Here is a 144,179-nt window from a genome sequence, read left to right as displayed (position 1 = left end):
ACCTGCGGTCTTGAAATTACACAAGAAAACATAAATCACAGTGACATTATCTCTCAGACAGTGAAAGGACTTAGTCACAGACCATAAAATACACAGATCACAGATCAGAATCTTAAAGGCTGACACAGTAGCCTCAGGGCTCTAAATACTCATTAAAAAATGCTAAGATTTTTTACACTATTGTACTTGATGGACAAACACACACACACAAAATTTCAACAACTCTGCTGTCACTCCAGAACAATGACGCATAACTCCAGCTCCTGTCTTTTTTTTCTTGTTTTCAGACGGTGCAGCAACCGGACGCCCTGGAGCGGTGTCTCCCCCAGACGCCACACATGTCATACTTGCATGTCATCCGTGTCAGCTCCATTTTAACACCTTGGGGAGGATGTCGATGTAAAAGCAGCAGTCCAGCTGACAGACAGCCTCCTCTTGACCTGACTTTCACCGCTAACCTTCCTGTAAAAGGTTGTGATACACGGGCAAAATATTGAGACAATGTGAACGTTGCCCTCAACAGGAAAAAAAAAACAAAACTTGTTAACATGATGTTGGTACAGTAGCTGTAGGCAGTGATGTAGAGGAATTACAAAACACATGTCAGCTGATTGACCTCCACTTAGGGTCAAAGATAAGAAATCAGGAGAGACAAGATTTTCTTTCTTAAAACTTTATTTATTGTCAGTGTAACATGTTGCATTGTATTGTTTACATTAGTCAATTAATTGCTTATAGTTGAGAGAAAATTCAGGAATGATTTGAGTGTTTCACCGTTATCATCCCTTTATATCTCTTGTCATATAAACACAAGGGATATAAATCTGAATAAATATCCAGTCACAACAGTCACTCAGTAATAGTCTGTATACACTTCCATTTTTATATTATGTATAATTTATTGTATTTTTGGTAATCCAAACGTTACATCTTTGAATTAAACTTCAGAACTAAACTGACAGTAATGCATGTTGCCATTTTTAACTGGTTGCATGAATGCAGCCGCACATAATTTACCCTTGGTCCTCTCTGAAAACCGAGCGTGGGATTGTTGGTTTAGAAAATGTAGGGTTTGTTGTATCTTTCATGACAAGCAAACACATTGAACTTCATCACCGTGCAAACACGAGAGCAGGTTCCACGCTGCGCTGTGACGAGAGAAAACATCATCATCTGCCAACAGGAAGACACTCACATATTTTTGTTCTTACTCTTTATGGCAGAAATGAACAAATATCTTCTTTTTTTCCTTACGAATGATTAATGATTAAAGACATCTTCCCTTGACATGCGGGTCATTAAATTGATCAATAACCAGCAGATGTAACCTCTTCACTGAAACAAACACAGCAAATCAGTAATGATCACCATAGATTCCCCCCTGAATCGACAGCGGAGGTGTTTGTCATGATGGCTTTCTGTCTGATAAGCACACGGCTTCAGGATCGGGCTGCTGCAGTTCCTGTCGCAACACAACGCCGGGAGGTAACCATTCACCAAGAGTCAACATCACCCAAGACCCCTCAACAAACACAACACACACAGGTATGCATATAAAACTACACACTGGAATGTCGTCAGAGAGACGGAGAGCAGGTGAATGCAGGTCAAGCCTGTAATGAGTGAGTGACAGATGAAGCAGAGGAGGGCAAGAAATTTTAAGCATTTTAAAGGAACAGTGTGTAAGATTTAGTGGCATCTAGCAGTGAGGTTGCAGATTGCAACCAACTGAATACCCTCTCCCCTCTCCCTCCCCTTCCAAGCATGTAGGAGAACCTACGGTGGCCACGAAACTTGCAAAAAACGCAAAAGGCTCTCTCCAGAGCCGGTGTTTGGTTTGTCCGTTCTGGGCTACTGTAGAAACATGGCAGTACAACTTGACGGGCTCTGTGTAAGGGGACCTGCACCCTATGTAGATATAAAGTTAAGCTAAGCTAACAAAAACACAACGATTCTTATTTTCAGGTGATTATACACTAATTAAAACATACTTATGGATATTATATTTCTGCCAAGTCCGTTCCGCTAGATGCCACTAAATTTACACTCTGCACCTTTAAGTCCGAAACTGACCTTGGTTGCTATTTTCTAATGAAGCTTGTGTTAAAAAAAAGTTTATACCATACGATTAATTGCTTAATCAGAGATTTTAAAAGCATTTATTAATGTTTAATAGACAGTTATAAGCCATAGAAAAGGAGAACTTTGGTTTTCAGGTTGTGAAAAATCCATTTGGCCTGGAAAGAGGTGTTGAACAAAAACCTTAGTTAACTGAAAACACATTTATGACTGACAACTAAGTGATTTGTTGACTTTTATTATAAACATGATGGCTTTTTAGAGTACTCATTTCTGGATTTTGAGTTCAACTTAATACAGGGAAGATGTGTTTTTTGTGCAGCAGTAACACAAGTGGTTTCAGTGCTGTATAAATATTTTTTATTTTATGTTTTAAATATTTCTCCCCTCCCATTATTTCTACTTTATTTGAATTTAATTTTTCCAGCTTTTTCCCCTTGAGAATTTAAATCATAAGTGATACATGATCAATTGTGGTCAACGAATGCTACTAAGTATATATTTTATTTATATTTTCTACATCTCTCTTGAATAAGAAATAAATTAAAGAGAAAGGAGGAGACTTATTAATAAAAATAATGTATTTCATCCTTCAATAAGCAATCAGGTATACAGCTGTAAATGTTACTAAGTTATTAATGAATTGATTTTTGGTCTAAATGCTCTGTAGCCCTTTTTCCTCAAGGTAGGTTGAACTGTCCATTAAAAGGTTCTTCCTGATGAATTAAAGAGTAACTTATAGTAATACCAGGCTGCTCCCTCTGGTTGAAAATTTAACATCTGCTTTACAATTCTTTCCCCCATCTCACCTGTAACCACACCCAACAGTGATGTCACTGTGTACTGACGCACACACGTCTACATCACTGCAACAAGGTGAGAAGTTAAACCCACTGGATGTCATTAAAAACAAGATGTTCTGGTTTTGAATTGTATTTTAAAGCCCTAGATAAAGAGAAAAGGTCAGCGTCATGCTGGAGAAAGCAAAATACCAACTGAAGGGATTTTTTAAAACCCAAACAGTTGTTCTCACAAATGATAAATCCTTAAATATAAACCAGTAATACATGATTGAATGACTAGAAATAAAAGCGTAAAAGTGGATAAAATCACTGTACATGTAATTTTGTATCACAATATTTAGATATATGTATAGTTGTGTCTTACAACAACTGACATTACCTGCATTTTTTTAAACATTTTATCAAGATAAACATTAAGATGATCATATTTGATTTATGTATTATTTCTTATTGTTGCTCTAAGAAATAAAGGTACTACATTACACTGATAAATCTGCAAAAAACATCTTCCAATTTCTGAATCTGCTTTTTTCAGTGAGAATCAGCTTTATGGGCCAAGTATGTTTATGCATACAAGGAATTTGACTCTGGTTTCTAGTTGTTCTCAGTGTACTTGCACACAGCCAAAAACAAGAACAATGATGCTTAACAAAGATAAGAAACATAAACATATGCCTATTATGTGCAAGCAAGTAGATGAAAAAAATAGATAAGTAACTATAGAAACAAGAACTGGATAACAATATACAATGTCTATAAGTCAGACAGTTTCTGTAACCTGTAAACAAGGATACAAGTAGTGCAAACGTGTGTAAGAGTGCAAGGAACACTGGAATAAATATTGAATGTGTAATAAGTTACTTTATATATATGTACAGCAGGTGGCTGTTCAGTATATACAGCCTGCCTAGATTTATAAATGCTTAAATCTGACCAGAAAACAGTCCTGCTAATTGATTTGAATTGATTTATACATCCAGAGATACTAAAAAGTCATCACTACTTTCAACTACAATAAAAGCCAAAATCTCTGACAGCTGACATTGTATATCATCTCACAGTATATATCATCATGTCACCCAACCCTGTTAGTTACATCTCATAAACCCTTTGTCAGGTATGCCCATAATAAAGTGGTTCAGATTATTTATGTCCTCATTTATGTTACATTAAAATTCAGATTCATCAGTGATTTGATGTTTAGATGACATTTATGACAATAAAACTACATGCATGCTGTTGTTTTACCATGAATGTACAATATTCATCAACTTGAGGGTCAAGTGAGCACACACACACACACACTCTCTGTCTCTTCCACAGACAAAGCCAGTGGTGTGACGCCCGCTATTTACCGACCTGATGCTACAGCAAACAGCGTGAGTGCGGACAAAGGCCGTCACCACCTCCGCACCGCACATTAATTCCTGTTTGACGTCAGTAAGGCTCTCTGTTAACTAAATATCACACACGCTGTACATAGAAACACACACAGCATCACAACGCAGATTCCGTCACTGCGTTTCATTGCCAAAGTTGTGGCTGAAAATGAGCGATCAATGACTCTCCTCTGATGCCATGTGTTGTTAATAAGAAGTTAATACACACTCAGATGAATACATCTGTAGATGGATTCCCCAGATTCTTTATGTGTGTGTGCTTACAGAGTGTCAGTGATTACCCTGTTGTAATCAAACGGTGAAGTTACCACAGTATTTAGTCTTTAAAGCTTCCTACTCCTCTCTCTCGCTCTCTCTGTGGGCCCGTCAGGGGCCGAGAGGGATGAAACAAATCTCATAAATACTATCATTGAGGAAGGGAATGTACCTTAACAAGGTAACTCTAGAGGCCGCCTCAACTCAGCCAATGTGGACCAGCTGTGCAGATTAATCTGTTACCTTACAGGGGATTTGGGGCGACCACGTCAAGTTTAATTGAGCATTAATTACAAACAGCGCAATTTCCAAACGAGATGGGTCTGGCACATGATTGGGGGGGGGGGACCCTGTTTTGGATTCAGTGAGTCCGCAGCTCCTCTAGTTTTCTCTGTCTTTGGTCGCTCACACTCTCCCTTCCTGTTGGTTCTCCGCTTATCTGTGGTTACATTGGGTGTAGGCATGAGTGTTTATTTTAGATATTAAAAAGCAAATGGAATTTAAAAATACAACTTGCAAGTATATTTATGTCTTACCTTCATAAAGTCTTCATTCAAAAATCTGTGGTGCAAACTGAGAAAGTGGTGAGGTTATCTTATAATCAGGGTCCTCTTTTATTTAATCCACTATTCAACATTTATGAAACTTCTTGGTTTGTCATATGACAGCGCTTTGCCACAGAGATACTATATCAGGTATCTGCTCAATAATACATACGCCAACCTGCAGAGCACCACACACACACACACACACACACACACACACACACACACACACACGCGCGCACATACAGCTCTTATCAGCCTGTTCTTCTCAGCTGAAGTGTTCGTTTTAAATACAGCACTTGACCTGGACCTCTACTGTATAGCGAATGTGTCTATATGTGTGTCTTCAGCAGAGGGGAATGTGTGCATTGAATGTTAGATGTGTGCGTGCCCACATAATATACATAACGAAAAAGTGTATTATACATGCTTGTATTTAGTGTGTGTGTGTGAATACTGTAAACATTTCTGATTGTATATATATATAAATGTGTGTAGAGTGTGTTTGTGTGGTGAAGGCGAGAGCCACTTGACAGAAACTGTTTGAATTGTAGTGGGTCGCGGACAGAAGAAGTTGTTTATATACTGTACGTGTGTGTGTGTGTGTGTGTGCCCACTTCCTTTCTGTGGATAGATTTATGAGCTCTCACTGTCATAAGACAAACGGACATTAGTAGCGCCTTCACTGCAGCAGCAGAGACAAGATCTCTGTTAGGGTTTTCTTCAGCAGCAGCTGCCGTTCTGTCCACTGCTGTTTCCTGTGTAACCTGCAGATGATCTGGAACACCTCCAGACATCAGCAGCTGATTTCTGACACCTGTTGAAAGCACTTACGTGGCTCACACACCCTCCATTTCTCTGTTTCCACCACCACCATCCTCCACAATACAATACGATAAATGCATAGGCCCCAGGTGCTCAAAATATATGAATATATAAACAGTGGAAAGTCAAAACAATCACCCAATCAACCACCTACCGAGTAAGATGAATACCAATGAAAACAATTAGCGCGAAGAAGCCACCTCCATACACGCATACTTGGATCAGTATATTTGAAGCTATGACAGGTAATAAATGCCCATTAAGCCCATAAGCACATTTGATCCAGACACTCTTACACCCTTAATCATGATGGGCTGACTCACCACAGGTGTTGACTATTGCTGGTGACTGGTCACTGTGAATCTCTACACCTTCTACCTTTATCTGTTTTACATTTTATTAGAAATGTGAAATAAAGGAATGGATACAGGTTTGTCTCACAGTAAAATCTCTATTTTTTATATCACATCCATTCTTTTACTTGTCTTTTTTGGACAAAGTTCTTCCAATATGGCTCTGGAGATGGAGCAGGAAATCAGCACCAATATATACAAATTGTTTGCTGGTGAAAGGTTCTCTGCGGTGTTTTCTTATTACACTGTAATAACAGTGTAATAATAATAATATGTAATAACAGTTATGTTTATATTCAACGTTTCACAACAAAACTCATTCTCTGTATCCTCGAGGCCTAACAAACATGTTGCATGTATTTCTTTCCTCATAAAACAAGTTGTTTATTTTAAACAATATTTTGAAATTTACATTCTTTATGTCCATTGCTGCATTTCTTGGCATTACCATCACCATCTATTGATCTTTTGAATAGGGTGACTTGCATGCATTTGTATTCTCATCCTCTCAGGAAAGTGATGCACATACAGGTGTCCTTGTGCTAGTGTTAGTAGAACATGAGATATATAACAAAACTCATCAAATTTTTGCACCAGCAGTTGTCAAAAACGTCTCAGAGGACCCCCCTAAAAGTTACATGTTATCTTTTTGTTTGTAACACTAGGTTTACACGAATTACCAACAAGGAAGAACACAGTCCTCCAGCTAAGGTCTTTCACCCTGCAACCAATTATCTGTTTATACATATAAATCAGTTTTTGCTGTCTGCAGAAATATCCATCCATCAGCAGAATCTGCAAAAATCTCTCACTACCGGCTTCAATCTTTGACTGACTTGTAATTATTGTGGAAAGAAATTAGGGTTCCCTTGGTAACACATCCTGTACTATTCAACTCTGTTGTTGACATCAAAATGGCCCATAATTCTCTGTGAGACTGTGTAGGTGAGAAGACATGTTTCCATTTATGCCTTTTTAATATTGGAGTTGATAATCTGTCTATTTTTATATATGGCATATAACTTTTACCAGGTACTGTCGGCCTATTTATGATATTTGTCAACCAAAAATTTGGATAAAGACCAATTTTCTCACAGCATGTAAACATAACTCCTGTCACCATTACCATGAAACTGCAAGTTGTAGTGAATATAAAAGAATATAAAGACTGAATGTTCATTCTTGTATTTAGATGGTTATTACTCAGTTGAAGCATATTATATGAACTGACTTGACTTGATAGTGGAGCGGGGGAGGGGTTGAGGAAATGAGAATAGGATGAATGGATGGATAAAGGAGGGAGAGCAGGGAGGGCAGAGGGAGGAAGGCGGTGTTGGTTTATCTTGACCGGCTCTGAGTGGTCTCCCCCTCAGTCAAATATGCATGTCTGACCTCGGCGCTTTCATCTCCCCTCACAGAGAGAGACGGAGCCGCGCTGCTGGTGGAGGATATACAGTGAAAAACAAGCTGTCCTCAGCTAAAGCGGGTAGGGATGGCCGGCTGACATGAGATGGGGGTGGAAATGGGAGGGTGTCATAGTGTAAACACAACTCAATCCTCTGAGGCCATGATGTGTTCTTTGTGAAGTCAGACTCTGTGTAGCGTGTTAGCATTTTCTCTGCTGTCAGAGAGTTTAACTTGGTGTATTTGGCTCAGTGAACAGAGATCAGCTCTAAAACTAGCGGGGGTTTCCATTTTCATTGCAGAGTGGAGGAATAAGTCAAGAATTAATGTCACACCCAACATGAAAAACTACAAGGGGGAGTACTGAAATGTTATATCATGTCTTAGATCCTCTGCTGAAAATGTTTTAGAAATTTCTGATGTTCCCATCCAGGGTTTGACTCCCTGTAACGGTACCTCAGCATTCAAACAAATACAACTGGCCAGGTTGGAAGTTCGTTCTTCTTCTGTCACTGCACTACCAACTCCAGATGGTTAGCCAGGTTTCCTGCACTGTGGGAGAGATTGTCCTGCCTGCTGATGCTCATCACTGACAGGTCAAGAGAAGCATTTGGCTGCAACATTTTTGCATAGATAGATTTAAAAAGTAAAGTTAACACATTTCAAGAAACTGGAGACATTTATACTGCAACTTTAAAACCTTTAAAAGTGCCTTTAGAGTGTGCGACAACAGCGATCGTGTAAGTTTATCACATGTCACATAGTGCAAGATGCCTATAATGACATCTTGGTTGCAGAGTTGTGTCCGACTGTACAATATCAGGTTTTTTCAGATTGTGCATTGAGTCATAGAGCTACGATGTACATATAAAAAAGTATATGAAAGCAGAGAGATGTCATCAGCTCGCGTCGTCCCTCTACGCCACTCATATGGTTTGAAAATGCAGCAAAATCACACAAACGTTTCATTTCACCTCCATCGTTTTGGTTTTTGCATGCCACGGGCGTAGTGCTACAGTATCCTGATTGGTTTGTTTGTAGTCGTACAGTCATTAATTTGACCTCAGGCTGTCTTTGGTCGCCAAAGCTCCAAATCAGTCATCAGTGCACGTGTCTCACAGTGAGATCTGGGACCACCGTTTTGGATTGACAACCAAAGATCTCACCACGTTTCTCTCACGAATGTCAACTTTCGTCTCAGACAGCCCAAAATCGCACAGTGTAAAGCAGCCTTAACTGAGGTATCAAGTTAGTAACAAATCAGCCACAAGAAGTTAAATAAGACAACAAATAGCTTCATGTTATACGCTCAAAATGTTTTTATGGCTGGCGGCTTGTTGTGCTAATCAAGTCAAATAAAGTCCAGTTTATTTATGTAGCTCAAATAACATACAGTGGTCTCAGTAAACTTTATACAGGCACAGGTCAGACCAAGCTGTTTACAACAACATGAGTCCTCACCAAAATAAAAAAAAATAAATATTTAGGACATAAAGAGACAAAGGAAGAAACTTCAGCAGAGGAAATTCAATCATAGACCCTCCCTTTTCAGATGACAGGGGGTCAAATACATGGAGGAGCTGTAGACAGGAAAATGTGTCCAACTGTGCTGTCAGCGTGTGTTGATGTGAAGTGAGACTGAAAAAGTGAATCATCAAAATGAATCATCATGTGTAATAGAGAGTCAGACTGACACTGACAAGACAAAACGAAATAAATACAGAACACACCTACATTCCTCACGATGAAACAGTCAAAGCTAAATAATCAGTTTTAAAGTAACATTTTAACAATGGTCCTCTATTCATCAGATGTATCAAAAAAAGACAAAAACATTTTGCCCAATTTGTTGCTTAATGTTTTTAATTGGAAACATTTTAGTTAAACTGTAGATTCTCTGTTCTGTGTTTCAGAGTCTTCATCCACTCTGTCTGTGATCTGGTTTTGATTTGATCTTTGATTCGGTCTCCAGACGGGCCTGTTTCGTCACAACACAAAAACCTCCTCTGTCTGTCTACAGTGCTTGTTTACATCATGCCGGGTAACAAATAAACAAGTCATGATAAACACAAATGTGAGTGTCTGGATCTGGGTCCACTGGTGAACCATGAGGCCTTGTTACTGATCTGTTTTCAGGCTGCCGCAGGAGATTAGTGCCCGCTGTTTACTGATTTACTGTATTTATTTTTTGCCTCTGCAGCACAGGCAGATGGCTGTGTAAAAACTGAAAATTAGTTTGCAGATGGGGGTCAGGACTTCCCAAGTGGTTGCAAGACAAATCTGAGGGTTCATGTGATGATTGCTTTTTAGCCACGCTAGCGGTCGGTCCACTGCTTTGGTCCAGACTGAAATATCTGAGCAACTGTTAGATGGATTGCCATAAAATTTGGTGCAGATATCTGTGGTGCCCCTAGGATGAATCCTAATATCTTTGGTGATCCCCTGACCTTTCATCTAGCACCACCAGCAGGCCAAAGTGTTACCGGCTATACATCAGCACGTTAGTCCTTGTGAGCATGTTAGCATACTGACAGCAGCATTTAGCTCAGTACAACCACAGAGCCGCTACCGTGGTTCTAGACTCTTAAACCGCATTCAGACCAACTTAAGCTCTGCGTGAAAAGAGCCATAATGATTATATTACGCCATTATTTATTCTTATATATATTACTGCAATAGGGCTTTGGTGTGTATGCACAATACAAAACGGCAAAAGATTGATCAACTACAGAAAAGATATCTTAGAATTTTATTTTTTGTAGGATACAGAGACCATACAGAATCTCTTTTTGCAAGGTCTTCCATTGTTAATATTTTCCATATCAATAAACTTCAGGTTGTTGAGTTTATTGTTATTTCAATAACACTCTGCCTAAGCACTCTTTTCAAGATTTTCAAACGCCCAAATGGTCCTACAATCTGGTACTTAATTCCCAGTAATTTTGTAAATTTATCCCCAGATGTTCTTTAAAAGATGTTAAGAAATTGCTCATCGACAACTTTTAGCACCTTTCTGTTTTGAACACTTTGTTAATTCTAGTTTGCATAGATGTGTGAATGAATGTTGATTGTAGATATTTTGCTTCTGAAATAAGATGTTGTGATGATGACGGGGAACCACATGATAACCCTTTCTGGCTTTACTTGCACATCTCTTGTGTACGTGTTGTATGAATATTTCCTTGTGCTTAAACCTGTTCTAATTTTTTATCTGACTCTTTACATATTATCCTTTATTTCGATATTTTGCAAATAAATAAACAAACACAAACAAGATGTAGCCTATTTTAATGAGGCCCACGCAGTGTAAGGAGAACGCTGTATTTCTATCATTTACCTCGCGACCATTGTGATGAAAGATAAAATAGTTGCCACTGTGAAAGCTTTCCAGAGCTGTAAAATCCTGTCTCTGAGTAATATAATATACTAGTATTATATTTTATCAAGGAAGATAATTCACTGCATGCTTTAAAATAACATAACCAGTCCCTCTCTCATTTCCAAATCCTTATTAAAATATGTGCTTTTAGTCTTCCTGATCTCCTAAGAAATCATTCTTCTTGTCATACAGTAGCCTTTCTTTCTATGCGGCGGCAAATCTGTGGTTCAGAGGTTTAGTTACAGACTAATGATCCTCCTCAGTAATAGATTCATCTTTAGACAGAGTCTGAGAGAAACTCCAAGACAAATGACATACATGTTACATGGCTATGAGAGTCATTTTGCCATGTCTGACTGTCATACCATCCTCACTATTCCTGCACTCCTCTCCTCCCATCATCCCTCAGTGTCATGTTGTAGAACGTAAAGATGATCTGAGGTTTGTCGGGCTTTAGACATCGTTGACATTCCCATCTGGTCACCTCACCATATGTTTCTGTTCATCAACGTTTTTAGTCGTCATTCAATCAGATTTTTTTTCTCTCGTGACGACACATTCCACTGCATTGTGTTTCATGAATGCGTGCAAAGTGGTCACTGCTTTGAAGTGGCGAAATCAATTGTCATAAGTTGGTGACATGGTGCCATCTGTCCAACATGGCACCACTTACTCCTCCTCCACTAGAAAATACTTTTCTCAGTGATACATTCCTCTGTGTTGGTCATGTTTCAGAGGCACTTTGGAGACACTCGCCGCAACTTTGAAGCTGTGAATGGGGCTCTCATGGTTTCATCTAAATCACGGCTAGTTGTTAAAGGCGTTGTTTGTTCCCAGTTATTTCCCACACAAATAAAAGTGCGCTCTGGATCTGCTGTGATAGACTGATTTCTAAAACTTTAAGCAGAAAAATCCATGTTGATAGTAGTGTTTAATGGTGTAGTGTTTTTCTCAAGGGTTACACGATCATGTCACCCCATAAATATACAACAATGTTGTAGAATTACCATAACTTGAACTTATTTTTTCAAAGAAAGACCTGTCACTTTTGTGGCATTAAAGGATTTACTTGTAATATTCAATTTTTTAAGTATTTTTACTAACACAACCCTGTAAAAATGCAGGCATGTTGTAGAACAACAAAGTGTATTTTTAAAAGAAAGACTGACAGTTTTGGGGAATTATAGAATTGAATTGTAAATTTTTTGCAGAAATTTAAAAAAAAAACAGACATTAACTGTAAATCTGTACACACTCAGCAATATTCTTTAAAAATGTGAAATGTGCGTAAAATGATGTGAAATTGGGCGATACCAATAAAAACTTGGTTTTTACAGTGTAGTGTTTTCAACATAGAGCTAAAGCGAGTACTAAACCTAAACCACAGATTTCAGTATGTATGTACAGTATAGTGTGAAACTCTTAAAACATCTTAATAGAAAATCTAAAAACATGAGATGCCTCCGTGACTTAGGACAACATCCCTGGTTTAAACCCAGCCAGGTAGCTTTGTTGCATCTTTGTCATCTCTCCTCTATCACTGTCTGATAAAGGCATCAAAAGAAAAAGAAAACCAACTGTAAACACACTTATTTTTCAGTCTCAGTGGACAAAGTCAGGCCACTATAATGTAACCTCAGGAGCCACATTAGTCTGTGTGCTCACAGATGATGACACAAGTCTTTCTCAGCTACCAAGAGACAACTAGAGAGAGGCAATAAGTCAGTTTTAGGGCATTTTTTTCCCCTTTAATCTTCTATATTTGACACACATTGAATGCATTCACTATTCAATATGTGACAATTTGAAAAATTGTATAAATGTAAGAGCTTAAAATATTATATTGAATCTTCAATTCAAGTATTTAACATGGACTGTGCTTCTAATAACATCATTTCCGCAATGTAGAGTAAAATTAAATTTGAAAAAATGTTTTGTAGCACAAACAACTAAAGTAGTGTTTCATTTTCTTAAGTCACAATATTGATTTGTGATGCAATATGTGAATAAAATCGTACTGGCAACCTGTAACGCTGTTTTTTAATCTGGATCTGGTAGCGAGGCAGTGCTTCAACACCATAACTCTACCACCATCACTACCTGCTTTATCTCTTCTGATAAAAACAATAACACTCTAATAACAATAACACATTCATTTGGTTAGAGAGCAGTGATATTATCAGCTCCTCTGTGTTGGTAAATGTCTGTTATTTGTATGTTTGTCCTAATGAATGAGTGTTTGTGTTGTCGGGCTGCTAACAGGGGCGACGGCAGGCAGCTCTCTGGTTTCAGATTGATTCAGCTGCATGTTTCTGAGGATTAGAGCCAGTAGCCAGCCAGTCTAGACTGGTCTCCAGTTACACTGGACGCACACAATGGCTGGGACACATGGACGCAGACAGAGGGGACACCATGGACAATATGCTTAATGGGTAGAGGGGGTGGAGATGTGTGTAGATACTGTACATCTTTACTTGTGTTTGAGTGTATGGTATATATTGTATTTCTGTATGTGTACATGTGTGGAGGGTATGTATGTATGTTGTCTGTGTATGTATGAATTATGCAGACATTCATACCAAAAGTGTATAGTACACCAATCATTTTCTGGTTCCACCTTCTTAAATGTGAGGATTTGTCGCTATTCTTGGTTTTATATCATTGTAATTTGAATATTTTGGGGTTTTGAACTGTTGGTTGAGCAAAACAAACATTTGAAGGCATCACCTAGGGATCAGAGGACTTCTCACCTGCATTTTTAATGATATTAGGGCATTTTATAGACTAAACGATTATTTTATTTAATGGAAAAAATAGTAGGGAGATAAATTAATAATAGAAATAATCATTTGTTGCAGCTGTAATGTCAGTGTTCACCAAGGCGGTAATGAAAGTGTAATAAAAGATGTCTTTTTAAGAATTTTTTCGGGGTGTCCTGGTAGCTGCACATGCCTCATAACTACAATGTTGCTGGTTTGATGGTTTGAATAAAGGCGAAAATGCCCCCCACCCCCAACCCTAAAGGAAAAAAAAAAAAAAACTACAGTCATGATTGCTTCTCTACTCATTTAATTCACCTTACAACATATATACTGCACATATCTTTTCTTTTTTTTAATTTACAATCTCAATTATCAGTCCCCTAAAAGTAATCATCTTAATGGGAATTTGTGGGGAACTCTCCTGATCCCTGCCACTCCACACAATTACAACAACTTCCATTAACTCTGATGAAGCCTAATCTAATCATCATTATTTCTTTTTTTAAAGCATTTCTCTTTGGCGAAGAACAGAAAGAGACAGTGAAAGATAAATACAGACACATAGAGGAGAAAAGGATACAGACTCAAAGAAAGACGACAAGAAGCAGACATTAATATAAAGACTGACAAAGATTTTGCGGGTGCTCAACCATCAGTGTCTGTTAACCCGGCAGCGAAAGGCTCAGATCCCCTCTGTAAGCTCCTAATTGTGTTTCATTGTTCTGCTGGACTTTGAACTCAAAAGGGGAATAGATGACACCCAGGCCTGCTGTCTCTGTGGGCTGTGTGTGCATGTGTGTGAGCATAAGATGGGTTAAGGCCTCAGGTCCCGTCTTCCTGAAGATATAAAGGGAAAAGGCTTAAAGCGTCAAGACCCTGACACCCCAAACACACAGACAAAGACGTACATGTGTGGCCTGAGCAAGCACAAAAAAGACAACACGACACAGACAGACATACTCAGCCTTGTGCAAAAATACTCAGACAGGAACATGTTTGCATACACATTCACATGCACACATCCTACAAGATTCATCCTCTCTCAGTCTCCCTTTCGAGCCAAAGACCACCAGGTTGGCTCCACCTGTCCATCTTCCTGGGAAGATTTTCCCAGACTTAATCTATCTTCAGGGGTGTTTTCTTACCTCACTCCTGACTGACGCAAAATATGCATCAACAACCAGGGACATGGGGTAGTTTTGATCATATTTTTTAAGTGCTGATGACAGACAACACTTTTACAAAATTGATTTCATGAAGTTTGAAAATGTAGCCATTTATCAATAAGTGAAAAACTAATGAAATACACTGTTGAGTTGCATTATGGGAATTGTAGGATCCAATGTGTTTGGAGCTTGACCCAAACTAGCAACAAAAACTCTGCCTCTGCTACTATATAGCTGGAGTACAACACATCATATTTATGCGCTTTTCATATTCATATTAATCTGTAACATTGATCAACCACGTCGTGAACATACCTCTGAAAGTGGAGTCCTAGTAGAAGTGTAAAGTTGCATAAAATTAGCCTAAACCGCTCTGTGAAACTGTGCTTAGTTAGTGAAATGCTAACATGCTCGTGATGACAATGCTAACATGTTGATATTAAGCAGGTAGGCTATAATGTTAACCATGTTTATCATCTAAGTTTAGTGTGTTTGCATGCTAACATTTTTTGAGAATGATGTCATTAGTTTTGCAGGTATTTGGTCATTTGGTCAAACATAAGTATTGGACAAATAAACATGAAAAGTTAAAGGGTCACATAAGTTTTTACAATTCATCCTGTGGGGAACATGAATGTGTGTACTAAATTTAATGGCAATATCAACTTCATGATGGTGCTATAGAAAAAGCATGGGGAACATCAATGTCAGTATGCTTCGTCCTCTGGGTACAATGAATTTCTGTACTGAATTTCTTGGCATTTAATCAAATAGTCGTTGAGATTTCAGTCTGCGCCAAAGTGGACTAACCAACCAACATTAATGTGGCTAAAAACTCTTACATTGTTGCTTCCATACAAGACAACGATGCATAAATAGTTCTATTTCTTTTGCAACAAAATACAGACATATTTATTCACATAGATACAATACTGGAGGATATTGACTGAGGAAGGGTTATTCCTCCCTGCCAGTGTGTGTCATCAGGGCAGTTTGTGTGAGGCCTGACACGTCTCAGGATGTTTGAGGATGAATGAGCTGACAGGTCACAACTCATGTGGCATCAGGGCAAAGCCGGGCTGAGACGTTGCGCATTGTAAAAGTCTGCTGTACCCACAGGGTTGGATTTATTTTCATACACCAGAGTGTAGATCCGGAGGAAGCAGAGGCTTTTTCTCTTTGTGTGGACGTCATCTGTCGGTGATACAGTGGAGAAAATCCTCATAGATGTCTTCATTACAGTTTGTTTTTTTTGTGTGACACAGTCCCATCAGGTCACTTGCTGTACGTTTTGTTGGGAATAAGATGGATTTGTAAGAAAACTGCATGTATAATGATGTACAATGAGGCCATCATTATGCTTACAACCTAAAATGAAATGAAAAATAGTATGTGCAGTGTTCATTAGGCTACGGGCACTTGTGGCTAATTGGTGGATGATCTCGTTAGTTAGTATGTCTAAAAATATATAAATTTCCCATCAGTACATATGTTTGTGTCTGTTACTGCCAGTAGACTCGGGATATTAATGTGTAAAAGTGCCAGGTTTAACAGCTTTGGATCCATATGAAGCCCATTACAGATTACTGGCTCTTTCATTTGATCCATGTGGAGATAAACCCGATACTCCTTTGAGGCCAATAATATTTTTCCCATCATGGTCGTGCCTTTTTGTGGCTTTAACGGTGGTGTAAGACCATAACACTGAAGGACAGCCTGAGATGATCACCCGTTGTTGTCGTTTGCTTTTAAAACAGGTGTTGTTTACCCACAAATATGGTTGATCTATGATGTAATATAATGACGAGAGCTTTATTATTTAACTCAGGTGGAACATTTTCACCCCTAGGTGTGCACACCCTGATTGGATTTCAACCCTCCAGCTGCTCTGGAAAACTGCTGTTGTCAGCCATTTAGTGGATTCCAAACCTTATCTGCCTCTACCTGAAATAAACCACAGAATAACTAGTTACGTGTTGAATGAAACAGTGATATAAATGAATGTACGGTATGTAAATATAACCACTGCTTTTGTGTTTTCCCCAAGGGGATAATAAAAGTGTTCATCACACAACCCCACAACATAATCAAACAAAGTAATCTTATATCTCTTATCGTTCTCCCTGTTAACCTCCTCTTAACCCGCAACAAGAGAGAGAATTAATATCTGCAACAGAGCTACAGTTAAATAATGCAAGAACTAGATAAAAACCTTGCATCATAACATTTTCTGTCCTACAGCTACCGGGACTGTAAATTTTGCTAAATTAAAGAATAGGTTCACAATTTTTCAAGTCTGTCTTAAACCAATAGTTAAGTGCTTATATGAATATTAAAAGAGGTTTTTCTTGCTGTAATCATTCCTCCTGCTAATACTGACCATTCGAAGATCCCACCTGATGTGTTTTCAATCTATGTGATGGGGGGACAAAGTCCACAGTACTCATTCTGTGCAAAAATTATCTGAAGATAATATGAAGTTAAGTGGTAGCTAAAGTAGTAAAATCAAGTGAATATCTTCCAGAGTTACTTCCTCTTTAGTATAAAAATTCTTCTTTGTGTTTCCCTGTTGAGCTGCAGTACAAATACAGAGTATTGGGCAATCGCTGGTCTCTCATGAGTCTGTAGTTCTGTGCCTGTGTTGTGTTGAACATGACATTTACATGCTCTACTCAGACTGGACAGCTGTTTTCTGATGGAGCCTCCGTACTAGTGAATCAACTGTTGGTTTGTTTCCACACATTGTCGTTCTTTTAATGGTCTTGGTAGCTTGTTAAGTACACGTCATAGAGAACTGCGACTTTTCCACTGTTTAGTTTAAAGTTATTTTACGTAGCGGAGTGGAATAGTAAACAACTCTGTGTTTCCATTTTCACAGAAATCAAAACAAGTGTGATTGGCCCTCGCTGGGCGCTTTCTAGATGTCTCTGGCTCAGCACGGGGCGCTGCGCTGTAAAGCCAAGTCTCATTCACAAGGAATAGCGGCCGTCGCTGTCCCAACTTGTGAGTCCATATATGTGAATGCCCGTAAGAGAAAGAGGGAATTTGGCACTAAAAAGACTTTAACTTTGAAAGACATTGACTTGATTTGATTAATATGGACGGCTGAATCTGCATATTAGCTTTAGATAGACTTTTAAATACATTTTTGCACAGCAGGAGGTGTCACAGCAAGAAAACCTGTTTCAGTGTTCATTTGGGCATCTGACTATTGTTTTAAGACAGACTTTAAAAATTGTGAACCTATCCTTTAAGTCATGTATCAGTGTGAGGTCTTGGAGTTTCTGAGCATTATGTATACATTAGAATAAGCTGCCAGTTCAAGTTAAGAAAATCCTGTGAAGTTGTTATTGTTCCCATTACTGAGATGATTGCAAATAGGTGTGAAGCTGATCTTCTTGAGGACAGAAGCTCATCTTCTATAATGTGATGAACTTTCATCTGTTTGTTGTTGCTGTGGACAGAATGTAATTTTCCATCTCTTCATTTTGTATTTTATGCTGTACTCATTCAGGGAGAGTTGACTGAACATGCTTTTCCTTTCCAGTCACATTCTGCTTCACATTAATACAGCTCCACATGTCGCAGCTGACAAATATAACATTAACTTTTTTTTTTTTACAGTAACTATGAACTGTTGATTGCTTTTCCTTTGGTAAAATTGGTTTTGAGAAATGTTCTTTTCAACACTGATACATTAAAATAGATTCTGTGCTTGTGTCGCTAATGTGAGCGTGTTATCTCGTTATCACTATAATTTTATTAATGGACCTCTATGTTGCTGACATGGTTGCCAGGAAGCCCAGTGATGCACCTTCAAAGCCTCTGTATTGTCCACGTTTATCCCCATCTGTTGCCGTCTGACTTAAAGCCTCTGGTGTTTCAGGAAATCAGCTGGCTGAGGACGGTGGCGTCGGAGGGGCTGCGTGGCTCAGACCAGCCTGAGTGGATTTAGGGTCACACCCATCACTTGAAATTAACACCGGCCTAACACCAACCAAATGCTGATAGATGTAATCCGCAAATGGTCTCCAGCTTTTTGACAGTTCTACTTGGAAAACCTTTATTATTGTCCCTTCTGTCATAAAAATTATTTCAAGGCGTGGGAACAGAACTAAATAAATATTTTTTAAAATCCCTTTCTTATGAGAATGAAATTTAATATGAAAACAAAAAGTGTTTATGTAATATATTTTATACATGTTGTCATTAACACAATCAGATCAGCTAATACTTTAGGCTATTTATAAATTGGATTATTAAAGATAGCATATTTAAAGGGGACATATTCTGCACATTTCCAGATCTATATTTATATTCTGGGGCTCTACTGGAAAATCTTTGCATGATTTACAGTCAAAAAAAAACCTCCTTAATTATCTTATACAGGCTGTTTATGCAGCCGCTCAGTTCAACCTCTGTCTGAAACAGGCCGTTTTTTTCTCTTTAAGACCCCCCTCCCAATGAGCCCACTCTGTTCTGATTGGCCAGCTCCCAGAAGCTGCGTCTCGACAGACTTCCAGTAACTTGGGAAGCTACGCAAACAAAAAGTAATAGTAGTAGGAGTTCAGTGCTTTTTCTCATTCTTTACTCGAAATAGAAACTTCTCAAATACATCTGTACATGTTCGAGCCGGAACCTGATCCAAAATATGTGAGTAGACAATGTGAACAAACCTTGGAACAATCTTAGCAACAAAGGCTACAGAACAGACGGCTGTTTGTGGGAATGTGCGAACAATCTGACGTCATCACGAGGAGGAAGTAGAGGTAACTTTGCAAATTAAGCGTTCAGAGCAGACTGAGGCCCTGGACTTTCGACTTTCAGGGAGCATTTTTACATAGGTTCACCTCAATTTTTGGACCTTTGACCACATCCCAACAGTATAAAAGTAACAGAAAATCACAAAAAGCATACGACCCCTTTAAGAATTACAGTAAAATAGATATTTTGTGAAGGCAACTCCTCCTGGAACTCCTTTTATCCTGGAATATGGTGCACAGTATTTTGAGTTTTATTTTGATTAAATTGACATATTTTATAAATGGTGAACACAAGACTTTAATAAAAGGAAAATTTAAAAGAATAAAGAATGTAATTTGACAACTATTGGCATCAAATAAAAGAGTTATAATATTTTTTGGCTTATTACCTTTGAATATTAATTTCTTTGTTTTGTGTACTTGACACACTTGTTAACGTGTCTACGTAAACTATTTACAGATGTGTCATTGATGTTTTGTGTACTTTTTCAAACCAGGATCAACAGGAATTACAATTTGCCTCTAAGAAATTTTTGAAACAGTTTGTCATTGTTAAGAGTTTCATGCAATGGACACACCCTGTACACACCCCGCTGAATAGTTGGAATGAACGCCACAGTCGGACACAGAGAACACACACTCACCTCTCTGTGTTCAAAGTGTGCAGGCTTCCACATGTATACGCAGAAATACACACACACACACACACACATGCACACACATTGAGACACAGGTAAAGCAACATTCACACAAACACATAGGCGAATCTGAGTCATGGCGCCAAAGCTCGCCCTGAGGTGCACCTTCATCTTACCTCCACCCTTCTTTCTCTCTCTCTCTCCCCCTTCCTCTCTTCTTGGGTGGGGGGCACCCTGGCGTCACCTGTCTCTTTCTAAAAGTGTCAAAGCACTGAGGTGAGAGCCCTCTCGCTCCTCTAAAGAAGGTTGGGATCCCAATTAGCCGGAGGCCGACCTCCCACTGTCCACACAGGTGATGAAGAAACATACCGACATAGAACCAAGAGGCTCTGGCAACAAGTCCTCTTTTAAAACACGATAATGGAAACTTTACATTTTTCTGGCTTGTTTGTTTAAAGGTGCTTCCCAGATGTACCTTTTTCTTTTGACTCATTCTCTTTTCTTCAATCTATACCACTTTCCTTTCTGCAGTTTTCTCTCCTATATGCTTCTCTTTCTGCTCTTTCTTCTCTTCTCTTGCTCATTCAGGCCCTGCCCTCCATGCTTTGATACCCTTCATTTAGCATGTCAGCAGCGATGACACATGTACCCATTCATCCACCCCTGCCTATATTGTTAGAAGTGTATTCCAAATCAAGCAGGAACAAGCACGGCCTTTTGCTCCCCATTCAAAATTTTCTGCCCAATAAAGCCTCCAGACATTCAACCGACTGAATATTTGGCCTTTTCAAAAGGATTCCTTCTTGGAGATCCCTCATGCAAAGCCAGGAGAGAGTATAATTTGCGTGGTGTGTTTTCAGCAAGATCCCGTCCTGTCAGGGGTGAAGGATCTTTTATCTCTGCGGGTGTCTTGAGTGGCTCTCATGTCTGGTTCAGAGCATGCAGAGGCTCAAAGCTGAGCGACAGAGTAACGTCAGCATGAGTGGCAGCGGGGTCGACAGCGACGGCTCGGACAAATCCTACTCTATCTGGCCCAGAATCCTCTGGGGCTACTCTGTGAGCTGCCGTGAATCACCTTGAGCTTAATGATTTGCAGATATACGGAGAGAAGGGGGCTGGAACCTCCAGGGCCAGAGTTTATCTCCTGGACCTGACCCTTTGATCTGGCCCACAGATTAACCCTGTAGACAAAGAGATAGAGCCTGTGTGTGTGTGTGTGTGTGTGTGTGTGTGTGTGTACAAGAAATGACAAAAATCTTGTGCACATATATCTCGTGTGTGAATATGTGTGTGTGTCTGGAGATGTTTGAGCCTTGAATAACCTCACTATAACCCTAAGACCCTGGCAAAGACCAATAAAAACATATAAAAGCAATTTACAACTGTCCAGCGATGCATTACCTGACCCTGCTGTCCTGTTCCCATGGGGACAAACTCACCATTGTTCTTGTTCATCATATAAACACCCAATCTGTAATTCAGTATTGTTTCAGAGTGACACATCCACATCGTATTCCAACTTTTGTTCCTAAGGATGGCGATGTAAGCTGAGCAGTTGGTCGGTCTGTCCAACACTCGGGTCCAGAGCAATATAGTGTATCTCAACAACTACTGGAATGATTCTCATTAAATTTAAGTAATGGAAAATGTAGCTGAAATCAATATAATGACATCAGTTGTAGTATTTTTCCAATAACAACGTAGTGACGTATTGAGGTGTGACGTCACCCATTGGTTTACATTGGAGCCGGTTTGAAGACCAGAGTTGCAACTTATAAGTAATTCAAAATAAGTAAGTCCAAATAAGGAATATGGAGTGGAAACACACCTCACTACCTCAAACCGAAGCTAATGCCAGCTTACTGGGAACACCAAGTACACTTGAGCTAACATTAGCTACTTTAGCTAAAATGTGCTAACAGGGAAGATATCATAATCAAGTGACATTAAACTTACCGAAATAGTCCAAATTTTATTAACAGAGCATAATTTCCAAAATGACCACCAGCACACATATTAGAGAGCCAGAATTTAGTGATTGAGACCATAATGAATATAATAATAAAAAATGTTGACTTAGTATTTCTAGAGAGAAGTTGATGCTTTTTGAATTGGAGTCAATTGGAGCCAGCGGCCATAGGTGGCATCGCATTTAAAGGTTCTTCCACATTGGCTTCAGCCTCAAGTCATGGTAGTTGCCACTTGATTTGGAGTAATTAATTTGGACAGCAACATTTTGTAAAATGAAGAACCATGATCTCCAGAGGTTGCTCTGCATGTGTTTGGTGACCCCCTGATCCTTCATCTTGCACCACTTTCAGATCAAAAATTAGATTTCAATTCAGTTTTCCCTAAAGTGAGATTTGCTGTTGATATTCATGGTATCCAGAGAATGAATCTTCATGGTTTTTAGTGACTCCCTGAGCTTTACTGTAGCACCATAACCAGGCTGAATCTTGATTGTATTGGGAGAATTACCATTAAACTTAACGAGCACATTCATGCAGCTCAGATGATGAACTCTCTCTATTTTGGACAATCATTGAGCTTTCAATTAGCACCACCCTCAGGCCAAAATGTCAACTTTGCACACAAGATAATTTCTCTAATCCAATCTGATGGGTAGATTGCTATAAAATTTGATTTCATGTTTCTCTCTTCTGATTTTAACAACCCCCCAGTCTTCCCTGTAGCGCCACTCTCAGGACAAAACTTGACATCTTCAGTCCCATTACTACTAAGGCTCTCCAAACAGCATAAATGTCAGTCTGTTCCAACTATCAATAGACGTTTTCAGGGTGTAATTGTTGGTCTTGTTAAAAATGCAGTAAATTACTCAAGTCTTTGGTTGCAAAATCCTTGCAGTGTTTAAAACCATTTCAAAAACCTGCTACAGTTTCAAAAACAGCAGGATGTAAAGAAAAAAAAATACCACATGAAAAACGTGCATGTGTAAGGTTTTTGGTATGTGAAAACAGTTCTAGATTACATCTAAATGGGACAGTCATTACTATAACCTGCTCAAACAAGTGCTAAAACTGAAAGATTACGCTAATTTGCCAGGCAATCCTTGATGAGAAAGCTCAATGAAGGTGCCAGATTTGTCTTAGATATGTATCAACATTTAAGTGGGTGTTAAGATTGAGAAATGTGCAGTTAAGTTTTTATTGTGGACGAATGTAGATTGACGAGTAACCCTTCAGTCTCTTTTCACTTCTATTGAATGAAAACCTGCGACTGTACGTCCAAAAAGGAAGAACATATATATATTGAATATTTTTTTCACTTCAATCTTTACTTCCTTTTAAATAACTCGGTGTATTTTTAAAGCATTTCATTGACCTTGGTTCTAAATTTGTACCCATAAAGAACACTGTAAGAAAGAACAGGAAAAACCGAAAGGACTGGATATGCAGGGTCAGCGTTCTTTTCACTTTACTAAAACCCGCTGGCTCACTGTCCTCAGTGGATGAAACTGGTTTTCTTTATTCCACTGTAATGAAATTCTGTTCCGGTTTGACTGCTCACCAAACTGTGGATGAAGATACTGCAGCGACCACCCACCGCTGACTCATGTATCATAAAGGCGCAGCACACAGGCCGTGTTTGTCTGCTGATGACAGATGAAGGGAGAAAGAAACAAAGACAGAAACAAAGAAACAAAGAAAGCTCCCCCATCCATAGATTGATATTATATTGACATTATATGACTCATTTAAATTCATAATTGAATGTGACAGGTTTGGCCTATATTGTAAATTCCCCTATTGCAAGTTACATTATGCAAGAGTTTTTAAATACATCCTTCTTACCTGCATGAATCCTGTATGAATTTGTATTCCTGCCAGTTTTACTACTTCATTACGTACCAAAATAACCTCCTAGTGTCTTATTTTGTTACTGATTGGAAATTGCACAGAAAGTGGTCAATCAAGCAGTCAAAAATTTGTTCTAGGATAATTCGGGGCAAAGTAAGAGTTCCTCTTAGACATTTCCACCTCTTGTTAAAATCTTTCACTTCTCTTTTCTTTTGGTATAAAACATCAAAGACTGACTGGTCGATGAAGCTTATGCTAATTTTATATTGGTTAATTTCTGAAGTTTTGGCTTCTCTAGCATAGGAAACTAATATTCAAATTCTACCAAAAATTGCAGAGATGTTGAAAGAATGATGTTATTGTCAAGCAGCAAATACAAAACTTTTGGGTTTGTGCATTTATTTCTATTTCTGATCAACATCTCTCGGTGGAAAAGTGTGTAGAGTGTAGAGAGCCCACAAAACAGATGGATATTCTAGTAGTATATTATCCTATACTATTATATAACAGTGTATTAAAGGGGCAGTTAAGTATTTCACAAACTTGAAATGCTTGCAAGAGAAAGATTTTAACAACATCAAAATAGAAGCAGCAAAGGCCAAAATATCTCAATCTGTAGTCCCTACTATGGGCCAAGCTCCAAAAACGCTGGATCCTACATTTCCCATAATGCAACTCAATTCATCTTTCACTAGACTTTCATCTTTCAAACTCCATAGCTCCAGTGACATCACCATTACATCATCAGGGTTTAACTTTAAGAGATATTGTCAAAGAGATCTGTGGCTTTAAATGTGGTTTTACTGTGAGAATTATGCAAGATGGAGATGATTAGAGGGAGTTTGAGCAGTTGATACTGCACTTTTTGACAGCTTCCCTGATGTTTGCGCAATATTTCCTTCACTTTTATTACTTCTGATATGTATTTATATTGTTTTGCATTTCCTTTTTGTTTTCTGTATCAATTATTCCTCAGTTTTTGTAATGTTTTGTTGTCTTGGGTGGGTTTTTTTATATGTATTTGGCCCTTGAGAACTATGATTGTAAACTGCATTCCCCATACATGACAAAGCACAGGTGTGCTCTGCTTGATGTCATTATAAACTGTGGGATTCCTTTTTCTCAAACATTTTCCCTGATTAACATCTAGTAACAGAAAGCTTGGCTTTATCATTAATTAAGTGTGTATTTTTAGCATTATGTCACGACTGTGGTGATCGTCTGGAAAGTCGGATATTAACTAAATCCATTAGTGATTCTAAAGTCCTCATATTCTCAATTCATGTTCTCTTAGTTCTCTCTGTTTCGGTCTTGTTGCAGGGCTACATCAGTAGCCTTATGCAGCTTTAAAACCTGTACTTAACAAGAGAGATGCATTCTTGTTCCATCATCCCCAAAAACCCCAGCACAGCCCTGCCAGTCAGAGATACAGGCGACATCAACTCACAGATCAGCAGTCTAAATACACATTACAGGCTTGTCATCCCCCCTCGGCCATAAAACTGGTGGCTCTACTAAAGCCCCTCACACTGCGACGGGCCATCAGGGATCAGGATTGAATATTCTGAATCTCAGACTCTTGAGCCGCTGGGTGACACATCTCCATCCCTGTCCTCTCTTTTCCTTTTCCACAGGAGCAGCAGTTACACCCCGCTTCTCCTTCCCTGACTCCTCACGGTGACTGACAGCTGCACTGGTGCTTCATTATGGCCGCACATAAGCCATATTTTAAACCACACTTCACTATTTTCCTCAGTGAGGCAGGGGTGGCGGTGGGTGGATGGAGGGGAGTTGTGGAAGAGGAGAGCAGGAAGGGAGGGAAAAGCTCCCCAGATGAAAATCCTAAATCAGTATGCCCTGCCGCTGCAGCTGAGGCCTAGACGGGGATTGCATTTAATTTATTCTCCTAAGCCTGGGAATCAGGCCATCAAAAGGAACCAAACTATCAGGTTTCCTGCACTAAATGGTCCAACAGTGTGATGTGGCCAGCCTGGGATCCGACTTAACCCTTTCGAGGTGGCAGGCGAGCAACAGAGGCAGCGGCCTTCCTTGTCCAGACTGATTTATCTCCTGACGCTCGGAGGCTGCAGGCACAGAAAAACTCTGGCTCAGTAAGGACTTGTGGACTTGAAGGTGACACGGTGGGGACGGGTGGCAGTCCCTCCCAATGTTGCATATCCCTTCTTTAGCCTGGTTTAATGGTTGTGGATCATGGGATTAAGGGACACTGGCTCATGGTAGGCCATAGGAGTACAGCCTAGCTTCTTTTTAGTAACCTGTTGAAATAACAGCCCAGTCTCTCTAGGAATTATGTTCACATCAGGTGATTCGTGCAGTGCATGCTTTTACATCCAGAGCCAACATTGAGTAACAACGCAGAAAGGAAGTATGCGCTTCATATAGTGAAGCGAAAAAGTGAGGACACTGAGGTCAGCATGTAGCTTTCGTGTGAGACCAGATTTTACTTTCCATCATAGATCTGCGATTAACATTCACATTTTCATTAACTGTAATCGTGACCTTTCCCTAACTTTAACCATACTGTAGCTGATAAGCACAGATATTATAGAAAATTTTGATTTTAAGATAGTCATCATGAAGACATGACTGGTAACACTCTTTTTGTTGTTGATGTTTTCCTATTATTTATTTGTTTTCTGTACAATGCTGTTGTTTTTATCAGGATTTTATCCACAATTTCTACACTTTTATTTATTTTCTCCTTGTTCCTCATAATTATATCTGCATTTTTAGTTGATTGTATAATTCTCAGTTTCTGTAAAGCACTTAGGTCAACATTTGTTGTTTTTAAATGTGCTCTATAAATAAATTGACTTGACTTTGGCATTGGACGTGAATAAACCTTGTCCTTAAACATAATCTGGTCTTTTTCAGAATTATCCAATATCTGTATTGTTGTCTGGTGATAGGATTGGCAACATGTCTGATTTTCATGCAGGAGACCAAAGATTGTGTACTTGCATGGACAGTTTTTGCTGGCTTTAATTTTCTTATTTTTTGTACCATAATCACAATGTTTTTCTAACCTTAACCTTAAGTTTACCATATTCATGAGTTTCTCTCAACTTCAACAATACTGTTAAAATGTACATGTGTGGATATTGTACAGGTTTCAAATTTTAAGTATTTCTCAAGTATTTCTCAAGTATTTCTCATTATTATCAAGTTAAACTTGATAATGATGATGATAATAATACAATTAATTACACAGAACTTCAAATGATGTGAAGATATGTTACATTAAAAGCAAAATAAATAAAAACAAACAATACAATGCAACAAAATGCAGCACAGAAGAGTTTAGAGCTGCCTAGAAAATCAAACATTAAAAAGATGAGTTGTAAAAGACTTGTTGAAAGATTGTGGCAGTCGCAGGCATGCATGGTAGAGACATCATGATTTATTTATTAAGAGTTGAACAGTCAGACTGTGTGGGCGTGGTTTGATCACATTTGATTGACAGTAGCATCTTCCTGGCGGCGGAGACAAGCAGCGAGCAACTGCCATTCTGATTCCTTTATTTGTAACATCTGACTTTTTCCAACAGAGTCCAGCCCACTTCAAACCAGAGAAACAAATACAGAAATGTGAAATATGAAAAAAAAACAAAATCGTTTGGCAGAGGGAGTGCTCATGTAGAACGCCATCACTTTTAGTAAAAATCTGAGTGAGAAAGTTGGTTTTTCAAGGCCTAAAAAAGTTGGCAATGGAAGTTAAGAAACATTGAACGTGATCCTACTTTTGCAGAATGAGCCAATATCAACACTCTGTCTAGCGATAGGGTTGCAAAATGTAGAATAAAGAGAAATCACATGTTAAGAGCCAAGAACTGCAATTACATTCACATTTTAGAAAGTTGGTCGGCACGTTCTTCTAACTGGAACATGCAGATGTTGATAAATTTACTTTTACTGTTGCAGGGGGATTCAACCGATGAGTTTTTTTTTTTTTAATGCAGTCTGAATTCATCCCCACATGTTGTGGAACCTTTCTAATGTTATAAAAATATGTCAAATCAAGTCCTGAGGAAGAAAGACAACTAGTTTTGCTGTAACTATGGCTGCTTGTTGAAACCCGAGGAAAAGTACTCTAGATTTAGGTTTGATTGAGATGAGATTCACCCATGATGCCGTGTTGGCAGGCAGCTGTGGAGGGAAAATGAGATAGGTGAAAAGTTTTAGCCACTAGTTTTTCTCTGTTTAAATATTTGGCACGATCTGAAATGTCCTCATGTGGTTAAACCAGGCTCATCCAGTACTCTAAACTAATTAAAACTAACACTATAAATGATGCCTTCTAGTTCAGTCGGGTCTAATTTGAGCACATGATTCCACAGATTCTCAAAATAACCAATTCGGGTCACACAAGGTCAAATCCAATATTTTTTTGCTCACGTGTAAATCCATCTCTTGAGTTCTTGGAAATTATCAAGTTTCTCATTGCGACTTTGTCCCCGACCACATGAAACCCGGCTCTGACCAAAAACAACCAAAAGCTACTGTTTAACCGTCGCTGTGAAGCACAAAACACCAACCACGCTCACAAATATACTTCACAGAGGCTTTATTTCCTGCTCGACTTGAAAACCTGTTTCACCGCAGAGGGGTTTTGGAGGTTTTCATTAACTTATTCTAACATAAGGAGTAGTCTAGTGCGTTGGTTTCCCAAAGTAAGGCCCAGGGACCCTCTGGGGTCAGAACGGAGGATAGAGGAAACATAAGCTGTGTCCCAATTCCACACAAAATACTGATTCTAAGCACGTTTTAGTTCGTGGTGTAGTCACACTGAAAAGGTGACAAAAAAAGACAGTATCTACACAAAAAATGTTGGACTTTTTTGTTGCTGCACACTATTGTCCCACAGTGCAATGCACAAGGGCAAAAAATGAGCTAATCACAGCTGGAAAACATTTAAACATGCACATATTGCATAATTTCCTGTCAACACCGAATAATCAAATATATACTATAATTTCTTGTTAATAACTGCAAAAACAGTATACTATGAAAATCAATGCATACGCAATGTATAGAAAATGCTTTTACTTCAGCTAAAATTTTCAGAAGTGTGTGTTCTTGATGTGGTCACATTTCAAAACTCGGTTGTGTTGTTTGTATTTCAGACTTATTTGGATGGTTACTTGAGAATTGAGATGCCTGTATTTACACTTTAACTGCACAATTCCTATGCTCTTGTGTAGTGTGTGACAGTTTTCATGGCCTGTTTATGTTGTCTGTCTGTATTTTTTATGCAGCCTTTCGTCTCCTCATTTTACCTCAATGAGACTTTAACTTGGTTAGTTAGATAAAATCATAATATATTAGAAACTATTTTAAATTAAAGGCATTTGCAATATCATACTACCCACAGTTGTGCATTGCCTCGAGAAAGTGGTCATTTAATGGAATATTTTGAGTATTAGAATTGAAATTCTCACAAAAAATGTATCTTCTGAAGTAATGAAAGTGATGTGTTTCAAAACAACACAAGGCTCCTCGGCTTTTTCTTAGATTCACCGAGCGTCTCTCCTGTTCAACAACGAGCTCAACGCCAACGTTTACGCTGGAAGAGTAAATGTCCGAAATCAGTAGCAGTTGGAAGCAGATTGTTGTTGTTATCGGGCTCCAATCAGGACTCATGGCCATAAAGAACATAATATTACTTTCTTCTTATGAACACACTGCAAAGCGGGGCAGATCTCTGATGACCAGCTCCTTACCCCTCATCCCCTCTCCTCCTTGATCTTCCCCCACTGTTTGCTTTACTTTATTTTCTGTTTTTTCTCCCCCTCCCCCTGTAATTTTTTCGTGCAAAGAATAAAATTTCATCTGCGCGGGCTCTGGGAAAGGCGGCCCTCGGATTGGCCCTTGCCCGTACAGATGCTTTGAATTTACGGGGGCTTTTCTGCCTGCAAGAAGAAGCAGGGAGAGATGGATGGTGGGATGGGAGGGGTTGAAGGGGGGGTGAAACCTGCCTGTATTTCCTGGGGATTAGGCGTCAGATGGGCGCCCTCAGAGGAGGTCTCAGGTCCCGGCCTCCCTGGATGGCTGGGAAACTGACCCCCATCTGACTCCATGGTCTTCCCTGTGCCCTGCCAGCATGTAGCCCCAGGACGGGACCAAGGCCGAGGCTCTGTCCTGGACTCACTGCCGCCTGCATGGCGGACCGAACCTGCTGTATTTGTACCTCAGATATACACACGTTTGACACTACTTTTGGATTATTCCAGTTTATTATAATGTAGGGTTTTATTGTTTGTTTTGCACAGTATTTGTCATCATTTCTTTCAATAATAACATAACAATGTACTTACCAAGTTTATTACTGAAATCTTGAAACACTGACATCACTGTAAAGTCCATCAGGGCAAGAAACACAAGCAGTCTGATGATGAGATAGGTTGTTTTCAGTTTTCTTGTGCAACCAGGGATTTTTACCAACATTTCACTCTCAGTTTTATTTCCAAATAAAGTGGATTAGATATTCTGGCTTCACTGCTGGCTCGTTTGTTGTTGCCATGTTTCCTGACCAACAACTTTGGTGAGTTCAAGTTGATCATAACTGAGAGAACTAATGACCAAAACTACTAACTTTTTCCAAAAAAAGAGAGAATTATTTCCATTTATTCTTTAACAACTTTAACTAATAATCCAAACCTTAAAGGGTCAGCTCATAATCTAAATGTAAACAAAGGGGCCATCCCGACAACACAAGGTGGGGCCTATAACTCCAAAACTGATTGAAAGGTCTTCTCATTACAGAGACGAAAACCTAGAAAATTACACCATTACATCAATATTTGCAGATGTCTGTCTAAGATTTGATTACATCAGTAATGTCTCTAAACTCACCAGTAAAACATGGATACAGCTCAAATGTATATAGTACCAAAAAACTACAGATCGGGCCTTTTAAAGGGTAAAACAAAATGGTGCCTTTAAGGTCTTGCTTGTCACGATAAAAGAGTCTTTTGTACAACTTCTAGAAATGTAGTAATTGTAGTGTAGTTGTATAAAGTTAGTAGCAATTTTCTCAATGCTCACAAATTGTAACATTTTAAAATGGCAGAAGCCACGACTCTTTTCTCAAAGGTCCTGAATATTTTTTCTCAATCAGCTTCTTCCTGTGGGTGATATGATCCTATAAGAACACAGAGTTTTCTGACAAAGTTAGAATGGTTTTTATTCTTTCACATTAGAGATTTTTGTATTTCCTTTTTTTTTCTCTGTGTTCGTCTCATTGGTTTGAAGTGGGCAGGCTCAGTCAGAGAAAGGAGATGTCATGTACTTCATGTACGCACCAGTCAGGATTTAGCAACATGTGAATCAGAATCAGATGACAGTTGGTTATTTGTTCACTGTTATGAAACGGATACTTCCGGTCCTTGATTATGATTGGTTGAGCTACGTTCAAAGTCATGGTAAAATACTCTGTAAACACACACCTGTGACCATATTACAACAGTATTACTGCACCAGTTAGTCACCTTTACAAATTGTTTCAAAATGTCAAAATGATTTATTAGGTGGGCAAAGCATGGATGAGTGGTGGAAAGAGATCGACCAGATAGAGGAGATAAAGATAAAAAAGATTAAAAAAAAGAAAGGAGACACACTTTTACAAAGAGAGAAGATGCTGGAGCAATATCCTTGTTTCTGGCACATGCAATTAAAATGCACCTGTCCAGAGTCAAACACCCCTGCACCAGCAAAGAGGAGCGCTAACATAACTGAACACTACTTCAGCAATTGCAAAATTAGTGGCGATATGCAGATAAATGTTAATAATCACCCCGATTTTTAAGCATGCTTGACTAGTCTGATTAGCATGCTCTTCACTGCGTCTGTGTGTTGCTCAGCAACCATTTTGCTAAATGTCGCTCAAGAACGACATTGTTTGACAGAAGATTATTTGGGATGATCATTTGTTATCAGTGAATTATTGTATTTTTTGTTGCTGTGTGTTGATTTTATGACTACTTATACCTTGCCAGGTATATACAGTAACCTTTTTAAATCACTGTCAGTCAACTGTGACTAAATATTTTTGAATGTTACAACTCTTAATAAATAATATCTCAAGATTCTTATAACTTTGATTTCACTTATTCTAATATTTATAGAGTTATACTTACAAAGCCATGTTTCTCAAACCAAAACAACTAAATAAATAATTTTTGATTTGGCTGATTTGGCAACCCCCTATTGGTAGGAAGAAGTGATACTAGCACTTTTTCCATGTTTAGCCATCTAAAACTATTGGTTAAAGCAGCTAAAATCAACATTTTTATATTAACAATCGATCTCATGGCTACTTTTGTGTGACAGGTGTTGCTCACAGTAGTGAATCCACAGAGAATTATCACCTGATGCTATAAACTTCCCCTCAGCTCCACTAGGCCGGGGCAATAAAACGATAGCAATATGTACCGGCGATAGACTCTTCATCAACACCGATAAGAAAATTGTTCAATAGTTTCACTTAAATGCATTTAATGCAAACCACCACAAAAGCACATAATGAATCCGCAAAATTTGGCTGCATAAACAAACCCAAGCCATAAACTCCTCCATGGCTCATAAACAGCCTATCATATCCCTTGATAACAGAGCGTGCTGCGAATGACACGCAAACAGCCCAAGGTTTGTTGTTCGGTTGCACCATCGACATGTGACACAACAATAAAAACAGTGAGAAAAAGAGTGCAGATGGTGAGAACATTGTAAAATTAAAATTATTAACTGTGTACCTTAATAAATAAAGTCATTAAATTCAACCTTTCTTCTCCTGTTCTGTATTAAACAACAGGTAATTAAAATGATCAATAATTATCAATATTAACTGAGTGGAAACAATTTACCATGATATATTTTTCAGCTGTATCACCCAACTCTCAGCTCTACAGAGCTTAATAGTCTTTCAGCTCATTGTTTTGGTTTTGGTTCACTCACAGCTTCCATGAATATCATTCTGATAAACCCTTTGAACACTACCTGCTCAGCACCAGTCTGCTGGATGAGTAAGTAGGCAACACTGTTCACTAACACGTTCACCATTTCAACTTAAAATCTCATAATATGCAAGTAATGTGTTTGTGTCTTATTTCCATTGCCCAAACTGGCAAAAAAAAATCAGGTTTAGGGTTTAGGAAAGATTGTCTTCATGTTTAAAAAAAAGCCAACACTGACATTTTGCACATTTTAAAGCTTTTTGAGCACAAGATCTGCAGCTCACTAACAGGCAAGGATCATAAAATTCTTCGCCATTTTTGGAGAAAGAGAAAGGAATCTTACAGCCAGGTACAAAGTCATGGTGTTCTCACAAATTTAACTCAAATACCTTTGTCAAACACTAACTCCTACGTGTCATTTCAAAAAATTTCATGTTGTTTCAGTTGCTTCATGACAAGAAAACACGTCTGGAGACAAGTAATTGAAAGTGAAGTATAGCATAACAGTGAAAACCACTGCTGACAAAGCTCTAATGCCAGAATTTTGTTCCAACACATTGAATTTTTTGTTGCTTCAATCACCACTCTGCTGACTTTCAGAGTGTTAGATGGGTGAAGAAATTTCAGTTTTTTCTTGCTTCATTTGTTTTTCTGCTCTAATAATGACACAAGTTGATCAACTGTGTCTTATGTTGGGATCAGGTGTGTGGAGGTTTTTATGAAAAACAGGCTTACAGGCCAAAAAATGGTCAAAATCATAAAATGTTATTAATGAGGATGTAAAAGTTGAGCAATAACAGCATACTCATCCCAAATGACATTTAAGCCGCTCTGCTTCATGCTCCTTTCCTTAAACCTGTGACCCTAAAATTTACCAGAAATGACAGCTCATCAGAATGTCCTCACACTGACATTTCCCCTCTTTTCTCGCTGTGAGACCATTTGGCCCTCGCAAGTACAGTACAGAAACACACACATGCTTGTTGAGCTGCGGATCCTGCAGGCTTTGAATGTGGCTCTCAGTCAAATCAAATAAATGTAGCATGTCATGCTTCTGCCATTTGTTCTGCAACACTTCAAATTATGCTCACTTTACTACAGTTGAGATGGATTTATTATTACACACTTGTTTCCTAAGGGGACAATGAAGTTTTCTCCCACAATTAAACTTCACACGTGCACTTTTTTTTTAATTACATGGAGACCCACAGTTCCTGGCAGCATCCTAAAGGTCTCCATGAAACATGGAATGATCTCATAATATCAAGAGGAACAAAATGATGTTTTTAAAGGTATTTTATTACCGGAGTGTGTACAGACTTTTTGTAGAATCATCAATTATAGCAATTCTTTAGAAATTTTCTTTTTTTTTTCATAAGAAAGTTAGGTTGCTGAAAAGTCCAAATGCAGCAGAGCAGTCAGGTTCCTCGTATACGTCCGTCAGTCCCAATTCAAATCCAACTCAAATAGACCAGCGTCTGTGTGAAGAGGCCTGCTGCTGCACAGAAAATGGCTGAGATGAAAAAAAAAAAAAAAAAGTCCAATTCTTGATAATAGGGAGCCATCTAGTGGCGGCTGAATGAAAGAGCAAACCAAAGCAGCAGCAAAGAGCCTCCACTTCCAGCAAAAACGAGTACATCTGTTTTATGGCTTAACAAAGACAAAACACACAAAAGAACAATCTCTTAAATTTTTCTTTTTTTTTTCTTCTTCCCAAATCAACTGTGCCATTTTAGAATCAGTGTGAAAATTAAAATAGAAAATAAAAATCTCTGTTACAGTCCAATATTTTACTATAACTTTTCACAAATACTCCATCTATATAAACACTGATAGAAACACACAATATAAACTATTAGTGCCCTGCAAAAAACACCAATTATACATTTTTATGTCATAAATTGATTTACTTTCCTGTAAATAACAACCAACAAACATTCAGTTTACAGTGTAAACTGTTTCTTAGTGCTAGTATCAGCATGAGTACTTATATACGGGCATTCATAACTTTTTTCCCTCCTTTCAATTGATCGAGTACTTTTGGAAATTCAAGGTCTCTGCAGGACACAAAGGAAACAAATGTAACACACAACACAAAAACAAAAACACTACTCTGTTATATTAGTCTCCAGAAGACCAAAATAGAGCAAACTGAACTCTTCTTTATGCTTTACCTTTTCATTATACAGTACTATTAACAACAGAGATGTTCCAAAACGCAGAATTATACCAAAAATACACTCAATTAAGTGTCTTGTGTTACTGAGATCAAAAGGAAGAGAATAGCTATTTTTACTGCCTTTTACTGCCATTACATGCATTAACCCGTATTCATCGGACTTCTCTGGAAGCCTTGTAATTGAGGAGTAGCTATCTCTCATAACATCTTTTATATATATCATGAAAATTAAATCTTAAAGTGAGTCTTCTCACTCTGTTGAATCTGTTTTGCGTGGCACTGTTTGTATTAAAAGACCGCAGAATGAACAGTGTACTTCTACATTTAAACGCCAGAGGTGACAAGTAAATAAGAAATTAAAAACAATATAGGAAAAATACAAACATAATGCAAAATCAAGTTCCCGGCCTTAAGAAAGATTCTTCTTTTTCTTCTTCTCTTCATTTTTTTAACAAATCACTAGTAAACACCTTCCTATTTCCTTGCAGGAAAAAAAAAATGGTTGGGGAAAAGGGGTAAGGAGGTAAATACTCCCGACTCTTTTAGCTCGTCTCCAGCTTTGCCATTTCCTGCACGTATATCCCGATGCTCTCACTGTCGAACAGCACGAAGTAGACGGTCTTGATGGTGGAAGACATGGTGGCCACGAAGTAGGTGGAGATGGCCTTGAGGATGAGCTGGGCCGCCGTCTGCTTCGGGAAACCGTTTCTGACAGGAAAGTACACACACACTTAGTGAAATGTGGTCCAACGCTGGAGAGACTTGTCACTTTTTATTTACTTGACCTGGACTGTGACTGCATGCTGTTAAAGGTCAGCAATAGCTTACAGTATATGTTTGGTTATTTACTGTATACTAGTTTAAATTTGAGGATCCATCTGGGTTAACATGGATAATTTTGTATATCATATTTCCTCAAATAGTGGCCGGGGCCTTTATTTACCGCTTATTTAACTGCAGAGGGTATCAGGCCTTTATTGGAAACAGGCTTATAATAGAGAGAGGCCTTTATTTCTAATTCTCTCTGTTTGATAAGTATGTTTTCTCATATTTTAGTACACAGCCTCCTTGTTTTCTGCTTCCATTTGCTCTGTTAAATTTTTGTTATTATATAACCGGTAATCCATTTACTCCAAACAATAATTGCAGCACTTGAGTTCCCATTAATGTATGCTCACTGGATCACTCAAGTTACCCTGGTTACCCATGCTCATGTAGTGTCACCATCATTATCATTAAAATATGCGCCATTCTCCCTGTATTTAAATGAAATCGTGTCTCCTCCGCCCCCCCCCCCCCCCCACCCCCTCTCTCTGACAGTCGAGGGCTACACATGTACTCATAGAACTGGAGTTACATCCAAGTAACTACTATTTATGCTTAACTGGCCTGCACATTATATATAAACAGGCACCAGGAGTTTATCCACCCTTGTTTTTTTCCCAGCCTGTTTTTGGGTCGGTCTTTATTTGTTCACACCCAGCCATTATCAGAGACCCGGCTTTTGATCGACTCCCATCTTTTATTTAAGGGAAATGTGGTATACAGCATTTTTTTTAGGAACATAAATGTTAGACTTCATGATAGCACGAGAATCCAGTCACTCCATTTCTTCTTTACACATTTCACCCAGGATCATGACTTTTCCTGTTTTTCATGAGTGTGAAAAATCTAAAGCCACGTTCACACTGGGTTCATTCATTTGAGTCTGTGTTTCCCAACCTGAGGCTCCAGACGCATCCGCAAGATGAATCTGAGGGCTCATAAGATGAGGAAATAAGACATAAAACAAAGAATTTCTGCTTAACACATTTTTAGTTTAATTTCTCTTCATTTTTTTTAGACTTTTCTCTAATCTTTGCTTTTTTATTGTGAAATCTTGGAGAGTTTTATCACCTCAGGCCTCCAAAAAACCATGGGGAAACATCATTCTTTGTTTGAACTGCTGCAACTCTGGGAAAAACAGTATTAAACCTGTGACAAGGGTACACGAGTAAATAACGCTTTGCCTTAAAGTTACAAGCCAAAAAGTTTGGGAGCCACTGCTCTAACCTCGATGCTTTCACACTGTTGTTTCAGTCGACAGTGTGTTTGTGTAAATGTGTCTTGATCAAAGTGGAGGTGTTTAACACTGTTGCCTGGAAACCATGCCAACTCCCGTTTTGACTTGCATGGAAAAATGGAGAGTGATGTACGTGCAGGCAGAGACACATAACGCAAACTTTTTTTTATTGCTGACAATGCAAGAATGCCACTCATAATGTTACGATGACATGTGAGAAGACGTGGAGGATTTACTTCTAAGATTTCCTTTGTTTTGAACTTTTTCTCTTTATTTCAACTTTGTCACTTCAATGAAGAAAAACTTTTTGTATTCTATAGTGTTTCTTCTTTTTCTTCCTTTTTTGTTCAACCTCTTAAATTATCTTTCGATACCTCCGGGTCTCTGAGCCCCAGACACAGAGGTGACGACCTGCTGAGATGTCTTGTTTGTACTGGAGAACAAAATGCCACGGAGAGATCCTCTCTGCCCTCTCCATGTGTACACATTTGGAGCTACCTTTTGCACAAACTTCTTGTCTGGTTCTTCACAAGAAATTCTGTATCCTCAAGAAGAGAGTTTTTGAATAATTTCCTCGACAAAGACTTTTCTTCCAGTCGGAGTATGGATTACGCTCCTACTGCACACAGACTAATCTTAAATCACCTTGTTTGGGGGAACTCAGGTACGGTTTCTGCGGTCTGCAGTCTGGTTTGCAAAAAGTGTTCATGTTACTGCATTTTTAGACCAACCACTTCCAGCTATGGACTAAACTGCCAAAGTGAAAATGCCCTAAAGATTTCTAACAGCGTCTTGTTCATCACACGGTCAATATTTTGTACATTTTTATTTCAATCTCTTCAATTTAAAATTTAAACCTTTAGCAGCTCTTCTCACTTTGAATATATTTTACATATTTTTTTATTGTAAATTTCCTTTTTACACTTGGAATTACTTAATTTTGCATATATTTTGACTGTTATGCACCACAACACCGAGGCAAATGCCTTATATGTGCAAACCTTCTTGGCAGTAAACCTGTTTCTGATTCTAACAAATATCCCAAATGTGACTTTTACTCTTCAGCAAAAAAAGCCAAACATGAGTATTAATCAGTCGAAGGTAAATATGAAAATACTTGAAACTAATGATTACATGATGCCTAATATGTCAGGTGTGTTTCTTTCTTCCTGTGTGTGTGTGTGTGTGTGTGTGTGTGTGTGTGTGTGTGTTCCTACCTTCCGCTACCAATAGAGGGGAACGCCACAGACTTGAGTTTCTTCTCATCAGCAAGAGCCAGGCAGTTCTTCACTGTCTTGTCCAGCAACTCCTCACACTTGTCGGAGCCCCAGCCTGGACTGTTACAGTGGATGACGTACTTAGCGGGCAGACCAAAGCCGCCAGTCAACACAGCTGAAGGATGGAAGAGAAGAGGAGGACGAATGGTTAGTGAGGTGATGAGAGAAAAGGAAATAAAGATGGAGACAGTAGAGGAGGAAGGAGAGCAGAAAAGGAAACATACTTCTGGTAGAAGTACGTTTGTTCTGAAAGACAGAGTGGAGACATGTGGTGTCACTTCCCCAAATCCCTGCAAATATAATGCTGTTGAATAAATGTTTAAATGTTTACAACACTGAAAACATAATGAAACAAAATGAAAGTTAATGCCTGCAGTCACCCACAGATGCCGCCTGCTTTATTTTGTGAAATCAGTACCTTAACATATTATATCTGATATCTGATTATATCTATCGGTGAGTGAACTTGTTCACCTCTAGCGTGCTGCTACTTGCTTGATTTCTGCATATCACATCCACCGTCTACAGTCAAAATCAGTTCTATTAACCTGTTTTGTCAGAAGTCAAACCCCAAAAGTTGAGTTTGGAGGCCGGAGATGCTAAAAGAATACTTTGCTTTGTGGAAAAAAGTGTGTGGCAAATCTCAGAGAGCTTAAAAGGGTTTGACCTGGTGGGCTGGATAAATCACTTCACCAGACAAATAGAGAGGAGGAGAGAAAAGGAGGAGAGGAAGAACGGGGAAGAGAAGAACAGAAACGGAGAAGACAAGAGAAAAGAAGACAAGAAAAAGAGTCTGTTCTCTGGAGTTTAAATGTTTAGTTTAGTCTTCCATCAAACCAGCAGCTGTAGACAGTGTAACTCAGCCAAAGCCCCTGATGCTGTGAAGTGAGAAAGCCTCCAGTCAGAGTTTATTAGCCCGCAGCGAGCGTGTGACTGGACTGGAGTCAAAGCTGAGGACGAGCTCATTTCCAGATGGCACACAGAGATGGAGGAACTTCACACAGCAGAGCGAGAGCCAATCACACTGCATGTGTGATCCGCTCGTGGGGAAAAGTCTGTGGATGATGATGATGATGATGATTACGGCTAAAGTTCAACTTGTTTTATGGTTTGGGAAGGTAGAACAGTGTGCGGTGGTGTTTGTGTATTGCACATCTGGAGATTACCTGTCAATCAAACTACAGTATGTGGACAGAACTGCCAGATTTATGTAGATTTTCTGTTGATGTGCTTGAGCTTCTGTAGGTGGCCCTCTTTTCTGTCAATTACATGCTAACGACCAAATTCTTTTATCCAACCCAAAACACTAAAATCAACGCTAATGTTGCTGCCAGACATATGAATCACATTACTTCCTGCGTGCAAATGTTTTTTTTTTTTCTGGAAAAGATCTGCCAGGCTTTACTTTATACTTTTCTTAAAAGTCAATAAATGACACTGAGACAAAAGACTTAATACTTTCTTGAGTGGCCCTTTGTCATACTCCTTTGATAGATGGAAATTGTTCAATACTACTTCACTGCAGAGAAAACACAGTGGCTGTACTGGAAGCACATGTGAATCCATAACGTAGTGATTCTGAAATTGTTTGTGTTTAGGCTTTGTCTCCTTTTTTTTCCAGTCGGCTAGGTCAGGTTTGCATTTATACTACTACCACATGTAGTCAAAGCTACTACCATACTACTACCAACTAGTTTTTGATTGTGGCAACAAATATGATAAAGATCAATACACTCATTTGTTATCTTTTTTACATTTATTTCTGCAACTAACAATTATTTTAATTAGCACTTAACCTGTCGATTATTTTTGTCAATTAAACTTTTGTTTTCAGGGAATAGTAAAAAAGTTCCTGTTATAATTTCCCAGAGTCAAAGGCGACGTCTTCAAATGTCTCGTTTTTTCTGATCAACAGTCCAAAACTCAAAGATATTCAGTTTAGTATCATGCATGAAAAGAAAAGCCAGCAAATATCTGAGTTTTTGTCTAAAAAAATTACTAAAGCAATTATTAGCTTATTAAATCAGGCACTCGAGTAATCGTTGCAGTTCTACTCCTAAACACAAATATGTGAAAATTTATTTAGTTGTCAAACTCCTGAATAACTTTGCTTACGAAGCAACAACAAAATAAATATTGGCAGGCAGGTTAGGACTTGGTCACGCTACCGTTTCTAAAAGCCAAATCCCTAAATGGAATCACTGCAGTCAGTGGATTCGTAGTGAAGTAAAAATGCTCTGAGATTTCACAGAGTTCAACTTTGGCAGACTCTTAGACACAAATTAGTGCCACTGACCAGTTTGTAAACCAGCGGCAGACAGTGCTGACATTCAATGGAATGAGAAGTACCTGAACAAAATGAAGGAAGTTATTATTATATTAGCCGTGTCTGAATGAGAAGCACGGCGTATAGAACTTTCCTCTTATATCTTTTTTTAACCAGGACCAAAAACCACTAGCACAACCTGCAAGTACTCACTATATCATCAACTATTATGTAAAAACACACAAATGAATTTTGCTATGCCACGTTTAACAAGTTATCATTTACCTTTCTAAAGATAACGGTTAGTTCATAACTAGTAAACATAGAAACTTACTGAGCTCCCATTTGTCATCTAACACTTCTCATAAATTTTTACTTGCCATCTATACAGGAGATGAATTATGAATGAACCATTCATCATAAAGAAAAAAAACTTTGGACTATTAAACAAAATGAATTAAACTTCTGTTGGAATGACTGTGAGTAACTCTGGTACCTGCCCGGCCTTGAAATTGCTATATTTACTCACTAAATCCAGATGAACAAATACTTAAAAACATACATTTTAAACATCCTAAAGAACTTGTTTGACGGATGTTCGTGAACCAGATCTGGTCAGGATGACCGTTTGGCTGATCCAGATTCCCAGAATCCCTGACAGGCTCTGCTGGCTCGCTGTTCAGTCACCTGGTAATCTATTTATGAGCTCCACACAGACCAGGATTAGGATGTTGAGCTAACTTGGCTGAATGTGAGAGAGAGAGAAGTGGCGAAGGTGGAGAGTGCTTGAAAAAGTGAGTGTTAGTGATGGATAATGAGAGAGACAGATGGAGAAAGAATAAGAGACGGGCAGAGAGAGGGAGACAAATGGACTGAAAGATAAAATAATCTGTAAGGGTTCAAACAATATGGCTCTCTGAAGACGGATGTCTTTAGTTTAAGACTGAAGTCGCCAAGGACAGATATTACGTGCCAATACTAAAGTCCTTTGATCATTTCATGACAAAAAATATCCAAGTAGTCACTGTTTCTATAAAAAGTGAATTTGTGGCATACAGCATTTAGAGCATCTGACATCAAAACTTCTAAACTCTGCGGCACTTCAATAATAAAGGAAGCTCTGACGACATTTAGTCTTTAAGGGAACAATTAATGAGTCTGAGTGTGTGAAACGTGTGTGTGTTCATATCCAAAGGACCAATCTTTACTGCCGTGCACTGACATCATTTTCTGAATGTGGAAGCCAAAAGGACCCAGCCCTGTTTTTCTTGGTGTGTGTATGTGTGTGTGTGTGTGAAGAGAGATTTGCAGGACACAATGACATCACTGTCATAGGAGCTGGGTGGTGCTCAAGTGGATCAATATGCACTTCACAAAGCCTTCAATGGCGACATTGAAAGTTAGATTGTGAAACTTCAGTGTCACCCTCAGTTGTTCCAAACCCAAAGCCGAGGCGGTGAGAAAAAGAAAAAAAACAGAGATCAGAAGAACAAACACCATACTGCAACTATAACTACTGGTATTTTCATTATCGGTTAATCAATTAATTGTTTTGTCTCTAAAATGTCAGAAAATAGTGAAAAATGCATTTTAGAAGCTGCAAACGGCAAATATTTGAGTTTTTCCTTAAAAAAAGTGATTAAAATGATTAACTGATTATCAAAATAATCTGTGGTTAATTTTCTGTCAATGGACTAACCGTTGCACCTCTAAAATATAAAGCAGAGTGTTAACAGACATCATCACTTTTTTGTTTCACTTTGTGGTAAACTGAGGTTCATGTTGAATGTTTTTAACTGCAGCAGGAAATGTACCAGATGCAGAAAAGTCAAGCAGGTTGAAGAAGAATTTCTCTTCCTGTTTTGGATTTAAAACAGAAGGAAAAGTGGCGTTTTAAAAACAGAGTCAAGGAAACATGTCAACTCAAATTAGTATTAAACATCAGCTCTGGACCTGCTGCTTTGTCTTGTCGTCACCCCAGATTTCAACAGTCATTTCATGTTAACGCAGAAATGTTTGAAGTTCACAAGCACTAAAACTCCAAAACTTCACCAGTCAGCTAAATCCATAAATAATGCCCATAAATAATCTCTTCAGTGCTTCGCAAGTTGTAATTTTTATTCACATTCAGCTGTGAAAACAGTATTATCAACAAGCTAACATTAGCACCAATTCATAAACATCTCCACTTTCCTCAGTTTAAAATAGCCGCTGAAACGTCAGCATCCGCCTTCTTAGTTGTTGTCACCATTTTATGGATAAACAAACCCTCCCTCTTAGAGATGCAATCTGATTGGTTAGTTTTAATGTCAAATTTACAGTGGGACCACCAATCACAGAGCTCCTTGACATATTTTCTACCTAGTAACTAGCAAAACTATAAGATCCTGATTGGGTGGGAAACAGGGATTTATTTTCCTGTCTGTGCTTGATTTTTCCAATTAAGACCATTTTTAGTGGTGTTAGGAAGGTTAATTTTGGCTTAGAAACATATAGATTGTAATGGTAAATGACTTTGAGAATATATTATAAAATAAATAAAATAAAATGAGAAGAAATGTTTTTTACAAGTACATTTTGATTCATCTTAGGCCCTCTGTGAGAGCCTAGAGGGCCCTGATGGCTCCCCACTGGCTTTACCGTACAGGATGAAAGATGAGGAAATACAACAACATGCTGCATATTTGGCTACCAAATAAAATGCATTAACATCTAATAACTATTTGTATTCTATATAATTCTCGCTCAAGAAGTGGAAATTCTGTCAGGCTGACATATAAAAACAGACAAAACACTGCCTGAGCACAACTGCACAGCAGAGGTTGTCTCCTTAGAATGATACTGAACTTCAGTGTACAAAAAATAAATCATATTTTGAGCAGTTTCGCAACAAAAAGAGAGGCGCAAATTCATAATAACAAAAGGTAATTAAAATCTTAACCTACTATGAATCTGTGACAGACAGCAGGAACTCAACAAAGATCAAAGGTACATGCAAGAGATGAAATAAGAGTCCTTGAATGTCGCTGACCAAACACACAAATAGAAACTGTGCTGATAAGATGGTCTGAGTTTCTGTATAAATACAGGGTAAGTAGCAGGTACTGATTCCCAAATCTAGACCGTTTTTACACTGAACACTTACCGCCAGCCACCTCCAGAGGGCCGTTTTTCTTCCTCAGCTCCTGCAGCGCTTCAGTGAACTCCTTCCCTCCCTTCTTTTCCAGAGCAGAGCCTGTGAGTAGAAGACAGGACTGTGGTTATCACATCCTCATGTATCGCAGACAAGCAGACAGAAGGACAATCAGATAGACAGACAGCAGGAAAGAGTAGAGGTGATGGTCATGCAGACAGACAGACAGACAGACAGGCAAGCAGGCAGACATGGAGACAGGTAAACAGACAGGTAAGCAGGCTGAGAACAATGCTGTCAATCATTTCACCTGGCCTCTCTCTGAATCTCTAAGCTCACGTGCAGCTCACTGAAGCTCTGTTACTTTATTTGTAAGACTCAGGAAAAGTTTCACAAATGAAGTGCAAAGATTCAAAGGCTGCTATTTTCCACATGACTCATTCTGAGTCAGTTAAACTAATCTATTAAAGTCCCAGTCCCTAATTACTTCCCTCTGTCTTCACATACTGGCTTATTTGCAGAAGACTGAAGGTATTTTCTTTCACCCTCAAATTAAACACTGAACAAGTGTTTATTTTTTTTTATTTTTTAAAAAAAAAAAGTGTGTTCCAGATGAAAATGTAAAAGCTTTGTTGATCTTGTTTGCACAAACATGTCAGGTAAAACAGTCCAGAGAGTTATTCAAGTTCAACTCTGAAGAAGAAGAAGAAGAACACACATCCAGAATTCACGAGGGCATCAGGGAAGCTGTTTGTTTTTCCTATTTATTTTGACAGCTAAAGGAAGTAATTCCACATCGATCACACTCTTTCAGATTTAGTCCGAGCTAAAAGGAGAGAAGCCACAAAAGGACACCAGAGAGAAGGGAGGTGATTCAAGTCCACCAGAGCCAGAGATATGAATGTTCTGGCTGCGATATCATTAAAACAGGCGGGAGAAAAGAACACCATATGGTTAATGTCAGCCTTTTTAAGACAAGTTTTAAAATAAAATTATTTAAAAACAGCCAATAAAAGCAAGCAGATAAAGGACGGTTACTAGTTAAACATTCCCTCATTCATTAATTCAACATCAGGATTTTGAATTTGAGGCTTCAGGAAATAAATGTTTCAATCAGAAACTGAACTGACAGCACAGTCGAGGGGATGGAGGTTACAGGAAATGAAGCGAGTCCCAGACAGCCTGCGTTTTCAGTCAAGTGGAACATAAAATACAAGCAACAGCAGCAGCAGCAGCATGGTTTCACGATTACACCAACAGAGATATATAGTCGTGTAGGCTTTACATGATGCACTCGACTGCTCACATTTCTGGTAACACTGCATCTCTTACATGACTAACAGCATTTGGATATGTCATAACTACTGATGGTTATACATTGAAGTATTGGAGCTCTACAAGGTGAAGCACTTGTGCATCGTCAGTAGGGGGAAAACAGCAACACGTGGGCCATCCATATATCCCTGCTTTACACATTTTGTCTGATTTGCAGGCTGGAGTTCTTCTCATGGCTGTAAATTGTGAAAATAAACTTGCAGAGATTTTAAAGATTCATGAGACAGTGAACATTTACTCTGGTCTACTCAATATTAGGAAAGTTGGGTACAGATCACTGAGTTATCAGGCGTTCGGACCGAATATGACGCTGTGTTAAAACAACCCGAGGTGCTGTGATGGTGAGAGCATGGTGCTTCAGGAGACAATTTAATTTGATCCAGGAGGGGGCCAGTTTGAGTAAGATTCATGAGTTTGAACTTTTATCAGACACCAAAACACTGCACGGTGATTTATAATACTGTGTGACATGATGTTACAACCCTAGAAAGATAAAACAGAAACCATCATTAGTAGAAATGTGGCGTTCTCGTTACAACATAATCTTCCAGAGATATATTTTTGCATCGAACGGCAACATGGCTGCTGCTGTGGGATGACAGTGCATTGTGGGAAAAGTCGAGCCTTTCACTGGACGACCTTGCGTTTATGTGTGACGGCACCTCTGTTGAGCCGGTTTCAGTTCAGATTTGAAGGGTTTCATCCTGTTTTTAGTAAACTACCAGATTCAAATTATCCTCTTCACAGTGTCCACATTTAGTTTGTCTTCTGGGTTAGGATAATTGAAAACATAGCGTGTGAATGCAACACTCTTTGGCAGCTGACTTTCAAATCCTGGAAACTGCGGTTTCCCACACGCACACCATTGCATAAATAAACGTTTTTTTTTAATTTTTCAAAACAGTCCCTGATTGCTCAATTCAAGCCTCTGCAAGTTCATTTTCACTCATGATACAGTGTAGGTCTTTCAGTCAGTGTTTCACCAAATTACATAAATACTATAAAAAGGGAGATGTTGGGTTCTGGGTTAGAGGTTCTTCTATAGTGCAGGTCTGTATGCTGTATGCAGAAGAACGCCGGCTAAATAAACACTGCAGGATATAAATTGTGATGCTGCTGTGATGTTTGTCCACAGACTGCAGTGCAGACTATCTGGAATATGCAGAGAGAGAGCAGACAGGCAGTCGTGGTCTCGGTGGCATCAATGGTTCCTTTACCTACTTCACCACCTGTATAGAGGGAGGTGTTGGTCGGGTGAACGACAGCGTCGCTCTCCACGATGGAAATGTCGGCTTGGACAACTTGCAACTACAGATGACAACGACAACAAACAAACAAACAGGCAAAAAAACATGGTGGTAAAAACACAGAGTGATCAGGAGTAACAAGATGGGACAAGGAAGTAGAGAGAAAAAAAGGATGAAAGAGAAGAACAGGAAGAGAAGAGACAGAAGTGAGCGCGCTCCTTATTGGCTGATGACATCACAGGAAACAAGGAGCCAACTGAAAACACGGTGGGTCACATAATGTAATTAGGAAGCAGGGCTGCACATTTAGTCAGATTTACTTTAAGAAACAACACTGAACTACAATAAATCACCCAATAAACAAGTCTGAATGGAAGAGTGTATTTTAAAATATTCAAATTCTTTTTTTTTTTTTTTTTTTTTAAATCAGTTCTCTGACTAATTGTGTCGTCCTAATTTCTTGCCTCATTAAGATGAGTCAAGAATTTAATGATCACACTCCAGGCGAGCCACCTAACAGTCAGGCTAACAGAGTTTCATGTCAGTTTTTCATCTGTTAATTGTTGCTTTATTTCAGTCCGATAGTTTTTTTTTCCCCTAGGATTACAGTGATTATTAAGCATAACAAAATGTCTGTCAGCCACCTGAAAGGAAGATAACCTGGAATGAACTTTCACACATCTACACGATAGGAAGAGCGAGCGGGATCACTGCTCTGAGGGGCTTTGATATAAAAAAAATCATTGAATGTCTCCACAGAAATGCATTTATTGCTTATGGGAATTGTATTTTATTTATGATGTTCTATTGATCTGCATGTTACTCGAGGTCACAGAGGATCAAAGTGAAAACCCTCATCATGTATTCACACTGCGAGCAACACCATCAACAAGGTGTTTTATTTCCTGCAGAGCTGACTGGTCTCAAATCATTACCAAGCACATCTGCTGCATTTACCAGCATTTCAATAAGCACACGCAAAAATGAGAAGTTAGTTACAGCTGTTCAAAGAATCTTTTTAAAAAAAAACAAAAAAAAAACACTGCAGCAATAAACGAGTAAATAACAGTACTTGGGGAATGGCTGCATCTTTCACCGGGGTCGACTGCTATCTTTAAGTAATTTGACTGAGCTTTCATTTAAGGCCAATATCAAAGCAGCCAAAAACATCATTTGCCCATTAAAAGTTGTGTAGCTGTATTAAACCTAAAATAAATTTTCACCAACTATAAGGAGCAGACTTTTTATATTGATTTTCAACCATTTCATATCTCCATTAGTCTAAAATATGTATTCCCTGCTTTAAGAGGAAAATGTAATAATATAGTAATAGATAGTGTAAAGAAAACAGCAATGACCTGCTGATTATGCACTAGATTCCCTTTAAGTGTACAAAAAATAAGCAATAACTGGTTACCTGGATTTTTTTATTATTGATTTTTTTAAATCAGATCTTCAACTGCTTTTTAATAATCAAAATTAACAGATACATTTCTGATTTCTTAAAAAAAAAAGGCAACTTATAAAATAATGAGCCACAGTTAAGCCAGTTAAGCCAAGCAAGACAACAACCAAGTTACCCGCAGTGTGAATTAAACAGATCTGGTGGAAGACGGTTCTTCTATCCAGTCAACCAGCCTGAAGCTTTAATCTTAAAGTTCTGATTCACTGAGGATTTATTTTAGGAGAACTTATCAAGCCGTTGAACATTCAAGGATTTTAAGAATCTCAAAACCCCACTGGGACCTGAGAAGGTGGGAGGGGGAGCTCACCTAGATCATCTTTAAGTTCAAGTTCAGCATTGGTGGGGTTGATGACCCCCTCCACGTCAAAGCCAGCCAAGTTACTGACCTCACTGTGGATAAGGTTGAGCTGCGGAGGAGGAGGAGGAGGCGGGGGGTGGAGGGGGGGGGGGGGGCGAAGAGGAGGCATGCAGAGGAGGGGGGAGGGCAAGAAGGAAGAGGGGAGGAAGCAAAGCCATTAAAATCAGATTCACACCGCAGCTTAAAGGGATACCTTCACTTTTTGATGATTGGGGAAACGAGACATTCAACATATCTGCTATAAGTCAATGAACACTACATGTATTGTATGTTTGTTTAATGAGTAACAGCTTAAGAGCTTGAGTACAGGGTACACAAGAAGTAGAGAAAATAATTTCCTTATGAAAAAATACTCAGTAACAATTACAACACCGCTAGTCTGCTACAAAGATGACTAACATCAGGTTTGAGCAAGATTTTAGCATTTATCAGCAATGTAATGCATCTCAGGGTCAGCACCTTGTTGTGCAAGTTTTAAGAAAAACAGAGGAGCAAGGAGGCCAAATGATCTCTGCTCAAACTTCAGCTGTAGGGCCGCAACTAACAATTATTTTCATTATTGATTTATCTTCAGATTATTTCCTCGATTAATGTTTTGGTCGACCACAATTTCCTCTGGCCTGTGGTGATGCCTTCAATTTGCTTATTTTGTCAAACCAACAGTCCAGAAATTGAAGATACTCAACTGACTGTTGAAGAAAAACAGCAAAGTCTCACATTTATGAAGTTGGAACCAGAGAACTGTTGGGAATTTTTGCATGAAAAACGACTGAAACGATTAATCGCCGCCGATTAATTTTCAATACGTCAAGGAACACAGCCTGACCTCACCTGCGAAACACGGGCACGCAACATCAACGAGACAGACAGTGGCTACAAGGTGAAAGTAGTGCTGCTAAAGAGGTATGCAAATTCATGTGACCCAATTCAGAAGCTGTGTTTGTAATTATAATAATCATTAAGTGTTTATTATTTTGTCTACCTCCTGCATACTGTATCTTGCAATGTCCCTTTAGTGTTATTGTTCCCATGTAGTCAGTCGGTTGTCTTACTATTTATGTTGTGCTATGAAAAAAAACATTTCAAGACATTTATACTGCTTGCTGTGAATTTGGTTTTTAGGTCCAAATTTCATTGATTTATGACTACCTGTGTCTCATAGTTTTAGGGGCAGAAAACTGAAGGACGAGTGCAAACAGTTACTAACAGTCTGTGACTTAGCAAAGTGAAAACAGTGTAAAACTGAAGTCAAAATGTCAAGGTATCCTTTTAAATGCTAAGAATCTCCAATGGACAGACTCCATGTTAGTACCTCAGAGATTAAGATTCACAGGTCATCTATTATACAAACACCTAATTTCACCTCTAAGGATAATAAAGGCCCAGATCATCCCCCCCCAAAAAGCAGTGACAGGAAAGCAGTGACGACAGAACAGTGTGTGAGATTGAGACTGAATAAAACACTGAAGGAAATGCTCAGGCAGGAAATGTGCAGCTACAATAATTAAGTCTATAAAAACAGAAACAGACTAGCTTTTCTATTTGTGGGTTCATTACCTTAATCAGTGGGAGGCTAACTGTGTTCATTTGATTAATTACCTTCTTCTGATTTCAACAGCTGCTGCAATCTGCGGTCAGCACACAGTCGTGTACTGAGCCATTTTACTAATAAAGAGAGTATATGACAGCAGACAAATGCTGCTCCTACTCGTTCAATTCAATTCAATTAGTTCGAGTTGAATTTCAAATCAATGCAATACATGTAGAAATAAGTCAACACTATCATGCCCGGACAGAATGTGTTTCGACTCATATTTTAGCCTGAGCAATTCACAAATTAATGAAATAATAATATATTTTTAAACACTACAGGTGTTACTTACAGCAGGGTTTTTGCTGTCACCATGACAAAAAATATATGTGCACAGTTTTTGTGTTATAATGATAAAGTGTATTTCTTTATTACAAAATTTGTTATAATAATGTTTTTTACTGTGACAAACAGACCAACCACAGGATTTTTTAATAACAGATATTAGTTTTTTAGAATTAAATCTGGACTACTATTAATCCACCTTCTGGACATGAACCGCCAAGGAAGTGATTTGTATAAGCGGTATATATATATATATGCAACCATGGTAACACGCATTTGCATAGGCAAGTCATTTACATGGATGATCCACAACCAGAAAGTGAAAGGCAGTTAAAACAGCGCTTTGCTGTTCTTGTGTCAGTCTGTGAATTTTAGCAGTTCTTCATTAACAGTGAATGAAATGTGGCCACACAGTAATTATCTCCTCTGGAATATTACAGTAACATCCTGTTTCTACCTGTCTGTCATTATTCATAACATGATACAAGTCCAGATATAGTTTTGACTAATAATATCATAATTTGCTTATGATGAGTTGTTTTTCCTCTTATAATGAGAAAAAAAACATCTTGTTATAACAAGTAAAGTATCAAAAAGGTGCTCTCGTTATTACAAGAAGGTTTTCTCCTGATATTCAGAAACTGAGCAATTTTTTTTGTCATGGTGGCAGCAGTATCCTGCCATAGTTGCTAAAACACTAAGACAGCAGACAAATGACACACGCAGTTAAACAATTAAATGTGTGTGCTACTACTGTACATCTCTTACTGTTAATATATCAGCTGTATATTAGTATCAGCGTATGCATGGTAGACCAAAGCATGCAGTGCCAAAGTCACACCTGAGCTGAAACAAGAAGTAAATTCCCATATTTGTTTTTAGCCACAGGAGATTTGACTTTTTGCATTTCAAGAGGGTAATAGAGGGTTTTATTCTTATGTCATACAACAGTGAGAGTGCTTTAAACATGTCCAGTTTATTGCCCAAACTGAGCGTGCATATTTCTTGTCATATTTCTAGCAAAAATCATAATAAATCAGTAATTATTAACATTTATTATCACTCTTTAAAATCAAGAAGAGGGATCAATGACACTTCTTGCATCATTCTTGAGTAATTCATTCTCTTACACACAGTGTCGTTCCCCTGCCTTTTTTTATCTCTTTCATACTCAAATCTATTTTTAAAAGCTTCTGATCTTGCTGATCTTATGATCTTGAAACTTCAACATTAAAAAAAAAAAACTTTGATAGGGCTTAGATGGAACTTTCAGACAAATTTACTTCCATGTTTCAGCTCTATAATAAGGTTAAAAAGGATTAAAGTGAGGGGTGGGCGAGGGGGGGGGGGGCTATGGTTTACAGATCTGAGATAGACACACAGTTAACACAGCATTCGTGATTGCTACTATTATAGTTCAAGCTCAGTGTCACTACTCTGTTGCGCAGCACTATAAGCCCTAATATGAGGTCTATTGTTAGGAGGTGCAGCAATTAATGAGCAAAATATCACAAACAGCCGTCCTTCTATGAGACAGACCAGATGATTAATGAAGAAAACATTATCACATCATCTTCGATTGATATCACCTCTCAAATCTGGTTCAATTACAAGGAGGAAGTATAAATAAAAGACTGAATAAGAAACAGGTGAATATATTATGGAGCTCTACATCTAACAGTTTGTAATCTTATATCGAAATAGAATAATTTTGATAAAAGTTTGTGTCTTATCAGTAAAATTCTTAAAAAGGTATACTATGCAGGATTTTTCTACAATCATCACTTATGAACCACTAGAAGTGTGTGACAGTGTATTTATCTACAGACACCCTGCCCTCTACCTGTATTTTCTTATCATTTTGCTGTGTTTGGGATGTTTCTGGCTGTCAACGTTTGGGCGGTGGGTGTTTATCCCCCAGCCATTAACAGCATGCAGAGTGTGAGGTCGGGACTCGTAGCGTAGCGACCAGATTACATCACTGTCTCTGTCTCTCTCCACTGCTCTCTGTCTGTGTCATGGATGTATAAAGAGAACAGGTCTGTGTCTGTTTGGCCGAGGGCAGGGCTGAGCTACACACACGCAGAGCAGAGAGGACAAAGCGGACACGATGAAGCTGCGCTTTGGCTGCATTCACTCAAAATCCGACAACGTGGCACCTTTCTGCAGAGGGTGCGTTTATTTGTGCTTTAGAACGTAACCACCGTGACACAATCAGAAAATTATGTTTCATTTATCTGATTTACTGCTTTGTTCTCGCTACCACCGCTCCCTCTCTTCATTCACTCTCTAGCTCGCTCGACCACCACTGTTCTCTCTCTTTCTCTCTCTCGCTCTGGTGTCGCTGAGCCGGGGAGGAGGGGCCAACTTTGAATGTTGTGTTTACAAACACCAACTGACAAATCCTGCATAGTATACCTTTAAGGACATAAAAAGGATAATTAAAAAGTTCCTAAGAAAACTGTTTATACTGAGCACTGATCTTGGGTTCGTGTATCTGTGATTTGACAGAAAACTGACCTTCTGACCCAGGAAAAGGCTCTTGGTGGAGAGCACGGTGAAGCTGTCGGCTGGAGATCCCTCTGTGGTGCTGTCTGCCGACGCCGCCTTGCTCACCTCACCTTGTTTCTGTTGAGGACAGAGTGCACAATGAAGATGATACTACGTGACGCTAAATATACCAATATCCTTTTCTCTTGTCTCCCTCTATTGGGAGGTCAGAGGTCAGGATCAGCTACAGAGCATTGCCCTTTTTAGTAATTTTTTAAGCAAATATGCCAAAAGTTTGCTGTTTTCAGACTCTCCAATGTGAAAATTTAATGCTTTTCTTTGCTGCACATGACAGTAAACTGAATAGGTTTTGTATTGTTGGTTGGCCAAAACAAGACATTTGAAGATGTTGACGTTTTATAGACCAAACGATTATCGAGAAAATAATCGGTAGATTAATCGATAATGAAAATACTTAGTTGCAGCACTAGTTTAAGCCATTTAGTGTACATACATATACAAACAGACGAACCTGCCCCAAAAATAAAACAAATCTGATTGTAGTCCCTAAAATTTAACCTATAACTTTTGGACTTGTCCCAACTTTGTCAAAATTCAAAATCAGTTAAAAACACATCAGGAAATAATTAAATACGTGCATCAGTCCAGATCTCATTTCGATAAATTCTGATTTCCAAGTATGAAGAAACGCTGGCAATAAGACGTCAACATTTATCTATTTATTTCTCGTTTTACTCTCCTGGGTCTCATGTTCTTATTTATACAAAAAAATCACATGTTTGAATGACTCTCAGTTATCCAAACTAATCAAACTACAGGACTGAAGATGAACAAGATCTGACAGCCTGCTCCAGACATGACTGGTGATGTTTGACATGTTTGACGTGTTTATGAAACTGTGCTCGATTATAAGACAAAGCTTGGCATTTTCACCCCTTTAATTCAGAGATCCAGCTCAGGTTATTGCTTTGTAAACATGTTTCTTTTTTAAAAAAAAATCTGTATTTCTTCATAAACTTTTTTTTTTTGTTTAATTTGAACATGTTTATAACAATCAGCATCTCAAAACATTAAGTGGTGCTCTTAAGCAGCCAAATAAATATTTAATCACAGGTGTTGAGTAATGAAACTTTACCCACGTTCAGCATTAATTACGTAGCCTGCTAATATCATGCCATACCTTAGCCTTCCCTCCTGCCTTTTTCCCACTCATTTTGTTAGCCGCTGTTTTCTTGACCGACTTGGGTTTCTTCTCTGGGGCGGGTGAGACGGGTGTTTCCAGTTTGCCCTTTGCGCCTCTCTTCTTAGCCAGCAGCTCTGGATGGATGTTAGGCAGGACTCCACCTGCTGCGATGGTCACACCTTTCAGCAACTGAGACGGCAAGACAAAGTAAAAGACATGTGGAGTTCACATGGTCCCGTGCTGACTGGAAGGTAAGAAATCAATCTAAAAATGTGTGGTGGGCGTTAAAAAATACTGACAATGATATTAATCACACACGTTTTTATGTAAATGGGGTAAAGCATGAAAAGTGGCAGATCAAATATTAAAATAAATGTGACATAATATCAATTTTCAAGTAGCTGCTGACCTGGTTTAACTCCTCATCGTTGGCGATGGCCAGCAGGATGTGTCGTGGTGTGACGCGACCCTTCTTATTGTCTCTGGCTGCATTCCCCGCCAATTCCAGGATTTCCGCTACAAATGTAAAGAAAAAAATGTCAAGAAGAGTTCATCAATCAACATAGTAGAGCATGAGGAGTATAGAAAATCAGTTCATGTCTCTGAACGCTTAGGTGAACCGAATGTTGTTATGTTTTATAAAATTAGTGTAAAAATTAATCAATATACACGAGAACAGGACAAAATGGCGACAACTACACTCAAAGTGCAAGCATGCCTCCAAATGTAACCCATCAACTTTTTTTTTTTTTTTTTAGCAAATACCAGGAGATTAGGTGATTTCTGAACTGTGAAATCCCTGAATATACAGCTTTAAAGTGCCTCCTCATCAGTAATCACAAACTGTCATATCTCTACGCTGAAGCTGATGTCGGCAAGTTTGTGTGGGAAAGCTTCCTAATTTCTACATGTAGCAGTTGCCTCTTTGGTTGCATTACTTTCTTTTTTGATATCAATAAATATAAAAGAGTCATTTGTGCCAAAACAATTACACATTTAAAAAACTTTCACTTGAGAGTACAGTAATAAATTACAGTAAAGTGACTACTGCACTCAGATTCCTTCACATCCACTCTCACAGAATGCTGCAGTTGTAGCTGCAGTATTAATATTCAGTATTACCTGGAGCAATAAACGCCTAAAACAACGTGTATTATGTACATACTGTATGTTATTAACTCACCAGTGAGATACTCAAGGACAGCAGCCAGGTAGACGGGCGCTCCCACCCCGATGCGGTATTTTGGCAGGCCCCTCTTGATGTAGCGCAGCATGCGCCCCACAGGGAAGATGACCCCGGCCTTGGTGGACCGGGACGTCTTAGTCGACTTCTTCTTTCCTCCTCGGCTCGACATGGTTCTGAGATCGCTACCAGTGTCAGGCTCTGCAGGGACACATCAGCGATAATCCATTAACACATATGAATATTACTGATTTTCTTTCTTCTCATTTTAAAAGGTGAAATAAATACATTAGACAACATTTGTAAATACAAACTCATCTCAAACGGAGGCAAAACACCCCCTCAATCTTCCCAAACTTGAATTCTGCAGATTCATCCTATTTGCACACATCAAATTCTCCTCTTGAGTAAAGACACTATAAACCGTCTCCCAATAAAGCAGTTAAACTAAAGGCCCAAACACACTGAAAGCAATAAATGACGCGCCTCATTTGACACTCCAAAATCAAAACAAGGTCAGAGTAGGGGCGTCAAGGCAGTTTGTCGCGCCTCATAACGCTTTTGTTGTGCATTCGGCCATTTAAAACAATAGGTGTACTGCAAAACATGAGCGTCAGATGCTTTCAGTGTATTTGGGCCTAACGGGAACTGATCACTCCTGTTCCTGGGACTGGCTGGGAATCACTGAATAATTTAAAAGCATAAATTCTGACACTTTAAAAACATACTAAAATAATACTTTTGTGATGTCTGTCTTTGCAGAGAGAAAACACTGACAGGGAACATTCTTCTCAGTATGACACAAATGCATTCAATCTGTTTTCTAAAAAATGTTACAACAAACTAAATGCAATTCTTGTAAATATTTAAAAAGTGTTCTGAAGATCTAACACATTTTGACGTCTTAAAACTGATACACAAAAGCTTTTATAGCAGGAAATGCATTCCAACGTCCACATCTAACCCCTTATAATAAATAGAAATATTTTTGTTGCTGTCATATGAAACTCCCTCGTTTAAGACTTTCAGTAAGTTATGCTTTGTTCACATAAACTTATTGACTATTAATCCCCTGAATGCATCCATAAGAACGACAGCTCATGTCTCTCATGGTAATGTGTAGCTTAGATTTGGCCCTGAATGCAACTACTTACTGAATATAACTTTCTTACTGGAGCATCAAAGTGTGAATGGGTTCAGTCTCCTGGTTTTGTAGTCTGTGATTTCTCTAGAAACACATGAATAAAGACTTGTCGTCGCCTCTGGTAACGGCCATTAAATACCAGAAAGAAATGAGCCACAAGAAACAAGAAACTCTCCTTGTCAAACATAAGACAAAGTGTTTTTGTCGCTGACTAACCCAAGGTGATTTAGGACACAATATGCTGCTTAGCCTCATGACTCTCATTCATTAAGCATGTTGGTGCAGTAATTACCAAAGATTCACATCAGGCTTTCTATGTGTTTTCTTTCAATTAGCCTCAGGCCAAAGAGCAGCCTGAATGTCACATCAACTGAAGGAAAACAAGGATTATCATAAAAGCAGTGCTGCAAACAGATATTTTATTATTAACATATTAACATTAAAATCCTAACATCCTGGGACTGTTCAATTATTATATGTAAATATGCATATGGTAATGATTTAGGTGGTTAAACTCATATATTATAAAACAATATAAAATATCTCAAGTCAATCCTGTAGATTATGTCATCATGTCAAAAATGATTGTGAATTAATGTCATCTGTTAGTGTGCCAGATGCAGACACCAATTAGCTGTTTGTACTGGTAATCAATTAGCCCCCTACCATAGGCCAGGCTATTTCTTTAACCTGGTCAAATGCATGGATTTCACACGCTTAATCATATCAAACATAACCTTATTGACCAGCAGAAAACAGAAACAGATCTTTTTTTTTTCCTACAACATCTGCGACATTTCTCCACTCCGGCCAGGTGCAGGTGGGTTTAACCGCCACACTGGGCATTTATTCCTGCTGGCCACTGACAAGACATATTTCTGCATGTCAAGAGCCCGATATCTTTTTTTTTTTTAAGCTTTTTTTTCAATCTACATACTGTCCTAACAAACAAACAAACGGCCTGAAGACATTTTCCTGTTTATGTCAGCGAGCTTTCAGATTGAAATAACCCCGGCAGAGCGGCAGCAGCTGCCCGTTCCTCCTTCCCTCCCCTCCCCGCCTGCCTGTCAGCTCCAGCGGCTCGGTCTCCGCTCTCGGCCTCCAATGCCAGAAAAAACACGAAATGGCAACGTTAACGACTCAGCCCGGTGAACGGAGAGCGGCTCGGCCGACAAGAAGCGACCATACCCGACCCGGCACGGCGGTGTGAAAACCCAGGTGGAGTACTTACATAGCAGGGCACGGCGGAAAAAAATGTCTCCGGTAACAAGCTCGGGCAGTGTCCTCGTCTCCCACAATCCACAGCGTGCTGGAAATATCGGCGAGAGCCAGCGCTGCCCGCCGAGCAAAGCAACTACTGGAGAGCAGAGAGCAAACCTGCTGAATCTTAAAGCTGGGTCGTGTCTAGATGGTTACCCTAGATTTGCGAAACTCTCGCGAGATTTGTACGCAATATTTTTCATTGTGCGCGTTGTTCAAAATAATACATTTGTATGATGTTATAACGCTGTGATTATGGTCTATATAGGTTTATGCACAAAAAAAACACTTGGGTAGGTTTATAGAGAGGTCATAGTTTGGGTTAAAATGGTCACTCTCGCGAGATCTCTCGCAAATCTAGGGTTACCATCTAGACATGACCAGCTGCCGAGATGCTCTGTAACTCTTTACCTATGCTCTTTACGCCTTTAATTTGTCTGAGAAAATACGTGTTTTGACTCGTAATGTCGACCATTACCCGAGCAGATCGATGCTTCGCTCACATTTAAGCTTTCCTACAGTCACATGATAAATATTTACTGTATAAATTATGACTCTTTAAGTAGGGGTGTCACGACAAATTCCGTAAACCTTGTAGAAATATTCCTTCTCTCTGTCCCCCAACGCCCTAGTACTACTGCCTTAATTTTGTTTTACTGGTAGAAAAAATAAATAAATAAAAAATTGATAACCCAGTAACATAACAGCAATGCTAACACACTGATGGTAAGCGATTGTCACATTTCACACGCCTAAATCAAAATTTTCCTTATCTCAAGTTTTTTTGTTTAAATTATCTTATTATAAAGATACATTGAAATCAATTACCTGTAAAAAAGAAAAAAAAGTGCCTGCAATAGCATCTTATTCATCTATTTATTTTTTGTGAATTATGATAAGCAATTTCCCCTTATTGCATTTATGCTTTTATATTTATTTTAATTTATTGTCAAGCTGTGATGTCTGAGTTTTTGTATTTCAGTTTGTTAATTAGTTTAGCATGCTATCATTTGCTAATTAGCACTAAACACAAACTACAGACCGGCTGAAATTGATTTGGAACATCATTAGTTTTTCAAGTATTTAAAAAATTGATTTTTTGACCTGATGATGGCGCTATGGTCATGGGATCAACAAACTGATTACAATTCCCCATGAGAGGGTTGTACCAAAACTCATGTCAGTCCATAATCCAGTACTGTAGTTGATGAGACATTTTACTGAAAACCACAAATGTGAACCACATGGTGGTGCTAGAGGAAAAAGTCAGGGGATGTCCAGTCATTAAAATTCATCCCCTGGGCACCATGGATATCTGAGACATTAAAAAAACACACACACATAACCTTGTGGTGGTGCTAGAGGAAAGTCAGAGGATCACCAAAGTCAGACCAGTTACTTACTGCTTAATTAAAATAAATTTATAAAAAAAGAAATAATATAGATAATATTAGCTCAGTTTGTCCCCAGTAATCAAATAAACAGTTTAACTCCTCAACTCAAGGTTAATCGTTTTTTCAAATCAATTATTTCTGAGTTGCCTCTTGTGCCTCTTGAGTGTGTCTCTTTCTGCATCTGAGTATATTTGGCACGGACATATCACACGTTCCACTGACTCTTCCGTTTGACAATAGTCACAAGATGTATCTGGAAAAGCACAGGTGTTACTAATGACATTAAAGATGGCCACCCTTGCTATTTAAGTGTTCCAGTATAAACGATGACAGTGTGATGATGAACCAGCATGCACAATACCAGGAACATGAAACTGAAGCAGTTAAACAGAATTCAGCCATCATTCATTTTATTACTTAAACCTGTGATTTCCCTACTGCGACATGTTCAAATGTCCTCAGTGAAAAAGGACAATTATCAACACATCCCATGAAAAGACCAAACCAAAAAGGAATTCAACTACCAAAAGCTAAAGTTTAATAACAACTAGCAGTAGACGTTGTGTGGCACTGCAGGGGTTGTTGAAGAAGCAGATCTGTAGGCAGAAGTGTATGCAAAAAATGTGGCATTTATTTTGAAAAAATTAATGAAATGGAGGCAAAAATGAAATGAAGAAATCCAATAAAACTAACTTAAACTTAAGGGGAAAAGTGGGAAACAGAAATCAAAAACCACAGATGAAAAAACTGACACACACACACACACACACAGAGAGATGAGTGCACCAACCTTAACAAAATGTAATTTACTGCAGGACAGTTTTATCTCCCTCCCACAACTCAGTCACTCACTACTTGGAGGATCTAATGATGCAAACCTGATTACAGAGCCCATAGTGAAAAGGTAGAGTTAAAGATATACAGGGATGCCAGCCTTATCCTTTAATTCTCATGAGGTCCCACACGTTCAGTAAATCAATTAACAATAGAAATAGAGGTCAAGTAAAGGTGAAGTACATCTCTCTCATTAAATCACTAAAAAAAAGGTAAAATTAAATTTCTTATGTTATCGTACAGCTCTTGCTGTGAACACAAATATGAGTCCTAAAGCGCCACAAGCAAGCACCCAAATTATTAAATGGGTCGTGATATATATTTAAATATTTAAATCCAAAGACTGTCGAGGCTTTGTACCCCTCAGTGTGTCTGTAAAGCAAATGATACTGTGTGTGACAGATATGTGCCAAAACCCAAGAGCATCCTGCAGATGCAGTGGCAGAAGCTTCACACCAGAGGTCAGACCTGAGCTGAGCATCAAAACAGAGTTTTCTGCAGGAGGAACCTTCCTGCTGTGAATGAAATCTCTTCTTTTTGCAGCCTCTAGTCGTCATATAGACTACACATGTTTGTGCCTCTGTGGAAACATGCAGCCATTTCTATCTGATGAGATCCAAGGACTCATATTCCATGTAATACAGCATAAAATAAAAATCAAATTAAAGGTAGGTATTCTGGAGTTGAAGGGAAATATAATAAATTCATCAAATCATATATAACTATGCAAAGTAGAAATGTTTTTGATCATAACAAGTTTAACAGAGAATATAAGAGTTATATTGATAATACACCTGCTGTTTCATCAGCTTTACTGAGTATGTAAAAACATTTAAAGTGCTGACTTCTCCCATTGCCATCCATAAAAAGATAAAAGTTAACAAAAACAAGATATATAGATCAAACAGAATAAACTGGAGTGGTATATAGTGGATATAATAGTATATAAATAGATAACACATAAAAAATCACTATGCATATACAGTAAACTTTAAAATAAAATTATGTTTAGCTAATTATATGATAGACCACAAACTTGCAGACCAGTGACCTGCAAATCGTATGACTAGAAACATATTTAGTCACATTTACCATGTGTGTGTGATAAATTTCATAACTTCTGCCCACAGAATGAGCTGTCAGGGTTTTATTTTTCCTCTGGCCTCCCCCTACTGGAAGATCTGAGAATGGATTCGAGGGTCAAGACCCCTGATGACATGGCAAGTAATGCCAAAATAAAACACTGTCGATTCAGAAATACTTTGTCACAGCAGACTAAAAACATATAGTTACAGATACAAGAGGTCCAGCTTTCATGTGAACTACATTCACTTGTGTGTAACTTAAAGTGTGAAATAGACCATAACAACCATCTTACAGCACAAATAATGACCTGTCACCTCTTTGGTTAAACAACATGTGGCGCACCGTGATATTTAGTGAGTATGACATAACACAGTCTGTCTTTCACAATATAAAATGACCATCCAAAGGTGCCTTGATAATGAAGTACAGCACATGTCATAAAAGGTGTCATAAATGGAATAATTATAGCAACAATTTAGAGTTTCAGACAATAAAGACGTTAGTATATATATATTCTCTAATAAACCTCTATGTAGATAATGATAAATACTTTAATAATCTCTCCACATTTATTAAAGAAGGTCTGATGCACACTTCATTTAGCCCTCAGTGGGTGTTAAAAGTTAAACTAATTTTACATTATGACTACAGTGGACTGACCCTCTGTACAGTAATAATGACTGATAGTGGAGCCACATATTGCAGCAGCAGACAGGCCAACAGGTTATCTGGGAGGTGAAGGAGAGGTCATCGACAAGGAGATGGCAAACGACAGGGTGTGTGTGTGTGTGTGTGTGTGTGTGTGTACAGCCTGTATAGTCTCACAGTCATCAACATTCTGATTGTGCAAAGCTGCAGCGGTTGTAAATATTTCTGAACATCACGTTGATGGTGATGTTTAAACATTTCTCAGGTGAAAAACTGCTCCTCAGACTGAGTTAAATGTAGAGAAAATCATGAGGTTAGGAGAAAGCTAATAATATGAAACCTGTTGCTCTGCTTCCAGATAAAAGATGCTCTTTCTTTAGATATCTAGATGACACTAGCCTATTGTTAGTGGTTAGTTAAGCCCTAAAACCCTAGTTTTCAATTTTAATTTCCCCTTAAGTAGCTTTAAGGTGGTAAAAATCATCTTCATCCACACTGTCTGACAGTATCATATATACATGTTTTTTTTCATGGCTACATTGTTCCATCACATTAAGTAATTAGGCGCCTTGTACATCTAATGATGTGGATGCTCCTGCAAAGGAGAAGTGATACACATTTCCCCAAAATTCAGCCTGACATATTTGGTTTCTTTGCAATCTCTGAATTCAAAATAAAATAAAGTAAGAAAGAGGTAAAATATAGATTATTGACAAGGCAACATTATGAAAAAAATGGTTATGAATAAATAAAAACAAGAAATCATAAACACTCATATTTTTAATTCACATTTTGTCCATAATTTTTCTATAATTAGATTACTGTAGTTCTATGATTTTAATTGTGAGACGGCAATTGGGTTCAATCATCAGATAGTTTTTTCAGGATGTTTCATTGGGACAGATGTCCAGATTTTTCCAGCCCCAGTTTATATCTATTTTTTATTTTAATCCTCATTCAGCTAAACATGACTCATATATGTTCTGTGTCGCGAATGGAGACTAGAGACACATTTTATCGGTTATCCACACACAGTAAATAGCAGCCTGCTTCATTTACGGTTGACTGAAAGTCTGTTGTTGTCAACTGCTACCCATTTGTGAAGAACAAATCTGTTCTGGTCAAATAGACTAAAGTTAAACAGTGTTAGAATTCACACATTAAAAAGTTATTTCTGGTGTATTATGACTTATTTTCAGCAGCATGTACTGTTCAAACAGCACAGTGCAACCATGGTTTTAATGCCTCTCCTGGTGTGGGGGCAGGATTAGATGAAACAAGTTTATATCCATTGGAATTTACACCAGCCTTGTGAACTGTAGGCTACTGTATTCTCTTCCTACTTGTTAGTAAGTTATACTTTTTCTTTCAACTTCCAACAGTCCAGGCATCCTGTCCACCTGTGTCAAACCCCATGTTAAAAACCTCATGTGATGTTTGACTCTACCCTACAGTTTGACAAGCAGGTCAATACAGTAGTAAAAGCTAGCTTCTTTCAGCTCTGCACTATGCTAAAATCAAGTGTTTCCTCTCATTCAGAGACCTTGAAACAGTCATCCATGCCTTAATTTCCTCCCACTTAGACTACTGCAATTCCTTGTACATGGGGATTTGTCAGTCGTCCCTATCCAGCCTGTAATTTGTCCAGAACGCTGCTGTCAGACTCCTTACGGGTGCCCGGAAGAGAGACCATATTAGCCCTATTCTGGCCTCTCTCCACTGGCTTCCAGTGCAGTTCAGGATCGATTTCAAGGTTAATGGATGGGCCCCCTCCTATATTTCTGACCTGTTAACCTCTTATTCCCCCTCCAGAACTCTCAGGTCATCAAACCTGGGGCTCCTGTCCCACAAACAAATCTTATGCTCAAGGGGGACCATGCCTCTGCTCTTGCAGCCCCTAGACTGTGGAACAGCACCCCCCTCTCTATCAGATCTGCCCCCTCCATTGATTTCTTCAAGTCCAGGCTCAAAACACACTCTTATTGTTTCGAGTTTGGATCCACTTGAAACGGTTTTTATTCTATGCCTCAACAATGTTTGTTGATTTGTGCTATATGTTATGTGGTTTTGTTTTTAGTCTTTCATTCTGTTTTTATTGCCTGATTTTGTTCTGCACAACACTTTGGTTGTTTTCAATTGTGCTCTATAAATAAATGCACTTGACTTGGCTTGACTTTTCCCCTGTAAACCTGCCTTTGAATACCAGCGCAGTGACCACCCTCCACGCTGAGTTTCAACCTTCACCTGAAAACATGTGGTGGAGTGCAGGAAAAAGAGCACATCCTCAGATCAAAAGGGTCCTGTCTAGATGGTAACCCTAGATTTGCAAAAGATCTCGCGAGAGTGATCATTTTAACCCAAACTATGATCTTTCCCTTACCCTAACCAAGTAGGGGTTTTCCCTGCCTAAACCTAACTAGACTTTGACCATAGTGTTGTCACATAATAAAACATCATTATTTTGTACAACGTGTACAATGAAGAAATGACGCGTACAAATCTCGCAAGAGTTTCGCAAATCTAAGGTAACCATCAAAGACAAGGAGCGCCACTTCCGAGTACGGCTCAAGTCAGCTGACCAGGAACGAACCAATCAGAAGTCGTACGCCGTTGTAAATAAACGCATGTGAAAAAGCTGCAGCAGCGACGGACAGAAGCAGAGCAGAGACATGACGGCAAAGACGGAACCCAGCGGTAAGTTAGTGTTTTATCTGAACTGTTAACATGTCGATGGAGTCGTTTTTTGTTCATTAAAAAGCTGTAGCAGTGTACAGCTGCCTGTATCATCCAACAACAATATTATACATTTGGGCACCTGAGGAGTTAAAGTCAGCACACAGCAAAATTTGCATATAAGTGCTTTGTATTGCTGTAGTGTTGTATTGTCTTTCATTAAAGTATAAATCTCCATAATATTCCTATGAGTTAGACCTATATTTTCTCTATGGTAGTCAATAGTAAAACTAAGCTATCTCTTGTATAAACGATTTTTTTGGTCCTTTTTCAATTAATGTAATTAAAATGTCATAAAACATATAATTTAGCGCTTAAAATGTCAAACTGAAATTACAATTTAAAAGCCCAAACTGTTACTCAGTTTTTTTCTAATTTAGACTGATCAGCAGCCTAAATGAATAATAAATGAACAAATAAATAAAGTAGGGTATGTGATTCACACACATTTGAAAGAACATCACCACATTCTTAGCATTTTTGAAGCTGTAGTAGTTTGTCTAAAATAACTTAATTTCTGTCAATTAGCTAACTGGCCAGTTATGTTTAAGCATGAACTGTGATATTCCTATAAAGATGTTAGTATAATTTTGGTCATGTCTTCTTCTAAAATAGGTATAGCTGCAAAGATGAGTTGATTAATTGACGATTTGATCAACAAAAAAATTGATCTGCAACAATTTTGATAATTAAATAATCATTAAAGCAATATTAAAAGCAAAGATTCACTGGTTGCAGCTTAAAGATGTGAACATTTTGTGGTTTTCATGCTCTTCCTTGATAATAAAGGAAAATGTCTTTGGGTTTTGAACTTTTGCTCACACAAAACAAGTCACCATGGGCTCTGGGAACCTTTGATGGACATTTTTTGCAATTTTGCTACCAAATGATCAGTTAATAGAGAAAATAATCTATATTCATTCAAAATCATCATTAGTTGCAGCCCTATATGAAATAATTAAAATGAGTACTACCTTGAGCAACTACAACAGTAAAATGCTGAATACACATTAATGCATCATTAATAATAATACAATTATGTAATATATAATGGTATAACATTCCTAGTAGTACTTTTTACAGTACTTTTACTAATACTTTAAATATATTGTAGTGATAATACTTAGTACAGAAGTATTTTTTAGTGTTTATTTTTACAGTGTGGTATTGATACTTAAGTAAAGGATCTAAATACTTTTTTCCACCACTGCAGTTCAAACATCTCTGCTGTCTGTATCTCTTGTTTTGCCAGCTTCAGTCTGAGTACGTTTTTGTTATTTTTTTCCTGTAAACTCTCTTTTGGAGTGGATATAGGGCAGGTTATTATCCCCAAGAATTTAACTGAAAAAGTGCACACTGTAAGGATGGATTATAATAGGATTATGTATAATCCTCCAGCTGTAAATTTTGCACCAGGCTACATGGCACTCAGACGAATAATGTACCACGGAAAGATAAAAAGCAGTTAGAGATGTTAAAACAGAATACATTCATTGTGCTACATCTTACAGAAAGTTTAATCAATTCACATTTTTGTGGTAAAGTAGCCTCTATCAGTCAGTGGAGGTTCAGTATGAGTATGAGTCTGAGTAAGCAAGTTTTAGTCATATACTGCAGTTGATATAAATGTATTACTGATGAATAAATCTTTCAAAAACAATTGCGACAAACAAAAGTGTGTTACAACTTGTTTGTATGATTTACAAAACTCACTCTAAATTATTGAAATTAAAGATAGATTTTCTTAAACTCTAGAAAAAAAACCTGATCTTCATTATGAAATAAAAACAACATACTTTTTAAAAAAAACACTGTTGTTTTGCAAGCCAGCTTCATTTTGAAATCAATGATGAAAGAGCTGGTCACTGCTGGGACCAAACTTACCCCCTGCCCTACTCCCATTTTCTCTCCCCTAAACCCCCCTTGGTATCCACCTCCACCAGTTTCGACACAAACGTCCCAGTTACAGCACTCGACCCCACCCTCCACCCCCTCCCCTCCATGACAGAATCAGAGTCATCCTCAGCCTAAAGAGAAAAGCACAGCACATCCAGCTCTCTGTGTGCAAAATGCAGCAAGCTCTAACTGATATGTGCTGGGTCCAGGCTGCGAGGCTGATGGCACTCATGACTCTTCCCAGGAAAAGCAGGGGCCCAGTGTCTTGGCAGCGTCCTCAATTCCTGTCTTGATCGGTAATAGAAAAAGAATGGTGAATCCGCTAAGAAACAGGAAACACTCAACCGGTTCTGTCTTATCAACTTCAGCATCTATTCCTTGTCAGCTACAGCATGTTGCAAAACATTGAGCAGATAAAGCTTTTAACACACTAAATCTACCTTTATTAAACGTCAGGTCTTTGGCAGGAAAAACATTTTTAATCAATGATTTAATCCCCAAGCACGTTGATTTTATGTTTTTAAATTAAACTTGGTTAGACCGAGATAACAGTCCAGCTATTCTTATCGAGTCAGCCTCACCCAACTTCAGTTTTATGAGTGAAGTTAGAGTGCATAAGAAAGGAGGTGGAGTTGCCATTTTGTTTAATGATTCCCTTAAATGCAAACAGGTACTGTACAAAAATTTTGATTCTTTTAAATATGTGGCTCTTGTTCCTAAACATCTACAGGCCACCTAAATACTATGTGTAAATACTTTTTGATGACTTTGCTGAACTGCTGTGTTTCATTATGACATCTATAAAAAGAGACTTTGCATTTATAATTTGGAACTGAGAAATGCAAGGTGGTCCTTCTTCTCTGACATCATCACCAAAAACAATAATAATGCACGTGCCTCGTTTGTTGACACGCTAACAAACCCTCCTGTGTCAGTAGCCTCTGAACTTCTATCCACCAAGGCCTGAAATTAATTTGCCTCCTTCTTCACTAACAAAATTCAGACAATTAGACAAGCAGTTGGTGCCTCCATATCAGGTACAGGATATGTGTTGTCCCTGTGTCCCATTAAATTCAATTCAAATACTGTGACACAATTTTATCTGATCAACCATAAAAACCTGGAGGACATTATATAACATCTGAAATCCTCCTCCTGCTGCCTTGATATTCTGCCAACAGGGTTTTTCAAACATGTTTCAAATTGCATGGCCTCAGATCCTCATCAAGCCACTCTTAAAAAAGAACAATCTAGAAACGTCACTAATGAACAACTATAGGCCCATATCAGACCTCACATTTTCAAGTAAAATCATTGAAAAAGCTGTTTTTCAACAGCTAAACAACTTCAAGTTCTTACACGGTCAACCACAAAATATTACTAGGCTGATTGGAAAACTGTGTGGGACTTTCTGCACAGTATTAAACTGGTTTGAAGTCTACTTCAAGGAAAGGGACTACTTTGTGCCTATAGATAATTACACATCTGAGCGGACAGTAATTACTTGCGGAGTTCCCCAAGGCTCCATTCTGGGGCCTCTTCTGTTCAACATCTACATGCTCCCACTGGCTCAGATTAAAACAACAAAATATATTACCATGAAAATGCAGATGACGCACAGATTTACATAACCATATCACCAGGGGACTATGGTCCAATACAAGCACTGAGTAAGTGCACTGAAAAAATTGGATGTGCCAGAATTTTCTTCAATTAAACGAAGATAAAACCGAAGTAATTGTTTTTAGAGCCAAGGAAGAACGATTAAAAGTCAGCGCTCAACAATCAATAAAGTTAAAAACCACAAACCAAGCCAGAAATCTTGGTGTAGTTATGGACTCAGACCTAAATTTCAACAGCCACATTAAGACAGTTACACAATCAGCCTACTATCATCCGAAGAATATATCAAGGACTAAAGGATGTGGAAAAACTTGTCCATGCATTTATCTTCAGTAGAATTGACAGTGTCTTTACTGGTCTCCATAAAAAATCAATAAGACATCTGCTGTTGATTCAAAACGCTGCTGCTCGAGTCCTCACTAATACCAAAAAAGTGGATCATATCACTTCAGTTCTCAGATCTTTACACCGGCTTCCTGTCTGTCAAGTGATGATGATTTTAAAATACTGCTGTTAGTTTGTAAAGCACTGAATGGTTTAGGGCCAAAATATACTTATGATCTGCTGCTACATTATGAACCAGCTGGACCTCTCAGGTCATCTGGGACAGGTCTGCTCCCTGCTCCAAACTAAAACTGGAGAAGTAGCGTTCAGTTTTTATGCTCCACATATCTGGAACAAATTCCCAGAAAACTGCAACTGTCATTTCTTTTAAATCAAGGCTGAAGACTTTTCTGTTTGCTGTTGCCTTTTATTAAATCAAATAATTATTAATTTTTTACACTGCACTGTAACTTTTATTCTTACCTCACCTGTCTTATTCTATTTTAGCTTGTTTTTATTTTCTATTCTCTTAGCACTTTAATGACTATTTTTAATAGTATTTAAATGTCCTTTAATGCTGTGTTTCTTTTGCACTTCATCTCAATGTTTTTAATATTTTATGTAAAGCACCTTGAATTGCCTTGTTGCTGAAATGCACTGTATAAACAAACTTGCCTTGCCGTACCCCATCCAATACATACTGTAGTTATGAACCTGATCTAATTCTACCTGAAAAATAAAAGTACATTGTTCACAGTGTATTTGTTGTTGTATTTACAGATACGAGCGGAGCTGCCGCAGCAGGAAGCAGCAACAGCAGACAAGTAAGAACATGACACCTTTTTAACAGCACACTCTGCTATTACCATAATACAATGGTGCAGATAGATGATCAAAAGCAGGCAGGTCAGCAGCAGCAACACAACAACACGACACAGGCTTAACCCTTTAGATGATCTAACGAGTCATCAAGATGATCTTATGTGTCTAGTTGTTTTATTTTCTTACATGTCTGGTTTGATCTGTTGGATCACTGATCCTTCTGCTTTGGGTGGAAGTTTAGAAAAATGGAAAAAGAATAATATTTGTCCTAGTCCATTAACTTAGGTACTGTACCTGTGTTTATTGCCTTAAAAATCAGATTTTAAGCTTTCTATGTTGTCCACTGACAGTATGATTGAAGTTCCTTCCTCACCACCACTAGTTAATACATTCTTATTATATTATATTTTTTATATTGAAGATACCTTCAGGTGTGTAAAATCTGCAGTTAAAACAATGCTTCAAGGAGCTGCGAATCCTACAAATTTAATTAACTAGTTTGTCATTCAACTGAGTGTTCCAGTGTCTGAAGACATTAAGTCAACACAGTTACTATGATGTTCGGCCAAAGTACTGTTCACATTAGAGGCTTAGATTCGGCTCATCAAAAAGTGCATTTGTGTGTGAATGAGGGCTGATGTTTTTACATAGCTTGTGTTCATGTGGTTAACTGTTTTCCACTCACATAAACCTACTGTGTGTCATCTGTCAAGTTAGAGAGTAGAATTTAAATGATCCTTTAAGAAAATCTCACAATCTCATATCTGTCCTAAAGTCTGAATCCAAATCGGAGATTGAGACTCTAAAAAAACCTTTTTACTCTTTTAATAGTGTCTGATTTCTCAGATTTATCTATGTTGCCTCACTGTAAAGCACTTTGTAACACATTTAGTTTCTGTTGAAAACAGTTTCTAGATGAAGTTGACTTAACTTGTCTTGAAACCAAGAAAGTTTTCTCCTGACTGCTTTGTTTTAGCTATAGTTCAGGGAGACCTATCCTCTTTACCATGCTGTTCTTTGAGACAGGCTCGACCTGCCAAGTTGCATTTTTCCCCCGGGCAAATTTAGGGAGCCCTGCATGGGTAAAGATTAGATGGCAAATAATGTATTGTGCACATGATCGTACAAAATGTGGAGGAGTGGTTTGATAATTGACAGTGAGGCGACTGTTCTGTTATGGCATGTAAGAAAAGTAGAATGAGTGAATGCAGGAGTTATAAAAGTAGTAAATAAAATATCCTTCCTTGTATAAATATCCACATCTGTGTATTTGCATCTGTAAGATGTGTTTGTGGCTCTAAAAAAGAAAGAATAGACTGCTGAGTACCGAGTACTGGCAGCCGGGGTAAAAGCTGGCTTTTTAGAACGTCTGATGAATGTGACATCAATCCCTGGGCTTAATTCCTGCTGAGTGAACTGATCCGTGTTAGGAGTAGCAGAGCAGGTGGATCCAAATGCAGGAGACAGCAGGCAGTGGGAACTGAAGAATCAATATTTATTTACTCAACTCGGGGAGCAGAACACAGGAGTGCAGGCAAAGTGAAACTGAACTGAACAATACCGAACAAACGATCCAACAACACTAAACTGAAAACCAGAGCTTAAATACAAACTAAACTGATGAGGGAGTGAGGTGCAGGTGGAACAGGAAAGGTGCTGATAGACTGGGGAAGACACAGGGAGCAGGGAGGGGCTAATGAGACTGATGCAGGGCAGGTGCAGAGGGAAGTGTGGAGAGAAAAGCAGGCTGGGGACGCAGGAGGAAAAACACAGCGCAAACAGAAAAGCAAAAACACAATCCTCTTATATATCCAATAAGCCCATCTGAGAATATACATGAATAAACTTGAATATACAAGCACACTGTAACCTGCAAACCCTGATTTACAATTTCACGATGATGCAGTTCTTCTGACATGGCACACAGAGGCTGTAAATGCAAATTATTCAAATCTACAGGAACAAATGCCAAACAAACTCTTCTTTCATAGTGTGTTGAGTTACAGAGAGTCCAGCCATTGAACAAATAGGTATCAGTCTCTGGATAAGAACGTCTACCTTTACTAAATGCACTGTCCACACAGACATTTGTACAATTTACACATAGTATTTAAGACACTTGCATCTGGATCATCTTCTGCTGCAGATGATCCAGATAAATGTCATAGTGTTGATTCTTTGAATTGCTTTTGATATAGATCAAAAGCACTTCTTTCTTATGTCTAGTATTTGTACATTTATTAGTCTAATACATTCAAACCTCAACATATTTGTATGCCTTTCTCACTTCGTTTATGTTTATAGTTAAAAATGGTATTATTGAATAAAGTATGGAAGTAAAGATTTGAAATATACACTTTAACTCTGCAATGCAGCAGTTTGAATTATATAAATAATAAAAAGCAGTAAAGCCAAATGATTTATTTTTTATTGTGGTTCTCCAACAAAAATACATTTAAGATACACATGAAGGATTTAGAGGTATGTTTTTGTTGCTGACCTGCTGCTTGATTTATTTTGCTATTCAGTCACACCTTCTCCATCACAGTGCATTACCTTTGCAGTCCCATGGTGCTAAATGCTTCTCCCTTGTGAAAACATAAGCCATCCAGAGTATTGTAGCACAGTACTTTAGACCTGCTGTCATCTTCTTGACACAAGACACTCACTGGTAACAGTAACAGTCTCAGTGTTGTTTTAGAGACATTTCTAACACCATAAGATGTTTCTGTGGGATGTAGCTCAACATCATGGGATTGCACAGTATCATCAGAGTAACAGAGAGCACTTCATACACAATTGTTGCTTTTTCTTTGTCCTGGAGGGCCCAGGAGGACTGTGGGACTCTGTGAAGAAAGCTGTGTTTGTCATCGGATCTGGAATCTTACTCTTGGCTGCATTCGGCAACTCACTGACATGGTAGGATCTCCTTACAAGTTATTACCATACAACAAACCAAAAGCTTGTCCTCAGATGAACCCTGAGGAGTAGCAGTGCCACAGATTGTTAGATTAGGATGGATGGGAAGGGTCGGGCAGGACAGAGTGGGACTGGGCCAAATAGGACTGGACAGGACAGAGCACAAGATAACAGGAAAACACAGGGTTGAATAAGACATGAGATGTCAAGACATTGCAGAAGAGGGCTTATTGTGTATTTGAAAGTACAATAGGGTGTCACTAGGTTTTCACTAGGTGGTTGCTATGGTGTTCTGGGTGTTTTGTTTAGTAGAGTATAGCTGGGTATTTGATAGGATGTTAAGTATGGCTGCTAGTGCATTTCAAGATTCTTTCTAGGTGGTTGCTGCAGTGTTACCGGGCAGTTGTTTGGGCATTATTAGGTGGTTGCTAGGTGATTAGCAGGACAGCTCTGAGCCCTTGCAAACTTAATGTGAATCAGGTGTCAAAGCCCGAGAGCCTGAGAGAATGGGCATTGAGACTGGGCCCGTGTTGAGACATGCAGCCAGACTTAAAGGATAAGTCTTTGGAACTATTTCTAAACAAACTAACCTCCCATAACTCTTTGTAGTAAAGGAACATGTGACCCATTGCAGTGGTGTGACTCATTGTGTGTTTAATTCGTTTTTGGCTGACAAAAACTAATTAAATTCCTCTGTGTCTATGGCACAGAGGAAGATATATGGATAGACACACAATACTTGTAAGTAGGATGATTTATTGATGGTTTGGCTCTGTACATAAGATTTGTTGACAATAAGGAAAATATAGAAAATTGCTAGCCATATCCTTTAATTAAGCCTTCTACACCTAGTGTTTTTGATGTTTGTTTTATAGCAAAAAAAGCGTAAGGAAGAAGAAGAAGAATTTTTAACCATGTGAGAATACAGTCTTGTGAACTTGACACTTAACACTAATTCCTCCTCCAGGCATTTTCAGAAATTCTGGGGAGCTTCAGGAGATTTCTGGCAGAACCTGTGGACCAAGTTGTACTTGATGTTCGAGGGTCATGATGCAGCTCTGTTCTACATGGGTAAGTAAAGACAACCTGTCAGTTTTGTTTCCAAAAAAATTATCTGTTGACGAACACGTTGCAACCCTGACAGGGTGACCCTGACTCATCAGAGTCAGACACAGTACTGTCGAAACGTTAGTCTGTTTGCACAATTAAAGGCTGCAAGTTAATCAGTTTGCTCAGATTATAACAACTTTCTTTGCATCAATACAATCTTTGTATCATTGTGAATATAGATCTTTCTGTTCTAACATATTAGAATCTGGGTTATCACAGCCAGAGGAGATTTTCACAGTAGTTCTATTAATTTTTACTAATGTAGTTTAAAATTAGATTACACGCATGATTTCATCGCTCTTTGAGATGCAAAAACAGAGCTTTGTCTAGAGGATTCTGGGGCTGCAGACAAGGGTACCAGCCACAAATACAGCATGTGTTCAAGTTCTACATATAAAGTCATGTGTCAATAATGCAGCAATCATGTTGTTGTTGTTTATGTATTCCATGATCAGATATTATCCATGTAGGACATTATGTGCAAGCCTAGATAATGTGTATTACAAGTTTTTTCAGTGTAACAGGTAAGGCATTTCTCAAATGTAATTACATAAGGTAAACCAATAAAGCACGAGGAAGTGCAATAAAAAATACTTCACAAGGTGAAATCCTGTTTGTACTGATAATTCTGTCTGTGTAATAATGTCAGTTACCCTTTATTACATTACATACAGTAAAAATAATCCCTCATGAACTTGGAATTATGTTAAAAATAAAATGCTCACTCTCAGGCTTTTCTTATAAATATCAGCAAGTATGGAGCCGTTCACTGACACTTTTTAGGCTCAGGTCAGAGGCTGTCAAGTTGTCCTGCTCTGACAGTGGGCTTGTTTTTCTCAACAGGAACCATGTTACTCCCCACTCTGGCATACTGGGGGTCAAATAGTCTGCTGCTATTGGTGGATACTACTGGCAAACCCTCCTTCATCACTCGCTACCGTATCCAAGTGGACAAGAATAACCCGGTAGGCTCCAGTCTCACACTGTTAATGTTGTTATCAGTCGTTTTGTCTGTATCTTGTTTTGATTTTTGTTTCCTGCATTGAATCTGTTTGAGTATTTGCTCCAGTTTCACCTCATGAGGATTTTAAGCTTCAGTTATTGTTCTTCTTTTTAAATTTATCTACAAGTATTTATATGCAAGTGATTTTTAGCAACCTGCTGCCATTCCATTACTTACACCACTACTCATACTACTAACACTGGTGTCTGTACTGCTATTACTACTAATAATAATCCTATATTTGACACCACTGAGACACCAACACTGCTTCCACCTCTACGTTACCTTGTGACCCGGTTTAACCTGTGATAGCTGTTGTAATCTGCAGCCAGTGCTGAGTAATCAGAATCAAAATAATTTTATGACATCTCCGGTAGTGAAGGCTGATAAATGCATCTAAACTTCATGTCCTCAACATTATATTGGCTTGATAGAGTTTACCTGCTTTGATAATGAGCCTGAATGAATGGATGAATGTATGTATAGAATAAATGAATAATTACATAAATGAATCACTACTGTGACAACAAAATAATGCAAATATTAGCTTTATTGTTGTTAGAGTTTTGGTTGCCTTAAGACATTTTTTATTAATAAAGCTTGATTTTTAATGGTCACTTAATTGAAAAAAAGCTGTAAAGCATTATCGTAAAATACATTACACAATGACATCACTAACATCACAGTAATTATCTGGGCCAAAGTGACAAGATAATAAATCAAAAAATCAATAAAATAATTGTTAAAAATAAATGAATACATTTAATTTTGATAAATGGATAATAAATACATCATATTTTCTGTATTTATTAATTATTAATAAATACAATAAATGAATATTATTTATGCCTGTATTTATATATTTCTATTTGTGTATATATTTATCAATTTATTTTCACATTTATTTATGAACTTAGATATGTATTTTCTTATTTATTTCTGTGTTTATTTATTAATATATTTATTCACTTATTTATGTTTCCCATGACAATAACACTGGAGACATAATGTGACAGATTTTTTAAAAATATATATTAAAACGACTTTTCAATTAGTCACATAAATCTAAAGATTATGAGTTGACCAAAACTTTTTTCTGTCAAGGTCGGGCCAAATTTTTTGTAGTATGTATGTGTGAATGAACACATCTGTACATGAACATACATGCACGCCTGGACTGTTATGATATTTATTTGTTCTGTTGCACCACAACTCACCTCTCGGAGGACAATAAAGGTTTCTAAGTGCATCGCCCTCAGTGTTGCTGATCTGACGTGTCCACACATCGATCTGACCAAAGTCTTCTCGCTGTGTTTGATTAACAGATATTGTCGGATGCTGCACAGATAAAGACAGACAGATAAAGACTGATAATCAAGGCTGGAGGTTAATCTCAAACCAGTCAATGGTCAAACCATAGAACTTTTATATATAACTTTATATATATTATAATAATAGTCTGATATCAGTCATAAAATTTAAATCACCTAAAATAATCTAATCTTGACAATATTCGGAGTTATCAAGTGTTTCATGTTGGATTTCCATAGTCTGTCCCTCTGAGAAGAGACACTGAAGCTCTGTGACTGAACCTACCAGTCATAAACAAAGTCACGGTGGGCTGACAACACACAATGAGTTAGTATAAAACCAACCAGACAGAAAGTGTATCCAACGTGTTGATGGCTTTTTCAAGTCTAGTCATGTCAGAAAAGAAGACCTAAATGTTTGAACACACTCTTGGTCGTCTTTTACTAATTCAACTGAAGGTTTTACACTGATTAATATAATTTTCACGTATTTTAGAGGCAGCCATTGGTTTCTGTCAATTTCAGTATGAGCAAAGTAAAAAAAAAAACACTATTAGAGACCTGAAACTCGCTGGTAACTCCTCACAATAAGCAGTACAACATGTATTTGTCATGTTAGTGTCAAAGTTAGTGTTGTGTTGATGCAGCTGAGAGCAGAGTAGTACACTCATCATACAGACTGGAGATAGGACACACACTCATACTGTACGTCTACAAGCCATTTTCTCATGTCACATGTTTGTGTGAACACATGTATGTGCACACAGATGAACTTTTGCACAGTTACAACATAATATGGTTTTGTAATTACATGTGTTTACCAAATTAGATACACAACAACTGAATACACGCTTTTCACTGACATTTTGCCATGTCACAGTAGGAAAAATACAGGTGTAAATAATAAAATCAATGATGGCTTGAATTTCATTTAGCTGCTTCAGTTTCAGTGTCATGGTAATTTAAATGCCGGCTCACTGTCACACCGTCATGGTTTACTGAGACACTTAAATAGAACAGAGCCATTGTTAATGTTATATTTAATAACACCTGTGCTTTTACTGCTATGAGAGGTCAAATTGTCTGCTATGAAAAAGGATTTTTTTCTGAGGTTGTTACGTTTGTTCTTGGTAGACACACGTATACATACACAAGAGTACTGTACTGTAACTGTGTAAAAGTTCATCTGTGTATCAGACACATACATGTCCTCACACACAATAGTCATGATACGTCCATGTGTTTATTGCCAGGGTCCAAAGTTTAGTGGGTAAAAAGTCAAGTCGACTTATATTTACACACAAACCGGAGCTGTTTTTATCTGATAAAAGAAGCGTCCATCTACTTATTTGCATTTTAGTGAAGATGATCAGTTAGAAACTTGTTCAGTTCTAGTATTGATGTAAACATACTACTACTACACCAACTCCCTGTTGTCTCATTTCTTTAAAAAAAGATCCAAGCAGCAAGATCGCTCCTATTTCTATCGAGTTTGAATGCATGTCCCCAAATGAGTGTCATGTAAAATAAATATTGCCACAAAAATACAGTTTGCATAATTTTTGATATTATATCCAGTTTTGACATCTTCTCATCCCTCTGCTGTTCAAACCTCCCTCCATCCAGGTGGATCCCGTTAAGCTGCGCAATGCAGTGAAGACTGTCTTCTTCAACTGGATATGCATCTCTGGGCCCATGGTAGTGGCGGCTTACCACTTGACGACCTGGAGAGCAAACCCGTGTGGCCCTGAGCTGCCCACCTTCCACTGGGCCCTGATGGAGCTGGCTGTCTTCTCCATCCTGGAGGAAGTTCTGTTTTACTATTCTCACAGGTAGGGACAGGATCAAAAGACAGAACTGAGGTTTATTCACAATATCAGGACCTTGAAACTGAAGCAGCTAAATGAAATTCAACAACCATTCATTTTATTATTTACACCTCCTGCTTCTCCTACTTTGACATGAGGTCTATTATGGAATAAATCAAGATCCATTAGGTAGCAGAACAGTCAATCAACTCAAGCATTCAGACAGCAGACAGGTCCAGATGTTAATCGACTAATAAGAGGTGTATCTGAGACACTCAGTGAGTATTTTGTGTACTGCTGAGCTACAGTTGATGGACCGTGTTGATCGTAGGAGGCCAAAAATAATGTGCACTTACAAAACTTGCATAAAAACTTCTATGTGTCAAATATTTTAATAGCCATTTTAAGCCATGTTAGCAGTGTGGCTTTAAGGATGTCAATGTTGATCTGTCAGTCCACCACTTTGGTCCAGATGGAAATATCTCAATTATCGGATGGATTAGCATGAAATCTGGTACAGATATTTGTGTTTCCCAGAGGATGAATCCTACTGAATTTAGGGAACCCCTGACTTCTCCTCCAGCACCACCATGAAGTTGACATTGTTGGTTTTGAGCAACATGTCTTGACAACTATTGAATGGATTGTCATGAAATTTGATTAGCAAATGTTAGCATGCTGACTTGCTTATCTAAGATGGTGCCATGGTAAACATCATGCCTCCTAAACATCAGCATGTTAATGTTGTCGTTGTGAACAGTGTGTTTTTTATTAATAGCTCAAAGTCAGAAAATTTCAAATCTTTCTCATCAGGGCGTTAGATAATGTGCACTTGATTGATGGACATCAGAGCCTAAAAATCTATCAGTGGATAACTGGATGTTGTCTGTTTGTATTTTGATCCTCATCTCCTTTTCTGTCAGACTGTTCCACCATCCCAGCCTCTACAAGCATTTCCACAAACAGCACCATGAGTGGACTGCTCCCATCGGAATCATCGCCATCTACGCTCATCCTCTGGAGCATATGGTGAATGAACCCTCCTTCCTTTCATTTCATTTTAATTGTCAGACTTGTTTTGCTGTGCAAGAAAAACATCGGTCTTTAAACTAATACGTACTTTAAGGTGAGGATATATTAAATGATTTAAAGGATAGTGGAGGATTGTGGAGAGTCTGCAGTAGTTTGTAAATAGAGAATAATTAGTTTCAGGACCTAAGTCTCTTCTCTCCTAATTGGGCCTCAAACCAGCTGGAGCTGTCATCAATAAATCAAACATGATTCATTTTTACATCTGGAATCATCCTGCATAAGCTGGTTGAAAAGCTGAACCTGCTTGGCTTCAATACCCCCCTCTATAATTGGACTCTGGACGTTCCGACTGATAGACTACAGGTTGTGAAGGTTCACAACAACAGCTGGCATCATCAGACCGAGCACCGGCTCCCCTCGGGGCTGCGTGCTTAGCTCCTTACTGTTCACTCTGATGACCTGCGACTGCTGTGCCAGCTCAATTACCTTAATTAAGTTTACTGATAACACAACTTTGGTGGGTCTTATCAGTCAGAATGGCGTGTCCGTGTACAGAGCTGAGGTGGAACAGCTGGTGTGGCTTGAATAACCTAGCAGGGTGTTGCCAAAACCAAAGAAATAGTGGTGGACTTCAGGTGATCCGGTGACGTCCCTCCCCCTCTACACATCAACAACTCCACCAACCCTTGGCTGGGACCAAATTTCTCAATGTAAACCTCATTGAGGATCTCACGTGGGGCTGCCTTGTCACATCCATGGCCAAGAAGGCACAACAGTGCCTCTACTTCCTGTGACACCTGAAGCGAGCAGGCCTCCCCCACCCCATCCTCACCACCTTCTACCGAAGCACTACTGAGAGCGTATTTACAAGCTGCATCTCCACATGGTTCGAGTCACGCACCTCTGTGGACCGCAGGACAGTGGAGAGGGTCTTAAAAACTGCTGAGTGCATCATTTGAGCCCCTCTTCCTGCCATCCAGGACAGTGCCAGAAGTATTATACTGGACAGTTCATACCCCTCCCCTATAAAAAGAGGTCACGCAGCCTGAAAGCCAGAACCTCTCGCATGAGAAACAGCTGTTTCCAACAGGCTGTGAGACTCCTCAACACCCTGCTACCCCCCAGCACCCGACAGACACTTTGAGAGACTCTCTGCCCCACACACAACTACCCGATGCCCCCTAATGCCCCCCTACACACACTCACACACACACACACACACACACAAAATACAACTCCACTACCTCAACAACAAATTACTGGATCACCTGACCCTCTTGCAGAACTGCACTCTGTCTATTCTGCATTTCTGTATTGTAGAACATTAACCAGCTTTATTTATATTTATCAACCTTGCACACTAGATTCTTTACATTCTCTATTTATTATCCTTTTTCTATTTTTTTTAAACCTTAATTTTTAATTCTTCTAAAGTTTTAATGTGCATTTATGCTACTTTTTCACCAAGCTCAGAAAACACAATTTCATTTCTTCATAGGCAGCATTTGATACTGAAAATGCAATAAAGTTTCCTTGAATCCTTGAATCTGGACAAACCTGATCCCAAAAGCAAATGTAGAAATCTGAACTCATTGTGCTCGTCTACGACTTGAATCAGTTGTTGGAAGTGTTTTTCACCACTGGTTAGGATTTTTAAAGTCTTCCTGTGTGTTCCTAGTTTTTATAAATTTGTTGGATTTTAAAATCTTCCTTGGACATTAAAACCTGAATGTTCTTCTTCTTTGCTGTTAGCTCTCCAACACACTGCCAGTAATTATCGGGCCTGTGATCCTGGGCTCCCACATAACCACCACCTCCTTGTGGTACTGCTTCGCTCTGGTCAGCACCACCATCTCCCACTGTGGATACCACCTCCCATTCCTGCCCTCACCCGAGTTCCACGACTACCACCACCTCAAGTGAGTCCACCTCATCTTTTGAACTTAGTCTATTTTATTTAAAAGGAAATCCAATCATTTATTAGTGTTGAATATTAAAAAACTGAGTGAAATGGCTGATGACATTATTTATTTTTGTTATTGTCATACGATCTGAATTTCCTAAACCCTTTCCTACTGAATAATCTCTAAGTAGATAAATAAATATATACTTTCATTTTTTTTAAAAAAAGGCTAAATCATTCTCCAAAACAGCTGGGCACTGTAGTTTTTAGCAAACGTCACTCAACAGGAGTAAATAGTGTATTTGTTGGGAACTATTTTCAGCAGCGGATTAATACACATTTGATGCTCTAGTGAGCATTTACAGCAGCAGGATGGTGGCGGGATACACAGACAGTATTTATTAAGATCAATTCCTTATTGGTTTTGTTTTTTATGGGATTTGTTGACACTAAAAAAAAAGTGGAATATTACCAGACCACCTTTTCCTTTAAGGTTATAGCATAGGGATCCCATGTGACAGTTTCTTCATTTCAGTCTTGTTTGTAGATAATCTTTCCCCTTCACAGTTGTGCTCACATGTCCTTCCTGGTTCCAGGTTCAACCAGTGCTACGGGGTCTTGGGAGTGCTGGACAGACTCCACAGTACCGACACCAAATTCAGGCAGACCAAGCAGTATGAACGCCACGTCCTGCTCACCAACCTCACCCCGCTGACTGAGAGCATCCCCGACACTCCCAAGAAGGGCCAGTGATGCCCTGCGACCTCTGACCTTTAACTTGAGGCCCAGGCCTCGCCGAGTTTGGGATCATCACTGTGATATGTGTAGACAAAATGTCCAATCAATCTTCAATGATTGTTGTTTTAATCCAGAAAACCTGTTGGCCAGTTTCAGACACTGGTCACTTTTTATTTTTTCCAAGCAGAAATGTTTCTGTTGGACTTTATCAGACATGCAGGTTTCATGCATTTTTATAATTTTGGCGTCTATGTTCACTGTCGATGTGAAGTCGCCTGAAACTGTGGTTATTTTTAACCTGTCTCCTCCCATCATTTCATCTCATGTGACCTTGTCAAACTGTTATTATAGCTCATAATTTGTGGGAACAAGTAACAGATGAAAGTGTAAATGTGGCTACAGTGTCAGTTTTACCTGCAGTTTGGAGAAGTGGAGAAGTTTTCCTTTGGTGCATAATTTGATTTTATTCAAAATCAAAGGATAATTAAGTCTTAAAACAAGTCACAAATACTCACACTTTAGCAAAGTATGATAGACTCGACAGTAGAGCTGTCAATTAGCTGTCGATTAACGATTAGTCAACAGAAAATTAACCAGCAGCTATTTTGATAATCAATCATTTGTATTTTTTTAAGCAAAAACGCTAAAAATGTGCTGGATGCAGGTTCTCCAATGTGAGGATTTGATGCTTTTACTATCATACATGATAGTAAACTGAATATCTGTAAATATAATATAAACAAAATGATTAATCCGATAGTGAAAATAATAGTCAGCTCTACTAGACTGCATTTTGCCATAACCTCCGACGTTAACTTCAGTTAATGTTGTTTTTCTCACCTTTCCAAACATGAGCAGCTGTGTCTTCGGGGGTTGTTTGCTGAGCTGATTCATTTTCACTTGTATTCAAACACATGACAGTTCTTATTCTGTCCGTCTCCACCTGATTAAACTAAAACGTAGGAGGAAACACCCAGATTGCACTAACTTGTTTAACACGATTGTTAGGACAACAGCCACTAAATAACACTGCGTAAATGCTGTATTGTAAACACATGAATAATGTAGTTATGTATTAATTATTAGACACAAATTTTGTATTATATGTAGAGTTTAGTAATAGCACTTCCAGTTCACCAGTCCAGATCCTTCTGCTGCGTTCACTTGCTGCTCAGACAGAAGAGCATCTGTCTTTTACACCAAAAGACAGAACAAACATTTGCACTTTTCTTTCCATGGCACCTACCCGTTGAATGTGTGTATGTATTACAGAAGGCCTCAGTAATGATTGTATAAGAAATGAGTGTTGATAAAAAATGTTTAATTAAAAAAACAGCTTCTACTTTGATACAATGTTCAAGTTTTAGCTGTACTGTTTAATATTAAAATATTTTGAAAAGATATACATATTCATGTTGTTTTTTTCTCTATTTTGCTGTGGTGTCAGGACACAAAATAACATCTCACACACAAGAAATAATCACTCGACAGGCAGTGTTTGAGGTTTTTTTGTCCGTTTTGTGTTTTTTTTCTTTATTAAAGGAAAAGCATAATTACTACAAATTACAAATGACACTAAGCGAATCACATCAGCCTACAAAGCAGATATTATGAATATTAAATGTTATAATACAAGATCTCATTCAAGTATTTTACATTTTTCCATTTTATATATTTTTTTGTTCCTTTTTTCCATGTTTTCATCTTTTTTTCCTCATGACAAGCCTAAGATATTGTAATGTAATGAACTATTTTAATGGTTCATATACAGTTATTTCATATTCATATGGCTTTATGGAATTTTGTCCTTTTTTTTTCAGTCTCCAGACATCATAACCAGCCATATTCCTCTCAGCAACGTCACAAACCCCAGTCGGGCTCTTTCTTTCTTTCCTCTTTTTCTGCTCCTCCCTCCCGTCCCACGTCCATCGTTCATCTCTTCAGTGTCCGGCCGTCTGGCCAAGTCCATGTAAAACTGACGAGCAGCAGTCAGCGCCCTCTAGAGTTTGTTTGGACAGCTAGCAGCAGTTCTATGCTGATAGAGAAAGGCTGAAAACTCCCACACCACCTGAAACACCCCCCCACCCTCCCCCCACAAATGTCCGGTGACAGGTGATGGCAGGTGATCACATTAGAGGGAGGGATCATGTGACTGTCCCGGGAAGAAGGCCCTCCCCTAATTGCAGTCCGCCATGTCTGCAGCCACACACCAGCTCACACATCAAAGGATTAGCTGGTTTTGGGAAATGTGTTTCCTTTTCTGAATATTTCGTAGCTCTAATTTTTTTTGTCTTTAAACCTCCAGTAAACACTTTGACGCATCAACTGTAAGCCTCTAAAAACTGATCCAAATCTCCCTGAAGATAAACCAACAAGACATTAAAGGGGGAAAAAAAGCAGTACAGTTTGCATTTTCATGTTTCCAACAAATCTGGATTTAGAGGAAGAAACTGAAAAAAAAAACAAACAATGACAGGACAAAGTGACAACAATCTTCTCCACTCTGCTGGAACATCAACCAACCGGCCAAATGATCATTACAGAAAAGGACTGAGACTTAATAATAGAATACAAAAAACAAAAACAGGCACAGGTGTTCAGTCTGATTTGAAAATTTCAGGCATTTTCCAAACTCAACTCTTTCCAGATGCATTTTCACGCGTATGACTCTGACGTTTGACTAAGCTAAAGGTTTGTAACAAAAATTGCAGCATGTCAGCGAAAAACAGGTAATTTCACTGAGCATCTGCATATCAATATATGTATTAAGACTCTAGATTTTTTTTTTTTATGAACTTCTTGTGCAATTCAAACCTCAAAATCAAATCATTTTCATGTTTCTAAACTTTGCAGATATACTGTTTGCAGAAAAAACCTGGAGGCTGCAGATTCATTAATTAGTTTCTTGTTGGAGACGCTGCTTTCATCTATCTTGCCAAACATCTTTACTAAAAAAAAAAAGAGCAAAATTAACTGATTTCAACATGAAATACTATAAGATTACAGATTTTGTCTTCGTACTGAATACCTGTTGACGCCCTGATGTCAACTTTCCCTTTTGTGGTGTGAACTATGTTCCCATTTCTGAAATCCACAGATGTTTTAAACAGCCTGACACAAACCCCGCCTCCATCATAACAACAACGCTAGAAACACTGCAAATTGAAATTAAAAAGCATAATATGATAATTATGAGACCATTAAAAAAAAAAAAAAAAAAAAAAACGTTAAAGAGTACGTACACGTGTAAGGCAAATATATAATCTGTTCTATAAACAATAACACAAGTAGCAGGGAGCTGTGATCACTTCTCTTCATCTGTCAAATTCACATTTACATTAGTGGAGGAGAAAAAAAAAAAAGATTACTCTTCTATTTGATATCATAGATTCGGATAAAGATTTAATTATCCACACCAGATTATTAGAGTTCAGTTGACTGTAGGAAGAGTGACGACTGAACAGTGTGAACAAACAATCCAGTCTCGAATTTATTTGTCCACAGCGAGGCAAGACATCGAGCTGTGTGTGTGTGTGTGTTTCGTATTCAGCTTGCCCACGCTGCTACATCAGTACCTGTGTATGAGTGCACTTGTCAGTGTTCATGCCTGTAAGCTGATGTGTGTGTGTGTGTGTGTGTGTGTATATGTGTGTGTGTGTGTGTGTGTGTGTGTGTCAAACAGGAAGAGGTGGGGAGCGCCAGAGGCCAAATCAGCCTCGTTTGAGCAGCGGGTCGGCCGAGCGAACTTCTTTTTAACAAGCGAAGCCGGAGGCCAAATGTCTGAGCCCCATTAAGGCCCGGCCAGCGTCTCCACCCAGAGCACCTGCGACAGAGCACGACGGCCCTCCTCGTAACCATCGGTTCTTCAAGTAATCCAGATTGATGATTCCAGTCCTGTAGCATCACTGATGGTCGACTGATGGATGGATGTCAGACGGATGGATGAACGAATGGATGCAGCTCGTGTGACAGGGAGGCGGAGCGTGACAAAAAAAGTCAGGAAGCACCCAAAGGGAGATCATGGAGGAGAGCTTAAGGACCCTCCGGTCCCAACTCTCCACCCCACTGAAGTGTTTTTTGTTTTTGTTTTTTTTGGGGGGGGTGGGGAAGGGGGGTTCCAAGAGGTTGATGTGTTTCAGCACAAAAAGCCACGACTTGCAAACACAGGGAAGAATTACAGGACTTGTAACAGACCGAGTGACACCTGGAAGACAGTTCAGAAAAGGTGACGGAGGAGGGTGAGGGGGGGGGGGGATTTGGCAGACACAGCACCACCTAGTGGCCTCTGCTGGAAACGGTGACTGGATATATGGGTGATTTCAATGCTGTACAATCGACAATAAGGTGGCGGGCACAAGTTAGAAGCAGTAAAACCATTAAAATAAGGCAACTTTCAATGATCGTGTCCATACTGAGGGATTGGTACAAGTCTTTTTTTTTTTCCTCTTTTATCATTTGGTTCTTTGATATTTTCCCCCTTAAAGTCCAGCCATAAAGTAAATCAAATAGTTGTTATTTTTAGCCTGAGAGCTGAGAGCACTCGGGGGCTCTGCGGATGGAAATGTCAGTCGCTCGGTTCAAACCACTTTGGTCCGGTTGGATGTCAGGAGCAGCACGGCCTCCAGCGGGCTGCTAGCAGGGCTTTCAGATGCTCAGTCTTGTTCAAATTATTTCCCAAGTCTCCAATCCCGCCACACGCCGAAGAAATAATAATCATAAATCTGAGATCTGGGCGAGGAATCAGATATCTTTCAGCCAGCAGGACAGGTACGATCGAAGAGGGGTCCCAGTGACAGAGAGGGGGGAGAACATGAAAAAAAAAAAAAAAATCCAGGGTAGTAAATAACCACTAAACCACTGGCAATGGTTTGTAAAAAAATAAAAAATGTGTTTGACACCTCATCCATTCCTTGCCTCATTAAGACAAAAAAAAAAAAAACGTTTTCTCAAAAACTTAAAACAAATTAATAAAATGCACCATTTTAGTTATTTTTCTTCCTTATTTCTCAAGAAAAAAAGAAAAACTTCTCATGCTTGATTGAAAGGTAGAACGCCCCCCTCCCTCCTCCTGTGGCGCGGAGAGAACCGGCGACTTGCAGACGTGTTTTGAGTTGATCCGTGTGTGGCAGCATGTTCGTGGAGTTACTTCAGTGTCTTGGCATCTGGTGCGAGGTCAGCGGCGGGGGCGTGGGCTCTCTGGCTGGTGGGTTTGGCATCATCCTTGGCTGCGGGGCCCTGTGCGGTGAGGGCGGGGCTGGGGCCTGAGCTGGCCTGGCTGTGGGGCCGGCTGGAGGGCTGAGAGGGGTGCCGGCGACGACCGTCCCCGCTGGATGAGTGTCTTCTGCGGCCTCCGTCCTCCATAGGCGGCTGGAACCAGAAATGAGGGTACAGATTAGATGGCAGGTCATTTTTAAATCTCTGTACATCTCATATGGGTTTATCAAAATACTTTAGCCGGTGACATTTTTAGGACTCAAAACTCTCATGACCTCAGCAATGTGTGACACTGATGTAAATTTGAGCATTATACACTCTTATATCTTGTGTTGTGTCAAGATTATCCACTATTAACAATTGTAACTATTACTGTTTAATCTGTGTTGTTCAGTCATCCATCTGAGCTGTGTACACAGGCTGTGTACTGGCCCACGTTTTACTTGCACTTTGCATGCGGAAATTGTGACCTGAAGTTTCTTTTTAGGCTTTAAGTCTATCTTTCTTTCTTCCGTTTTATGCATATAAAAATGATTGTGTTGAGCTCTAAGCTCTGTCAAAACACAGATGACCTACTCGCAGTCCTGTGCCTGAACGCATCATGTTAAGACACTGACAAAGCTGCTGCTTTTCTGCTTCTACAACTCGACCAGTGTAGAGACAAACAGACTCATCCATCAACTTACGTCAATTCTGAAATCTTCCAGACGTTTAAACTTGCTCAGGCACTCCTGCAGCTTGGGGTCGATCTCCAGGGTCTTGATTTTGGAGTACTTAAGGAAGGCCCAGAACTTCTCCAGTCCATACAGCTGGCCTGTGAACAGGAGGCAGAGAAATGCATGTTGGAACAAGTGAAAAAAAGGTTTGGGACCATCACTGGCTCGATGCAGTTATCTCCCGCTGTGAGAACACAGTGGAAACTGCTCAGCATGATTAAAATGGACCGTCTCGGCGGCCGTGGAAACGCAGCAAGTGTCCCTTTTTCCATAACAGCGGAAAACTTAATCAGATTTGGAATAATACATTTGAATGAATACATTTCGTCTCCTCTGATCTGTACACACTGCATGCTGTTTTTGTAAGTTTCCTCACCAGCTTCGTAGTCTTTCATTGTCTCCTCCTGGAAGTCCTTAAAGATGTCTGGCCTGAACTTCTTCTCTAGACCGTAGCTGTAGTACCTGAACAGGCACTCCAAACCGTACCTGAGAATTGAACACAGGAAAATAAAGCGTTTAGCAAATTGGTTTTGGACACGACTTTGATACAAAGCAACACTCCTACTATCAATTACTATAATGAGAGAAGGTTAAATTTGAAAAATGAGGCCCGCTCCGATCCAAAGGTTGCATAATTATATCAGCTGATCCATTACAAATGACACAGCCGTTTTTTTTTTTTAGAGTTTGAGGCACTTTTAAAACGAGGAGTAGTAGTGTATTCAGATTTTGGAGTAGTGGTTCTAACTTCAAGTATGACAGACATGAGGAAAATGATGGCTTTTGAAGGGTCTCCTGTGCAGGAGTTTTCTGTAAAAATGTTTAGAAAAGAGAACAATGGTGATAAATATCAGATCAAATGATCCTGAAAGAATCTCAAACTATAATGAAGCTGAAGAAACATCAACTTATCCTTAAATAATTTCCATCCCTATGACTGACATACCTACATTTCAGGTGGTGGTGGTGGTGGTGCTACATAGACTGCATCAAAATACTGCATTTATCTATCCATCACTGGTCACGGCTCTTACCTGTATCCTTCTTTCCCGTCCTCGACCACCAGCTGTCTGAATTCCTCATACATCTTCCTGTTGAAGTGATCTCGCAGGAAAAACGACCAAAAGCGGAACAGTGTGTTCATCTCCTGCGATTGGCCGATTCCCAGCCGCTTTCGCTCTGTGATTGGTTGAAAGGAAAGAGATAGCGCTCAAGGTTATTTTTTTTTAAAAAAAGAAAAGATGAACAGAGATTTTTTTCCCCCCTAAACATTCAGAATCACTTTACTGCTAATAACTTCTGCTGAATGGTCTCTGAAGATTTTAATGCCATTTGATGAATAAATAATAAAGTAGAAAAGAAAACGTACCATTTAGGCAGCGCCGGCGGTACTTGTGGTAAACGTGTTGCGTGAAGCCGTTCTCCTTGAGCAGCTCATGGGATGGATGCTGGAACTTGGGGAGGGACTGCGGCGTGCAGCCAATGTTACCCAGGGCAGGGGTGCCCTCTGATGGGCTGGCGTTAGAGCTGCGAGGGAGAGAGAGAGGTGGAGAACAGAGAGTCGATGAAACCACATCGTATATTATAACTGCTAGTTAGTTCTGATGAGACTCTCGCCCTTTACAGCTGTTTCACTTCACCTTCAAGAAAATAAGCTCCTCATTTTAAAGTTTAAAAAGCCAAACATTAGGACGGGATGGGCGTAATATTGCTAAATTTAACTGTTAAAGCAACAAAATGCAATCCTTTAAAGATCAAAGTAAAGCCCTAAATGTCACCTTTGATCCTCGGTCTACTCTTCAACATTCATAATTAAAGGGTTTATTCAGTTAATTTAAAGTACATTTGCAGGATAATAACTATATCTGTCCACCAGGTGGCAGTGATGTACCATAACACAACTCAGGTAACACTACTGCCCCCTTTCTCTCCCTTTCATGGTCAAATAACAGTCTTTAGGAAGATGTTTAGTGTTAATTAACACTCTTTCCAGTCCTTTTTGTTAGATTATCAGTCTTTTCTAATAGTCCTTTGTGCTATTTACTTTGTTTTAACTTCAACAATATGTGGTGTTTCCACAGCCAAAGCCACTGAACATCGTCAGTTGCCGGCATTTCTATCGTGGTCTGCGGTCATCTTTAGTCATCTAGACAGTGGATGATAAACGCTCATACATAGCAATAAAGGCACTGAAGGGCAAATTTCATTGCGAGGATATTAGGCATAGCCTTCAGTGCTGTAAGAACCTAATAGATCAGCTTTTGCTTCACGGCCTCTCCATTCATTTCTGTGGAACAAGGCGCACACACAGGCAACGCTGTGTGAGTTTGATGTCTGCCTGTACATCATCTCCTTCTTAACTTGCATCTTGTCTTGAATTAACTACTGGAGGAGAGCAGATCCATTTTCTGATATGCATATTTACTGTTGCTTAGATAAATAACCTACAACTACATGGATGCAGTCAGAGTCCTTGTTGCATACTATACTCTTATTATTTGGGTTGTATTATCTAACCAGTCATGTAACGAAGAGTTTTATGGAAACAAAATAATTACAATTGATTAATAAACTTGATACTGGTTCACTGTGTGTGTGTGTGTGTGTGTGTGTGTGTGTGTGTGTGTGTGTGTGTGTGTGTGTGTGGCAAACATTAAGCTGCACCCCTCAACAGTCAAGCAGGCCTTGAGTGCAGACCATGTACAATATTTACTGTACAACCCATTTGGTCTATTTATGTTTGTTTTTTTTGTTGGGTTCTTTTTGACAAACCAGTGACATCTTGTAATGCTTTACAACTGAAATCAGTTCTGGCAGTGTCGAAAAGGATTTAAGAGCAGCAAGTCTCACCTGACAGAGGCGGTACGGGAGCGATGCTCTCTGGAGTCCATCACCCAGCCAACGTGACACTCCATGGGCGGGTTGGAGCTGTGTCGGGTCTTCCTCTTCCTGGGCGTCTGAAAGGTTACAGAGAAAATAAAGATGTTTAAAAAGGTGAGTTTACAGCAACTGTCAGTATTTTTTAACCCACGAAATCTTTGTCAGGTTTTGGACTACCACCTACTTGATTTCACCCTCACACGTCAGCCATCTTACCTTGGCATCGACAGGTCGACCTTCCTTCACCACTGGGTAGAAGCGCGGTGTCATGGTGGCGTCCTTCCGGTGAGGGGTACGAGGCGTGCGGGGCGTGCGGGCACTGCGGTAGTTGGGCGAGTCAGGCACGGTAGTTGGGAGCGAGCGTGCTATCGAGGAGGGCTCGGGGGCACCGAAGAGTTTGTTCGCCAAAGCGTCTGTGGGGACTGAAGATGTGAGGGGAGAGATTTGTTATGACGGAGCAGCGAAAAAGAAAACTGTGTTCACATGTTACATGTCTCCTTAAACAGGAACATTTTTCTACCTAACTGCCTTCAGATGTTTGGTACATTAAAATATATTTAATCTTGAAATTAAACACTTGAAAGTCATAAAACGAGACAATCTAATGTCATAACCTCAGCGATCTAATAGCTTCATTTATTTCAGTGTGCAACAGAGGGCTGATGATTGATGATACTCTAGTGAGCAGTAAAACCACAGTTACCACTTGAGCAGAATGACAAAGATGAAGAAGCACACTGTCTACAAGTTCATCAACATGAATTTATGACTTTAAGACCTATATAATACCAGTTAGAATGAAAAATAGGACCACTTTCATCACTGAATAAACTTAATAAATGAGAGAAAATATTGACATATTGGTGGAGTTAGAAGTTAGAAGAAGAATAGCCAAAGAGTTTGTTTCAATCATACTCAACACTATTTAAAGCCTGTTTCTGAAATAGTAGGACTTCTTAATACTGAGTTAAAACCTTTATGAGACAATATATGTCCCATTTACCATTTTACTACTTAAAACTTTGATGTCTCTGAATATTTATTAACGTGGAGTCACATCATGTGTGTTTTTCTTAGTTTTTTTTTTAACTTCCTTACTCTGATGAGGTTTTGGGGGTCCTGGGGGGACTTCCTGGTTGGGGTCGACAGGGGGTTCGGGAGTCAGGCAGTCAAACTGTTCGCGGCTGATCAGGTGGACCTTCTTGAAGTTCTCCACCTCTTGCTGTAAAACAAAGGAGAAGATCCAATGTTAATGTGAGGACAGGTGGGAAAACCTCTTCCTACAACTCTGACAGGAAAGACGATCTCTAGATTATCCATTTATTTCGGCTGAATGACAAAATATATTTGGCAAACGCCACATACGGATTCATTTTTACAGAATATGTCATTTCCAATACAAATTTCTCAATAGAAACTTGAGATCTTTACCAAAATATGGGGAAAAAACAACAACAATAAAAGTAACCTGGAAGATCAAGTGAAATGTTAACACCCGGATCATCAACAGACCTTTTCTGCAGGAGTCTGGAGATTGAGATGCAGCAGCAAAACATGGCTGCCAAAAACACTCTTTTCACCTTCATGGTGATGTCTCTTTCTGTTCTGACTCTACACTAACCAGCTGGGTTACATCAACACACAAAAAACCCTGAATTTTCCACAAGGGAAGTCCTCCAAATAACACATGCTCCTCCTACAACAACAACAACAACTCAATTTCAAAATCGTACTATAAACGTGCACCAATCCTTCCGATTATTTCACCAAGTGCGACTCACACTTGCGCCTTCATTGCACCAAGTATCCTCAGATCTTTGAGCGTCCATCTTCACCTCCCCCTGCAGCCCGTCAACTCGACCCCTCAGGCCAGAGCCTTGTGTGTGCGGGGTTTATTTATAAACAAGCGTCCTCTATTCCACACGCCGCTGGATGTGTGCCTGCGAGCACGTGAAGGTCCCACAAAGAGTTCAACAATGCTACAATGGGCAGCATAATGACAACGAAAAACAATACAAAACTTTCTGTTCTGTGTTGCGTTTCCAAATCCAGAAAAAGCTCTAACTGAAGAAGAATAAATCTACTCGTCCTCTGGCCTTGGGCAGAAACACCTCCAATATGACGGTGACATAAAGTGGAAGCAGTCAGAAGAGTCGGCCTTGATTTATGTATCAGCTACAGGTTGTTTGACTGCGATGCTCTCAGAAATGTTTCCAGGCAGGTTAGAAAGCAACAAGCAGATCACATGATCCTTAAACTCTCCACTGACACAGGTAGACATTCTGGTTGAGTCCTCATCATTTTTGTTATTTTTTACGAAAAACTGCCCCCCAAAAAATGTATGTGTTCGTTTGGATTATTCAAAAACAGAAAAAATGTCAACAATATCAGTAAAAAAACATGCTGTAGTTTAACCTTTTCTTTTATTTAAAGGTGCAGTGTGTAGAATTTAGTGGCATCTTGTGGAACGGACCTGCAAAAATGGAATATAATATATAAAGTATGTTTTAATTAGTGTACAATCACGTGAAAATAAGAATTGTCGTGTTTTCATTATCTTAGAACGAGCCCTTTATCTCTACATAGGGAGCAGGTCCTCTTCTACAGAGCCCGCCATGTTTCTGCAGTAGCTCAGAACGGACGACACCGGCTCTAGAGAGGGCCTTTCATGTTTTTTGCGAGTTTCGTGGCCACCATAGGTTCTCCTACACACTCGGAAAGGGAGGAGTAGGTGTAATCAGTTTGTTGAATTCTGCAACCTCACCACTAGATGCCACTAAATCCTACACACTGGTCCTTTAACATAATACTCTGCAGCACATTTGTTCTTTACTTTCTACTGCCAGAAGCATTTTCTGATCTGTTAACATCACAAGAGGGCCTTGTCTACTGCTGTAAACATAGTGATCGGTGTCAACGTCTCATGTGCTCCTTCAAAAAAAAGAGAATCAATAAAAAAACGAAAACAGCGAGATGTGTTTTGATCACATCTGAGCTTTGTCTGCCTTCAAGTTTTGATTGGTGGCTGCTAAGGACAATTACAATAAGATTACAAAAGATTTAGTGGCTGAAAAAGCAGCCAAAGTAGCATTTTAGAATTCAAATACAAATACAAGCTGCGTGTAGAACCGTTCACAAAATATCTTTTCTTCATGTTGGTCTATATGGTCTAGTGTCTGATTTTATATCTTGCTCATGTAAGTAAACCTAAAACAATGTCCATATTAATAATCACTTTTTCTACAATTTTAGAAATTGGAAAATTTGTGAAGATTTTTACACTTGGGGAAAAGTATCTTTAAGGTTGTGCTTTGTTTGACTGACAGGTCTCACAGGTCCCACATCTGGTTCACGAACAGAACAGCCTCATGTCGATTTAAATCACTCAAAGGTCAAGCAGGAAAAACGACCTCACCTTGATGGTGGCGTACTCAGGCTCATACGTGTCGTCCCACAGGTCTTGCTCGTAGTAGAAGAGCCCGTCGTTGATCACCTTGACCAGTTCGTTGGTCAGCTTGGCGCGCGATGTGTGGTGTCCAGTGCGGTCGCCCCCCGGGTGCTTCCTCAGGTAAGGTGGCGTCTGTGTCACGATCAGGATCTTGTTGACGTCGTGGTCATCGATCTCACCGTCCGTCTCCTCGTCCGACCAGTCGGTGAAGGTGTTGCGACGTCCGTCCATCTGCTCCATCTCCTCGTCGAACATGAAGTCGAGCTCCTCCGGTTCGTCCTGTTCCGCTCCGTCCTGATCAGAAATAAATTCACAAAAAGGAAAAACAAAAAAGACAAATGGTTAGAATTTGTCAACTGGTCATATATGTTGTATATTTGATCACTATTGATTTCGTTTGGGGAAATAATAATAATAATAATATAATCAATTGTATGAAGTGTATCAAAAAGACACACATCATCGGATCAGTTCTGGCAGTTGGCTTGAAAAAACGAGCAATTTAGAGAAATTCTCTAACAATTAATAAACTAAATGACTATTAAACGAAATGATAAAGATGAAAATAACTAGTTGCAGCTCTAAAAAGAACACAGAAATACTTACAGTCTTAAGTTTTCTTTAACAAATAAGAAATAGTTCAAACACATTTCCTTTCTCACCTTATTTCCTGGGACAGCAGTGGAGGACAAGGAGCCAGACTGGGGCACCGGAGAGCGAGTCAAGTCGTCCTTTTCCTTCTGCTGCTGCTGCTGCTGCAACGAGGGGGCCTACATCAGTCAACCAACGACGACCACACAGGAGGAGGAGGAGGAGGAAGGGGGGGGAGGTGGAGGATATGGATAAATATGAATGAATGGAAGAATGGATACTGAGGTGGAGAGTTAAAAATAAGATGAGGAGAAGGCAAACTGATTTTTTTTACAGTTTTCTAATGCACCTCATCAAAAGGACAGATGTGTAAAATGTTCAATACTGAAATTAAAAGAAAAAGACTGGTGCATGTGGCTGTGAAGATGATGAAATTTATTGGTTCTGTATAAACAATGCCTGATGACTACATGCCGGCTTACATGTGCATTACTTGTAAGGCTAAATTTCATTATGATTTATCTGTCAATTATGTGTTCAGTCATTACAGAAAATATGAATCCCAAAGTGACATCTTCAAATAGCTTATTTTGTCCAAACAACAGTCCCAAAATGTAAAAATATTCAGTTTACATTTGTATAAATTGAAAAGCAACGATTAATTGATTCTTAAAATGTAGGCAATTAATTTTTTGTCCATTGACTAATCAATTAACTGTTGAGCACTAGTTTTTTGGCTTTTTAACAAGTTTTAAAATTAAAAATAGAGGAAAAGAGCATTTTTGGGGAATCCATTTTCTTTATATTTAATAATGTTTTTCAAAAAACAAGGACTAAGTTATTAAGGAATATTAAGGAGTTCAGCTGGCAGGTGGCCACAAGGCATCGTGGTCCATGTAAAACCACTGGATGGAAAACATAATGATCAATATCAATCAAGGGTGTGAATGACATAAATGATCACCGATACGTTGAAGGACTTCATAGCTACAAAACAGAACTGCTGCTAAAGCTCACAGTGTCTCTTCACTGCCTTTCTAAAAGTTTACGATCGGTTCGCAATGAATTTCACCTTCTCTGCGCTGACCTTGGGTCTGGCTGGGGAAGGTCTGGGCCTCTTCTTGACCTCAATCCAGGACTCCGAGTCAAGGTCTGGGAGGCTGGCGGAGAGGCCCTTGGGCATTGTCTTGAGGTTGGAGATGTCTGATTCAGTCTTGGTCTGGTGTTTCACGGGTGTGGAGGACCTGGGAGAACCTGCAGCAGACACAGAGAGCCACGTTTTATATGTTTACTAGCACCAAAACTTTGTTTCGCAAAGGTTTCCAGTATCCAACGCTAGCAAAGTTATCAGAAGTGGCAATATTGTAAGTGGTTTAGGCTGTTCCCATGTTTGACACTAAAGTGAGCCGATCAGGTGGCCTACTCTAGTGCTGAGTAGCCAACCAGTGGAGACTCCCAGCAGCCCTTGATAGTTTAATGGGGGCCTGCACAGGGTTGCACCAGCTGTGTGTAAATTCACTCCCAAGTTGAAAAGTCGACACTGGAGGCTTAGTAACTACTAATTAGTTTGTAACTAAATCAGCTACTAAAATAGTTTGCACCAAGATTACTTGGGGCATAATTTAACTAACTTACTTTGGACGTAAAGTCATAACTACTGCAAGTGGCCAATCGATTCGCTTGGTAACCATCGTCATGGTTACCAAGCGAATTATCCATCTGGCTATAAGCTAAATCCATACTGAAATATATCAATAAATTATGTCTCTATTGGATCACTGTTTTACAAAATTTAATGCAATTGAGCAATAAATGATGCTATGTGGTAGAAAAACTGTTATTTTACCATTACAAAACTTCCTTTGAGACAATAAAAGTCTATCTTAGTGAGTAACTTATCGTTATAATTCAGTGACATTTATAATTCACACCTACCCTCGGGGCATGTGTAACTATTACTCAGAGTTATGTTATAACTTATCTCCGTGGTGTAACTGCTTTTATTTTAGTAATGCATAAATCACAACTTAGTAATAATGTACGTTATAACCAGGCTAAGTTTGAACTTACAAACAGCAGGTACAACAGGCTGTTGATACGCATCAGACCGCCATCTTGTCGCTCTCCCTGTGCTAATATTATTAGCAGCTCTGTTTCAAACTCTTTGTGGGCTGAAAGCGTACATAAAGGCTGGGATTTAACAGTTCTGGTCTGTCGGGGGATGCAGTGACTCGAGTAAGAAGTCGTCTGTTGGATTTTATAAATAAACATGTGATCTGTCGAAAAGCAAGGAGCGGTAACGCCAGCAAATCACAATTCTACTGTCTGTGAACCATGTGAGTTTTGTAAATGCTAAATGTTAGTGCTGCGAAATTGTTAGTTTGGATTTTGTGAAGTGGGGTTGTATGAGCTGTATATCAATAATCAGTGTATTATCTACGGTAATTAGATGGCGGTCGGCACGCCCCCAATTAGGAGTAGCAGGCAGGAGTAACGTCACCGGCACGTAAAACAGATAAGGTAACTTACTGCTGTGGACGGGGGCAGCAGCAAAACCTATTTTAGCCACCTAATCAATATCAGTTAAGTATACGCTATATTTAGAATATTTTTCACCGTTTTACCTTGCCGTCAGACAGCCCTTTGCTTTGGCACTACATTCTCTCAACCGTAGAACTTTCATATTCCTACGCATGCGCGCAATGTATTACTCCGCAGATCAGCTGTTTGGGTCCCAGCAGTGTACGGAAGAGACAACAAATACAAGAAAATAAAAATGATTGATTATGCTGCTGTCCCCGTCACGGATGTATAAAAGAGTTCTCTTTATACAACCATGATCCCCGTCCACACAGCAGTACATTGCGTAGCTTCTGTGCCGGTACTCCTGCCTGCCCTCTTCAAAAAATCCAAACTAATCCTTTAAGCCATGGGTTGTGTAGATTTTTGGTATCATTTTAAAACACACTCTGCTGCACAGTTTATTTTAATCTGTGCATTTGTGTTTTCTATGAAGCTTCAGTGGTTCACAGTGTATAAAGTTCTTATGTGCCATATGTAATAAGGGTTTGAAGGGTGTAATTCTAAACCTTAAATCAAGGTTATTTTTGGTTATGGAGTATTTTAAGTAATGTTACTCTGAATTTGAGATTTGGAAAATATATTTGTTGTACAAGAGCCAATTGAAAATATGATTAGAATTACAGGTTGTACATGTAGTAGTGATATTTCATGCTAAGAGTTAGAAGTATGATATAACCTATAGTGATAAGTGTATGAATGTTACTGTATGTGTGTGTCCACTGAAGAATAGAAATAATTAACTAGATGGCCTACAGGTCCTGAAAGAGGGACTGCACTAGACTAGCAAGTCAGTCTCTAAATGCTTTGCTCATAGAGACTGGGGACAATCCCCCAGGTTTCATTGTTAAAACTGGGCGGAAACAATTCGAGAGTTAAAAAAAAAAAAAAACCTCAGCATTGCAAAAACAATCCAAAGTCTCTAGGGTGGCCCTTCATATTGGGGCGGTGACATGCAGGTCGCTACAGAGGAGAATAAGTGGAGAGCATCATTTCCGTTGAGTCCTTGAAAAAATGTAAAGGCTGTATGTTTGTTAGCGGCCATTCTCACCGCCATTCAATCAACCACCGTGCATTTAGAAATCCCCAGACTTCGGTAGGCGAAGATCTCCGACTGCCTGGTATTGCGAGACTAGGACCGCACAGACTGCTGCTGGATTGATGGATTTCCTTCCTGATGTGGTAGGACAGACTATTACACTGACACAGATTTGGGCTCCAACAACTAACTGAACTTAAAGCCTGAATTCATGGTCAAAAAGTTGTTTTTTTGTGTGCACTGTGTTATTTTAGTTTGTTTTTTTTGGGTAAACGGTGTTGAGGCTGGATGGCAAATATCTGAAATGCTGTTATTGTTTATCAATATACATGTTTATGCAAACTCGCTCTGGTGTTGAAACCTCATTACTGCTGATAAGTATTAAAGTGTAATCAGTGTTACATCCTCTGTGAGAGATTTGAAACCACTAATATATATGATGCAAGACAGGCAAAATAAAATAAGTCTTGCAAAGTATTATTTGTCTGTCACTGAGCCCTAAAAGTCTTTTTTTTTCTTAAAACTATATATAAAAAAATCTGCCAGTGCAGTAAAATTATTTGGATTTCTTTTCAGTATAAATCACCTAATTTCAAGAACTTTCTAGAAATATATGTGTCTATAATCTTTAAAGGCGACACAATAAGGATGCTTCATTTTCATAGTTAAGCTTCCTTAACAGCAGATCGCAGTGTTCACCTCTGGGCTCCTCCATTATCTGTCTTGGGACAAACTCTGGGCAGTTTATGAGTTGAGAGAAGTCGGTGTGGGTGTGGTTAGGCATGGTCAGGCCCGGCAGAGGCCACTTCTCCGGCTCCACCTTCCTACGGATCTTCATATCGATCACTTCCACTTCCTTACTGTCCTTCAAAGCCTGACAGGAGAAACAAAAGGATCAGTTAGTCTGTGTCTCCCCCTTGAAAAAAATAAAAAAAATTCACCAACTAGCTCTTGGCCAGGACCAGTAAGAAGTGAGAGAAACATGCTTACATCCAGGATGAGGTTGACGTCGGTGGTGAGGGCCTGCACTCGGTGGAAGCTGGCGATGAGTCCGACGGGCAGGAAGCCCTCCTGATCCATCTTCCTCCGCAGGAAGAAGTCACGCTCCAAGTTGTCCAGGCTGAAGTAGTACTCGCTACAAGGGGTCAGAGCAGCAGGGAAAACACACCATCAACATCATCCAGTATATACCGACGAATCAGCTCTGCTGTTCCATCGAGGTGGAAAACAGCCCGGACATGACTGCGTTCATGAGCCATTTAGTGAAAACACTGCTGTGTCACGTGTAACCAAATACCTTCCAAGGAACCGCTAATTTAAAACAGAATATTTGACGGGATTTCAAAGTCTCTGAGTAACTTAATACAGATTTAAACTGAAGGGAGCACTGGGTGCACACAAGGAAGCTGTTATGCTCCTTCAGTTAGGTGCCAAAAAAACTACCGTCTCAACACACACAGAGACGACTTCTGCCAAACTTCAAACTGCGGAGTTGTTGTGATTGGGCAAGGCGTAAAATATTGTAGTCAGAGTTGTATAACTCCCCATAAATGTGCTTGTATATAAAAGGTTTTTTTTATTTTTATCTGTTAAACCACTAACACAAAAAGTGAAGCGCACTACTGTCAAAACTGTCGCAGCCTTTTTTTTGTTGTTCAAACAAACCCGAGAACTCAAACTCTGACTCGTCTGACACATTTCGTTAAACTTTAATTTACAGGCTGAGTCAAGCAAACTGTGGTTTCTCCACCGTGTAGCAAAACAAGACAGAATATTTGCCTTTATTTTATCTTCTAATCAATAAGAATCACAAAATATCTCAACATGTATGTCAGTTGACTCTTTATGATGGCCTAGATTCTGGTTTCTTTTCTTGCTTGCAAAAATTGAAACCAGGATGCGATAAAAACCCAGAATATGTGAACGTGTCTGTTGTCTTTTCTCTCAGTACGTGGGCCAAAGCAAATTCCAAAACCATCAGGCAAAATGTGTCAAAGTAACAGCGTGTATTATTTTGTCTTTCTTCTTGCTTTCAATGCTGAGATCAGAGTTGTGAAAGTTCTCTCCATTGATGTTTATTCAGAGAAGAGACATGAAGAGCTCATCACTTCTACAGCACGTCTGCAGGTCACGACCTAAACTCGGACTCTCGTAGTCGTCTCCTTCCTGTAAACTTACATCTGCCTCTTGATGTAGTCCTTCAGCAGGTCCTGATCGACGGAGTAAAGGTCGCTGCTGCTCATGTTGTCGTAGTAGTAGGTCACTGAGTTGCTGAACTTCTGGCCGTAGGGTGCGTCTTTCATGTCGTAGGACTTGTAGCCGTAGTGATAGTCATAGTGGCCTGGAGAGGACAGAAACAGTCGGTTTAATTTAGTTTTCTGAGATGTTAAGTCTCACGCTCTTTACTGTATGATGTTAAATGTGGTTCCATTCAGAAAATGACATAAAAAGAGCTTAAGGAGTGGATGTAGTCACTGAAAGCTTCTGACAAATACAGAGTGTAATACCAGTGTGTTTGAATGTACCCAAGTGTGTGGGAGCACACACACGCAAGCTGAGTAAATACACAAAGACAAAAGGTCTTCTGCTCAGCAGTAATAACTCTGACCGTTTCTTAAGCGCTGCTGAAAGTCAACAACGTGTCCTCAAGGAGACAGAAGGGACGTAAAACTGGACAAGTACACCGGGATGATTGCTACTTATTTCTTCCTCCCGGTTGTGTGTGGTCTTTGTTTTCTTTCACACTTTTCTTACCTCACTCTTACAAAATTTTTAAAAGCTACCACTACTTTATCTACCTCAGTGTAGGGAGGGGAGGAAGCAGAAACAAAAGGGATAGTTATTGAAAGAGGAGGGGAGAACGTAAGGGAAGACCGTGTGTATGGAAAGAGAGCGAACAACAGAGAGGAGAGAAGGAGAAACTGCCAACACCAACATGCCTTCAGGGAAACCTGCTTCTCCTGCTGGATCCAAGGCCTTTCCTCATTCCAACACTCTCTCGTTGTTATTGCACATTTTTTTGTTTTTACTGTAGCCCCAGTGGGGCCCCGATCAGGGTCACAAACCACCCAGTTTGAGAGCAGAGACAGCCCAAACACCGAGCCACACAGGACACAAAGCGTTCCAGTTCTGTCAGACAGAAGTGACACTATTTTTTCCCAAAACATGCTTGATTTTTGTCAAGCAAACTGTAGCATCTCTACTTTGTAGCAAGAAGAGGATAGAGAATATTTTAAAGTCCCGCTCCGCTCAAAAATGTGTTTTTCTTCTTGTTCTTTCAGTTGGATGTTTGAGCTTCACTGTGCAGAATGATGTGTGTTCAGAGTTTGACACTGAAAGGCTGTTTTCACATTCATCTGCTGAAGGGGGGAAAGTTTCTCTGCCCTCACCAAAAATCTGTCTTTAAAAGGGTTTAAACTGTGGTCCAGTATGCAACTTACACACATGTGATGTGGAAACATGAAGCCTCCAGTGCACATAAAGCAATGATGGACTTTTCAGGGAAGTAGGTAAGTTGTATCCAGTAGTTACTTAACTTTTAAAACTAGAAAAAAGTAATGTACATATCCTTAGATTCTGGATTTTTTAATGAGTGAGAGGGAGGAGATGTAATTTTAAGAATTTTTAACTAGTTAACTCAAATTTTTTTGTGGAAAAACAGTATTAGACACAAATTATTTGTCAAACCAGAGATTTTATATCTATCTTAAAACATGTCTGGAGGGGATCTTTGCTCACACTGAACATAAACACGTAATATCGATCAGTTTTTTGAGAAAAACTAGAATATGGATCTGCAGATGACAATAGGCTCTCGTCTGTTTTACGAGTTCAGTTTCATTTAGATCACGAATGAGCTCAGAGCCGTTCGGACCGGAGCTTTTGAAAGCTGCTATGTGGGGAAATCGTCTCGACGGGGAGCTCGTCACTTTTTTTTGCTTCGATGCTGAGATCAGAGTTGTGAAAAGTCCTCTTCATTGATATTTAGTCAGAGAAGAGACATGAAGAGCTCATCACTTCTACAGCACGTCTGCAGGTCACATCTGACTGATTCAACACGTCCGGTCCGAGTAACACTAAGTTTTGGTTTTATTGTGTAAAAACAAACCAGCCTTAAACTTTATATTTGAAATATAGAGAAGGTTCATGCTTATGCACAACATATGAGCTCATTAGTTATTATGATCTTATGTTTCAGTGTGTGTTTATGTGTCTCTGTGACCTGTTGATGTATCAATGCTACAGAGACACATTCTTGTACATTTGTTGCAGTGGTAATGGCAATGAATTGGTGCTTAAAAAAAAAAGTTCCTTGTGGTGACAGACGCACAAGCAGCACACTGGTGAAATTCTTGCCACCGCCTTTGTGCAGTATTGTTTCAGGAAACAAAAATAGGTTGATGACCACATACGGCCAAGAAAAGACATTTTTTGGAGGATAGAAGACTGTGTATGTTTTTACAGTACATCTGTTCGTGTGTGTGTGTTTCTATTTACAGGTGAAAATAAACATACCTCTCCCGCCTCTGCCTCGTCCCCGACCTCTTCCTCTACCGCGTCCGCGACCTCTGAACCCTCCGCGGAACGGCGCCCCCTCGCTCTTCACGCTGGACACCTCGTCGTGGTCGTCACGCCACTCCCGCTCGTACTTTTGACTGTGCCAGTCTGCAGAAATACCGAGGACAACCTTTCCGTCAGCATAAATATAAAACAGCAGAACACAACGGACTAGCAGGAAGAAAAAAAATTGTTGATGCAAACACAATTTTGAAAGCTAATCAATTCTCAACATCTTGTGGCAAAAGGAACTGAAACTGAATATTCAAAATTTTATGCACACCAATGACTGAGTGTCTTCTTATCCGGTAACACATTTTATTTCCTCAGTGAACATAAGAAACTAAGTTACTCATATTGTGTACATTTAAACAGAGTTAAACAGACACTGTAGTGAACAAAATTAACATATGCTGTCACATGTTTCTGACCTCAGTTAGCAGCTCTAGCTAATAACTCCCAGAATTTAAAGCTTCATATAAAACCAGCTGGGTGGGACTCATTTCATACTGGTGCTCTCCAAACTCTGTGGCCATTAACGTTCTCTACATGTCACCTACAGTGAGCGACCTGAGCACGAACTGCCTTAATTTGGCTCACAGCGACTCTTAATGCTGGGTGATGATATCACAGACTGACCTCTGAGGTCGTTCCTGGCGTTGGGAGGCAGGCGGGGGTTTTCGTTTTGTCTGCTGTTGTTCCTGGAGGCCGAGCGTTCCCGAGGACCCTCGGACTTCACCTCGATCATCAGGGGAACCCACTTCTGCTTGTTTCCTGTTTGTGAACACATGGGGATGAGACACAGAGTGAAGTGAGGAAAAACATCAATTCATTCGGTCCAGAACTCTGAAGGAATCACTTTTCATAAAATGTACTTTTTCATAAATTGACTTTAAAATGCTCCTTCTAAATGTACTGAAAATAAATTAACGGGGTGTTTAAACAAAAGGTTTATATTGCTTAAAAGCACTCAAACTTTGTATATTTTGGGCATTTTTGTCAACGTTCTCATACTTAAAGCCATTTAAAGCTAAACATTTATGGTTGCAAATGAAGACCAAAGACCACTGAGTGATTTGTGCTTTTTTTTTTTGTTTTTTTTGCTTCAATGCTGAGATCAGAGTTGTGAAAAGTCCTCTTCATTGATGTTTGGTCAGAGAAGAGACATGAAGAGCTCATCACTTCTACAGCATGTCTGCGGGTCACATCTGACTCATGCAACATGTTCACTCTACACAACACTAAGATTTGGTTTTATTGTGGTTAAGGGGACATATCAAGCTTTTTCTGATTTTCTGTTATTTTTATACCGTTATGATGTAGGATATCTATGTTAAACATGGTCAAAGTTCCAAAACTTGAGGTGAACATATGTAAAAATGCTCCCATCAAGTCAGAAACCAGGGCTTTAGCCTGCCCTGAACTCTTCGTTTTCAAAGTTACCTCAACCTCCCCATCAAACTGATGTCAGATTGTTGGCACATGCCCACAAATGACCGTCCATTCTGTAGCCCTTGTTGCTAAAGTTGCTGCTGAAGCTATTTCTGTTGTCTAAACGCATATTTCAACTCGAACGTGTACAGATGTATTTGAGAAGTTTTCATTTTGAGTAAAAGATAAGAAAAAGTGAAATCCTATTGCTACTGTTTGTCTGCATAGCTTCTGGAGCTCAGAAGCTGGCCAATCAGAACAGAGTGGGTTCATCGGGAGGGGGGCCTTAAAGAGACAGTTAAAACAGTCTGAACTGAGAGGCTGAACTGATGGGCAGTATAAAGAGCCAGTATAAGACAAAGAAGGAGCTTTTTGAATTATAAATCATGCAAAGATATTCCGGTAGAGCCCCAGATTAGAAATATATATATACCTTAAAAGGTTGTTATCTATTTTCTGACTCCTTCATAACATGCAAACAACCAGGGTATAAATATAAGATATTAAAAGAGATTAATAAAACTTATTTAAAACTTTTACGCAGCTCTTGAATCAGCATTCTAACATGTAAAGACAGATGTTTTGTAGGCATTAAAAACTACTTCAGGGTCGCTCATTCAAACATTTATTGCACAGTCGATGGCACCGTGTCACCAAAGTCAGAAATAATCCAGTGATTACTGTTTAATTGTCAACAAATGAATAAATCCTGAAAATACACTTCTGCATCGCTACCCGTGCAGCAGGAAAGGACGCCAGTTTTGCCTGCAGGTGACGTCAAACCGGTAGATTTAAAAAAACTGTGATCATTACTGCTGAGTCCTTCATTGGTGAAACAGCATAAAATCAGCTGCAGTACCTCTGCTGGCCACCAGGCCGCATCAGTGACCTGCTGTCTTCAGCATCCTCTGTGTGTGCATGTGTGGATGTGTGGTTGAGTGTGACAGATACCACACGCAATGGGAGAGAAAATGACAGACACTTTAAAGTGACGTGGCCTGCGTTTATCTCTGTGTGTGTAAAGGGAAGGAGAAAGAGGGGGAGGGTGAGAATTAAAGAGCAAGAACTACCACCTCGTGGTTGTATGCCTCCACCAACCAGTGAAGTTGCAGTTTACATCCATGTCTGTCCACACTCATATAATATTTGTAGTGATAACTTTGAAGTAACTTAATAAAAAAGGTATTAAGTGTATTTTTTGGCAAAATGGAAGTTATCACTACATCGATATGTATGATTCCAGTGAATAATTTCCAGTGAGAAACATGCTGTCTTCACTTGGAGACTATTTTTACAGATAGAGAGCTTCGTCACATGGTGCAACGATCATCACCTGAAGCTCAATATCAGCAAAACCAATGAGCTTCTGGATGGACTACCAGAGGAACATGAGGCCTCTGTCCTGGTTGTCATCCAGGAAGTGAAGAGGGTGGACTCATACAAGTACCTTGGGAAAGCAAAATGCAAAGAAACTACAGATTCTAAAACGTGGACGCTTCAAACACATCTTCAACACGGCAGCACAGAAGATCTATACAATCACCACAGTTTCAAGGTGGGCACCAAAGATTAGTGTCACCATTTCGTTATCCGACCAAATGATAAATATGGTCACAATATCCCCTTCTGTTCTTGAGTTACGGCATTGAATAATGGCCAGAAAAGTGTTTTTGCAGAACATTATGACGTCACAGTGAAGCTGACCTTTGACCTTTTGGATATAAAATGTCAGCACTTCATTTTATGCTATTAGACATTTGGTCATAATTCATGTTTTAATGTAATTCTTCAGTTATGGCTAAAAACATGTTTTGTGAGGTCACAGTGAACTTGACCTTTGACCACCAAAATCTTATCAGTTCATCCTTGAGTCCAAGTGGACATTGGTGCCAAATTTGAAGAAATTCCCTCACGGCGTTCCTGAGATATCACGTTCAATGAGACGACCCAAAAACATATTGCCTCTAGCCAAGGCTGTCACTGGTGCAGAGGCATAAAAAAGAAAGGGAAAGTAGCGCCAGAGAGCAGTAAAGTCCCCCAGCAACAAACCGAACCTAACACTCTTCACCAAGAGTAACCATGTTTGGGAAGGTCAGAAAAACCTTTTATTGCTGCCAAAACTGCAACCAGCCTTCACAAACTGCTACTTTGTCATTTGTTCAGGCTCGAATTTAAAAAAAAAAAGGAAGTTGTGTTTTACTTCAAGTGAAAACACCGGTACTTTCAACTGTCATGAAAAAACACCTTGACATCATTTTGCACTGGTATTAGTAACACTTGGAGTTAACTAATCCCAATTTTAAATGTGCTGTATATGACAAAACTTGTGTTTGACATACACTACAACTAATCTACTGTCCTCAAATCCTTTATTTCCTTTTATTTCCAGAAGCATTTAAATACAGCACCACCATGTCAACATCCCTGTTATTAAAACAGCTTTTTAGCTTTAGGGGTTTATATCCAGTCATTAGAAACAAGGTATCACTACAAGAACTGGACTTTTTTGTGACGACTTGACTAGAAAGCTGATGCAGGAAACAATACTAGGGGGATGCCCCATTGTGAACAAGTGAGTGAAATCAGTACATTAGATTACACACTTCAGCAATTTCCATTGTCTCATCAGCAAGTATCATAAAAATGCTTGAAAAGGCTAAAAATATGTGGACAATAGTACTAAATGGACCAATAAGGATGTGGTCCATAAAAATTGGACAAGAATGTGTCTATCTATGTGAATCTATTTTGGTTGAGGCTGTTTTGGTCTCCAGAAAAAAAAAAAAAAGTTGCATGGATGCAAAATGTAGAGCTTTGCTATTCAAAGATCGTTGTAACTATTTGGGCAAAAACTGTCCTAAAGATGGAGCCAGTGGACATTTGTTCCTTTCGATCAAAAATCCTCTGTATGGTGGCCATTTTATGGTGCGGCATACTTGTAATTCCTATATTTAGCATGTTAATTATTGATGGATGTTAACATACTGAGGTTTAACATGAAACATGTGAGCTGGTTTACAATGTTTAGTATGTAACATTTAGTTTTTTTAGCATGCTAACATGTCAAATCTTTAGATCCATATTCACCTTTTTTCTTCGGTCCGTTCTTCTGGGAGTCGTCATCGCCGTTCTTCTCCTCTCCGGAGTCGTCTGACTTGGCCTTCAGGTTCTCCTTGCTCTCCTCGTTGCTCTCTCTCTTCTCCTTTGACTCCTTCTTGACTGTTGTCCTCTTGGGGCCCTGGAGAGGAAACAGGTTCATACAGACAAACATTTAGAAAAGAGTAGTAGAAACATGCACATTCAGCAAAGGAGGCCTATTCAAACAAGAAAAAAGAATTATAGGAGATTTTCACAGGACAAGAAAGCTGAGGTTAGTGGCACAAATACAATGCTAACATGTACACGTTGTTATTTTCAGATTTAGCAAAGTGAAATCAAAGCTTAAACATAATCTATTGATTTTTTTTGGTTAAACATGCACAAGATTCAGGCATCTGACCGTTCATTCCCCTCTCCCGAACAGTGATGTCCAATCATAGCTTAGCATCCTTAACTAGCAGGTAACAGACCGTTGAGCTATGCTACGTATATCAAGCTCAGGATTTCTCTTTACGCCAGAGTGGTGGGGACGGGCTTCTGGTAAGAGAGATACTTGATATCCAAAGACTTTGAAGGGTGGTGTCTTTACTTTTAGCCTTTTCAAAGACTTCTTAGCTGAGAGATGTAGCTTTAGCCTTTAAGCATGATATCGTGTAAGTATTATCAGCTGGATTCACAAGATCATGTGAGAATCCATCCTGTCAGGTTTCAAGATATGCGCTTGTGTCCGAACCACCGGTGATTCGGACCAATCGGCGTCCTTTGAGGATTCTCACGTGATCTCGCCAATCCAGCTGCCTTGCGAGGTAAGACAGATGGTTCATCCAATCACCTGCCAAGTATTTTTTGAAAGCGCCTGCCCTTTTCCGAACAGTTTCCAAGGACGACTTCTCAGATGGTTCTGTGTAACAAACCATCTGGTGTGTCAGGTTAATTTAAGTAGCTATCAAATCCATATTTAAGACCCTTTTGCAGGCTTCTTGTCTAAAACACGTCAACCTAAGACCAAGTTTAAGTTTATTTCCAGCCTTAAAAGCACTTAAACTTTGTATATTTTGGGAATTTTTGTCAACATTCTCATACTTAAAAACATTTATGGTTGCAAATGAAGACCAAAGACCACTGAGTGATTTGTGCTTTTTTTTTGTTGTTTTTTTTGCTTCAATGCTGAGATCAGAGTTGTGAAAAGTCCTCTTCATTGATGTTTAGTCAGAGAAGAGACATGAAGAGCTCATCACTTCTACAGCACGTCTGCAGGTCACATCTGACTCATGCAACATGTTCACTCTACGCAACACGAAGATTTGGTTTTATTGTGGTAAAGGGGACATATCAAGCTACTGTTGTGATGTAGGATATCTATGTTAAACATGGTCAAAGTTCCAAAACTTTAAGCATGATAAGTAGCCATCAAGTCCATATTTAAAGATCCTTTTGCAGGCTTCTTGTCTAAAACACGTCAACCTGAGACCAAGTTTTCCGCCAACTCACAAATTTAATATCAGCTTAATTAGCTAGCTAGCTCTTAATTACACATGCTTCCAACAAGTCAACACAAAAGTGATGAACTGTCTAAGCAACACTCCCCTGCTCTGAGTATAAATGCATTTTAGTGGTGGCAGCAAACGGACTGATAAAGTTAAAGTTGGAGCGACAGTATTTGTGTGTCTGTTGCAGCTAGACTAACATTAGCTACAGTGAATAAACATATCACTCCTTCATGTAGATTAAGTATTATTGCAGATTATTTTATATAAAACCCATCAGTCTGCAGTCTGTCCTCAGGTAACCTGTTTTATATTTATACGATAACATTACAGCTTATTTACTATTAAAGGTTGCAGGAATTTTGATTAAATTTTAATTATTAGATATGTCAAACACATTAAGTCTGATCTAATTATGTGCTCTAATGAAGCTTGAACTTGTTGCTGTTTAATACTTTGGATTTTTATCGGGCCGGTTGTTGAATAGACGGCGACAGACCAGAGTGGGAGCTCGGTAATTTTACATAAAGTCATTATTTTGTGTTATTTAATTAATATTTCAAGTAACTTGAGCTGTTTTCATATATGAACTCCACACAATGTCTGGAGAATCGGGTCTGCACATTTTCTGGAGTTGCCCTTTCACACATGTAGCACACAGCAGGAGATTATCTGTGTCAGACACATTCTCACCTACTAATACTCCATATGGTTTAGGTGAGGGGTGCAGGGAGCAGGACATGACGCAAAAAGTACACTGCGGTTGTGATTCGGCATTTTTAAGCTTTTCATGAGAAATAAAATGGTGTTCTCTCCCAGTAGTGCTAGCTTCACAGCAGAGCGTTCAGTCCCAGTCAAAACTATACAGCTTAGGTGGCTGCACTTAAGTTTATGTTCTGCTTCAACGGTTGTTTGATAAATTGCTCGTACTGTCTCCCTTGCTGTCGGATTTTGTTGCACTTACACATGGGCTCAGTTGGACGTTACATGGACTCTGCCTGTACTAGGGAGCAGGCAAAGTAATGTCCATTTAACGTCCAGTCCGACTGATTCGGACAATTGCGTTCACATATACAGCTCCTCCGGATAATGTCTGGAAAATTTCAGGGTTTCAGTGCGTGTGTGTGAAAGGGGCTTTGGTGTTTACTTTATCTGTTCTTTGAACTAATTACTAACGTAGCCTACTCCAATTTTGTGTCGACCGTAGGTAACGTCAGTCGTTAACAAGGTTTTATGATGGAAAAACATCCAGCGTATTAACACAAGCTACTACCTGCTTAAAATTTGCATCCCTACTTCAAATCAAACAGAGTTCAGCCTCTGTGCTACCGCAGCTCGGCTATCAGCAACACACACACACACACACACACGGTATCTGCAAAATTTGACACTCCTGAGGGATTTATACAAGAGTCATGCAAATCATTTGTCCCATATCGAGTAAGTAGCTAGAGGTAAGAAACTTTTCCCCAACAATTCTGTTCACACAAACACACTCTTTGACACTATCACCGACTAACATAATCACACTGAACTCAAAGACCCTTTTCAAACACGCGCTGTAGTTCTCGACATCATTAGCAGTGAATCTCACCAAAACAACAATTCTGTTAAACTTGAAAACCTGTTGCACACTAAAACCTTTATAAAATATAACAGTTTTAAATGGTTATAGAAAGCTAAAGTAACATATTTCAAGTCGAACTCAAGTATTTTTACTTCACAGGCTGCCCTCATTACTTTTGGTTGCTCTCAGATGAAGACATAAACGAGTTTGTAATGACATGTTAAAGCTTTTAATTTAACGTTCTTTAATACTTTCCACCTAAGATGTGAAGGTGGGTCCACCCACACCGAACATAAAACTGTCTGGGGAACCTATAATTACAATAATTCACTTTTACAATTTATTTATATTATTCCCAATACTCGGGATAAAGTTCACTTACACTCAGGATACGTGTTAAACCCCTTTCAGACTACTTATCTGTTAAAGTTTTGGCTTTTTCCTGATTCAGACATACAGCACCAGTCAAAAGTTTGGCTCTCTCAGGAATGAGGAAGTGTGTCCAAACTTTTAACTGGTGCTGTAGCTAACAGTTATGTAAATGTTCATTCATTGTGGCTTTATTCAAACATGATAGAAATGCAACGGAAAGAGCCACAATGATCAATATTTGGCACCTGCTGATGTACATGAGGGAATGCTGTCACAGCTGAAGTGTGATGGATTTTAAAACTTTTTTTGTTTTTAAAACTTGTTTGTTAGCTTTAATTTTTTTTTTAAATGAATACAGCAAACTTCTGTGAGCAGCCAAAGCATGTTCTGCATTTTTTTAATTCTAAATTGAATTTTTCAAATGCCTTGAGCCTTCATTAGGTGTAAAAAAGGAGGAGGATTCAACAGAATGAGCTGCAGTCAGGCTTTGGATAACGGGCTTCACCATTCGACAAAAAAAAAAAAAAAAAAAAAAAAAAAGTTCAACTGAGTCAAGCTGCTAAAAATATGTTTGGAGCTTCAAATAGAGCACAGGTCATGAACTGAGCCCAAGTCCAGCTTAACTAAATGACATGAAATGGAAAGGAAAAGCCAAATGACAAAATGTAAAATGTATTTTCTTACACAAAAAAAAAGAGGTGAAGGAAATCAGTAACTGTTTTTAAGTGACATTATGAAATAGTTCGTCTTTGTGTGGTGTAAATTTTTAAAAAAAGATGTTTAACATATTACTGGTATCATAATCAGATATAGTGACTGAATGTCAGCAGGTAGGCAGGTTTCATGGGCTTCAGGTTGAACTTACAGTGAATCTCCATGAGTCTCTGACCTGCCTGACAGTCGGCGGGCAGGACACGGTCCGTGTCACTGCCTCAATCTGAACAGAGGGAGGGAAGAGGAGTTTAGAGAAGACAATGAGGTGGACCATGATGTATACACACACAAACACGCACACACACACAAAAAAACACATCCACTCTGTATGTACAAAAAAATGTAGAAATGGGTTTACAAACACTAAGCTTGCTTGTAAGATGATGCTCTATTGCTAAGCAGTTAAAATGGACATGAGAATGTTTGGGGGGGTGTTTTAGGGCTCTAAAGTGAATTCAGAAAGTCTCGGTGCCTGACCGAGGCATCAGTGAGTCAGTAGTATTGATCAAGAAGCCCCTGCTTTTACAACTTAGTCATTTTTTGCTTGGAGGCAGTATAAAAAATCTTAATTATTGCCCCTTTAAAAGCTCTCTTGTGTTTTGTTGCTCTTCTCCGACAACATGAGGGCATTACGCTTCTTCCTGTTGCCATCAAACACACTGAAAATGCCAAACGAATGCTGCACAATCTGTGGATAATAAGAAGCATCTGCTGCGTTTACAGTCGACTGAGCTCCCTCTGGGTTTTATAAAGTACATCCAATATCATCTAAATGGCTGCTGCTGTGTCATTACATCAAGACAGGCATTTTTGGCCGGACCAGCCACGGGACCAGCCCAATGACCGCTGCTGTCCATGAGTGAGTGAGTGATGGAGTTACGCTATCGGTCAGCCGGCCATGTGTTGGACTTTCCCCGTTGGCCGTTGCTTTTTCAAAATGAATCGGCACGAGATGATGGAAGCAAAGACAGTAGAGATGCAGAGTGACTGTGTTTCCTGCTCCGAACTCTGACGCTCTCAGCTGCAGAGTCTTGCAAGTAAAACCTGACTCATGTAGTCGTTTTATCAGCTCAGTGTGTCGCGGCTACTCTAGAGGTGCGCTTGATTTGACTAACTGCAGTAACTGGGTGGAGATAAGCCTCCTGAATTTGCACCCAAAACGCTGTCTTTCATTTTTCATTTACAATTTCCACCGCAGCCTCCGAGAGGCAGATAGGTTTTGAGCTAGTCTTGTGTTTTGTTTGATAGCACTGGATTCTGCACAGATGAAAGAAGAGTCGATTATTTTTAGAAATAATGGTGTGAAATAATGGAACCATTAAAATAGACCCATGTGTTCAAAAGCTCAGGTGTGAGTGGTGGAGAGCGTTTTTATAAAAAAAATCAATGAAGACATGTGGTGTAACGTCTGAACATGTCGACAGTAATGCTGAGATCAGTAGGATGCTGATTCATTCTTCGTCTTCCACCACATGAAGGTACTGATGGAGCTTCTGTTACAGTCACAAAGCGGAAATTAAGAATCCTGAGCATGACTGCAGTTCAGAGTATAAACCACCAACCAAATGAACACTACACTGAATTGTTTCAATATCTGTCAAGTAGGCGTGATGATGGTTTAACGACGGGTTCGCAATTTCTTTAAGTCTGTCCTAAAACAATAGTCAGGTACACAAATGAACATTGATATGTATATCTATCAGTGTGTATATGTATGAGAATGTGTTGATGCTATGGAATTATATTATCCTAATATGTTTATAATGACTTGATCTGCAGGCAATTGGCTTCATGGTGTTCAATCAAGTCCTAAGGTATTGATTAGGTGAACCTGTAGAGTAACCCACACATAGGGTGACTCATCACATATGCCTCGTTTTGCACTCAAGAAAGTCCAACAAGTCTGTGCAGCCCTGCAATGTAAATAATAGAAATAATTAAAATCCAAACCCCAGTCTGTCAGTCTTTTTGTCTTGTTGTCTGTGTGCGAGTCTTTCTTTGCTGTACTGAAACGGTTTCCCTGACTACCGCACCAGAGAATAAGACTAATAAAGGACAGGTTGTTTTTTTTTTTAAATGGTGCAGCTCAACCTTTGTGAACTCCTGTTCATATTGACCATTAAAAGATCCGCTCATAATGCATTTTAAATGTAAGTGATGGGAGACAAAGTCCACAGCCTTCCTTTCATGCAAAAAATGTATTTAAAAGTTTATCTGAAGCTAATATGAAGCTTCAGCATCCAAATGAGTCAAATCAAGTAGATATCTTTCAACATTACAGTCTTTTTAGTGCTAAAGTCCTTCTTTTTGTTAAGATCGTTCCACTGCAGCTGAACAGGAGAACACTGTCCTTCCAAACACAAAGAGGGAATCTTTTACTAAAAAGACTATAACTGCTATTTTATTATTACTTTATTTGACTAATTCAGAAGGCTGAATCCTTATATTATCTTCAGGTAAACGTTTAAGTACATTTTTTTTTACAAAATTTCCCCATCGCTTACATTGCAAGTGCATTTGGAGGGGATCTTCTAATGGTCAGTATGAACAGGAAGAACGATTACAGCGAGCAAAACCTATTTCAATGTTCATTTGGCGCTCCTGACTGTTGTTTTAAGACAGACTTGAAGTCTAACGGTTCTTTAAAAAGGTGAGAAATCAACTGAATGAATTCACTCTGGACACAAAACAGATGACATAATGGGGTGATAATGGATAAGACAAATAGTTACTTATGTAAGGTTTGGTTTTTGCTACCTTCATGAGAGCCTATACGACGCCATACACTAGACTGAACACAGACATATGCTGGTATGTGATGCCTTTTCCAAGTACTATAGGGGGAAGAGGGGCACCTGTGTGCAGTAATTATGGGCGGACACGTGGCTTTACCTCCTTAAACCTGCCGTCACTAAATAACTTTGATCATGTCAGTCGGTGGACAAGGCAACATTTTCATTGTAAACGCTGAAAAGGTGATGACATAACTATGATTATCACATTACTCATATGGCTACACAGTATGTTGACGGAGACCGGGTCGCTGTAATCACTCTTCCTGTCCATGTGAAACAGATTTTTATAAAAAAATGTCAATCACAAGCTCCCAGCGACCAAGCTGACTTCTTCAAATTGCACGTTTTATCTGACAAGTAAATGTTCTGGCTTTGTGTGTCATGCTGTTGAGATATTAGTTTAATTTCTGCTGTCAATTCAAAACAACAGGTTTGAGTGAAATTCTGTTAGTGGTTCTTTAAAAAGGACACACCTGTCGCACCAATATGCCACTGAAGTGTGTTTTATGCTGCAGGAAGAGCGAGCGATAACATGGTATTCTGAGAATTTTTGACCAAGATAATCATACTCTGAAATTTTCATTTTCACATCTACAAGAGAAAAAAAAAAAAACCCACAAAGAGCAAATTCATTCAAACTACAGAATCATCACCTTCGAAAAAACGTCCTCACTCAAAGTGGAATTTTTAATTTCAATGTTTTGTGGCTAAACTGTAAAAAAAACCGTCGACGACGGGACAAGTTTGCTGCATGAAACCTCAGGTTGAACTTTTACCGCAGCACCGTAAAACTAAAAGCACAACCCTGCAATCAAAAACCCCTCCTTTATCAAATTTCAGTATTCGGTTCCCAGCGTGCATCATCTGCGGCATTCAGTGAGTGATTTACAGCTTTAAATGTTACGTGATGGATAGTGAACTCCAGCCCCCCTAAGAATAGCAGCAGCACAGATCCAGGGGTGGTTTATAAAAGGGGGATCCCTAAAAGGACATCCCTTCCCAGGGTTTGGCCGTCTTCTCCAAACTTGACCCCTCCTGCCCTCGATTTCTGCCACCAGACACTCCGGTTATTCCTGGCTCTGATGATGTGACCCACATTTTCCTACTCGGGGACACGCACACACTCTCCCTCATGTTCACGCATACCTGGCTGCCTAAATTAGGGGAGGTTACCAGGGTCGCTTTGCAGGGGACCAACTATCGTCCAGAGATCAGAAATAGAAATTGGCTCTGAGGGGTGATTGACTACTGGCTGCTACTGTAAGACGACACGAATTAGATGCATCCACTATGGTACCAATAGCTATAGGGGACCAGAGTTTAAGTATTGGGGTGGGGAGGCGGGTGTCAGTATGCTGGATGCATAGTTAAATGCTGTATGGACACTTGAGCGGAGTTTGTTGCTTGTATGCGACAGGTGTTGGTGTTTAAGGCTGAGACATTATATAACCCAATCTCAAGTTCTTTAATGTTACATCTCATTACATAAGAATAAGGTTCCTTCTCCATAAAAAGTCAGAAAAAGGGACAAATATCCATCTCAATGTACCAACAAATGTCCATAACAATTTTATTTGCCTGTCTAACGAACCAAAACCTCAAATATAATCAGTTTGCAATGACACCGAATCGAGAAAAGCTGAAAATCCTCTAAATTGAGAAGATGGAACCAGAAAATCGTTTCATCTAAATGTTTTAAGCGATTAATCAATTATTAAAATGGTTGCCGATTGGTTTTCTGTCACTCAACTAATTAATTGTCTAATTATTTGAGGTTAATGGTTCCATAGACAACTAAGATGAAGTTTAGGTTGGACTTGTTGTTAATTTATCTATAATTATCAATGGCAGAGAGATAAATTGATTTATTTATTCTCATACATAGATTTCTTCACAACAAGCTGATAAAAAAATATATGTTATCAAGTTTTGAAGGTATTTAATTGGGTCTCAGTTAAACAGAAATTATTCTTACAGTTATAATCCTACAGCTCTGAGAAAGGATATTTCTTCCTCCCCCGTTTCTGATCGTCTTACTCAAATTTTTCATGGCTACTGAAGAGACAGGATTGATTTCAGAGTAAGAAAGTTTTAAGGCCAGCTATCTTTTTCGTCTCCACAGTGTCTAAGAGGTCCTGCCATGGTGGTGAGCCTGGACTAACACTAACCGTAGAGAGGGGAAAAAAAAAAAAAAAAGGAAACACGCAGTCCTGAGGACACAAAGTCGGGCCAGAAGCAACAGACTGCTCTGTCTGGACGTGCTGTTTAGCTGCTGTGTAATTACAGCCACAACCACTAAAATAAATACCTATTGTAGAAAACTACACACAACCAACTGCAGCAGAGTGTGGCAGAGAGGGAGGTGCCCCCGTCCGCTCATCCAATCAGATTCACGACCGAACTGAAACATCTTCATTCAACACGGTCGGGCTGAGCTGCTCGTCCTGATTGGTTGATGTATATTATAAGTTGTAACTTGAAGCTAAGGTGCTCTTTTTATAAAAATTAAGCCTTTTAAACCTTTCTGTTCACTGATATCTGAGTACCGCCTCGGATGGAAACAAATTCCTGTCTGCCTCTACCTGCTTGGAGTTATTACTTATGATTTTTTACTGATATCATACCGCCACAGCTCTTGTTTTAACACAATACTGCATGAAAACACCAAATCCTACATATAACACTGTCACATTTTATTGGTAGGGCTGAAAATTTGAGGAAAAATGAACAAATTGTGATTTTTCTGACCAATATGGAGATTTCTATATATTAAACTAGATGCTGGTACTTAAGGTGTAAACAGTGTTAACATTATCTCAAATTTATTCTAAACAAACAGAATCAGTCAGTTCTCTGTTTTAAAACAGAATTTTTGGCTCATTTATTTAATGATTACCCATAAAACTGCTCGTGAGTCATGTCTGACGATGTTTTGATTCGACTTCTAACATCTAATTGAGTCAAGTTAGCATTAAGTTGGTGTTACTCACTGCTGAGATCTCTACAATTAAGCTGCTTAAGCTAACGTTAGCTTCACAGACAGGATGAGCTGCTTCACAGCCCCAAAAACCCTGGGGGTCTAGTTTCAGACTGTTTACGGTGATAAACTTAAAAACAATTATATGATCTGTTTAAAATCTGTAAAAAATTTAACTGGGACATTCAGACAACTCTGTCATTTACATTCAACAGCAACCAAGCTGACGTGAGACGAGCTCTCACATGGTTTATGTAAGCAAAAAGACACTTAACCACTCGCTAATTTTCAAAAATAATACATTGTGGTATTTGTTCTTCCAAAAAGAAACAAGCAGAAGTAGTACAGACACCTGCAAGAAAATGAGCCAGACAAGGATTGTTAAAGGATTGTTTTTTGAGCCACAAAGTCTTCGTACTGAGAGCGAGGCATTTACACTCACACCTCGACTATGAGCAAAATAATGACTCACTACCAGGTCCAGAGGTTCTATCGAGTTGCCGACGTGGTCAGATCTCAACTATTCTAGTAGAAAGAATTGATTCCTACATTTATCAAAGTGTCTGGTTAGAATGACATCACTGTACCATCTTTCTGCAGCCAACATTTACTGTTATAGACAGTTACATTGTTGCGTAATGAACTTGTTGTTAGCTGTAGCCTGACCAGCTAATAGAAAGATAAAAATGCAAGTCTGACATTGGAGTGAATTTGGATCAGGCTATGAGATAGTTCAGTGGTCCAAGTCCCTAACAGAGTTCTGGATGAAAGACACCACCCTGATCTCATCAGTGTGTCCTCTATACGTCCACCAACCTGTGACTCTTTTGACATGTTTTTCAAACGAGTAAGAAAACACCTACCTGCATGTCTTTAGTTGCAATCTCCCCTGGAGTCGGCCAGCTGTTGGCGTCGCCAAAATCTCCAACCTGAGCAACAAATAAATAAATAAAAACAGCTGAATGAACAGGAAACTGAGATGGTGGAGTAGATTATGTGTAAGTATAACTCTAGGGCTGCAACTAACGATTATTTTCATTATCAAGTAATCTCAATTATCTTTTTTGAACAATTGATTAGTCATTTGGTCCATAAAATGTCTGAAAATGGTGGAAAATGTCTTATTTTGTCCTGACAAACAGTCCACAACCCAAATATATACAGTTTACTTTCATAGAAGATTAAAATAAATGATAAATATTAACATTTAAGAACCTGGAACCAGAGAAATTTTCTTTTTCTTAAAAAACACACTTAATCAATTAGCAAAATAGTTGGAGATTAATCTTAATCTGTTGATCAACTACACCATGTACTCAAATCAATAACAAACATCCTGTAAAAATCAACTTCAAATGTTTGTGTGACGTCTTAGTGTTGACCTTTCTTCCTCTCATGGAGTTACACTGCTAACATTTATAAACACCTGCAGGGTAAAAACCTTTTAACTGTTAGAAACAAACAGAAGGTGAGCTGCTCTGTCCATGTCGTCAAAAAGATTAAATATACTTAACATAAGTACACAAACATCTGAGCACATCTGCACTGCTCTCGAGTACTTTTCCTCAATTTCAACCGCTTGTCGCAGCTGTAAGATCCTGTGACGAAAGCTAAAAAAAAAAGAAAAAGACAATTTCTTTTCTTTTATTGCTTTTGTAACTTTCCTTCCGTGAACAAACTACCTGCTCTTCTTCATCTTTAACCATATGTTGCCCGTAATTTGTCAATTTCTGTCTTTTTATTTCTGCAACACTGCACTTTACGCAAAAGGGTGTTATAAAAGTTTGTGGCCAAAGTGTCGTTAACAGCCGTGGTGTACTAGAGTGTAGGAGTGTCTGCCATTAAAAAGGTGGGAAGTTGTGAATGAAACGCTTTGAGGAGAGTTTGTCTGTTTTATCTGCCTCGCCATTGGTTCACCACGAACTCACATTTGCATTCCAGGAAGTGTGAAGGTAGGTTACTACACACAGCTTCAGGCATGACAGATAAATACCAGAGCTCTGACCACACATGCCTGCACCGAAGCTCTCTAATGGAGATGTTCTGTTTGCCCAGGATGTCTATAATTACATCAAATAAAGGCTCATTTGCTCAATTGGTATATTAGCCGCAATGTGATCCATTCATAATTTCTAAAGTTGTTTAAAAAAAAAAAAAAAAATAGTCCACATGGTGATAAATCCAGCACAGGAACTTTAAAGCTGAACATCAGTCTGTTCTTTTAAAAAAACCTACAGACAGAGATCAACATTGATTATCTGCTCATCTGAAAAATCAACACATTAGTGAGGAGAGTCAGGAACCGTGACTCAGCCAAAAAACACAGGAAGTCCTAGTTCACCTATCGATTTTACAAATATGCAGAGCAAAGGCATAATTTCCACTGAGGACAAATTCCTTCTTGCATCAGCCCACTTTGGTCAAATAAAGCATCATTGTTAAAAGACGTATCAATGGATATGTGCAGGAAAGCAAACAAAGTCCTCTCCGTTAACAGATGTCTCAATAAAAAGACAATAAAAACAGTTTCAGTTTGACTCTTTAAAATCTCTACGAGTGTCGTCCTCTAAGAAAAAAAGGAGTTGATCAAAATGCAGCTACGCTCATCTGTGCAGCCTTCACTTATTACAGTGTGTTGAGTGATATTTTGTTGTCCTGGGATTCGGCTGCCTGGCCGCTCTAACCCTCTGATTGGTCGAGCCTGTCGGGGCTTCACGCTGCCCAAAGGAAGCCCTGCAGACACTAACAGGGTGGAGAAAACTACTCTACTCTACTACTACAACCTGCTCTGCCTGTCTTCAGGTAAAAAAATTATTTACATTCTTCTAAAAAGATGCTCAAATTAAACATTATTATATTCAAGCTTAATATGAATAAATATAAAAAAACATTCAGTTGTTGTTGTTGTTTAAGAACCCTACAGACTTTAAGCTAAACCTTCACATCTTTAATGAATAAAACATCTCACAAAGGACCAAACAGTTCCTCAATGAAACTGTTAATCTCTTGTTAATTGCCTATTAAATGTTAATTTTTTTTTTTTACATATGTTACTGTCTCTAAACAAATTCTTTATCACAGTGATCTTAAAACACATTTGAAGGTGACGTAGGGCTGCAACTAATTAACTTTTTGATCTATAAAAATGGCAGTAAATTGTTGAAAAATGTCGATCACTGTTTCCCAGAGTCCAAGATGCAACCTAAAATGTTTTGTTCTGTCCCGTCTAACGGTCCACAACCCAAAAGATAAAGAGTTGCTACGATTAGTCGATCAACAAAAAATTAAATGACAACTATTTTGATAATTCAGTAATCGTTGAAGTTATTTTAACATTTGCTGGTTGCAGCTTCTCAAACGTGGGGATTTGAGGCTTTTCTGCGTCACACATGATAATAAACTGAATATCTTATATCGACTGATCATTGCAGCTCTACTCTGAAGCTGCTGAAGTACTACTAGTATTACTTTAAATCCTCCTTACTTTTAAACTCTTAATTGGGTTGCTGCTGAACTGTTTATCACTTTTTTTTTCTTTCTAGTTTATTCTGTCTTCAGTTTTCAGCCTCTACAGTTACACTTGTATTTGCTTGATATCCAGTAGTTTGTAAAAACAATGAGATGATATTTTGGGCTATTTGTCTCGCTGTGATCTCTGCACAGATGCAAAGTACTCTCTCATATAGGTGTACAGACACACACACACACACACAGAATATTACCTTTCCTCCACGTCTGGATTTGGGTGGGTTCCCTGCTCTCACCACCTTGGCGGGGCCGGTAGACTCTGTGGAAACATGTTAAGATGGTTGACGTTACAACCGGCTCTGCTCACATGAACACAGATCGACTAAAAAACCATTTGGCAACAGCAGCAGCAATGTGTGAAGAGGAAAGACAGAAAAACAACAGATACTCATTTGAAATTAATTTAATTTTTGTTTTAAGAAAAGATGAAAAGCTTGTGGACAAAAAAAAAAATCAGAACAGACAAAACTAGCACTAGATCAAACGCAGAAGAGCTGGTTTTTCTGTCTCAGTGTCTCATCTCTTGCTGGTACTCACTTGTTTCACTTTAATTGGCCTGTTTTCTGTGGTTTCGTTAACTCCTCCATTACTTGCCTTATCTACCTTTGGCAGGTAGGTTCTCAATAAATCATCTGGCTTTCTTTGGCTGTTTTCCCAGGTCTCCTTTGCTTAATGTGCTGCTTTTGGCATCAATTTTAGATCAACTAAAAGCGAAACAGCTGCAACAAGAAACCAATACCATCATTTTTCTGCCTCGTCATTGTTGTGAACCAGGTAGAGCAGCAGCAGTAACAACAGGTCGCTTCAACAGAACAAAACAAAGAAACTGCAAACCGCTGGGATATATGATCAGAACTGGAGCACATTGATTCATAATAAACGGGGGGGAAACAGGAAGTGGAAAGACGGTTAAACAGGGTCAGTGAGTGTGACAACCAGCTTCACCACATTGGACACTGGACAAGAGACAAACTAGGAAACTCACCAGTTCAGACAAAAGAGGAAGTTATCAGTTCGGTCACTGAGTCAAGTCGATTAAAGAATGATGTAGAGCGAGTAATAAATTAATTATCTCGTCGATGAAACGTCAGAAAAGTCCAAGAGTCCAAAGTGACGTCAACAAATTGCTTCTTTTGTCCAACAAACGCTCCAAAAACCAAAGATATTTAACTTACAATGATAAACAAAAAGCAGATCATCACAAATATTCATCAAGTAGTCATTTCTGCACAAACATGGCAGATGTTTTTTTTTTCTTTTTACTCTCGCCTGGTCAGGAGCATCACTAAAAACATACCGACAGCGGAGCGAGGCTCACTTCGTCGTGCCGACCTGGCACCGAGTCCTGAAGTCAGAGATCTCGCCTCTTGCCATCTTTGGCTGCAGTGTCATCACACTGTGATAAGATGGGAGTGAAATCGGCTCACGGGGACTTCGCCGAGCCGTTAACACCGAAGAGCAAATCTAAGTAAGCTCCTTAAGGATGATCATGTCGAGGGACGACGCCAGAAAGAGACAGAGAAGGGAATAAAATCCTTTGGTGGGCTACATCGCTGACGACACCGAGAGCAGCGGCATATCAGGGTTTCATGTTTAAAAATGTATCCATGAGCATGAAATAAAAGACAAGAGATTTTATATATTTGTACAGCAAACCAGGAACATGGAAATAAACCAAACGTATTCTCTTACTAATCTAAATCTACTAATATTATCCTTATTAAATACGTCTGTTTCCTGTCGGATCACATGTAGAATGGATACAACCCTCAAGCCAGAAACAGTGAAGGGAAATATCTTGCACTCATGTATTTTATTTACTATTACATTTATTGTCATTAAGATAATCACATGCCAAACATCTGTTTCCAGCTTCTCACATGCAAAGATTTTCTGCTTTTTTTCCTGTTTCGTATCATTGTAAACTGAATATTTTGGGGTTTTAAACTGTTGTTCGAAAAATAAAAAAGACATTTGAAGAAGTTAACTTGGACCGTGGGAAATTATAAACGTGCATTTTTCACTATTACCTGACATTTTATCGACTAAAAAATTAAATCAGGTAAATAATTAGCAGATTAATCGCTAATGAAAATCATCATTAGCTGCAGCTCGAGTCCTACACACGTCTACTAACGTGGTGAATGTTGAATGGTGTGAAATGAGAAGTTTAATATCCATATTATGCATGTGTATCAGTTAAGCAAAAAGGTGTCTCTATTGCAGAAACTTTTAACAGTTTGTGTGGAGCAGGACTCAGCAGTTTCCTCATCAGCTTATGTTGAGGTACAACAATTCTTCACATTCCTGAGACTAGACATTAAGAAGGAAATAACAACGCTCAGACTGGGTAAAGATGCTGATTGCTACGCACTGCTGCTGATGCTGTGAGTATCGTTTCTGATAAAGTTTGACCAACTGATGTAATGACATTTAATTTGAAACAACATAAAGTGCACATGGGTCAAAGGCGCATTATGAAGAACCCAGACCACCACTGCCTTTTTACTTCTCTGCCCTGTTAATGAGCGTAATGAAAAGACCACGTGTGGAGATTAGTGCAAATTCAGCATCTATACTGTATTGTTGCTCTTACTTACAGACTTACAATCCCTTCAGGCAAAAACTGTGACCGACCGGAGGTCACGTTTTCGGAGAGCATGACTGTACAATCACACAAAAGGTCAGGAAGGAAAAAAAGAAGCATTGTACAAGAGTACGGAAAATAAGGCTCTAAAGCGGGAGTAAACCCCCCCCCCCTTCACATACATGCACAGTACAGTCCCGATGTAGAAATGTACACAGAATCACTGATTAAAACCTAACGAGACACAAACTGTCACCTTAACAGCAGCAGGAGAGCTTTCCTCCCACTGACAGCTGCTCTTCTAATCCTGGTTGGTCTTGAATCTCAGTTTTTGTTGTAATTTTAGACGTGTTTGAAAAAGAACAAAAATACGCCCAAAGCAAAAACATGCTAGAATGGATACAGACTCTTTCACTTGCTAAAACAACAGTCTACTGACCAGAAATTGAATTTTAATATTGAAATATTCATATTTTTAAAAACCTAAAAAAAATGACAATTAATCCTCCACTTGTTTAAGCTTCTGAAATGTTAAAATTTGCTCCTATTTAACATTATAGTAAATTCTTTATTTTGTAGTTTTTGACTGTTGGTCTGACAAAACAAGACATTTGAAGATATCACCTTGGATTTCTAACTGTTTTCTGATGTTATACACCAAATGTTTAACAGATTATTTTCTCAATGAACCATTTAAGTCTATAAATTGTCAGAAAACAGTGAAAAATGTCCGTTATACTGTCTCAGAGCCAAAGGTTGATGTCTTCAAATGTCTTATTTGTCTGATCAACAATCCAAAACCAAAGATATTCAGTTTACTATCATGTACGACACATATAAGTTTCAAATCCTCACATTTGAGAAGCTGCAACCAGCAAATATTTGGCATTTTTCCTTCAAAAAAAACAACTTTTAAACAAAGTTTAATTAATATGAAAATGAATTATGAAAATATTTATCAGTTGCAGCTGTAGTCTCATGTCCCTGAAATGTGAAATGGGGTGTTTTCTTATATTGAAACATTGTGTGAACTTTAAACTTTAACTGTTTATTTAGTTTGGAGTCATGATTTTGAGAGATGGTGTAAGAGATCCGACAGCTTCTGGTGCTACAATCATGACCTTTGTTTCATTTCGTCTGCTAAACTGTGTCACAGCCATGTGTCCTCCTCCGGCGGACAACCGACTCTTTGTGGCCTAAACATGATTTCGAGGGAAATTTATCCTCTGTTCGATGGTACACAGTATGAGGTGCGAAGAAGAATCAAACAGGAAATCAAATCCGACAACGATCGTGCAACCTGAGCCCACAATGGGTCGAGGGTGTGGTGTCTTTTATCACCACTAACACGTTTGTTCAACATTAAATTGGATAATACAGTATCATAATCATTTGACAAGACCACAGCGTCTTCCCCGAAGCACTAAACACACCATAAACCTGAAAAAAGCAAGATGTCGGTTCCTCAGATGATGCCGTAGTAACAATAACAGAAAGGAATCGAGACAATATGTAACAAAACAGCAGCTAAGAAAGACAGCAACAGTTAAATGTTTGTACCTTATGCTTTCTTTAAACAAATGCATACTGTACTTCTTCATTTATAACTTATTTATAGATTTTCTCCAGTGACAGCGGAGCAGCGAGGTTGCAGATTTAGGCTCCCTGCAGCTATGAACATGAGTCAAAAACAGTCTATAAAGTCAGCCTGAGTCATATTAACAGGTAATAGAATGATTAGAATCAATGAAGTGGTGCATTAAATCTAATTTGCATTAAATTTTGCCTTTCAGTCAGTCCAGAAAGGTAGATTTGAAGAAATGTCTCTTTATCTATAGCATGAGCAGTTGTCTCTGTGTGTCGTCGGTCAACACGATATTTTCATAAACAAGCCGCTGTGAGCTAATTCAACACAGGAACGTTTGCTTTGTGAAGCTGGCAGCTTAACTTCTAAACATGCCTACATTTTGCTGTTAAATAAAAGCTTCTTAAATCCAGAGGGTGATGGGGGAGAACTGCTGTTTCGGTAGTAAATCAACATCTCACATTCAACAGGCATAATGTTGCTTCAACAGTCTGCTGCTTATCCTAATCGTGGCTGATGACATCACGTGAAGCCGCCCAAAAAAAAAAAAAAAAAATTAGTAATGACGGACGGGAACACGAGGATTTCTCAAACTGAAGTAAACTGAAATTAAAGACATTGTCAGTCTGATTCAACCCAGAATGAGGATCCTGTTTAAAGTCCCAAACATTCACTTTAATTCCAAACATCAGCTGCTAGATTAAGATAAATATAAACTCGTCTGGATAGGTGACTGTCTATCAGTTAAAATCCTGTAGAGGAATATGAATCACATCAGTGTACATCAGTGTTTAAAAAAAAGGTTTGTTTCACTAACAACAAACCAGCAACAAGTTCTCCACAGGACAGAACCTGTACAATACTCAACAATATCTCCAACATGTGCATCAAAATACATAAAATAATGGAGAACTATGGCCTGATTTTCTTTGTTAATAAGAGCAACAGTTCACAAAAACTGCAAAAATGTTCAAAAAATTACCAATTTAATAAAATCCCTTAAAATAAAAACAGGATTTGTAGCAAAAAACTGGCCATTTGTTCTTTGGCTTGTGTTCGGTCCACCCGCCTCCGTTATTTTTATGATTTTTCATTCAGTTAAAGGGGGCGTATTAAGCACATTTCCAGATCTATATTTTTATTCTGGGGCTGTACTGGAATATCTTTGCATGATTAACAGTTTAAAAAAAACCTCTTTATTTATCTTATCTGGCGTTTTATGCAGCCCCTCAGTTCAGCCTCTGTCTGAAACAGGCCGTTTCAGCTCCTGTCTCTTCCTGCCTGAGACTTCCTCCGGCTCGGGAGGCTACATGAACAAGTAGTAGTAGTAGGATTTCTTTTTCCTCATTCTTTGCTCGAAATGGAAACTTCCCAAACACATCTGTGCATGTTCAAGCCGAAGTACGCAAACGGACGACGTGAACAACCCGTGGAAAAACCTTTAGCGAACAATCTGACATCATCACGAGGAGGAAGTAGAGGTAACAATGTAAAGGAAGCGTTCACAGCAGGTTGAAGCCCTGGCTTTTGACTTTCAGGAAGCATTTACATACATTCACCTCATGTTTTGGAACCATGTTTAATATGGATATCCAGCATTAAAACAGTAAATAACAGAAAAACCACATAGCATGATATGTCCTCATTAACAAACAAACATGAAAGAGAAAATAACCTCCATGGCAGAGATATACATCCAGTAACTTATGCATTACAGGCGAGAGCTAATCAGGCATTTGTTAACATCAGTGTACAGTGTGTACATTTCATACAAAAACTCCTTGTCCCCTTTCAGCAGCTTGCTCTAGAAACTGGGCAACAACTTTGTGCTAAACTAAGTCAAGGAATCAGCGTGAATTCCTCAAGTATTTATCCGCTCTTATCTGCTTAGTATGAACTCAATGTGTGAGCAACAGTAGCCTGAAAGTTGATCTCTTTCAAAAAAAAAAGTCACACTGCTTACTGTGCATGACAGAGCATGTTTTAGAGGCAGAGACAAACACTGGATGCAGATTTACATGAGACCATCAGATCTTTCCAGCAAAGTGTTAAAACGCACTTTCTGGTCAGTATCACTGCAGGATTTCCTCTGAAGCTTTTCTTTCTTTTTTTTTTTTTTTTTTAATGCTTATCACAGGAAGTGGGACAACTGATGAAACACTTCCTCAGGAGTCTCAATGCCTCGTCACCATGACTCAGGACTCCAGCTCTCAAACTGCTTTAGAGTGACTCTCAGGAGGAAAATGTTTCTATATTATGTTCATATGACTTGAGAAGAGTCTCCTCACATGAATGCAGCAGTAACACTTTTTCATCATATACTGCATTCATTTTAACAGTAAAATCTGCATTTTACTGTGTAGAGAGTGTAAGTGCAGAGCTGGAACAATCGGTTCATCCACAGAAAATTAATCGGCCACTATTTTGATAATCAAATAAGTTAATAATTATAAGTTTGTCATTTTTTTAAGCAGAAACACCAAACATTTCCTGGTTGCAGCTTTTCTGTATCAAACATGATAGTAAACTATAAAAAATATCTTTGGATTTTGGACTATTTATCACACAAAACATTTGAAGACGTCATCATGGGCTCTAAAAAATTATAACTTTACTATAATTTGAGTATTTTCTGACATTTATAGATAAAACGATTGAGAAAATATCAGCAGATTAATCGATAATGAGTTTTGTAAACAGAAATAATATAAAAACAAAAGCTTTTTTCTGACATTAATAGATAATGAATTAATTGGCAGCATATACTGTTGTGTACATTTATTAATCAACTAGTTACCAAATAAAGTCTGCTCACTAACCTGGCGACAGATCCTTTAAAACCACTTCAGGCATTCGGGGAAACTAATACAGAACTTTGTGCATCAAACCTGACTTGTTTCCTTTTTCCTAAAACTGTATCTGGCTTGAAATTGAATTTTGTTGTTTATTATCCGCTAAAACGAGTGGACAGACTGTGGCTATTCATTGAAAACAGCACGTTTGTCGAGCTCAGCCGCGTCCTCCTGATCAGCTGAGCAGGGGCGCTACGATCCTTCTACTACAGGCATGTGGGCATCAGTCAAGAGTTGCTCACAGGGCTGCTCAGTGTTCACCGCATATCAGGTGATATCAGATGATAGTTTAAGGTCAGAGGAGAGTCCCAGGGCCAGGGCGTCTGCCGAACTATAAGCCGCTCTTCCTCAGGCAGTCACACTGTCAGCAGTGAATCCAGACAAGACGCTCTTTTCTACACGTCTGTTTCTTTAGGGTTTTAATGCCTTACAGGAACTAAGAGCCTAGTTTTTGCTTCGGTTACTGGGACGTCACTCCTGCTCCCCGAAAAAGTCCCTGGTCCCTGGGTTCAACTTCCTGATGATCCAGGATATACTGGAGTAGCAACTGGTCAAACCCAAACTTCCAGACTGCTATAACATGTGTAGTGAATTTATCCACGGGCTGCAACTGTTATAGTGAAAAAAAAAAGCAATCACGGTTTCTCAGAGGCCGTGGCGATATCTTCAATTTATCACTTTTGTCTGACAAACAGTCCAAAACCTTAAGATATTCAATTTACTGTCATATATCACAAAGGAAAACAGAAAATTGTCACATTTGAGAATCTGGAAGCAAAGAGCACTTAGCATTTTTGCTTGAAAAATGACTGAAACCTTTAATCGATTATCAAAATGATGATCCAATTGTCTTTCGATCTAATTGTCGAATTTTTGCTGCGCTAATTAATTCAAACTTTAAAAAAGCCCTGATCAGTTTTAATAATGAATACTAGGACATGAAATACGAATTTCCTTATTAATTGAAGTTTGGAGTCAGATGTTATTCTCACCAGAATCAAACAAGTCTCTGACCAAGAAACTGAAAATTCACCGATTTCATCCTGATAAATAGAAAAACAGCCAATCGAGTTATTTTACAGAGATGACAAAATTCTAACATCACAATTGCACATCAATAAATGACAAAGTAAATTACATCTCAAACCAAATCACAAATTTTCTCTCCAGATCTTCATTTCATGAGTTTTTTTTATTTGCTCAAAAAACGGCACTGCAAGCGTGAAAGCACCTTGAGAACAGTCTGACTCGACAGGTGGGAGAGAGGGCTGGGTGTTATCTAAGCATTATGTGCTCAACTGTACAAGAGCGCTGATAAAAGTGTTATACTCTCTAAAACTCAAGGTCGGGTCAGGTGTGTGTGTGTTAAAGACAGATGGCAGAATAATAAAAACACACAAAGGAGAAAAAAATAAGCGAAGACAAACGGAGACAGGATTGCTGATGATTTCGCTGTATTTGCAATAGCAAGATCAGTTTAATCAAACCAAGTGCTCCTAATTTATCCCTTAATTTCATCAGCAAATGAGAACAAAATTAATCAGAATCAAGGAAGATAATTCATTAATCCTTCTGACACAAACACTCATATGAAATCAAAATTGTTTTTCATATTTGAAGCTTTGCAGGGTAACGCTACGAAGGTATACAACCACCTGAAACATCACCAGAGATTTCCCTAAAAACTGCAAGAGAACATGATTCAGCTCTAAATTAAACTTTCAAAAAAAGTCAAAAAATACACACAGTTTCCCCACACTTGCTGCAGTTCACCAGTCACCAACAAATGTGACCTTCTTGTTTGACCTGCAACTGTGTCACTCCCGAGTAATTTTGAATAAACAAAACAAACAGCAGGATTGAGATGGATCAACTGTACCTGAAATACAATCTGTCACACAGACACAACAGCGGTGTACATAACAAACATGGTCCTAACACAACATTTTGAGGTGTGTTGTGTTTGCTTCACCAAACAAGCGATGACAAGATCAGATGATAAAAGAACAGCCAGCTTATAAAGTGAGGGGGGCAAAGAAGTGAATACTGAACTTTTTGTAGGAACACTTCAACACATTTTAGGAAATACACCTGCTTATATTCTTCCCAGGAGTTAGCTGACAAGACAGATATCAATTTAATCTGTGTATTCAGTAGAGGGCTGTCTGATGTGTTGAACCTAGCTTAGCAAAAGATTGCTAGTCAATGTCAATCAAACCAGGAAATAAATATGTTTTCGACAGCTTTTATTTATATAATTTATTTTATTAGCCAAAAGGCTAGCCTAGCCTCATATATATCTAAGAATTACCAGGGTTTTTTTGTTTGTTTGTTTTTTTGCGTAAGTTAAATGTCCAAAAGCTATGTGGACCGGACTTCTGAGATGTAGCATGTAGCCACCAGGTCCCACTGTTGACAGTTAGTGGACGCTAACCACTTTATGAATCACAAGGTCTCATTTTGTATTTACAGCTACATGTAAAGTCCATTTTTGAAGGGCATGTTTGACTAGAGTGGCTAAGAGCTAAGCTAACTGTTGACCCCTACTTCCTGTCTTTATGCTAAACTAGGCTAAACATGTTTTGGACCAAACCGGACCAAATGCAAACAGCTGAAAGTCCTGGAAATGTTACAGACCTTGTAAAACTGCTGACTTTAAAGAGGACATATCATGCACATTTCCAGGTCTACATTTTTGTTCTGGGGCTCTACTGGAAGGTCTTTGCATGATTTTCAGTTCAAAAAACTCCTTGTTTATCTTACACTGGCCCTTTACGCAGCCCCTCAGTTCAGCTTCTGTCTGAAACAGGCTGTTTTAGCTCCTGTCTCTTTAAGGCCCCCGATGAGCCCACTCTGTTCTGATTGGTCCACTGCCAGAAGCTACATCACGGCAGACTTCAAGCCACTCAGGAGGTTCCATCAACAAACCATGAAACAAATCATATAGTGGTAAGTTTTCACTACTTTGTCTTCAGTCTTTACTGGAAATGTCAACTTCTCAAGTACAGTGTTGACCTGCTCTATGTGAAAAGTGCCCTGAGATAACTTTTGTTATGATTTGGCGCTATATAAATAGAACTGAACTGAATCCAATCAGAAATTTGCAAGTGGACAACATGAACAAAATATGGAAAAACCTTAGCAACAAAGGCTACATAACAGACTGCTGCTGCTTGTGGGCATCTTTGTGGAAAAGTGGGTTGAAGCCCTGGATTTTGACTTGCAGGGAGCAGCTCTACATACATTAACCTCAAGTTTTGTAACTTTGACCATGTTTAGCAAAGACATCCAACATCATAACAGTATATAATTAACATAACAGTGACTCAGGAGCTTACAAGACTGACTCATATAACATAACACTGCATTCATCCATTAACTGCTTTTCCCCTCATCATCACTTCACCCAACACACATTAGCATGTAGTGACTCCTCTCCCTCTCTCTCTCGAGTCCACCGTCACCCTCTCTCCTCTCCTTACAATTCATTCACATTTCACTTTGTCTGTCCGCTGCGTTTATCCCCGACGTCTTTCTTCACAGCACTCAGGAGTCAGTTGTTGCAGCCTGCTGTGCACGCCAGACTGCCAGAGGCAACCATTAACATTAACTATCACCAACCCCCGCCAGTTCACATCATCTCTCCTGCTGTTTCTCCAATATTGTGAGTTCAATTAATTCAGCTGTGTAGGGCTCTGTATCTGATTGTTTTATGAATTCAAAACACTTTACTGATTAAAACAAAAACAGCAGCCGCAGAGATTTTAAGGGTAAATTACTGCAACTTTTACATAAACTTTGTATCACTGTCCAATGTCTCCACCATTGGACAGCCTCCCTTTCTTTCCACTTACTATTATCTCTAATTGCACCAGACACAGTCCTCCTCTTTTCAGAAACACACAACCAAACACACACCACCTCAGGTGGAGCCCAAAGACAAATTCCCATGGGTGCTGCAGCACACACAAGTGACAATACCTGCTCCAAAGCCCACGGGGTATCGCTGGTGAAACCTATAAATAAACCTTGTGCCACGTCGGCTCTGCAGTCTTAGATAAACACAGTGGTAGTTTTGGGAAACCGTCCCAGTCCTCGGCCAGATGCTGGGACTTTTTGTTGGCTATGGAAAGTAGGTTTTTTCTACTCCCACATGCGTTGTATCATCATTCTGAGGTTACATCGTATTTGAAAGATTTACTTATTTGATTCAAAAGTTGGATTCTGGGATTTCCCAATTACCGTGGAAAGTTATGTTGGAGAAAAGCAGCACAAACACCCACAGCAGCTAGCGTCTAGCAGAGAAAATCCTTGTTATAAACTTGTTAAATCTCAAGATGGATTTCAATTTCTCCCTGAATAAAAAAAAAAAATACTGGCAAGTCTTTTAACGCTGGATTTGAGACTCAACACAGTTCCCAAAAAGGCACTGAAGACCGCCAACATGTCTTATTCTTTAAGTGCTCATTACAGGAGCAGGAACTGGAATAAGAATGTGAATATCACCTTAAAATCACTTTAAAATGTCATTTCTCACAGTTAAAATCTGAAGTAACATTTAATCAGTGTGAAACTTTATCAACCTTTAATATCTACTGGCCACATGCAGTCTGATGGTCTTACATGCACAGCAGAGCAGAGTGACGACAGAGGAGGGAAGCCGGTCTGCAAGAACCAAATATGGAGGAAACAACAGTCAGAGCGCACACCGCCTGCCTGCATGCCCCACACACACACACACACCCACACGTCAAAGACTCTCCCCGGCGTCACATGATTAGTGTGGTGACATCATCTCTTGCAGAGTAAAAAGCTCAGACAGCAGAGGGCCGGGAGGCGTCTCCCTGCGTACAATAAGCCGCAGAAAACATAAACATAATAAGCAGAGGTCACAAAAGGAAAGCATGACACAGACTTTAACGAATCTCACCTGACGTCTCAGGCCTTGATGTTGAACTCAAAACTGTTCGGCTCTGCACCCAAAATTCCTAAAATTCCTAAATCTGATGCTTTTCTGCAGGTTGCATGAAGCTAATTTCAGCTGCAGTGTGTTGCTGTGAGTTTTGACTGAACAGCTGCTTGATATGACAACTGTCTAATGTTAATGATTCAAGATATTTACTGCTGTCATGACTACGACTGATAGAACGTTTCCTCAGGATATAAATTTATCGTTCAGATCAAAATGTGCAAAACAAAAATGCTGGGGTTTTTTTGTTTTTTTTTTTGGAAAAAGGAGGGGGTCGTCTTATAATCAGGGTTGTTGTATATTCCTAACAATGCACCTGTTCAACAAGCTGGAGCCTTTTTATTTCTGGTTGACAATGAATCGCCTGTTACTCCATTCAGAGTGCAACAAACCCCGAGTCGCAGCGAGCCAACGCCCCAAATACTTTTGTTTGGAGTTTTCTGTCTGCTTTACAAACACGGACACTAACTAAACTGAACTCCCGCTTTTGGCTACAGGAGCTCAGTCACACCATCATCTTCACACACTCTTGATGCAACCCTGAACGGTCCACACCCTGCCGATTCTGCACGGAGGGATGGACCACTATCGCCGAGTCCAGACACGACCCTGAGATAGATAAAGCGGTTTGAGCTGGAAGACTTTAAGACAAGAGCTCATCTTAAACAGCTGACATAGTGAGTGTGTGTGTGCGTGACGAGTGGGTGTGTTATGTGTAGCGCTAAAGGTGGAGTAGAGTAAATACCACAGAATTCAGGCTGCTACACCCTCCCACCCACCCCCCCGTTTAATCTGCTCTGACGTTCTCAACTTTGATACCAGTATAAAGCTTCAAGTCAAACACTAGCAAGCACAAAAGTAATTTGTGGGTATAATTCACACCTGTGCACTTGTTAATGTGACTATGATGAACATTTACACATCCTGTAACTGCTGTAAAACTAACGTGTGTTTTGGTTTTGACAATAACAGAGAGTGAAATATTAAAACCCAAGACGCCAGGTTATTTTTTTTTTTTTTATGGCTGCACTATCACATCAAATGGACAGATGCCTTGTGCATTAGCCTATTTTAAGCACATTTCTGCAAAATTCACTTTGGATCTCCATGAGAAATAAATAAAGTTAAAATAAAGATCTGTGGGTTTGGATTTTGTTTGACTGCACATTATGAATTCGTACTGCTTCTGCTGCTGTGCTGCATTTTCTCAATTAGCCCAAAGCCTGCAGACCTCAAATGTCTTCTTTTGTCCAGACCAACAGTCCAAAATTCAAAGATATTTAGTTTATTGTCATAGAAGACTAAACCAGAAAATATTCATTGTTTTTCTTTGAAAAATGACTCAAAAAAAATGAATCAACTATCAAAACAGCTTTTATTAAAATTAGATTATCAAAATTGGTTGATCGACCAATCGTAGCAGCTCTAATTGTGCTACATTATATTACTGAGAATGAGGTTTAAGAGTTGGATGTCTCAAAAATGAAAAGAGACACTTAATAACATGATCTATTGGACCAGTAGCAAGAGTGGGAGCATTTATCTGGTTTATAAAAGGTGTGGGTCAAACAAAAGGCATCAGTTTTCGCCTTAACCTCCAAACAGGAAGACACCTCATTCCCACAGGCCGACCAATCAGCTGAGCTCGGATGAACAAAGTGAGCACCCATTCAGAAGCAGCAGTCAGTCCTGCAACTGTAGACCCACTTTACCCATTTACGCATCAGCACTCCTTCCAGGTTCATGACCTTTGTCGGGTCCCAACACCTCGTAAAAACCCGACTGCCAACAGCCCCGGGGTGTCTGATGACAGAAGGTGGGGGTCTGCCTCTTCACGGCCCGAAACAAAGAGGACAAGATTCACAAGGCAGGGACAAATGGGGAAGACTAGTCAGGTGTCCATGCTAATTTTGAAACTGCAACCCCCGACTCTGTGAAACTGTGCTGCAGGAATGCCAAGCAGCTTCAAAACATCTCACACACACTTCAGAGTCCTTCAAATTCACAACTTAATTCAGAGCTGGCAAAAAAAGAGCCGCATGTATAACCCCCCGCGGCTGGGTGTTACTGATTTTCATTAATCAATTTGAAGTTTGAGATGACCCTTCACAGACCGAAAGCTCCTGTATTAATTTGCAAAGTTATATAAAGGTGCAAAGAGAAGGAGGCTTTCATTCAACAGTCCCATTCTAACCAAAGTTTGGAACAAACAGAGCTGCATTTGCAAGTGTTAAATAAGGTTCCTGCATATGCTAAAGGAATGCTAATGAATCGAGCCGGGCTGGTCAGTCCTGATTCCTTGATCAAAAGAGCACACCTGATCTACAAAAAAAAGCAGATTGCATTCCTCACAACAGCTCCTGATCCTAAGAGGGGAAAAAAATGACTTAAAATAGAGGGTATCAATTTCTGATACCTCAAATTGAAAACTGTGTATATGATTACATAATGTTCTTGTCTCAGCAGAATCAGACAAAGGCCGGCTGCCCTCATGCATAACAATCAAAATTTAAAAAAAGAAGAGGAATGAAACATTTCAGGGCTCCTCATCAAAATTATTGGCCACAACTTTACTGTCTGTTAACAGCAACAGGTGCCACAACCAGGCCTGAAACTAACCAGTTTACCAGCCAAAGTGGCTGCATTTTGTTGGCAGTTAGAGTTCATGTTTTGTACCGGACTGTCTGATTAATTGGAAGATGTTTACTCTGTATGTTCTCGTTTGCAGCAAATTGGATTTCGCTGCCCACCAGAAACTGCAAATGTTTAAGAACTTGGAAGAAACTTTAAGTAGAGAGGGTATGTTCATAATAAGACAATAGTACTCTTGTTCTGTGGTGACACATCAGAAGGAGGTTGGTGACACCACTGCCAACATTTAGCACTAATTCACCATAAACTCCCTCAGGGGCTGACATACAATGATGAATCAGGACATTAAAAGTGTTCAGAGGAACTGAGCTGATTTGTCTTTCTGGACCATACACGTGTGAAATGTACTGGAAAGCTGTGAAACCAGTTTAACTTTACTTAAACACATTAACAAGACAGTCAAAACAATAAAAAAATGATCTTGGTTGTATCTGATCAGAGAAATGAATTCTTTCACACCTGTCCAACTGACTCCCTGTTTCTGTTCAACTGCCCCACTTTGCATTTGTTGGCATATCTTTAGCAAATCCAACATTCAGAAAAATATACAAAACAGCATACTGCAGACGCATTGAACACGCTGCTGCACAAACAGGAGTAGTGAGTCAGCTAAATGCCTGAAATGTAAATGTCAGACGAGCTTCAACGCTACAGTCAGAGGTAGCCTGGTAGCCAAATGCTTATGGAGCATACCACACAACCGCAAACGTCCATGGCTCCATTCCAGTGAGCGACTTAAGATGCATGTCATACTTTCTCACCCCCTGGTTTCCTGTCTGCCTCTATACTAAACTGTCCAGTAGAGGTGAAAATGTCCACAAAAAACCAAAAACTTAAAAAAAAAACAACCTTAGAGTCAGAGCTGCCTCAGTAATAGTGCTGTCAGACCAGATTGAACTGGTGAAATTTAATGTGTGGTGTGGTGAAAAACAGGCAGGACATAAAATAGCATGGGTAAGGCTGTAAGCATAAACTGCAAGGGGCTAGCATGGATAGCAAGTTAACAACAGTCCATAAATTTGTAAATGACACAACTTATGAAACACTTCACTGTTATTAACCTCTGTCAAAGACACTGACGTTAAGTAGCATCCACCTCTGCTGCTTGTATTAATCACTGTGCGGTCCTATAACCAATCAGCATTTCCTGAAGGGGGAAGTCAGTCTCATCTCATCTCTCTAACTGGCAGGACTTTGGAGAGCCTCACGATTTTGTTAGTCAGAGTTAACTATAACTGACTGAACTGGGCACAAATTGAAGAAAGCGGGGTCAACTCGAAACCAAAAGCAAATGTCTTGTTCTGAGTGAAATCTGATGTGACCACACATTAAAAAAAAAGGTATCCTGCAGAGTTTCTTCACTGTGCACGAGCACGTAAGCGATGTGATACACATTCCTGGTGCCCGCGTCACGCGAATCCACTGATCAGTTTGTCGGTAGCAGTAACACAGAAAGAAAAATAGCAATGTGCAGCTCTGTAACTGTGTAATATTGAGGAAGGAAATGCATTCAACATGTATCTGTTAGACCTCAAACTTTCAATGAGCACCACTAAATGTAAATATAGCTTTTGTTTGTTTTCAAGAAAACTCCACACAGGTCACCTTTAGGCCGCGTTCAGACTAAATACAGCAATGCGTGAAAAATGGCAATCTTCCCATTCATTTGAATGGGGGCAGTGCGTTTACGCTGCGGGGTGGGGACCAAATAGGACTCAGCAAAAAAAAAAAAAAAAAAAAAAAAACGCAGCAGCCATCCAGCAAAAAGTTGAACCAGAATCAACTTTTGCCAGAACGTAACCCGACGTCATGCTGCAGTGGCCAATCACATACATGCAACCTGCAGGATTACCCGACCCTAGTGCTGGATTTGGTCTGAATGCAGCCTTAAGCCTGTAGCCAGTACTTTCTGCAGACCAGCCTATAGAAAACTGTTGTTGCATTGCCAGATTCTCAATTGTGGTTTCTGGTGAGAGTATGAAGAATGCGGCCACACACCCTTGAAATGAGACAAATCACAACCATGTTTACTTCTAATATTACTAGCAGCCAAACACTGATGAGTCTACTGTCTGAAGCTAACGAGCCTAACCAGCGTTTGGTAATCTCCTGACAAGAACAGGCTGCATCACAAAGTTTAAGTGATTCAAATAATTTCCGATAATGTCCTCTCCAACCTCTGGATGGAGATTCAGAGTATCAAAGGCCAGGTCTAACGGGGTGAAATTTTCTTTTATCTCTCACTCCATCATACTGTTAAATGCTCATGATGAGTCAGCTGATGATCACTTGTCCGTATAACAAGACGTGGGTGGTGAAGATAATGATGTTTAAGCATTGAAGGCTAGGTTGGATGGTGATGGCTGGATGTACTCCAGGTTTCACTTTAATTATACATGTGTAGTAGGTTTTTGTCATATTGTATGTATTTCATTATGAGTCATGTTCAAGTTTGTGTATTTCTCTTTGCGGAAAAAACAACAATGACAGGTTCAGCCACCCAGTTCCAGTACTCTACTGTAGCTGGTGACATGCCCACCACTGTCAGCTAAAATTATTTATCCCCAACAAAAGTAGAGGCAAGTCTGAGGTGACTGAAAATGCGCTGCTTATTCTGAATCCAAATCTTTCTCTTGCCACAAATTAAAGACACATTACAGTAACATACTCCCACACTGTGACCCTAAATCAAGCTGTCTGAGCCATGGAAATACATTCCCAGTCTTTCAGCTGTTGCTTTTATCCTGGTTCTTGTTCAAGGACACACAGGGAGTACACAAACACACACACACACACACACACGGCTGATTAGAGCACAATCTACTTATTAAAAAGACAAAAGGTTCTCACTTTTCGGTTAGTGAACAAACTAAAAAGAAATACAGGTCTTTCAGTTTTGCTAAAGATGCCACAATCTTCAAGAAATAACACTGAAAGAGTAAAACATTTGAGAATTGCTACACTTTAGTCTGGGGCTGCAAGTAACGACTACTTTAATTGTTCATTAATCTACCAATTCTCTTTTCAGTTAATCGATTGATGATTCAATCTATGAAATGTGAAAAAAGTGTCTATCAAAACCTCCTCGAGTCCAAAGAGACATCTTTAAAAGTATTGTTTTGTTCAACCAAAAGAAAAAAAAGATTTTAGTTTACGATATATGACAACAAAAAGCAGGAAATCTCATTTGAGAAGCTGAAACCAGAGAATGGTTGGTATTTTTCATTATTATTGCTTGAAAAACAATGAAACAATGAATCAATTATCAAAATAGTTTCTGATTATTTTTTCTGTCGATTGACTTATCAATTCAACGACTAATCATTCCAGCTCCACTTTAGTCAACACTCGCACCTCAACATCTGGCAGATTTCCTCAAGATACAGTCCCATTTGTCCAACATCATTGGCTTCAAGATATTTAACAAAAGGTGAGTTTTGGGGTGTTTGTTCTTTGGGGATCTACAAATTATTCAATTGATCCAATCAGAGGAAGGAAAAGTCACTCTTTGTTTGAACTAGAGCTGCAACAATCAGATGATTAATTGATTAGTTGCCAACTATGAAATTAAACTCAAACTGTTGTTGACTGTTGGTCAGGACAAAACAAGACATTTGAGGACGTCAGTTTTGGTTTTGGGAGACAGTGAGCGACACTTTTCACCATTTTCTGACATTTTATAGATCAAACAGCAAGATGAAATGAGAAAATAAACAGATCAATCGATAATGAAAATAACTGTTAGTTGCAGCCCTAGATTGTACTGTTCACAAGTCATGGACATACGATTTTTGACCACGAGTCCAAGGCAGACATTTTGTTGCATTATGGGGTCACAAGCAAAAAAAGAAAGTTTGAAATTGCTACTCTAAACACACAAATTCACTATCCAGCTTACAATTAGCATTTAACCAATATCCGTCTTTGAATTCAACTTGAAAACAGAGCAGCACTGCCTGGTTATCTCAACCTTTGGCTCCAAGCCATTGTTACTTGCTGATTTGACAGCTTCAGGAGCACATCCATCCAAATCCACCCAGGCTGGTCCACATTCAGGGTACAACCTGTACCCTGAATGTGGGCGTTAGTTACACATGCTGCAGCACAGCAAACAAACTGCCTGGCAAACAAAAAGACATCACAAAATACAGACAGACTGCTGTCAGAACAGACTCATGATGACCTGGCTGTGTAACTGTAAAACAGACAGGACAAAAAACACACACACACACACACACATGGCTGAGAGACAAGAAACCACCTTGTCTTCACACAGCAAGCAGTTGTCTCACACCACACAATTGATTATTGTGGCTTTGCTTTGGTTGCAATCATCCCCTTAATTAGAGATGAGTCAGATGTGTATTTGACATGTTTTTATGTGAATGTGTTTTAATGTGTCTTATCTGGATATGACATAATGTTTTAATGTATTAACGCTTGATAGCAGATTTTAGCACATTCAAGTCAAAGACAAATTTCTGCCTTTTGAATGCAAAAAGTAGACAGTAAAGTATTTTCTATTCTATTTATGACAGAACATAATTAGTGGATCAGTGTGAGATCATGCAGGAGCCATGATGACTCTTGCACACTGCCTGCCTGCTAGCTCCCATGCTAACATTAACTAGCTGGATGGATAAGCAGGCAGACGCCGGGTTTGAGCTGACAACAAATACACGACGTGACAACCGGGTTATTAACCGCGGAACAACCAGACTGTCTTCCACGGGACAACCTGAAATTATCCCAGGTCTCTTGAGTTTGATCCGGTGTAGCTAGCCTGCTAGCAGCGGCCATGCCTTTTCTCTCTCTCGGGGAACACGTGGAGTGAACACGTGACGTCTCACAACAAACCTGCTCGTTTTAACAGATTAAAACGAGCAGATGTTTCGTGTTTGGTCGTGTTTCGGTGTCGAGAATTGATCCTAGAAAGGCTAAAAAAAGCTGACATGTTTCTCACAGGGTGTCTGGATGCGGACGGTAGCATCCCAGAGGCTAAGCTAACTTGCCATCTGAATGGGAAGGGCTTTGACGACGGACTAGGCCAAAAAGGAGTCTGTCTGTGTGCGCTATTGTTAGCTGGCTGAGCAGCCACACAGCCGGCCAAGCTGTTCGGTGCTTTTCTGCTAATTGATGCAATGCGAGACAAGGGCGGATGTCACATTAGTGTCTGGCCTGACTGTACGTCGAAACACGTCTCAAAAACAAGCCTATAAACAGTAGTAAACACTGGTTTAAACCTTTGGCAAGTGCGGGGAGTGTGTCATGCTAGAAGGACACGGTGATGAAGTCACTCTCCTAACTTTAAAAAGGAGGATGCTCTCCCTCCCCCTCCCCCTCCCAAAAAAGCCAAAAAAATTCATCCACAAACACCAAAACCTCATCTTCTAAAATGCACACGGATTGTCTGGTGTGATGACACAAGCACAGTAAGTTCACCAGCACTGCACGATAACACAACGTGTCCATAAACGTGCAGAGCAAGCAAGCAAGCATATGTCTATTTTCTTCCCCTTAATAACGCCTCTAACTACAGTCACACCAGAATTGCATCTTTAAATTGACCGAAAGTCAAGTTAATATCACCACTTAAAGCAGAAGAGCCAATTCAGCCCTTTCAATGTTATAAAAACAAAAAAAAGGTGTGATGAAGGATCATTTTAACTAATTTAAGGGTGTGATCCCTTGTGCAATCATCCACCTATACATCCACTTTGCCACCCTGAACTCCAGGAATAGCCTTCACTTAGAGGAGGAGGAAGGGGAGGCTTTCACTCCAAATATATCCAGCTTGCAGGGGAGCAACAAGAGGGCTTGTTTATTATGCACTCACTTGGCTCTTTTGGTTCAACAAATGCTACATGATACCGATGACAGCTGCTCGGTCATCCCGTGTGACCACACCTGGACGGACACACACACAGAACAGGACACTGACAGCCAGAAAATAAACATGTAGGGAGGGTACAAACCGTGGTGTGCTTGTCCATTCACGCTGACCACGGTCACCGCATTCATTTTCCTTGTCCACGGGTTCACCTTGGGCGGGGGAGCTTCAGTAAACTCCTTTCTGCTGCTGCTTTTAACACCCTCCTCGTTTTGCTTGTCGTCGCTGTCACAACCCTCCTTGCTCCCCTCTGTCGCCTGTTTTGGGGTCTGCTCCTCCGCCGTGTCGCCGGGGGTCCCTCCCTGCCCAGGGCTGCCGCCGTCGCTGCTCCCTTGCTCGGCGACACCCGTCTGCCGCTTGGCCCCGTCGCCCCGGCCGCCCTCCTCTTCCTCCGGCTCGCCGCGGATCACTTTGCCGTGCTCCTCCGCTTTGGCAAGCGGGTTGCCGGGCAGGAGAGCCTCCACCTGAGTGGCCATTTCCCACCACCGTCTTTCTTCCCCCCTCAGGATTACCAGTCCTCTCTCCCCCCCCTCCCCGGCCCGAATTCGCCTTCAATTCAAGGAAACGTGAAGTTATTCCGCGTCGTGTGCCGCTCCTCTGTCGCTCCCAGACCAAAAGAGCTTCGGTCTAAGACGCAGAGCAGTCCGCGCTGGATTAAAACATATATAAAAATAAAGAAACGTGTCCGAGGGCCTCTCAGGATTACAACCTTATCTCCACCACTAGCAGCAATATGGATGATCCCCACCACGCGATAGAGGGGTGCGCGCACGTACAGTGTGTAGCGACGTAAAGCCGGGAGCGCGCTTTTGAGTCAAAGCAAGCCGGTGCTGCTTTCAAGTGCATCCCCGTCGTAAAACCCTTTTAAAGGATAGGTTCACAGCTTTTCAAGTCTGTCTTAAAACAACAGCCAGGTGCCCAAATGAACACTGAAAGAGGTTTTCTCGCTGTAATCACTCCTCCTGTTCATACTGGCTATTAAAAGATCCCTTTAAAATGTGCTTTGATGGGGCCAAAATCCACAGTGTGTCCACACACTCATTTTGTGCAAAAATACATTTAAAAGTTTATCTGAAGTTTATATGAGGCTTCAGCAGTGTGAGTTAGTCATATCAAGTGGATATCTGACACATTTACAGTCTTTTTAGCATCAAATTCCCTCTTTGTGTTTCCTCGGACAGTGTTTCCCTGTTGAGCTGCAGTGGAAGTATAGTAACAAAAAGAGGGACTTTGGCACTAAAAAGACTGTAACGTTGAAAGATATCTACTTGAAGCTTCATATTAGCTTCAAATAAACTTTTAAATACATTTTGGCTCAGTACAAGGACTGTGGATTTTGTCCCCCATCACTTACATTGTAAGTGCATTTTGAAGGGATCTTCTAATAGTCAATATGAAAAGCAGGAATGATTATGGCAAGAAAAACCTGTTTCAGTGTCCATTTGGGCTCCTGATTGTTGTTTTAAATTCATTAATTTCCAATTTCAGGTATTATAATAAAGTGCTTTTAGTAACAAAATTCGTCCCAGGTAAATATTTGTATTAAGTGAGTGTGTATGTGTAATCGGCCCAGTTTTGTGTTGCAGTAAAGGGCAAAATGCTCACTGTGTATGTTTTTTTTTATTTTTTTTTTTATAAATATTCTGCAGCAGTAGATCTGGACAAAAACATAACTGTCCTCAACAAGAGTATAATTTGACTTAAAACCAAAGCTCCATCAACAACAGATGGAATTAAAACATATAATTTTATTTACCACATAGCACTCCAATAAAACACACCATTTCAAACAAAATTTTATATAAAATTTTCCATGCAGCACAGCTTCCTGCTTGGTTACCAGATAATCAAAAATTTACTGGTTGTAAGTGAACCATGTCATATCTTTTATGTATGGCTTGATTAAATTACAGCTTTCTTTGTTCCAGAGGAGCTGATTGCTTTCTATAGCCAATGAGATACACAAATAGGCCTACATAACATGAACAGTAACCTCTCACAGTAACACATGACAGGAAGACAATTAGTCACAATATCAAACCCAAAGAGATAGTCTCACATTCATTGTATTTGCTGCCTGTTCACTAAATCATTTAACTTAACATCAGTCAGCAGTGGTGGAAAAGGTATTCAGATCCTTTACTTAAGTAAAAGTTGTACAACCATAACATGATAGCATGCTATTACATAAATCACTGGGTTATCATTATGTGATACATTAACATGTAAGCAGCATTTTAATGATCTATCAGGTTGAGTTGGAGGTAATTTTAACTATTTAATTGCTGTGTAGATTCATCTATAACAATGAATCACATTTTATAGGTTGATCATATGTTTTAATGGAAACATCCTAACTATAGCAACTATAGCTGTCAAATAGATGTAATGGAGTTGAAGTACAGAATAGCATAGTGTATAGTGGAAATACAAATAGGCATTTAATGTACAAGTACCTTAAAATTGTAGTTTAAGTAAAAAATTGTTTTTTTTTTACCACTACCAGTCACAACAACAAGTGTGTGCAACTAGTTAAACAATGTAATTTATCAGTCAGCATTTTTCTAAGCGACCTAATTTTATTTTATTCAATTTTATTTTATTTTATTTTTATACCATTAATTTGTGAGTGACCATGCATTCAATATATTAAACATAAATTCTGGACCATGTATACATAGATGACATACATCAATAAAACAAATAATAACAAAACATTTTGTCCTTTTTTAGTCCTTTCACTGCGTTTATTTATTTATTTTCTTACTTAATGTATTTCTAGGCTTAAATCATTTTTTTCCGGAAAACACCTGAACGCAGCCTGGAGTCCTGCATGACGTCGGTGTCGCCCTCTGAACTCCGCAAATCACCGTTAACTCATTAAACATCTGTTGAAAACACCAGTTTCTATCGTAACCACCAGCCCACAAAACCTTATGGATATGACATGTCGTTTGTTTGTCATTCATTCACGTATTTCATGTTACTCTGCTTTAAATTATCGGTAAAAGAATGAGGGAAAATGTACTTAAAGTCCCTCCGCACTGTTCCTACACGCTATACACGTGTCCATACCGGAGCTGCACGTGTGCGCTCACGCCCTCAGTGGAGTTTTCCAGAGAAATTCACCAAACGAGTTTTTTTTTTTTTTTTTTTTTTTTTTCTTGTAGCGTCACACTTTTACCATAACAGACTGTGAGTTTAAGTTTGTGTCAGTGTTGAGTCCATGTCGGTTGTGTGAGATTGTTTGTGTGTGAGAGAGAAAATGTGTGTGTTGTGTCTGTAGTGGCATCCATTAAAAGGTCTTTTTTAGTTTGTGTGGTTGATTATATAATAGCCATAGGAGTTCACGTCGGACTTGCCATTTGATACTGTGTGTGTGTGTGTGTGTGTGTGTGTGTGTGTGTGTGTGTGAGAGAGAGAGAGAGAGAGAGAGAGAGTGTGTGTTTGAGAGAGAAAAGGTCTATTTATGTTTGAGAAAGAAAGTTTGACTCCACATGAGTTGACTCTGCTTTTACAGCCTACAGTGGTGGAAGAAGTATTCAGATCCTTAACTTAAGTAAAAGTACCAATACAGCAATGTAAAAATACTCCATTACAAGTAAGTCCTGCAAAATGTTACAGTAAAAGTAGTGGTTTGGTCTCTCTGACTGATATATTTTTATATATGACATTATTATTATTATTATTATTATTATATCAGTGTGTAAGCATCAAGTTGTAGCTGTTGGAGGTGGAGCTAGTTTCAACTACTTTATATACAGTTAGCTAGTTTAGTCCAGTGGTTCCCAACCTAGGGGTCAGGCCCCTCCAAAGGGTCACAAGA

At 39.2% G+C, this 144,179-nt stretch overlaps 3 protein-coding genes across 7 annotated transcripts; 1 reads left to right on the top strand and 2 right to left on the bottom strand.

The window, feature by feature from the left end:
- Window positions 1-34,442: 34,442 nt before the first annotated feature.
- On the bottom strand, window positions 34,443-57,787 carry LOC121909887 (core histone macro-H2A.1). 4 transcript variants are annotated; one of them, XM_042430718.1, is made up of 9 exons: window positions 57,612-57,787; window positions 55,237-55,437; window positions 54,463-54,569; window positions 54,051-54,242; window positions 52,880-52,987; window positions 46,631-46,721; window positions 44,091-44,180; window positions 38,620-38,794; window positions 34,443-36,048 (listed from the first exon to the last, which is right to left on the bottom strand). In XM_042430718.1, exons 2-9 carry the CDS (start codon window positions 55,406-55,408, stop codon window positions 35,883-35,885), a joined length of 1,101 nt encoding a protein of 366 aa, XP_042286652.1. In that variant the 5' UTR covers window positions 55,409-55,437; window positions 57,612-57,787; the 3' UTR covers window positions 34,443-35,882. The 4 variants fall into 4 exon arrangements, with proteins under 4 accessions (XP_042286652.1, XP_042286649.1, XP_042286651.1 ...); XM_042430715.1 differs by lacking the exon at window positions 46,631-46,721 and adding an exon at window positions 48,433-48,532 and having other exon boundaries at window positions 57,612-57,784; XM_042430717.1 differs by lacking the exons at window positions 46,631-46,721; window positions 57,612-57,787 and adding exons at window positions 48,433-48,532; window positions 57,445-57,591.
- Window positions 57,788-63,304: 5,517 nt separating this feature from the next.
- On the top strand, window positions 63,305-82,224 carry faxdc2 (fatty acid hydroxylase domain containing 2). Its single transcript, XM_042430132.1, has 9 exons — window positions 63,305-64,296; window positions 68,959-69,002; window positions 71,825-71,919; window positions 72,887-72,990; window positions 73,873-73,994; window positions 76,969-77,174; window positions 78,074-78,179; window positions 79,935-80,101; window positions 80,682-82,224. Exons 1-9 carry the CDS (start codon window positions 64,272-64,274, stop codon window positions 80,836-80,838), a joined length of 1,026 nt encoding a protein of 341 aa, XP_042286066.1. The 5' UTR covers window positions 63,305-64,271; the 3' UTR covers window positions 80,839-82,224.
- Window positions 82,225-82,320: 96 nt separating this feature from the next.
- On the bottom strand, window positions 82,321-141,116 carry larp1 (La ribonucleoprotein 1, translational regulator). 2 transcript variants are annotated; one of them, XM_042430693.1, is made up of 21 exons: window positions 140,439-141,116; window positions 120,013-120,077; window positions 117,154-117,219; window positions 110,670-110,741; window positions 106,367-106,517; window positions 102,488-102,622; window positions 101,807-101,956; window positions 99,470-99,632; window positions 98,282-98,426; window positions 97,991-98,165; window positions 94,745-94,926; window positions 93,744-93,851; window positions 93,049-93,375; window positions 90,732-90,855; window positions 89,850-90,055; window positions 89,604-89,710; window positions 88,123-88,280; window positions 87,788-87,932; window positions 87,130-87,239; window positions 86,724-86,851; window positions 82,321-86,190 (listed from the first exon to the last, which is right to left on the bottom strand). In XM_042430693.1, exons 1-21 carry the CDS (start codon window positions 140,827-140,829, stop codon window positions 85,966-85,968), a joined length of 3,333 nt encoding a protein of 1,110 aa, XP_042286627.1. In that variant the 5' UTR covers window positions 140,830-141,116; the 3' UTR covers window positions 82,321-85,965. The 2 variants fall into 2 exon arrangements, with proteins under 2 accessions (XP_042286627.1, XP_042286628.1); XM_042430694.1 differs by having other exon boundaries at window positions 94,760-94,926.
- Between the last annotated feature and the right edge of the window lie 3,063 nt (window positions 141,117-144,179).

The sequence above is a fragment of the Thunnus maccoyii genome, chromosome 13, assembly GCF_910596095.1.
Source record: "Thunnus maccoyii chromosome 13, fThuMac1.1, whole genome shotgun sequence".
Lineage (NCBI taxonomy): Eukaryota > Metazoa > Chordata > Actinopteri > Scombriformes > Scombridae > Thunnus > Thunnus maccoyii.
The sequence above is the reverse complement of the archived record's forward strand: the minus strand, read 5'-3'. Positions and strand labels throughout refer to the sequence as shown.

Coding starts and splice junctions, on each gene's coding strand:
- larp1 (XM_042430693.1), bottom strand. CDS start 140,829: ATGGCCACTCAGGTGGAGGCTCTCCTGCCCGGCAACCCGCTTGCCAAA. Junction 120,078..140,438: donor GAATGGACAAGCACACCACG/GTTTGTACCCTC, acceptor ATGTTTCCACAG/AGTCTACCGGCCCCGCCAAG. Junction 87,933..88,122: donor CCGCCGGCGCTGCCTAAATG/GTACGTTTTCTT, acceptor AACCAATCACAG/AGCGAAAGCGGCTGGGAATC.
- faxdc2 (XM_042430132.1), top strand. CDS start 64,272: ATGACGGCAAAGACGGAACCCAGCG. Junction 64,297..68,958: donor GGCAAAGACGGAACCCAGCG/GTAAGTTAGTGT, acceptor TTGTATTTACAG/ATACGAGCGGAGCTGCCGCA. Junction 71,920..72,886: donor TTCGGCAACTCACTGACATG/GTAGGATCTCCT, acceptor TTCCTCCTCCAG/GCATTTTCAGAAATTCTGGG.
- LOC121909887 (XM_042430715.1), bottom strand. CDS start 55,408: ATGTCGAGCCGAGGAGGAAAGAAGAAGTCGACTAAGACGTCCCGGTCC. Junction 52,988..54,050: donor AGGCAGGAGGGAAGGCTAAG/GTATGGCATGAT, acceptor TGTCCTCAACAG/AAACAAGGTGAGGTGAGCAA. Junction 38,795..44,090: donor CCCTCTGGAGGTGGCTGGCG/GTAAGTGTTCAG, acceptor TCCATCCTTCAG/CTGTGTTGACTGGCGGCTTT.